This window comes from Phyllostomus discolor, chromosome 5 (assembly GCF_004126475.2).
Source record: "Phyllostomus discolor isolate MPI-MPIP mPhyDis1 chromosome 5, mPhyDis1.pri.v3, whole genome shotgun sequence".
Lineage (NCBI taxonomy): Eukaryota > Metazoa > Chordata > Mammalia > Chiroptera > Phyllostomidae > Phyllostomus > Phyllostomus discolor.
Genome location: NC_040907.2, coordinates 59,494,219 through 59,638,397, shown reverse-complemented (window position 1 = coordinate 59,638,397; position 144,179 = coordinate 59,494,219).

The following is a 144,179-nucleotide window of genomic DNA, read 5'->3' as shown; positions in this document are numbered from 1 at the left end:
TTTGTGTTGTGATGTGTTCATTGTCACTTGTTTCCAGATACTTTTTGATTACTTTCTTGATCTCATTGTTGACCCATTTATTATTTAATAACATGTTATTTAGTCTCCGTGTATTTGAATGTTTTTGAGTTTTTACCCTGAGGTTCATTTCTCATTTCAAACCTTTGTGATCTGAGAAGATGCTTGATGTGATTTCAATCTTCTTGAATTTGTTAAGGCTTTGTGTCCTACCATGTGGTCTATTTTTTAAAATGTTTCATATGTATTTGAAAATAATATTCATTTTGCTTCTTTGGGATGAAAGTTCCTGTTTGTCAATTTAGTCCATTTGATCTAAATGGTCATTCAGTGCCACAATATTCATGCTCACTCTTTGTTTGTAAGATCTATTCATTATTGACAGTGGAGTGTTAAAATCCCCTGTGATGACTATGTTGTTGTCAATATCTTTCTTGAAATTCTCCAAGATTTTCTTTATAATTTTAGGTGCTCTTATATTGGGTATGTATATGTTTAGAAGAGTTATATTCTGCTGTTGGATCATTCTTTTAAGTATTATATAGTTACTTCTTTGTCCCTTTTTATGGCTTTTGTTTTGAAGTCAATTTAGCCTGATATAAGTATTTCTACTCCAACTTCCTTTTCGTGTCAATTTGCTTGGAATATCTTTTTTCCATCCCTTGACTTCCAAACTGTGTAGAGCTTTTTTTCTGAAGTGGGTCTCTTGTAAATAGCATATATGCAGGTCTTGTTTTCTTATCCATTTAACTAGCCTGTGCTTTTTATTGGGGCATTTAATCCAATTATGTTTAAGGTTATTATTGATAGGTACTATTCATTGCCATTTTTTTACTCTCTTTCTTTGTCTGTCTCTCATTCTTCTCTCTTTTATAGAAGTCTCTTTAGCATCTCTTGCAGTGCTGGGTTGTTGGAGATGTAATCTTTTAGCCTTCTTTTGTCTGGAAAGCACTTTATTTCACCTTCCATTTTAAATGAGAGCCTTGCTGGATACAATAGTTTTGGTCATTGGTATTTGCTTTTCATTGCCTGGAATAATTCATGCCAATCCCTTCTGGTTTGTAGTGTTTCTGTTGAGAAATCAACTGATAGCCTTATTGGAACTTCCTTGTATGTTACTTGTATGTTTCCCCATTGTTGTCTTTAAGATTCTTTCTTTGTCTTCAAAATTTGCCATTTTAACTGTGATGTGTTTTCAGTAGACCTCTTTTGGTTCATCTTGATTGGGACTCTCTGTGCTTCCTGAACTTGCATGACTTTCTCCCTCACCAAGTTAGGGAAGTTTTCTGTCATCTTTTCAAACTGGTTTTCTATGCCTTGCTCTTTTTCTTCTCCTTCTGATATTCCTATGATGAAAATGTTGTTACATTTCATGTTGTCCTGAAGCTCCCTTAAACTATCCTTGTTCTTTTTGAGTTCTTTTTCATTTCTATGCTCTGACTGTATACTTCTTTCTACCTTCATTCTTGCTGATTCAGTCCTCTGCTTCATCTATCCTGCTTTTAATTCCTTCTAGTGTACTCTTCATTTCAGATATCATATTCTTAATTTATTTCTTACTGTTATTCATAGTTTCTATGTCTTTTTTCATGCTGCCATACTTCTCATTAAGTTCCTTGTAGTTCTCACTGAGTTCCTTTATAACTATTATTTCGTAACCATTATTTTGACTTCTATATCTGATAGACTGATTGCTTCAATTTCATTTATCTCTTTTTTTTCCTGAGGATTCCTCTTTTCTTTTTGAATGAAAGTTCTTTCTTTGTCTCCCCATTTTAGGTGACTCATTTTGTTTGTTTCTGCTTCTCAGGTTGCCCTGCTTCACCTGCCTATTTTCATGATATGACTTCTATGGTAGGAGTTTTGTGGGACTCAGTGGTGCAGTCTCTTTGATCTCCTGATCTGGATGCTCTAAAGTTGCCCTTTGTCCAATTTATGTGGCTTTCTTGCTGTACTTGGGCTTTGATTATTGGTGTCTCATTCATTGGTGGGTTCTTTCCTCCATCTGGCTGATGAGGAGTCAAAACTCCTGCCATGTCTTTTATGCTGTTGTGCAGATTCTAGTTAACAAAACAATACTACCCAGAGAACCAAAAGCACACCAGCAAAAATACCCCTTCCCACATCAGCAATACCAATAGCTATTGAGCAAAGATTTAAAAGGTGGAGAGAGATTAAGAATATTATAAGATAAGAAAAAGGGATTATGAGATGAATAGAGAAAATAAAAATGATTTTGGGTGGAAAAATGGAGGAGAAATAATAAAACTCGGGGATAGAAACAAGACCAATAAAGGAAGAAAATAAAATTAAAAATGTAAAACAGGGAAATGTCACGGCAGAATGGCTTAAGAAAAAAGAAGAGTATACTATGATGTTTGAAATAAAATTAAAAATGTAGTGAATCAAAGTGAATAAAATTGCAGAAAAAGCACAACTGGGCCAATACCAATGACAGCTTAACAAAGATTAATAAAGGTGGAAAGGAATAAGAACATCATACAAAAAAGAAAAGAGAATATGAGATGTCTATGGTAAAGAAAAATGATTTTGAGAGGATAGAGAGTGGAAAAATAATGAGTAATGAATAGAATCCAGGCTAAGAAAGGAAAAAACTAGAATTACTAACTCAAATAAGCAAAGGTAGAAGGAAGGCCAAATGGAGTAAGACAGTGGGGAGAGTAACCTACGAGATTTGAAATTTAAAAAAATAGTGAACAAATAGGAATACCATTGAAGAACAGAAATAACCATAATATCCACACCAAACAAGCCACAATTTATATAAGTAGATAAGAAATAAGAATATTATAAAACGGGGCAGGGAGAGAATGTGAGCTGACTAAGGAAGGAAGAATGCTTTTGAGAGGATAGAAGGAGGAGAAATAAGAAGAGTAAGGAATAGGAACAAGGCATAACATGGAGAAAATAAAATTTACAACAAAAGTAAGAAGAGGCAGGAAGAAGGCAAAATAGAGTAAGACAAAAGAAGGGTGAGATTTAGCTGTCTGTTTCAAGGGAAGGGCCAATCTGTGTAAGAGGATCAGCTCTCTCCTGGTTGGTGTTAATGACACGTCTGTGTGCACACTGCAACTGGGGAGGTCCCTGATTCCCCCTTGCTGCATCAATCTGTGATCTCCCTGCTTTGCTGGCCTCAGTGGAATAGGACCCTAGGAACCAGTATATTGTCTCCCTGGGAGAAGTTCCAAATGGGTCCTTCAGGCATTCCTCTTGCTATCTTTGTCCTGAGGAAATGCATCCTACAGGGGGCTCTTGAGCCTGACCTGCCTGTTTTGCACATCTTCCCTGTGGAGGTGTTTTCTGTCCTGCAGGAGGTGAGGGCTGAGTGTGACCTTCCCTTCCTGAAGGTTTGAGTTTAACCAGGGCAAGGGGGTCTGTCTGGCTTTAAATAAACTTAAGTGTTCACCTCCTGCCTTTCCAATTCTCTGCCCACTGCCCTCATAGCAGACAGAGGCTTGCACTCTCCACTCTGCACAGCCTCTGCCTTGTCAGATGAACTGTGCTGGGGCTGAGAAATCCCCTTGCTTTGCACCTTTCTGATCAATCTGCGCAGCTGCCCAGAATGGGAGCAAACTCTGCCCTCAATCCTTTATCCTTGCTGGTAGGGCAGCTGCATGTGGGGTTCCTGTCTAGCATGTCTCAGCTCACCTTTTAAGAAGTCTCTCCAGTCATTCCCACTGCAGCAGAGTCACTGCCCAGCTTTCTGTATATACCACCTCTCCAAAAAGCCAAGAGTCTCTCACAGTCACGGCTGGTTGATCCAGGTGTAGATAGAATTCCTCCCTCTCTCTGGTGCTCTCTTGGCTGGCATTTGCTGCAGCAGCTATGGGTGTGCTGATTGCTGTGTGTGTATGTAGCCTGGATATCCCCTCCTTTGTTATTCAGTCACTCCTGGTCAGGGCCTGGGGGTTCTCTGCCCTGGAAAGAGTGGGAGTCTCAAAGCTTCAATCTCCACCAGGCTTTCCATAGCTGCGGGTGCCACACATAGGGTATTTCCACTTCAACCTACAAAATCTCCTTAATGGCCCATTGTGGAGCATCTTCTGTACCCCTTGGCTTCCAAACTTCGCATCAGCTAACATTCCGTTGACTCTTCAGCTTATTTTTAAGATCAGCCAAGTGTCTGAGTTGGGTACAAGAGCAAGTGGACTCAGCTTCCACCTACTTGGCCACCATCTTCCACCAGCATTTTTCATTTTAATTATAGAGATCATATTTTCTCAACTATAAAAATATATGCTTCCACTCATGTTCCCTAGTCTCTTGTCTAATTCACCCTTCTGTGATACTACAAATTTTAGTAAGCTATTTCTATGTTTCATCTATGTGTTAAGAAGATCTTATCAGAAAAATAACAGTCTAGATAAATGTACTCTTTGGCTATTTAAAGTTTTCTTTTAAAGAGAGTAAAGATGAATGATGAAATGAACTCCTATTCTACATGTTAGTAAGTAGAGAAAGAAAATTTTAATTCAAACTTAAATAATAGAACATTAGCATTTTACTGGGAAACTTGACCACTTTCAAATATGGATTTTCTTTACTTCCTCTGCATAGGTTTTATAGAGTTTGCTAATGTATGATCGCAAGATTCACCATCACTTCGCACTGAGTCTCACAAGGTCTTCTCTCCCTTACCTGAGTATTGTGAGGCCCTTCTTTCCCTAATGGTCACAAGGGAATTCTTGAAGGAAGATCTCATTTATACCGAAATATTACTAAGCCTATTAATGCCTTTGTGTTAAGTATCCTGATGTTAATTTAAGTATCCTGACTATGAACATCATCCAATATCCATTTTGTGAACACTTTCTCCTTTCCTTCTTGAGCTTCAGATGTTGATAAACAAACAAAAGATGGTTTAAAAATCTAGATCTGTGGTCTTATTGGCCATTATATACTCCAAATATTTATTATTTTACTTTCACATATAAAGACAAGTAGATTGGACCAAGCAATAAACTTCACTCAATGAGAGTAATGACTCATTGGTTTCAAAGAATGTAGATAATATAGAGTCATGTTGCAAATTATTGTCTTTTTCAAAACTTCTAGCTTTGCCCTGGCTGCTGTGGCTCAGTGGATTGAGCACCAGCCTGCAAACCAAGGCATCCGTGGTTCAATTCCCAGTCAGGACACACGCCTGGGTTATGGGCCAGGTTCCCAGTAGGGGCAGCATGAGAGGCAACCACACATTGGTGTTTCTCTCCCTCTTTTTCTTCCTCCCTTCCCCTCTGTCTAAAAATAAATAAACAACAATCTTAAAAATAAAAAAAAATCCTGGCTTCAATTTGTTCATGGTTTGTCAGTGTATTAATTCTCCCTATATATGTTATGAATTCATAGATCATCTTCTTCAAAAGTCTAGATAAAATATATTATCATTTTTTTGTGTTTTTCAGGTTCCACCTTCTATATTCATCCTAATTAAATAGGTTGAATTCTTTTACTTTGGGAAGATAATTTACACATGTAAAAGGGAAATAATTTTGATTGCTTTGACATTTAGCTGTAAAACTTCAGAAAAAAATATAAATAAAGTGCTAAAATATTTTTAATCTTGTTAATTTTGAAAACTTGCTAAGATAGAAAATAGAAAAAGATAAGCTGGCTTTGATTTCTAAAAATCATCCTTGTTTAGTGTTTTTCAATCTCTTCTATTGAGAAATCACAAATAAATTCAAAAGTAGTTATATTGTTAGTGTTGTCTGGCTTATTAAATCAAGAAAAACTTAACATCTGCCCATCAGATACATATTTTACAGTCCTGGAGTTGTGTTTTTTAACCAAAAAAAAAAAAGAGTTAAAAGAATTGTTAATGTCAGACCCAAAGTATTAAAATCTTATTTAATTTGGTTCTTTCTCAATGACCTAGCATAGTCTAGTTCTATTTCTTCTAAATGATTTCTTGCCCTAAATTCATATTAATCTATTATTCACATAAAGGCAGCCTTATGATTACATTTTTATTATTTTATTGTATCATTAATAATGAGAACATTATATATTAACATTATCCTCAAAATTAAAGCTTACATTGGGTTTGGAAACATATTGCAATATTTTATATACTGTTCATGCTACAACCTCCTCATTTATTTAATATACAATTATATAGCAATCTCATAGAGAATGAAAGAGTGTATATATTTGTGTGGGCTTACTAAAAACATGGTAAGGTCTATAATAGGTACAGATATTTGTTTATAATTGTGCTATACTTTCACTAGGTTATTGATTAAAGTGAAATCAAGAAGTGACAGTAATCTCTTACATAATACATTTTCCAGAATAAAAAAGATGAGTAAATTAGACTTCCTGACTCCGTAAATTCAGGCAAAATTGATTTCATCTAAAATTTTCAGAGGCAAGATTTTTCACAGAGGTTCAATTACAATATTGTCATTTTCATGTACTGCATATTGTACTTACAAAATGAATATTATGAATATTTCAAATAAAACATAAGTAGTAATATAATTTATATGCAACATTACATTTTACTTGCAAAGCTCTCAGACACTTTCACTATGGCTATAAAAAATACCTGATGAGTATCTGTTATTTTATTCAAAGTTTATGATAAAAATGAGTGATGTTTATGTGATTATATTTTTGTGCTAAAATAAATAGTAAGCCAAAATTTGTATTCAATAAAGAATCAGACATAGGAAAATTCTAATTCTTATACTAAACTGCCTGCAAAAGGACAAAATGTTGGGTTCAGATGAAAATATGTATTTTAAACAACATTTTGGCATCTATTTACTTATTTTAATCTTTAGCTCTAAAAGTAGTTAGAATCCATTGAACATACTTCCCTTAATTGAACTCTGTTTCATAGTGGGTATGAAGAAAATGAGAATTAAAACCAGGATCAAAGAACAATGACATTAATCTTAATAGTTTCATAAAGCCTATATCTTTCTCAGAAAAGTAAAATGCAAAGTGTTTCTGTTAAAGATAGAGGGGAAAAAAACAAACATAATCTTTCAATTTAATTCAATAAATTTCAGTTTTCCACTTGGACTAGTTGGTGAGGGGTCCTGAATTTACAATCTAGTATGATGACATATACTTTTCAACAAGTCACATAAAATTAAATTTATACTGTGAGAAAAAAAGTTGAAATGGAGAAGTGCACTGTGCTATAAAATTGTAAATTAGAAAAAAACTAATGTGTTTAAGGAGACTAGGGAAGATTTCTTTAAATGTCTGATGATTGCCCAAGAGAGATAGCCAGGAATCGGGCCACTTTCTCCTGACTACATTGAATTGTGCCAGGGAGGGGGTGGAAAATAGCAAATGAAATGCAACGTATTTTTATTGCTTTGAATCTAGCCCTTTCTTGATTGGGTGTTTGCGTGCTTGTTGTAGATTTTTGAAAGATTTCCAGAGCTCCTATAAAGTTATTTTAATTTGTCTATAGTTGCTCATCTTGTGCTTCTGTGAGGCATTGTCATAATTTCCTACGACTGTTAGTCTTTGTGTGTCACTTTGGCTGGGCTACAGCACTGATCTATAGTAGTATGTGTATTTTGTAGATGTGGTTAACATTATATTTCGTTGACTTTAAGTTTTTTAAAAAAGATTTCCTTAGTTAATCTTAGTAGACCTCATCCAATCCATTGAAAGGACACAAGAGGAAATTCTGAAGTTTCCTAGAGAAAATCTTGAGGTTTCCTAAAGGAGAAAAAATAAAAATTCATCCCCAAGACACCTATTTGAGAGTTTCCAGTTGCCAGCCTACTCTATAGATTTCCTACTTGCCAGCCTCAAACTTGCAGGAACTAAAACCTTGAAATATCTCTAGATAGATGATAGATAGATAGATAGATAGATAATAGATAGATAGATAGATGGATGGATGATAGATCCTACTGTAACTGAAATCCAGGTTTGGCTGCCTGCCACAGTGAAAGCCAAACTTGCAAGACAAGTTCGGGTGCAAACAGAAAGAAGTTTATTTCTTCTGGAAATAACAGTGGACTCCCGTCTCAAAGACCATTCCCTCCTTGCTCAAGCCCACAGTTCTTACAGGGTTAGAGGGGAGGGCTCTTTTCTATCCAATTATCTTACTATTTTTGGAATGCTTGGGCCCTGTCCATTCACCCTTTTAGCTTTTGGCTCACTCAGTGTAAGAACCTTCCTTTGTGCCATCTTGGCCAGTGAGGAAGACTCCCTGGCACTCTGTCTACAATAGCACTGCTAATTCTACTTCTCTATGTTCAGGGGCAAATTTAGGTACCCCAGCTGTTATGAATGTGGCTTCTTGGTAGTCTTTCTCCCTGCACTGCATTTTTCCTACTCTTTTTCCCCATACCTATAGACTTGACTTTGGAGAGAAAAAGCATTTCTCTGTCTCCTCCATCACAGAAGATAAAAGAGGCACAATGGTCTCTCTTCAGACATTTTTCTTTTTTTTTTTAAGATTTTATTTATTTATTTTTAGAGAGGGAAGGGAGGGAGATAGAGAGAAACATCAATGTGTGATTGCTGGGGGTCATGGCCTGCAACTCAGGCATGTACCCTGACTGGGAATTGAACCTGTGACACTTTGGTTCGCAGCCCGCGCTCAATCCACTGAGCTTTGCCAGCCAGGGCTCAGACATTTTTCTTTAAAAGTCACCATCTTCTCTTTCCTAGTTTTTTTTTTTTTTTTCTGTGTAGTCAGGTAAGTGATTTTGTCAGAATGAGTCCAGTTTCAATCTCTAGGATGACCCAAAGGCAGAAGGTCTCTGATCATAAAATGTGGAATCTTTTGCAGTCATTTTATTATTTGGTTTTAATTTTTAAAAATGATTTTAGGATTTACATTAAAAATAGCAACAAGCAATTGGAATGTTTTGAGATTACAGCAAAACCCTGGTTATGACTTACAGTGCGTTTCTATATATAATTGTTGAAACACAATTCTACTAGCAGAAGCTACATTTAAGTACCTCTTTATCTCATTGCCCCAAGGCCTTCTTCAAAAGCAAACAATAACAAAATGCACAATTCTATGTAGGGATTCTTGATAGATATTGTATATCGTTTTACCATTTTACTTTCAGGTTTACTTGGTTTCTTATCTCACTTGTAAAAAGCAAGGGTTTTTATCATTGTTTTAAATTTAATCTAAGAATATCTTTTGACTGGGAACCAAAGTGTCCCAGGTTCTATTCCCAGCCAGGGTACATGCCTGGGTTGCAGGCCATAACCCCCAGCAACCGCACATTGATGTTTCTCTCTCTATCTCCCTCCCTTCCCCTCTAAAAATAAACAAATAAAATCTTTAAAAAATGAAATAAAATATAATCATTTAAAAAAAAGAATATCTTTTGATGAAGTAACTTATCCATTCAAATTATGAATATGAATAAATAATACTTATTGAAGCCTTGCTATATTCCAGGCACTGTTTTAAGTACTTTACTCATTGGTTCCTTACTAGAATCATTCGATGGTACCACTATATTTGAAATATTAAATATGAGAAACTGAAACTGAGGTAGATTAGGTAACTTCCTCAGGTTTACAAGCCAGGAAGAGATGAAGCCAGAATCCAAAGCCATTCAGGCTGACTAGCGCTGTGCAATACTTCATCTGGTTACCCTGACTCCAAAAGTCATAAGTAATGTTTATACACAAATGCTATGCATCTCAAATACATATATCACTTATAAATTCATAACAAACAGTTATTACTAAAGTTACTTTATCATCTTGTTCCTCCTTTTATTTTCCTAAGTTTTAGAAATTTTATTACATGATTTTTTCAAGAGCCTTTAGTTTCTAATAGAATTTTGACTGGACCAATTAGAATGAAATCATTCTAAATTTTTTCTGCTGAAAAAAAGAGATTTAATTCAAACTGGCTTATATAATATATAAATTTATCAGCTAATGCAACAAAAGAGCCTGAAACTCTTGTTAAACTATATCACTTTCAATGACTACTCCAAATATTAACTATTTTTCCTGTAACTCTCTATAGTAAAAACATCTTCCTTCGTAATATATTTCTCAGCAGTTGACCTTAAGTTGCCTACATCACTGAGAAAACTGGAGTGAGAAATGTTATCTCAGCTTCCTCCCTTCATCCCTGACACTTCTCTCTCTCTCTCTTTAACTTCTTTCCCGTCTAAGGGAAAAAATGTCTCTTTTTCTATCCAACGTTAATTATATATTTTTAACTCTGGATTCACATCCTCTCATCTCTTCAGGATGTTGCTTTACTAATCATAACATTTGCCAACATACTTTACCTCTCCTCCAATAATGTAGCATATAAATATGTCCAAGTCTCTCTCATATTAAAAATCTTCAGAATTGAGCAGCTAAGTAAACATATGGCAGATAGTGAAATCCAGGTTCCTCAGTGTTGAAGTAGGATGTTAGAAATAAGCAAGGATAGGAGGATAGAAAGAGCCACTTGGTAATATATCAGTATAGCTCATGTTTATTTAGTTTCACATATTATACATGATTATATATAGAGATACTTATAAGTATATGTGTACTATACTATAAACTATAGTATACTTAAACTATATGTATAATAAGTGTGTAATAAGTATGTATAATACAGTAGGCAATTGGACAGACATAAGCAGAACAGAAATGATAAGCCACACAGAAAGTCATCAGGGCAGAAAGCCCTGGGTACCTAGCAAAGGACAATTATAAGATGGAATCTAGCCCCCAGAGCTACCTTTCCTCTCCTAGCATATCACTGGTTATTGGGTTTAGACCAGTTGACCTTTCACATTGCTGGTCACACTGTTCAGACCCTATTCTGACCTATTTTTCCCTGGCATGTCAGGAGTCATGTGGTAGGCCCCCTTAGAAGAGGAACAATAGGGCTGAAGAATTGCCAGAGATGACTCTCATACAAACCTTTGCATGGCCACTCCCTTAAGTGTCTACCCCTAGAGATAGTATCTAGGCCTCAGTTGTGTTTCAGCTCTAGGCCCAGAAAGCAGCAGGGCCAGGAGAGTCAATGCCATGGCTGACATCAGGATCAGCTGTGATGACTAATGACTCTGTACCCCACCACTGACCAATCAGTAAAGGCCAGTACCCAAAAAGGACACACCTAAAAAGATGGTAAATATTCTATTGAGATTCTCCCTTGAGATCTACCGTACTTATGTTGTTTATGCCCCAATATTATATTATATTTCACCTCTTGGCTTTTCATTTCTATAAGTCGATAAATGTATTTTTTTTTCTGGAAAATTTATCTTGGGCATATGCCTGTAAAGAGTTTTAACTAAAACAAAGAAAATTGAAAATTGTGGTTGAGCGAGAGAATTTCAATTTATTATTCAAAACTAATTTCCTCTAAAATCAGTTGTTTTCATATTAATAAAGTGTAGGTATTTTTCCCATCTCTCTCTTCATCCTTCTTCTCTCTTTACTCCTCTCGTCTTTCTTACTCCCCACACTGAAAGGTACTGCCAATGAAGAGCAGCTGACTTTCTTATTTGCTGTGTTTGTATCTCATCTCCCAGCACAGGAATCTTAATTAGTTATTTTTCTGAACAAAAACAGTTACCTAAAAGGAATTGTGATGACTATGGCTAAGACACTACATATTTCACCTTGTTTCTGATTACACATAATTGTTGGTTTACTTGGTTATAACAACCAATAAACTGTAAGCTTATTGAAAATTACATGAGTTTTAGTTTAAATGCAAGATATACCAAATTGCCTGATAATTAAAGAATACTTGTGTGATTATGCATTATTTGTTTAGTAAACTTTATCTGAGCACACTTATTTTTGCTGTGATGTTGCTGTTATATTTCCATAAAATAAAATAATCTTCTTCTTCTTTTATGAAATAAAGTATTCAGACTAAAATTTTCAGTGGACCTTACAACACTAAAATCTATGAGTCTAAAAACCTATCAGGTGGCTTCTATTCCTTCAGCTGCAATTTGGTGACTACAGCTTTATGCAAGCCAAAATATTTTATTTTCTCTATTCACCATTGTACTGACAATGCAAAAACAAGAAACAAAAGCCAGAGAATTCCAAGGGTATTCTTAGAACCACTTATGCAGTACAATTCGCTTGTTAGCTCCAATCCTTCCAGAGCCAACAGGGAAGAGGGAAACACAACCTATGCCCTGCCTCGTAGTTTCCATAAGATACAAGTAAAAATAGTTAACCAGGAAAAGCATAATTCTCACTGATATTGGCATCTGTCAATTTTATTCAATTCCTCCTCTGAAAGGTGACTAGACAGGTATCAGGTAATAAGTGAATATTTCGTGGTTGCATTCATAGACAATTTTTAAAATATAGCAACACAAAGGACAATAATACATTTGATTTCATGAATGCATTTTTAATGCATGGATTTTAAAAACTTGTCCTTATTTTTTGTCTACAAAATGGGAAAAGGAACCGTACCTTCTAGTTTCGCTGGGAGCAGTGAATGAGATAACACAACAAAGTACTTAGAGTGGGGCCTGGTTAATAGCCACAGTTTAATACCTGTTAGCTAGTGTTGAATATGGAAGAGAATACGTACCCATGTTTCTGATGACTTGGCTCAATACCAAAGCAAGTTTTTCAAATGCCTGGAAGAGTATTTACAGTATCCAGAAAGAATTTCTTCAATATGCTAATTGTTAAATTCTCAGTGATTTTAGTGTGCTAATGTGCTGTTGGGGAGAAAAAATAATTTTTGCTCTAAGCTTCTAGGTTCTTGGCTGAGATGGTAATAAAAAAAAACAGATTAACAAGAGAAAAACAAAACATGTTTAATAGTATGTATATCTCATGCACTCAAATATGGGGGAGCTGTCCAGAAAAGCTGAGCAACATCCGGAAATGTCTGAAGCCACCACATTAAATAATATCTCAAGCTAAAGACAAAAGAAGATGCTGGGTGTGGGGAGAAGGCCATTTATGGGAGGTTACTAGGAAAATTACAGTAATAAGGGTAAGGTCACTAATAAGAATTCAAGCCATTGACTTTTGTCTTCATATGTTTATAGAGATTTAGCATTGTCCTTCTTTTTCTAGTATAGAGAGGAAGACACCCTTACAAATTGAGATTTCTCTTATAAGTATAAATAGCTCTCAAGAAAAGGTAAGTTCTTTATTTTAGGAGCTTTTCCTCTCTGCTGATTTTTAAAAAAAAATTAGCCTAAAATAACTCTTATGCCAGAGAGGCATATTTTGGGGTGGTACATTGTGTTCCTCCTCAGTTTCTATAGGTCTTCTAGACAATCTATAGTATATATATGCACAGAGTTCCTGCATGTATTTGTTCAAAGCCCACTTTATTCAGAGCATCTAAGAAGCTAGAGTGCCTTAAAATACATTTTTGGACATTCTCATTAGAGGAATGGATGGACATGGTATCTGTCAGAGGTCTTGTTTTCCTCAGCCAGTTTTCAAAAATTGAGTGGCACTAAATTAAAGATCACACCTCACTGAAGTAACCAGAGTTCCCATAGCCAGTATATAATTTGCCACATACTGATGTACTTTATTAATCTCTACATTTTTAGGTAGAATTGCCATTCTTTTGTGAAAAATGAGGAATCTAGTAAGCTACATTACCTCATCTAAAAAAGAAACCTGAAGTAGTATCCATAACAGAGCTAAAATTTGTCCCATAACATAATTTATATTTTACTTCAATGAGAGAAAAATTGTAAGTGACAAAATATCTACATCAAGAAGAAAATTGAAGAGATAAGAAGACCAAGATATGAGGTAACATTAGTTGTGAAAGGTAAAAAAATTGATAAACAAATAGTAAGAAACTTGAGTAAGTTTTATGGATTCCATGCCTGACCCAGATTATAAAACTGGCCAAAAAGTCTTAATACTTTCCTTTTACCCTAATTTATACAATTTTGGGTACTTTTGTGGTAGGCAGTTAGATAAACTTGAGCAGAGCAACCACGATGGTCCAAATACCAGAGTCACCATGGCCGAAAGCCCCAGGTACTCAGCAACAGGCAAAAGTGGGAAAACAAGGACCTCCTCCCAGGGTAATCCTTCCTTTCCTAACATAGCACTGGTCTTGTGGTTTAGACCCTTGACCTTTTGTATTGCTAGTCACATGGTTCAGACTCTCCCCTGACCTTTCCTTCCCAGACTGTGGCTAGTCATGCAGTAGATACCTTGGAGGAGGATGACGGGCCAAAGTATTGCCTCATGCAAATTCCACATGGGCCCTTGCATGACCACTCCTTTAAGCATTAACCCTTAGGGGTAACATCTAGGCCTCAGCTGTGTTTCAGCTCCAGGTCCAAAAAAGCAGCAAAACCACCTAAGTAATTCCGTGGCTGACTTCAGGATCGGCTGCATTGACTAATGGCCCTTCTCCCCTCTGGTGCTGACCAACCAGTAGAGACAAAGACGCTGAAAAGACACACCAGAAAATCCGATGAATATTTGATTGGAATCTTCCCCTGAGACCTCAAGATAAATACCCTCAAAAAGAAGGGCCCAGTGAGGCTCTTTATTTGGAGCATACCCTTTTCTTTCCCACCCTTATTTCTCCAGGTGCAATTTCCTTGCCTCTCTCTTTCTCCTAAGCCCCAAGGGCCCCTCTTATGCCTCTGCAACTTTTTTCCTGAGACAATTTCTACAGCTCACGTCTTCTACTCTGTAACTTTCTAAATAAACTTTCTCTTATAGTTTGAGTCTTTACTCTGAATGCTTTCTTAATCAGAACTCAAGGTTGCTGAACGAAGATCTAACACCTGGTGCCATTCTAATAGGGGACTCAAGACTTGGAAAATTTTAGCTTAAGGTAAAAAGTTATAAGTCTAGCAAGTAATGTGTATGTTAAAGCTCTGTTTCAGAAACTACAGATAAGGCCCATCCGGGTTTCTGGGAAAACAGCCAACCCCCTGGGGCACTGATAGAAGATTAATGCCTGGGGACATCCAGGCCTTTGTGTTCCAGGGAGAGCAGATGACCACCCTCCCCTGGGAATAGCTAACTGCCCAGAACAGGAATGCTGCAGCTTCACTCACCTAATCCTCCCTGAATTTCAAAGCCCTCACCACACCTTGTTTATCCACCCACCCTCACCTTATAAAACATATGGCCTGGAAAGAAAAGACAAGATGATTTGTTAGGGTGTGAACCCATCTTTTCAGATCACCAGCCATCTGAATAAAGTGCCCATAAAAGATTCAATCTCTGTCATTGCTTATTGGGTTTGGTAGTGATAGGCAACCCAAATGCCGGTGCCTTTTCCAGTTATAATTTCACTGCCAACACTTTCATAGCCAGAGTTCCTTCCTCTATTGGTATTTTGTGGGTGGCTTCTCTGCTAAATTATAATTCACAGTATTGCCTGGTTTTGGCCAAATTATTACTGACTGGCCAATCATAAAAAGCAATTGAAGTTGAAATAGATAATGTATAAAATCTATGATTGTCAGATTCCTGTGATTTGCTGTTCAATAAATGGTCAATGGCTCAAGACAATTAGCCCCATTTAGAAGCTTATTAAAAATGCTAAATCTTTGAGCTCATATCATTAAAAATGACTCATAATCTATAATTAACAAGATATGTAAGAGATGCATATGTATACTAATATCTGAGTCACCACTTATAAAAATTCAGGTCCTTGAGCTGCATACTCAAAGATTCTGTTTCAATTAATGTCCAGTTATATACAGGCATATGCAACCAAATAATCATTGAAGCTGATTAGAAAAATGTTGGTCTTGAAACAATACTTTCAGAAATGTTACAGGAGCAACTCCCAGAAACTTGGTTCTTCTCACCAATGCAGTAAAGAATTAAAGGTCAGTGAGTCTACTAGCTTGCAAGCTGGTTTTACTAGTGATCTGTTCTCATGGAAGAGAATGGAGCCTAGCTAATGTAGGTGTGGTGGGGTGAAAGGCATAGGTTTAGGGTGAAGCAACGTAAGGGCGGCAAATGTAAGGGTAGCCAAGGTCCTGGGTAGCAATCACGCGCATGGACAGAGGACAGGTGGCCTGATGTTGGGCTGTCTGGCCTGGAAGTCAGACAATCAGGAGCACCAAGCCCCAGAGCCTTTTGTCCTGCAGACTTATGTAGTTGGTGATGTTGGGAACTTCCCTGCCTGGTTTCAGAAGCTGTAATTCCCCACGGCTAAAGCTGAGTGAGTGACCTTCAGACCATAATCCACTAAGGAGACAAAGGTTATCTCCCTGGTGGGGCCACCGTTTCTGCTACTTTTTCTTCACCCTGCCTGGTCCCCAATGTTTGGTCAGTTAGCCAATGATGGGTAAGATTCCCTGAGGGGGGATGATCTAAGACAGGCATGATCACGGGGAGGCCCTGTGGAAGGACTTGGGGGCTATAGCAAAAGAGGGTGATGGATCCTCACCCCTTGGCTTTGACATAACCTGAGTCCTCATTCTGTCTGAGAAAAGTCTCCTAATCTCTTGGCTGCCTTACTTCCCCTGCCTGATTTAAGCTTGAAACAATGACAGAGGGTAGTGCAGCGCTGCACTGGAAAGGGTGGGTACCCTGGGTGATCATGCCTGAGAAAGAATGTATAAAATCTTGTGAAACCTGCTTGGCTAAGAATGCTCTCAATTAAATGATACAGGTTTGAGTAGGAAATGAGTTTGTTTCTCAAAGTTTTGTAGCCCTTTAGCTAACAGATCCTGACTCAGAATAGGCCCTCATAATTCTTTGTATGCTATCCATTGTTTGATCCTTACTGCCTGACAATGATTAATGAACTTTACCCATATTCCTGTGCAAATTGAAATCCAATAAAAACCTGTCAAGGCAAGGATGGGGATGCTTTCCCCTTGAGAAAGTAGCCGTGCCGTCCCTTTCCCTCCACAGGACTCAGTAGTCCCTGTGAACTTAATCTCATATCCCATCCATAACATCTTGGACATTGAGGGCTGGTGTTGGTGTCAGTTGGGATGGGGGAGGGTAAAGAAGTTACCTACTGATTAACAGGTGAAGGTGGTGCTAGCTCTCCAGGACAGGGCATGAATACCCACAGGTACTAATGGGCTTCTTCCTTTAGGCACTATGGGTCCTTTTCAGACTTTCAGGCCCTGTGATGAAAGTACAGTTTCAATGGCTTTCTTTCCAAGAAAATGAAAAGGATCCATAGTATTTCAAAGGCTGCTGAGCCAGTGGGTAAGACTTGTATCCCTCCTTCTTTCCACCTTCGTTTTCTATCTAACCAACCTAACAGAAACATAACTTTGTTGTGAGAATCATTCTAAGTGTATTAAAATAAATATGAAGAAAATTCTTAAAAAATATGAAGGTAATTACAGGAACTCAGCTGCTTAAGCTAAACTAGTGCATCTCAGGTAGTGGGTTCACTTTACTCCCAGATCTGGAGGAAATTTTTTTCTGCTTTATTATTTTTTATCATAGTTCAGTTATGGTTGTTCCCATTCCCCCTGCCAATCACTCTCCCCTGTCCTACCCACCCCTGGATCTGGGGCAATATTTTTAGCTGAGATGATAGAGAAAGCCAACTCAAGAATGATAGACATTATAGGTCCAGCCCCCATCTCCAAAAATATACAAACTACTCTAATGGAATCCCTCATGTACACTTTGTTCAGTAAAAAATAAAGGCTTGGGGGCAAAATAAAAGAGAAGCTTGAAATTTCATTTAGTTTAATAATAATCCTATTTTAAGTTCACTTCTGTAGCTAATTCGATATCTCACCTTTATTCTACTATCTCTTTTAGCCAATGCCTTTTATTCTATTCTTTCTTTTAGCCAATCTATGGGAAACCCAGGAAAGCCTCTGTTGTTTTGAATCAGAAGCACCTGATTTGACACTTCCCTTATCAAAGTAAAAGCAACAACAGAAACAAGTGATCATGAGTGTAACACAGAGGTGTGGGAGTAAAATCCCCCTACAGTGCTGTAAAAATGTAATACTTTTAATTCCCAGTCCCAGCCCACTCCAAAGCAAATTAAAACTGCAATGTTCATTCACTGTTGTCAGGAACATAAACTGATACAACCTTTCTGGAAAGTAACTTGGAATTATGTTTCAAAAACCTTTAAATTGTTCATACTCTTTAAACCAACAATTCCCTCTCCGGTAATCTTTCTTAAGGTGGTATGAGCAAAGATATATGTAGATCTCCATGACTATTTTATTTGTAGGAACAAAAAATAAAAATGGACATCACCTTATATTCCATAATAGAAGATTGGTCATAAATTATGGTAGACATATGAGGAGAAAATGAACAATTATATAAATTGATTTAAGCAATCTATCATAGAGTATGTAATGAGCAAATGCAGAGGATCAGAATTTACCACTCTAAAACGTCTCTTTGGCATAAGGGTTATTTTCAGATGCTTATTTTTAAGAAACAGCAAACAGGAGAGAAGCTCAGAAAACTGAGCACAAGTTACCGTTTTGTAGGAGACATTTATAAGGAAAATCTCCATTTGTCAGTGTGTCTTCCTCTAGGTAGCAGGAACTCTTGCCACTGGAGCAGATAAGACTTCAGTCTGCACTAGATCTTGCCACTGTTCGCTGTGTTTTTCCTGATAACCTCCCGTAACTGACCCACTACCCCAAGATCTTTCGTATTCAGCTGTGGTGGTAAATAAGTTGGTGTCTTCAGCCATTTGGGGGAATTACTTAGTTTTCTTTTGTCAAATTAGAAAGGAGACATGCATGTCATTAAACCTCTGTTTGTGTTTCTCTACTTAACCTATCTTATTAGTTTGCTTACTAGACCAGCCAAAGAACCTAAAAGAGTAGAAGAAAAAATGTACCACCCCTATACAAGCAAAAGGCTATATCAGTTGTATCACTTGTTCCAAGTGAGAGAATAAAAGCTTGCATGAGCATGGAGTGGACAAGGCAGGATGTTGTAAGAACAAAGGGTTTGTGTCCAGAAGAGCTATGTTCTAGTCTAGGTCCCAGGATGTACAAACAAAGGGACTAAATCCAGTTATCACCTCAGAGACTCAATTTTATTCCTGAATTATGATGATACAATCTACTTTAAAAGTTTTGTCTTTATGTGTTTGTGAATCTCTCAACTATTGTAAGTGAAAGTTCAGTTTTAACCACAATGCGTTAAAAGTACAGAATCCCACCAAGGACAATGGTGACAAAGGTTTTATCATGAAGATTACCTCACTAGTAGTGATTTGGAAATTCCAGACTGATTGGTTTAAACTCCATTCCTGGGAGAGGCTGAAACCTTAGGCTTAGCAAGTGGCTTAGCCACAGTGACTTCATGTTTGCCTGCTGTTTCTTTTTACAAGCATCATGTAAATGTGTTATTTTTATGATAGTAAATAATAAAGATTTAAATCACAAAGGAAAAACTTTAAGTTGGGGAATTTGTACAATACAAAAGTTCTACAAGTGATATTGGAAAAAATGAAAAACCATAAAGATACTATAGAGATGTAACAGTGAAAATTTGTAATGGTGGGGAATTATAACCCATCTCACCATTCGTCTGACATTGTTTCTGTCAGTGCTGACTCTGACTGATATGCAGCTTGTAGACAAACAGCATGTTTGTATAAGAATCGTAGGAATCTTATGTTTGTATAAGATTTCAGAAGATACAGGCTCTGACTTTCAGGGATCTCAGCTCGAGATTTGCTGTCCTTCAACCGGGGAGCCAGGATGATGTGAATCTGGGATGACATGAAGCTGGGATGACCAGACCAGGAAGAGGCGCACCGGACCTTCACTTGCCTTATCTGAATGGACTGTGCTCATCTGAAGAGAACCTTGCAACCCCCTCCCTTGATCTCTCTGTTCTGTTCCCTTCTCCATCCTTATGAAGAGGACTTCTGTCTCCACTGAGAATTGGAGACGGGCCTTGTGACATGAGTCCCCATCTTCCCAGGAGATAGGCTTTGTGACACGAGTCCCCCATCTTCCAGATAGTCAGCATCTGAAAATAAAACACTTTCCTTTACATCAGCCCTGCCTCTTGAGTGTTGGCTTTCATCATGGCAGGCAGCTGGACCTGCATTTGGGTTACAGAGAGACATTATTACACTATTCCCACACTTATCATGGCCACTGATGGCAGCAGGGACTCTGTCCCTGAATATCATATGTATTTGCTCAGAGCAAACCAATGCCTTTTTCCTCCCTCTTGGTCTCTATTCTTTTGATGTGGTTGATTCCAACTTCAACAATTTAAATGAAGGTATAATTTAGGCCTAGCTCAAATTATACATGACTTTAATTAATAATACATTTTCTATACATGAAAGTTGTTTAAAAAAGCCTTAAATACATTCAACACACACATATCAATGATAACAGTCTGAGATGTTGGATATGTTAATTAACCTTATTTTACAATATATATGTATACAATTTTACGATGTATATTTATATCAAATCATCACATTGTATCCTATAATCTTATACAATGTTATATGTCAATTGAGAAACAATTTATGACACAGAGAAAATATAAATCTATTAGCAAACACTTTCTAGACACAAATATCCAGAAAAATCCAGCATAATGCCACATGATAAGTTGTAAAATGAGTACACTAATTTTGATTACATTTGTGGAGTCTATAAAACATCTCAAAGAAGTTAAAGAAAATTAAACAAGACAGGATAAATTTAGTGATTGTTTTATAAACCACTTGGGAACCAGCATGGTTCAAGTGGGAAGGTTTATGAGTGTTTCTGTTGCACTTGAATCTACATCAGTTGTCTTATTTGAAACCATGTGATAATTAAGGTTGTTCTCAGTGTTTGAGTTTGTCCACGTGATGTGCACAGGGCAATGCTCAGTATATGGCAGCTGCTACCGTATTTACTCGATAAATCTTCATTTCCTCCCCCCTTGTCCACAGTACTGTCACACATGATATTCGTACATTTGAAAGAAGTCTTAGAAGTCATTCACTCTTCTGTTAATTATGCATCTTCTCTCAAAGCAGCACCTACACAATATTCTGAAATGGTAAGAATTTTAATGTATACTTGTGGAAACACCTTTTCAATTTGAAATTCACTAAAAATATGCTAACGGTTCTCATCAAACTGGTTGAATTGGAAGAACATGCTTTCTTGGGGATAAATATGGATTAAAGTATTTGAGATGAAGAATGCATATTTCTCCAGAGGAAGCAATTTCTAACAGGGTGCTCAAAGTGCTGATGGTAGACAAGGGCTGTTAAACCATGTGAGTGATCTGGAGGTTGTACAGATAGTGAGGTGTTAAATTTCTGCTGATCGCCAAAAATTATTTAGGTTAGTGGAAAACATGCAGGATTATGAGGAAATCCAGAAGGATCTAATTAAACTGGGTGATTGGGCAATGTGATGACAGATTAAATTTAGTGCATATAAGTACAAGGTAATGCTTACTGGGAAAAATAATTTAAACTTTCCATGCACACTGATGGGTTCTGAATTAGTCTGAACCTCTCAGGGAAAGCATTTAGAAGTCATTATGGATAGTTCAATGAGAAAGCTGCTTAATGTGCAAGAGCATTTAAAGTAACCAATAGAACGCTTGTAGGTATTAATTTCAGTATGTGAAATAATATGAAACTAGTAACATGACATTATATAACTCAACAGAATTCTCATACTTAGCTTTATTTATTTCAGGTACTTTATCATAAAACACTAAAGTATAATTGATAATGTGTTCAATTATTAAATTGAAAGTGGACAAATAGGTTGTGTGTTAGTTTAGGCATACAATAGCAGCAAGACAGATTTAATAGGCTGAAAAATAATGAGTGATTCAGCAAAATTGGACATCCCTTTTCAGTAAGTACTAAAACAAGATGACAACAGGGGCACTAAAATTTACATTTTAACAGAAATACCTTAATGTAACTCAAAATCAATCTGTGATTCTCTCATGGAGTAAATAATTGAGGCAAATACCTCACCAAGATTCACAGAGGTTAGAGACTTATATAACTGACGAACATTTGCAGCTATACTAGGTACACCGAGTTGAGATGCTACAGCATATAACTAAACCCTCTCAGAACACTTACATTACCCTACAGTGTGACAAAACCATCTCACTCTTACTGCCCAATATCACAATAGAATATTGTGCTACAAAATGCTAACCAGGGAAATATCAAAATTCAGATCATGAAGTACAGCTTTTACTGAAATGTGTATCATTTTTGTAACCCTGTAAAGTTGAAATATCATAAGTTGATCCATTATAAGTAGGGGTCCATCGGTAGTATTAAAGATCAGTGAGAAGACAAAAATAAACCTACAAGTTCTGATTTTGGTGCACAGCAGGTTCCCAAATAACTTTGTTTTGTTCAACATCATTTCATTTTAATGAGAGAAAAATTGATTTTTCTGCTGGGGCCATTGTCCGTGCGCAGTTTGCACACATTTTTCACATGCCTTTGTGGATTTTCTTCAGGAACTCCACAATCCTTCCACATTCCAAAGATGTGCAAATGAGGTGAATCGGCACGTTCACCTCAGTCTGTTCACCTCAGTTATTGCCCCAGTCTGAGTGAGTGTGGTGTAAGCGTTCCTTTCAGTGGAAGGGTGCCTGTCCAGGCTGGGGTCCCACCTTATGCTCTAAGCTACCAGGATAGGCTCCAGCCACTGGTGACACTAAACTGGAATAAGTGAACTAGAAAACCACTATTTGATGTGTCCTTATTAATCATCCTTAAATATATGGATAGCTCACATTTATTTCAGTGTTTAATATTGGAAGGATTTGGGGGTCTTTATTTAGAAATTTGATAATGTTTTTGTGACCAGAAATGTGCTATAAAAACATCTTGTTTATATTGATTAGCCTATGGTAAAATTGGTTTCATTATATGCTGGTTTCTTGAAGTCATAGTTTCCAAGAAACTATCAAAGATAAATGAGGACTTATTTGATAAGTACTTGATAACCCATGCTTATGCAAAATTTTAGTAAAACTGTTCTTTATTAACAGTAACAGTTTTCAGTCATGCATTAATAATAGAATATATGTGGGGGGGCAAAAAAATGAAATTATCTTATGGAGGATAGGCCCCTTGTAGCACAGGCTTCCCTCTCTAGTGAGTGTTCTAGGAACCCATCTGTATCAATGTTCCAGCTGGCATTGCTGTGAGAAGCTGTGTTCAGCTTCAGTGCATGTTTTTGAAGACTCTTTCAATGCATTTGCCCATTTTATGATGCGTGATTTATGAGTGCACCTCCCCACACTGTGCTGAGTGTTCAGCAGTTTTTGACCAAAAATGGTATGACCCCTGTGCCTTACCCTTCCTATTCAGCTGACCACCCTGAGTGACTTGTTTTTGTTTCCCCAGATGGAAAAAAGCCCTCAAAGCCCTCATTTTGCCAACTTGAAAGAGGAGAAACAAAAACAGAAGCACTAAAAGGTATCAAAACTGACGAGTTCAAAAGTAATTTTGAGCAAAGGGAAAAATGTCTTGATGGTTGTATTGCATCAGAAGAAGAGCACTTTGAAGATGACTGAAATTTAAACATGTGAGAATAAGTATACATTTTTAATAAGTAAATTCCAGGATAAGGAGGCCCCCTCATATTGTTAATACAGATGAATATTTATTTATATATATATATATATATATATATATATTATATATATAATTTTATGTAGATACATAGTTCAAGCAGATAAAAACAAACTATTCTAACTACTTTAATTATAATGAATTTAATTTAATGAATTTGTAACATAGTTGATGAAATAAGTAGTTGAGAAATCAACGAGAAGAGTAGGTCCTACCATTCAGGCTAGATGAGCAAAGAGAGGAGGCAGTGTTATCAGATCTCAGGATCTGAACCTGGAATCATGGGGTCTACATGGTCAAAGCCAAACCTGTGGAGGAGATTCAACCACTGCTAAACACTCTTCAAGGGTTGTGAAACAGAAATGTATTAGAATATCCTTCCTCCTTTCTTCATTTCTGTCAGTGCTTCCCATTTACTGAAGCAGACAGAAGCTAGTTAAAAATAGCCTATGAAGGACATCAGCAAGGGATCATCTCTGATACCAGGCAAAGAAAAAGAAGGACATAATATAGATCTGAAGGCAAATAAGGCCAACGACTATCATATCACCAAAAAAATTTACTTTGTATTGTATTATGACCAAAGTCAATTTTATAATTGTGTGAGAGACAAAGACTTTATATTACACACATCAGAGCTTTAAACTTCATTGACCACCCTTAACATGTTTCTTTTCCCAAATATACCCCTACCCAGGGTTTTTCCTTTTTCCTTATTACCCACTATAGGGCTCAGACTAATAACCATATGAATAGCAAAATATCCACCAATAAGAATTAATTATAAAACAAATTCTAATTTTCCTCAAAAAAATTTTAATTAAACATTATTTTTATAATGATAATTATATCTCAACATTTTAAAGTATTTTAAATTCTCTCTTACTCCTTTTTTGTCCATATTTTTGATAGAAAATGTCCATCAGAACTCATAAGAATGGCTTGCCTTTCCAGTCCCTACTTCTTTATCTCCTGTTCTATCTTCATCATGTCCAAATACAAATTTTCATTATTACCTCTCCATTGACAATATGTTTGTGAATTCACCATGCATGCATATTGATGGATGCAAAATGATTTCTCTTTCATTATTTTAATAATGATTTAACATTTTAATTACTTGGCCTCTTCCTGTTTCTGTTTATCTTAGTATTTCTTTTTCCTGATCTCCAGAGCAACAGCCTCTACTACCTCTCTGGTTCCTTCTCTGTAATCTCCTTTGTTAACTCCTCCTCTGCTAAAACCTTAAATTTGGACAATGTCTGGGTCAGTTCCTTGGCATTCATCCTTATATATTTATTATCTCTCTCTCTTTCAATTTTATCCAGTCCCATGGTTTTCAATGCCCAGTTTGGAAATTTGTAATTCAAGCCTGACTCTTCCTCAAAGTCCAAACTCAAATATACAACTAGCTCTCTAACATATTCACTTGGTTGTTGTGATTATAATTTATAAATTAACTTGCTTCATGGAGAATATTTTGTTCCTCTATCCCCAAACATTCTTCTGCTATACAATATTTGTCTCCCTCTCTTATTGATTTTCCTTTTTCTCTCCATCTCAAAACTCCTACAATTCAACCATAATTCTTCTTTTCTCCTGACTCTCTATAGCCCACCTATTCATTACCTGTCAGCTTCACTTACACAGTGTAGGTAGAAAATGAGCATTTTCACCTTCTCTGTTGCTTCCAACCTCAGTTCATCACTGTCATGGAGTATTTTTTGCAATAGCCAATTCTCCTTTTCCCATTAGTGTCTCTTTACAGGACATGCTCCACTGCATGGAGTATGATCTGTAAAGATACACAGCCAGAGTAATCATCTAGTAATATACAAAGTGTATCTGGAAAAAGTCCAACCATTATTAATATAATGAGAATGGCCTGGCTGGTGTAGTTCAGTGGATTGAGCGCGGGCCTGCAAACCAAAGGGTTGCTGGTTCAATTCCCAGTCAGGGCACATGCCTGGGTTGTTGGCCAGGTCCCCAGTAGTGGATGTGCGAGACACAACCACACATCGATGTTTCTCTTCCTCTCTCCTTTCCTTCCCCTCTCTATAAAAATAAAAATAAAAATAAATAAAATTTAAAAAAATATAATGAGAATGGTTTGCACGGCATTGATGTAACATGGCAGCCAAGGAGAGTGGACTGGAATGAGCATGTGCGAACAATGACAACTTTACCGTACTAGTCAGTGGGGGCAGTAGACGCAATTGAGTGAGAATACACCGTATGCTTATTGCATTCGAAATGACTTAGTGAATAGGGCAATGAATCTGCATCAAATTTTGCATTAAGTTTGAACATTCCTCAGCAGAAACTATTCGGATGATTCAGAAGGTCACGCTGGGCAACTGGTGATTGGCAGCTTCATCATGACAACATGCCTGCTCATCCATCAGGTCTCATGTAGAGTTTTTTGGTGAAACATCAAATTGCCCAGAAGACTCAGGCCCCCTGCAGCCCAGATTTGGTGCCCTGTGACTTCTGGCTTTTCCCAAAACAAAAATCACCTTTAAAAGGGAAGAGATTTCAGACTGTCAATGAGATTCAGGAAAATATGATAGGGCAGTTGATGGCAACTGGGAGAACTGTGTGAGGTCCCAAGGTGCCTACTTTCACAGGGACCAAGGCATCATTGTCTTATGTACGATGTTTGTTGTATCTTTTTCAATAAATGTCTCTATTTTTCATATTGCATGGCTAGATACTTTATGGGCAGGCTTCACAATTAAGATCATGTCATTCTCCTGTTTTTTTTTTAATTTCTTATTACACTTAACACAAAATCAAACTCCTTACTATGATCTATAAAAACATGCAAAGATAATGAATATCTTGTAGTTTTGCCCTAAGCAGATATATCTTGACATAGTTGTTGGGATTAATAAATCACTTAACATATTTACCTATCCCATATAAGTCTATTCACCTGAAGGCTTCTATTGTTTCTTAATTTCAATAAATTTAAAAAAAGATTATTTTTTTCAGAATTCAAAGTACTTTTGAGGCAAGTGGTACAGTTTCATATCTTAACTACCTTGAAACAGAGCCTAGTAGTGGAACTCGAGCCCGTTCTCCATTAACAGAGATATGCCTTCACAAAAAGCAAAAAATTAAGTTTGCTGGCTTTCTAGTTATCATTTTCAACATGCGAATCAATGATGTGATTCCAAAAACTTTAAGCCCAACAGCAATATTACCCAGAAACTCATATTAAATGCCAAAGAAATATCAAATGGAGATAAGATAGTGAGTCACATGAAAGATTACCTGTAACTGTGGCCTGATGCCACTTGCTAAGACAATCAACATGCATGGGGGATTAGGCTATACAAACCCAGTTGAATTGAATCAGCTGTCTTAATGGGCCAGAAAATCAACCAGTCTGAGTGAAAAATTCACTTGAAATGGTTGACTGGCACTAGTTGAAGAAGCAACTGAAATTTAAGGAATCCTTGAAATACTCCAAACTGAGAGGGAAAAAAATTTAAACTGTCTTTTTTTGTTTATCAATTTTCATCTGAGCACTTGACATAATCTAGACATAACCTCAGGGCTCTAGACCCCAAAAACAGTGTACCTCTCTTAATCTCTAAAAATATCTTTAAATCCTCAATGATACCTATGACCATGTAAACCAGAGACACATGCACCATTACTATGAACTCCTTATTTGTGTCCTTACTTGATAAATAATTTGTCCAGTGGTCTTACATATTTCTAAGTACCACCCTTTATTATTATAATAATGCATATTACTATAAACACTTTGCTATTTCTTTAACACTTTGCTGTTTTTTTGAGTTTTCACATGTATTATCTGAAGACTCTGTATTAGGCACTGTTATCCTTATTATTCAGAAGAGAAACCTTAAACTCAGACATAATTAATGATTTCTTTAAAATCACACACATGTGGAATGACAAAGCTTGGATTCAAATAAAAGTCTTCATCTTTTATAAAGAATATGTGCCTTCTTAGACTTTTGAAAATCTACCAGATCATAATTTTTCACCAAAATTCCCATCCTTGATAACCAGAAGCTCTAAAATAGTTTCTTACCTCTTTGCCTAGGACAAGTAAATAAAGCTATGCCATAATACTCACCTGTTTGGGAAGTGTCAGCTCAGGTCCTCTGCCCATTTTTTAATGGGATTGTTTTTTGCTTGGTGTTGAGTTGTATGAGTTCTTCACACATTTTAGATATTAGCCCCGTGTTGGAGCAGTTGTTTACAAATATCTTCCCTCATTCTGTTGGTGCCCTTTTGTTGGCAGTTTCTTTTCAGTTTGATATATATAGTCCCATTCATTTATTTTTGCCTTTACTTCCCTTGTTTTTTAAGTCAAACTAATAAAATCCTTTACAAGACCAAGATCCACAAGTTTAGTACCTATGTTTTCTTCAGTGCAATTTATTGTTTCAGGTCTTATATTTAGGTCTTTGATCCATTGTGTGTTAATTTTTATATATAGGGACAATTGGTAGTCTAGTAGTAGGGTACTCACTAGAGAGAAAGAGGGTGGGGGAGTAGTAAAAGGTAAAAGGGGATCAAATATATGGTGATGGAAGAAGACTTAATTTTGGGTAGTGGGCACACAATGCAAGATACAGATGAGATATCATAAAATTATACACACAAAACCTATATAAATTTATTAACCAATGTCACCTGAATAAATTTAATTTAAAATATTAATCTATTAAGCAGGCCTCACTATAAGAATCCATTAATTTATTAAGTGACCTACAGAATTGACTATAATTTGATAGTTCAAATAATTCCAAGTAAAGGCCATATTTACTATGACTTAATAATACAATAAAAATAAATAAATAAAATCAAATTCTTCTGCAGTTAGGTGATTCCTTCTTAAATTAAGCATTTCTTTACACATAAAACTCTTGCAGCTGCCACTGTCTTTCATTTTGAAGTAGGCTCAAAATTTTTGCAATCAATCAAGTTTTATCTAGAGTAGAGTACGTAGTTCATTTTAGTAGAAATTATTTTGTCATCACATCAGCCATTCTCATTTAGAAAATGTGTATTACTTACCCAGCTCTTTGAAAGGGAGCTATCTTGTCAATATTTTTTCATCTACCAAGACTTCATTTTTAAACTTGTAATGTTACATGTTTTTTAAGACATCAATTATCATTTCTTAAAAATATACCAGTCTATCTTGAGTTTCTTAGCAAGTTTCTATGTCAAAGAAAACACCAATCCTTTCAATTTATTAGGAATGTTAGAAAGAAAAAATTTCCTTCTCCCCATCTAGGTTCTTTGGCTGGTCTAAGAATTAAATTAACATAGAACAGATTAATAGGAGAAAAACAAATATTTAATTATATGTGTATGGGAGCCCCACAAACATATGAGAACCAAAGGCAGCCAGACAACTGAGGCTACTCTGCCAGCCTGAGTTAAAGAATTAGATAGGGTCCTGTCAATTCAAAAGGGAAAGGGCAATTTATAGGAAGAGAAGGAAGTGTGTCCTAATCAGATATTTGCCCTGATGTGCAGGTAAGTCTTTCAGATGAAAAGTTATTTCTGGTAATAGTTCTTTTTCTGGGCCAGGCCTCCTAAATTCTTTCAGGCAGCTAAGAGACAGTTAAAAGTTCTGGAGTCCGGTGTCCCTTGATTTCCTTGTGCTCAAAATAATCCACATGCCAAATGGCATATTTTGGGGCGACATCTTTTCTTTTTCAGGAATCAATGCTTAATCTATTTTTGTTGTCATACTTATTACAAATCATAAACAACTCTGAGCATCAGTTTAAGAAGTGAAAGCCCTATGTAATATTTCTCATGCTTATTGATTATTTAAATTAAAATTTTTAGTGCTCTCTGTTCTATTCAAAAGGTAAACCAAAAAAGTAATGTTCCATATGGAAATGCTTCAAATACATAATAGGAAAAGTGTGTTTAGGGGAATATTTATACTATATTTTAGTATCCACAAAAATATAGTTTCCATTGTTAATAAAATTGATGATAACTATTTAAAGCATTTATACAGACAAAAAAGTGTTAGTTACAACTACCAGGAATGAAGATGGAGAATATGCTTATAGATATAGAAACTTTAAAGTAGTAAAAAAATATTCTAACTGTAGATAATAATGATTACTTCAAATGGCTCAAAATCTCCCAAAAGTTTCCAAATTAATCTATTGTCTTATATTTCTATAAATTACTAAACTATTAGTAAATATCCTCCTTAGATCTATATTTTTAACTTATTGAACTTATTGAAAAATCTATGTTCATTTTGTTTTATTTTATTTTTAATATTTCTTTATACACATGCATATATACATATGTTTTATGAAGATAAATCATATTATTCCTTTGTTTAATCTCTAAACAAATACTTATTAAATACCACCATGTGTCAGGCATGGTTTAACTCTGGAGGACAAAAAGTACAAAAAAAATGCCCATACACCTTAAACTCATATCTGGAATGGAAAACAATAAGTATAAAACTAAAAGGGAAAAAACTCAAGGTGTGTTGATGGATAAAACTAAAGCAGAAACTGGGATACAGGGTACATGTTGAGGTGGTGTTTACAGGTTTAATTGTAAGTAGGTTAGTCAAAGGGGAGACCTCATTTTGAATTTGAAATTTGATATAAAGCCTAATGTCAGTGAGGAAGTTTGCCGTGAAAATACCTGGAGGAAAAACAAAAACAATTGAACCAGAGTAAGCAGCAAGAATACTAGAGGGAGTGGACTGAGAGAGTTAAAAAAAAAAAACAGTGGGGAACTGAAATACAAACCAATGTAAGGATTTTGACTTTTGCACTGAATCAGATGGGTAGCCTATAGACGGAAATGAGCAAAGAATGTCACATGTGACAACTCCATCTATTTTTATGAATAGAACTAAAGTGTGGAAAAGAACAAAAACAGTTATGAAACCATTCAATCAAAATGTCTCATACTATAGACATACAAATCTGGTGGCAGTGAAAATGTGACAAGTGGTCAGATTATAACTATATATTAAAGATGAGGAACACAGGATTTATTGAAGATTAAATGTGGAATTTGAGGGGGAGAAGCCAAAGCAAAGATCAAAAGAGGTTGTTAAAACTGAGAGGAAAAAAATGTTTTAAGTTTCAGGACTAGATAGTATAACCAAAAGAACAAATATAGGTAGAAAAGAGAACAGGTCAATTTAGAATTCTCTAGCATTTAAAATTAATCAGATGAGAAAGGAGTTCATAGGTCAAAAAACAATCCATTAGGAAGAATCTAGTTTCCTGCATGCAATACAAGCAAAGTGTTTGAAAAGCAGAAAACAATCTAATAAATTAAATGGTATTAATTAAGAAGAAAGTTAAGAATTGGTAGTTGGATTTATCAACATTATGGTCATTCTGAATTCAATAAGAACATAATCAGTGATGTGCTTTCTAAAGACCATGAATAGTTTTGTGGAATTTTGCTCTAAATAAGGATAAAAAATATGGTCTAACTACAGGTAAAAATAGTCTCAAAAGAGGATATAAATGAATAAAAATATATGATAAAGTTTAAAGAAAGAAAATGGGTGTAATACTTTTTTAGTATTTAAGAGAAGATGGATTTCATGAAGAAACAGAGAAACTGGCTATTGCTTGGAAGGCAGACAAGACAAAAAAGATAAAATAATGCACAGATCATGTAGGCCTGGCAGGTTTTAGTATGTCTGGGTCCTTGTTATATTTTATTTCTCTCCATCTAATTTAATTTTACATAGCTTTTATTGTTGGCTGCTCACTGTCATTTTTTTTCCATCTACAACAATGCAAGAACAACCCTTATGTATGCTGGAAGTGTGTGTGTGTTCATATAAAGGCATATATATTCAGAAATCGCTGGCCTCTGTGACTGGGAGTATAAAATAGATCTTTCCTTCTGTAGAAATAAATATGGAAAAGCTGGGTTTAGAAGAATAAGCAATATTGTAACTTTAAAATGTCATTAAGACATGAAAATAGATGTCTCAAGTATATAATTGGGTATCTTGGAATTCAGAGAAGAGGTCTGAATGAAAAATAAAAATGTGGGAATTGCCAGTTAGATTTTTTTAAAGCCACAACACTGTCAGAACACCAAAACAGTGAGTACAAATAACACAAGAAGTCCAAGAACTAAACTCTAGGCACTCTCTAAAGGCAATAAGAAAGATTGAAGAAATGAAAAGAATTTACATTCCGAAAGCCAAGAGAAAGCATTTCAAAAGGAGAATAATCTCATGTGTCAAACACTGCTGATAAAACAAGCAAGGTGAAAACAGAATTGTCATCAGATTTTTTTCAACACATGATCATTGCTAAAGTTGATAAAACAATTTTCAGTTGGGGTGCATAGCTGAAAACCTGATTAGAGAAGGTTCAAGAGAGATTAGAAGGACAGTACCTAGAGATAGATTACAGATACCTGCTATATTACTTCAGTTTTAATACATGCATTATTTCACATGTTAAATCTCTGAAATTAGGGCAGATTAAAATGAATAACATTTTATACTTGTTTTACTAACTAGGCATCTATTCTAATGCAGCTGTCATTATCTGTTTATTCATGACCTCTGGCATAGTTGAAATTTTTAATACCGCTAGATAAAAATAAAGGTAAAAAAAATCTTTCGATACACATAAAATTTCAAGTGATATGACAGCTTTGATCATGGATTAGTTAGCATTTTCTTTCCTAGTGGTGCACACATTAACTGCATATTACAATCAATGTGATTCAAATACAATAACCACAATTATAACGGCAGTTAGTTCTAAATGGAAAACAGAAATAAGATAGTTGGAGAGTATTAGAGGTCAAGGAGAGTTTGCATATAACATTTTATTTAAAAACATTAAAACTGGGGATATTTGCATGTTGATGAGAACAGTCTCATGGAAAGTAAAAATTTGATGCACTATCATATATTCTCAGTATGTATTAGGAACATGAAAATATGGTTGATGTAGTTCTCATGTCTCTATCAATGGAGTTATGCAAAAATTAGTTAATATCCTCCTTTTGTGTTCATAAGATAAAAGTTGTTCTGCAATCCTTCAGTAGATTGAAGATATAAAAACGCATGATCACTGTAAATTATACTCTCATACATTTAAGAATTATCAACCATTGATGTATAAACATTAACTCACAATACTTCTATACAACTCTATATCTACACTCTTTAATACCTTATATAGTTGTTTAAAATAAGTAGTTTAAATAAAAAGGACTTCAAAAAATAGCTGCCATAACTTTTTTTTTAAAGATTTTATTTATTTATTTTTAGAGAGGGAAAGGGGGGAGAGAGAGAGAGGAACATCAATGTGCGGTTGCTGGGGGTTATGGCCTGCAACCCAGGAATGTACCCTGGCTGGGAATCAAACCTGGGACACTTTAGTTCCCAGCCCAAGCTCAATCCACTGAGCTACGCCAGCCAGGGCTTGCCATAACTTTTTAAAAAGATTTTATTTATTTATTTTTAGAGAGAGATGCAGTGAAGGAGAAAGAGAGGGAGAGAAAGAAACATCAATGTGTGGTTGCCTCTCACACACCCCACACTGGGGAGCTGGCCTGCAACCCAGGTGTGTGCCCTGACTGGGAATCAAACCAGTGACTCCTTGGTTCACAAGCCCACACTCAATTCATTGAGCTATACCAGCCAGGTGCTTCCATACCTTTTTTACTGATGTAAGATTATCTCTAAGTAGCATGTTGATTTCATATGCATACATTTATTTTAACTGAAACTCTTTATATTTTGTATTTAATGCACAGGTAATAAGACATTCCCAACTTACAAATGAGCTTACCAAAATCAACAATAAAAATAACTATTTCTAGAGAAATTGGTATTACTTTGAACTGTGCTAAATGGTATATATCCATCTTATAATACAAATAACCTGCAAAATAAATATTTTAAGGTCACTCATTCATTTTGACAATGATGAGCTTGAAATGAATGCAGGATATATTTCTTTAGAGTAATATTAGTAAACAATAAATGATGGCTAAGTTCTACATAGCTCAAATGTTTATGTAGCTTTTGATTTCATAATTTATCTTAGCTTTGTGTTGATCCATCTAATGAAGTTATTTTCAAATCTTTATTGCTGGATAACAAATATTTCTGTCAATTTAAATGTGTCAATAGAAAGTTAATGCTCCACATTCCATAATAAAAAATTATAGTCAAGAAAAGTATGATTGAAAACCAGGTATAGTATACTGTGTAATTCATAATTAATAAATATATAAAATATAAAATCTGGGTATGAAATTTGCATTCCCATTTTATTGAGTAACCATCATTTTAAAGTTCATTGAGTATTTGATGATCATCTGTTTGAGTTTGGGGGGTTACATTTTGATATTTTGTTTGTTTTTTCTTAATAAAAATATAATTTAATTTACGTAAAGTATTTTATTGTTATAAAAATTTAAATGATAAAAATCACATTTTGTCTATTTCTTGGTAGCAATTAATCTGTGTTAATTTTTCCTTTCTATAAAGCTTATCACACTAGGCATTTATAAATGCATGTTGGTGTACCATCTGTGTATCATATATTATTGGATGTTCTGTATTAAATAAATTAGAAAAAATTATTGTTATCAACCTATGGTTGCTTAGAATCCTTCTGCTCATCAATCTAAATACTCTTTCATGTTTGTGTGGTTTGCTTAAGATCTTAATTGCCTATAATGTTATTGGTTACATGAGAAAACACGTTCTCAATATAATTGTGGGTGCTTGGTGGACCACACATCATCCCCTTCCTCACTAGGTGTGTATGCAATGGAAGTAATGTTGGTGGAAGTAAGCATAGGATAATGTTTAGGAATATTGGTCTAGGAGAAGGCTACATAGACACCAATAACAACTAACTCTAAGACATTGGTGAGTCATTTGACTTGTCCCAGCTTCATTCTTCATACCTATAAAGTGGTGGTTATAATAATAGCTGTATCATAGGCATCTGAGAGTTAAATGATAATGTATTGTTTCATGCATTGCTTGACATAGGTTTAATGTCTAATAAATTTTGAGAGAACAAATAGGGAACTAATATGGTTATTTAGGACCATGTTACCTTATTCTAAACATGCCTGGATGACCAGAAAATCTTAGGTTATTATTTAAGTGTATGTTAAATGTATACGTAAATTGAGTTTGTTTTTCAATATTAATATTTCTGAAGAAAATTAAGAATTCCATTGTAACTATGTACACATTAACCATGATGTATCTAAAAAATTATCTGTAAATTGACTACATTAAATTATAGTAGAAAAGCATATTACAAACAATTATTCAGATATATTTTGAACAGTATAGTGGCTTATTTTCTGCATTTTTAGTGTGAAATGAAGTATATAATTTTCCCTTAATGCCTCTAGTTAATGGATAAAAGCTTGGTTGTAGTCTCCTAAATAATTGAAGTTCTTAAATAGACTGCTTATGAGGCGTTTTTATTTGATTTTGAACAATCACACTGTATTACTTTGTTAAACTTTGCAATTTTATATGATGTTTATGTGAGCAGATTTGTGATATAATAATGCAATTGAATGTTAATGTGCCTACTAGAATCAACATTCTTAAAGACAGACATTTTTGGGGTAAATCTTGACACTCAGTATTCTGCAGTGTAATGCACAAAGCAATAAGGTCACCAGCTATAAACATTGTCACTGATTTCAATCACCTTACCATTACTCCTGTTTTTGCTTGCTTATTCATGTTTTGCTTCGAGGTTGGGCAGGCTTCAGGATCTATAGTTGAGACAAGCAAAATCTTTGATTTTGTAAATTGCAGCAGGTACCCAGATGGGCATATACAATAAAAATTTAACACAATGGACTTAGGTATCTTTGTGTTGAGTCTGACATTTAAATTTATTATTTTTTAATTTTTTAATTTTACTGTTTTGCCTGCCTCAGTCTCCTCCTCCTTGGAAAAAAGACTTTTAGAAGTCGCCTCTTTTCTTCCACCAGGTCCATTTTATTACTTTTGCCCAAATCCATGTATGGCCAGGCCTCTCTTGAATTTTACCAGAAAAATGTCTAAATGAATATTTATTTAGAGCTGTCATTTATTGAGCATCAAACACATTAGTTTATATATCTACTCCTAATTCTTAAAATAATCCTGGAGAGCAGGCATAATTTTCTCTCTTATTATAGATGTTGAGAGTAAGGCTCCTTGGTCAAGTGACCAGCGAAAACTACAAAGTTGGTTATATATGTGATCTATGAAGTCCATCTTATTTAGCTCTCAAGACTATGCAGGATTCAATGTTGCCTTGATAAGAAATCTGAGAAGTTAACTCCTACAAAATAATTCACGCTAATAATGACTTCTGAAAATGCTCTCCCAGATCATAGTTTTATTTTTTCTTAAGTGAAACCAAATTGTCTAAACAGAAAACACAAGCATGACCTATAATACAATGTTGAACAAAGAAGTATTTAAATTGTGTGAACTGAAAATCTACTTCATTTATAAGTAGGAATAAAAAATAAGTAAATCAGACATATTTATAAATGCAAAAACTACCAGGAACTGTTTACATGAGTGCCAAGTACTTTGACCAAATAAGAATTAGAGTTTGGTTGATTGTTGTTGATTTTTAAAATTTTTTGAATGAAGAATGGAAACAAGGCCATTTAAAGAGACCTGCATGGCTTGATACAAACAAAATCCTAATGAGATAGAGCAATCACTGACCTTGAAACCAAAGCTCTGGCTTCTTTACTGGTATAGGTTTATTGTTGAATTTGTGCTTTAATTTTTTTCAGAAATACATATATTTTATTTTAAAAATTTTTGTATTAAAATTTAAGAGATATATAAAACCATAATCTTTTAACAAATTTCTAATAGTACTATGCACTGAAGCATCCTTCAAAATAGTTTTTTTTAAACTTTTGAAAAGTCAGCTGACTTGCCTCTATGATTCAAGAGCAACATAAACATCATTTATTATATGATAAATTGATCATGACATTTTTGTTATTATTTTCTGGGTTAAAACATATTACAGGTTATAAGGTGCTAAACTCTAACCTAGATATAAACAAACAGTGTGCATTCCATCACACATTTTATCACTTAGTCTGAGTCAATATGTTTAGTGTAATGAATTTTATTACATGTGCAGGACTTGGAATATAAAATACTTAACTGTCTTAAGGTATACTGTTTTACTGACTTATTCTTATCTAGTAATACAAGTGGAAACTCTGATCACTCATTCGATGATTAAAATGCATACTGAGGAGCTCTGGATGAGTAGCTCGGTTGCTAAGAGCATCATCCCAACAAGCCAAGCTTATAGTTCGATCTCCTGTCAAGGCACACACAAGAAGCAACGAACGAAATGGGTAGAACAGAAAATCAATATCTGTCTGTGTGTCTGTCTGTCTGTCTCTCTCTCTGTCTCTCTTTCTCTCCCTTCCTCTCTCTCTCAAATCAATTTACACATGTATATGCACATACACACACACACACACACACACACATATATATACATACAAAGAAAAAAAGACCTTTACTCTGCCACTTAATATACCCAGAGCATTTCAGATGATTTGAAGACATGAGCAGTCGAATGCGTTGAGATGGACTGATTTAAATTGAGTTCCACAGAGAAAAACGGACTTTATAACATTGATATACATTTCTACCTTTCTAAAAAAAGGTCACTATTTCTAAACATACATATTCAAATCCCATGTAAAAATAAAATGTATTCCTACACAACAAGCTCAACCATTTTACTTTGATTGTTTCACTTCATAAAACTCTGTAATCTCTTGGTTAAGATCTTTAGTGACATTTTTAATATTGAATAAATCAAAAGTTTAGTCTCCAGGGCATTATATGTCTTGTATTCTGAAGTTGTTGCCATATAAACAAATTGTTTTTCAAATCCCTTTATATATTTTAAAGTACATGAAAAGTTCAATCTAATCTGTATAACATCATCAAATTTTTATTCTCTAACTCTTATTTTATTTGCAAGCAAAACTCAATTTCCAAAGATATGGGTTGGTACCTATGTAACTGCATTATGGACTATAAATCAATACATTTGATAGTATTATAGTTAACGTTTCAGAAAATTGTGTCACCAGTAACACCATATTGTTTTATTCTTTTTAATAACCCAGTTTTTGTTTCAATATCATATTTTTATTCTGCTGTAATTTTTCTAAATAGAAAGAAATGACATGATAAATTATAATACCGAAATCACGTTAAAGAATTTATCTACCTGGCTAGGTTATTTTTCTTGTCTAGTATTTGTTTTCATAATGTTGATATGCATACCCCTCCCAAAATACTCATTAGAAGAACTATTTAATTTTATTTATATATAGTGAGTATCAGATTTACCCTTAAAAGAATATTAAAGAATTTGATGATAAAATTGTAATTTCTTATTAAGTACTTCCACATACATTATTTCATTAAAACAGCTCTATTATGCAGGTAACAATGTTGCCATTGTATGGATTATGAAAGAAAGTCTCACAGGGTTGCCTAAACCAACAATTTATAAACAGTTAATCTAAGACAGAAATAGCTTCATGTGACTAGAGGAATGATATTTATTTCATCAGATCAAGCAATTAAGATATAGCATTTATTGTGTATCTGTGTTGCCTAGTCATAAATGCTTTGAGGTATTAAATCAAACCTCATTCATTCTCTCTCTGTCTGTCTCTCTCTCTCTCACACACACACACACTCACACACAGCATTTTATAGATGAGGAAATGGAACCACAAAGAGATTAATTATGTAACTTGTAGTTAACAAGCTAGTAAGTGGCAAACCAAAATCAAACTGTACAGCATAGTATTTCACGTGCAGGCTGTAGAGAAAAAATATCTGAATTCTATCCCAGTGCCACCCTATTATTCCTAACTAGTATTATGGGGACAACAGCAAGTGTTTCAAAAGTGCTAGTCTTGTGATTTAGCTAACTGGCTCTATTTTGGTAATTATATTGAGTCTCTCTTTCTATTATATTGAATCTAATGGTACTAATGTAAAGACTAACAAAAGATAATAAAGAATGCAGAAATAAATCCTTGCATTCATGATCAACTGAGTTTTGACAAGGAAGTAAAAACTACCTTTTGTTACTTAAACTTTCTTCTTTGTTATATATCACATGTATTATAAATGTTATTTGCCATATGTTATTGTTTATGTAATTCTATCTTTTCTTATAACATTTCCCCCTAATTTTAAAGGCATAAAACTTATAGTTCTAAAATTATGAATTATTGTTTTATTATTTTGACTAATGTCATTATTTTAAATCATACTTGAATTGTCTGAAGTCTGGTTTCGGAACTCTTCTCTTAATCTTTCTATGGCTCTTGTTCTTTCCTGATGAATCATATAACTTTTCTGATAACTTTTAGACATTTTTTTAGGATATTAGATTTTATTTTATAGTGTGGTAGATTGTATATTGTTCCCAATCATTCATATGCATATAAAAAATTATACATTCATGCCCTTTGTCAAGTGGCTTTGCAGTGCCTGCCCCTATAATAGACAAAGTATGAGGTCTGCTCAGAAAGTATCCAGTCATTCACTGTGAAAAATAGAGCTATGTTTCGAAGAAGATGGAAGATACAAGAAACAGTGTACACAGGACAATGATGCCTCAGTCCTCTTCCAAGAAGCACCTTGGGACCTCACACAGTTCTCCCAGTCGACATCAGCTACCCTGTTGTATTTTTCTGAATCTCATCAACTTCTGAAATCTCTCCTTTCAAAGGTGATTTTGGTTTAGGGAAAATCCAGAACTCACAGGGCACCAAATCTGGGCTGTAGGGAGGCTGAGTTGCCTGGGTGAGCTGATGTTTCACCGAAAACCTGTATAAGATATAGTGCATGTGCAGGCATGTTGTTGTGATGAAGCTACCAATCACCAGTTGTCCACAGGTGCAACCATCTACAAATAGTTTCTGCTGAGGAATGTTCAACCTTCATGCAAAATTTGGTGCAGATTTTGACTACTCACTCAGTCATTTTAAATGTGACAGCCACATAGTACACACACTCACTCAACAACCTCTACGGTCCCCACTGACTAGTACAGTGAAGTCATCACTGTCCATGCATGTGCATTTCAGTCCACCCTCCTTGGCTGCCAGGTTACATTGCCATAGCACAAGCTGTTCTCATTATTTTAACAATGATTGGACTTTTTCTGGACAGACCTCAATGTAGCACAGTCATATTGTCATATAGCATAGCATAGGGATTATTTTTAGCCATAGGAACATGAGTAGATTTGAAATTAGCAAATAGTTGTACTGTGTTTTCTTGTTTTAACTTGTTCTTTTCTGACTTTACCAATACTTTAATAAGAAGAGTCCAAAGCCCTGGCTGGCGTAGCTCAGTGGATTGAGCTTGGGCTGCGAACCAAAGTGTCGCAGGTTCGATTCCCAGCAAGGGCACATGCCTGGGTTGCAGGCCATAACTCCCAGCAACCGCACATTGATGTTTCTCTCTCTCTCTCTTTCTACCTCCCTTCCCTCTCTAAAAATAAATGAATAAAATCTTTAAAAAAATATCACAAAATTTAAAAAAAAAAAAGAAGAGTCCAGAATAAAGAAACATGTGTGAGGAAAATCAAATTTGTTTTTATTCTTTAAAATGTTAAGATTTTTAGAAAATAGAGAACAGCTGACAATAAGAGGTGGTGTCCATTTTGCTATAAAGTCTACCCCTTAAGTTGTTTTATAATTGTCCTTTTTAATATAAAAATCCAATGCATACAAAAATGTGTATGTTGTAGAATATAAAAAGATGGTGACTCTCAAGGAACTCACCATTCTCCTTAAGATATAATTCATTGTCAGATCACTGAGACTCCCTATTTTCCTCTCACTTTTCTCAAAACTGTTCTTCCTATACTGTGAGTTTGATATTTATCATTCAATTACATAATTCTATAAGTTATACATGTATATATTTTAATAATTCATATTGTATATGCATATGTCAATGTACTTTTTGGTGTTACCATATTTTTGAGTGCACATATTAGATTTTATTCATAGAATTATGATTGATTGATTTGAAGTAGTTGTACTGGTTGTTGGGTATAGCTCAAAAAGCCATTAACCTCCTTTGCATTCTTTGTATTGAAATTTGGAGAGAAAACTAAGTTTTTAGCCTCATCATGCTTCAAATAAATCATCAAAAAAGACACTTTTTAAAATAAATTTAAGATTCTCTTCTAAGTGTTGTCCTTTTGACATCAGAATTGAGGATTTTAATGGTTGGAGTATAATTACAAATATTTGTTCCATTATATTTATGAATGATGAATGATTCAAAAGGCAGTCTATTGAATTCAGATTTTTCTAATCTAATTTTAAATTAGAAAACTCTGAGTCATTAATTTGGAATCACAAAGCAAAGATTGTATTTTTTGTCCCAGACTCCTCCTTTATTTAGTTAAGTTGTATTTGAAAATAATAGTTGGTAATAAGGTGCTGTGTTTCACAGAATACTGGATCATAAGCACGTTATTGTGTATGCTTTTGAAAGAAGTAATATTATGTTGCACAAAATTATAAGGACAAGTTTGTATATTGAATATACATATCCAAATATAATGTATACCATGGTGCTGTAACTATAAGTTTGATTTCGTGGGTATGGCTTACAGAATGCGTGAATTTGAAATCAAAATGAAATTTGTTTCATGAGGTAATGCCTTCCTTTTTTCTTTTTAAATCTAAAAATAAGCACACAATTTCACCAAATTAAGTTTGACAAGTAATTTTTTATCAGAACATAAAGCATTTTAACCACATGAATGTTACATGTTATGGTATATACCATATGTTTCATAAACAAACATGTTTATTTATAACCTACAACATATTATAACATATAACCTGAATAGTAATGATCCTTATTATATTTGCATGGAGAAAATTCTATTTCTATGTTCAACAGAATAAGAGCAATACCATAGTTTTTTAAAAGATCTATTTATTTATTTATTTTTAGTCAGAGGGAAAGAGAGGTAGGAAAAAAGGAGAGAAGCATCAATGTGTGGTTGCCCTAATGAGCCCCCTACTGGAGACCTGGCCCACAACCCAGGCATGTGCCCTGACTGGGAATCAAACCAGTGACCCCTTGGTTCACAGGCTGGTGCTCAATCCACTGAGCCACACCAGCCAGGGCTAGTAATTTTTGATAGCCTCAGGATGCATTTTTGTTCTAATTATTAGTGACACTTTAGTCTGTGTATTCCACAGCATAGCATCAGCCACACAGAATATGATGATGAGCACTATCTAGAATATAAAACTTTCAAATACCCTTTGAAAGGGAGGGAGGATTTATCATCTGTTTCCTACTTTGTATGGATCTTCTTTTGGGTTTTAATATCAGGTAGTATTATAAGATATAAGGGTTTTTTAAAAAAATATATTTATTACCTTATTAAGGTAAACTGTCTTCCCTGCCAGTGGATGATATTTTATAGAAAAAAATACAAAATTCTATAAAGTTCATAGTTGGAGTCCAGCCATTTTTTAGCTGACAACACTATAATCATTTCTTTCATTCTAATTTTAAGGATAGTAGTAGCAGCACTTCAATTAACCAATTAATCAAATTAATACTCAAGTTTCTGCATACCTAGTTCCTAAAGGCTCTCCCTTATGGCACATTATTTCAGATGAGTGCCACCTCCTGCTATGGAGGGTGTTCAGCTGGCCTAGAGAAGCACAATAGTTAGCTCTTTCCATTGCAATGAAAAACTTAACAATATTGACATTTAAGTGACCATAATTAGCCCATTGAAATTAATGTGGGAACTTCGTACCTCTCTTACTGTTATTGTCCCAGACTTATGACACCCTTTCAATTACAGTAGTTCACTGGTTCATTTTCCAAATGATTTTCTCACTTAGAATGCCTAGAAGCTCAATTTTCTTGAAAAATGAAGACCTTGGGTACTGTAGAAAACAGCATCAACTGAAGAAAGTCTAAAGGGAGACCTTAAACCTTCCAATTGCAGTGTGTTTTCTCAGTTTGTAGGAGAAAGACACATCAAATAACCATACATAAAAACTAAATCATGGTAATGGATAACATTAAACATAAGCAGAACAAGTGTAAAATTTCTGAGAATAATTTTACATGAATACAAATTTAAAAACCAAAACTAATAAGGTGCCAAGCTTTGCCTTGTTTAAACCATTTCATCCAAAGTTTTGACATGCTATATAGAAGAAAAAAAACTTATAATAATAAAATAACATATAATATGCTCCCAGGTTACATATTGTGCAATAACTAACATGCGACTTTATTTAATACCTTTTTATAGTAGTAGACAAAAAACTGTTCTGATGGGTAACTTTTTTTTAGTAAGTATTACTTTAATAGTCTTTCAAAATTGAAATAGCATTTTAAAAATGGCTTTAGATAGCCCTGTCCCTGTATCTCAATTGGTTAGATACCAATACCCCAAGGCTGTGGGTTTGACCCCTGGTCAGGGTGCCTGCTTAGGCTGAGTGTTCCATCCCCAGCTGGGGCATGTGGGAAAAGCAACCAATTGATGTTTCTCACATACTGGTTTTCTCTCTCTTTCTTTCCTTCCCTTTAGATAAGTTTCCCTTAAAAATCAGGGGATTCAAAGTAAATTATCAGCAAATATGCTGTAAAATCCATTAAAATTATTTTCAACATACAGGAAAGCAAGAAGCAGAACAATAAAGGCAACAAAGAGAGTTATAGCAGACTAATAAATATAAAAGAAGTAAAATATCCACCAACATATGTATCTTGACTTTCTTCTATGAGCCAGCATGGGGATAAAAGTAAAAGAAAAGAAAACCCCGGGAAATTGCCTATAACATAAGGAGACAGACACATGCCTTGATTTTCCAAAGCACTAATGTTATATTTGTTAGGACTATACCAGTTATTGGACCCTCCCAAAACTTATATTCAAAAACATAAAATCAGATTCTTGCTTTCAGAATTTGGTACTTCATATCACTACTGTGGGCTAGAAGCAACTTTTATATAACTTCAAGTTTCTTTTGACTGGTCAAATAAATACATTGACATTAGATAGATTAAAAAGAGAAAATAACCAAACTTAATTATATACATACACACAAGAATCCCACACACAGGAGAAGTCCAAAAACAGAGAGGGAAAAAACAAGGTGTTAGGATGCACTTAGCTGAGATGAGGTCAGGCGTCTTGGGCTTCAGAGGGGAGGAAGGTCATTGCAGGACAATAAGAGCAGATGTTTAGTACTTGGTAGTTTGCCCTACTACAGAGATAGGTCAAAAAAATTATTTCTGGTGTACCTTTTGTTATGGGCAAGTCTAGTTTAAATTATTTAAAGAAGAGATAAAAGTTTCTCTGAGCCTTCAGCTCAAAATAATTCACATGCCAAAGTGACCTACTTTGTGGAAACCGGTTCTGAACCCCTGCACTAGGAAACCTAAGTGTGCTCCTAACTGAAGGGACCCTGGAACACAAACACTTCTGTGGGTGATCTGCGTCTCCATCTCTCAGTCCGCTTACATCTGGACATAATCCTGTGACTACAGTCAGTCTCCATTTCCAGAAAAGACAATCTCTATCACTTTAAAATTCGTGACCCCAATACATTAAGACACATTCTATCACCTCAGTAACCTCAAATGAGAGAAATAGTTTCTTTTTCTAAAAGCCCTAAAATCAACCCAACTTTGGTGGTATACCCATCCTAGAGACTGTCACTCTGGCCAGAGTCACGAGAGCATTTTTAGAAAAATTCCACCCAAAACACATGGTCTGGATTTTACCACATAAAAATATGAATCTGTTATCAGAAAAATAATGAAAGAGGCATCAGATCAATGAAAACAGAAATCAAATAATCATCCCAGAAGGAGGAAGATTCTAGGCACTGAAACAAATGAATTTGTTATTGATTTTATGCAAGATTTTTACAGATTATATCACAGGTTTTTTGTGGGCATTAAAATATTCAGAAATAATTAAAAGAAAATTTGATGTTCATTGAAATGAAAATGAGACATATCAAACTATCCTGATTTACATTTTAGTCATATTTCCATACTACTAAATAAAGAAAGAAGGTGAAGGAATTAGTCAACAACATATAAGAAGGACCCGTGGACATGGACAACGGTGTGGGGACTGATTATGGGAGTGGGGAGCAGGCTGGGTGGAGGGGGAGGAGAAAAAATTGGGGCAACTTTAATAGCATAAATAATAAAACATTAAAAAATGATGGGTTTGGTTGGGGTGGGGGTAAATGCAGGCAACAGTAATTGAACAACAAAATAATTTTTAAAAATAAAAATAAAAATAGAAACAATAAAGAAGACTTTATAGATATACTATCCTTAAAATTTTCATGATCTACTAATGGATAACAAGATGAAAGTTAAATTAAGTAACTATTTACTAATTTAACTACTTAAACAACCTTCCCATAAGGAGATTTTTTCTGGGGAGATATTTATAACAATAAATTTAATTCCTTCAATGGGTTTAGACTATTCAAATTTAAAATTTATTTCTAATAAGTTTGGTGATTTTACATTTTCCTAAGAATTCCTCCAATTCAGCTACATTTTGAAATTCATTGGCTAACATGCCTCACAAATTCCTCTTATTATCTGATGTGTTTTGCATCTATGTAGTTATGTGTCTTTTTTATCCCATATAATCTTTGTGTTTGCATGTTTATTTCACTAATCTCACATGTTACTTTTCTTTTAGTCTTTTCAAAGTACTGAATGTATTGAACCATTTTGCTCAGTGACCTCCAAGACAAAGTTTTCATTTCAGATTCAAATACAGCTAACATTTGTTTTGTGCTCTAAGAAAAGCATAATAAATTGTTCAATTTTGGGGGCAAAGTTATATATACTATTAAATTTAAGACTCTTTTGATTATTCATAGATTTTTCAATTCAAGATTCATGAGAGCAGGGTTATTGTCAGTAATGCTCACCACTGGAGCTCCGATTTTTGGATTAGTGTCCACAGTCACATCTACACACTGTTCGGTAAATGTACATTTTTTAACGGAGAAAGTGACTTCCTGAAGACTCTGCTCTGAATTCATGTGCCTCTTTGTTTGAAAAGAAAAGTAGTACATTTCCAAATAAAAATAATTTGGTTCTGAAAAATAATGATACAATGATTCAGCAATGTATCAGCAGAAAACCTTGTGTGTTTAAATGAAATAAGTTTGCATATATTTAATGAACACATTATTTATTGACTCAGATGTTCTACTCTGTTTAAAGAAATCACTGTCACTAGCAAGTATGGATTTTCTAAGCATGCTCACTTAAACTAATGTGTCTAATTCTGCCTGAATATTACAATTACCAAGGGAGCTTTAAGTACCCCAGACCAGTTGAATAGAAATCTCCCTGTGATGGGTTTGAGCCCAGAAGATTCAAATACACAGCAAAGTTGAAAACCATTGGCATAAGTTATACAAAATCCTATGGCTTATTTATTTATTTATTTTTTGTAGCATTGTTATGCATGGATCTTTTATCAAAAGAATAGATAGTTGAGGTCAACAGCCGTTACAGTTAAGACCAGAGTGTTCTTCCTGAACTAATTTAACCATTATAAGACACTTCAAAAACAATTTCCTAATCTGAATTTTTACACTGTTGAAAATGCTTAAATAGTATCCTGTGCTTTGTCAAACATTCTCATTTCATAATGAGTTGTATCATTAACTGTTTCATGATTAAAAGTATATTTATCTTTCCTTAAACTCTTTCCTGACATTGGTGAATGCTAATCTATTTTTAATAAAACTAGCTAGTTGGCCTCAGTTGGTTAAAGCATGCAGACAATAACACCAAAAAGAAAAATGCTGCCTATTGTGAAACAAACATTAACAGTGTTTGTAACAAGATATCCTCAGATATGAGTGAGTGATGTGGCAGAAGGAATGGCTGAGTATATTTAAAAATGCAACTGGCTTTAATCCGTGAAAAAATAGACTTTTGTGCAAGAAAATTTGAGATTTTAATTTAGTTCCTTTTGTCCTAATTTGACTTGCATTTATATAGCCATTTATTTTTCTTTGCCAAACATGCTTTTATCAATTAAATCAGGTAATTTCATTTCATTTTTTAGCAAAGACATAATGTAATCATTTTCCTGATTATAAGTTAAAGGGAGTTTGATTGTGTTTTTCTTGACAATTTGTTCTATAATGTAATTTTCTTTGTATATTAGAGAAAAAATTATTGTTTGTGGCAGGCAATTATATGCTCTTCCTATTTACTTTTGTTTGGGTCTTCCTGATTTCATTCCAAGCACTTGAATAAGATTTATCTCATTACCCACCACTGTAGGTGGGCACCATATTCATCCCTGCCCATAAAGTACATTCCATTTAATTTTATAACTGGATGGACATGGTGAGAGATCTGTGACCCAAGATGGGTCAATGGGATTCATCTCTTTTAAGTTAGTTTATAAAGACAATAAAAGATGGCCATCGTTGCTGCAAACGAAAAACACTAGACAGGCAATGGAAGCAATCCAGAAGTAAGCAGAGCTGAAAACTAAAACTTGAAAGATTCCCAGAGGTATTATTTGAGTCTTGAAAACAAATGTTTCCTTCATGCTATTTAGTATGTTGTCAATATACACTCTTATCAACTTAATACCTATGTGTTTTGTGTCATTCTGTAGAGAGTTTTAGTTATTAAAGTACTGTCATTTTTAAATGACACCACTTGTAATGCTGATCAGAAAAAAAGTTGTCACTTAAACACTGGATTCACAATGAATCTCTGTTTCAAATTGGTTAAAACAGAAAAAAATGGTGAAATAGAAAGAATGACATGGTATACAGAAACTGATGAAGTAGGGTTTTGCAAATGAAACATTCTAAAATGTGAAATTATAAAAGTTGAGGCATAAATGGTGTATGTCGGGGTGTAAGGAGTCATCCTTTCTCACATAGTAAATTGTTGGAGAATGAGACTTAGGCCCCATGTTATTTAGGCTGGAATTTAAGAGACTTGATATAAAAACAAAGATATATAAATCAGTTGGTTGATTAATATGTATGAACTTAAGTAAATGCTCACAAATAAGAGATAATCTTACTGCTGAAGAAGAAAACAAAAAACAGCTCAGCTTAAAGATTATTTTTTCCAGTGTTCAACATTACAAAATACCTGATTATAAGAGAGCCATCTACATCTTAGTGCTGAAAAATCCACATCTCACCTCCTGAGCTCCACACTAAAGGAAGAAAGCTGGAAATAAGAGAGGAGGTGATAGGAACTCCATTAGGGAGCTAAGAGTTGGCCATAGATACCTAAAACATTTCTGCTTTATACAGCTGATTTATACAAACTTCCAACAAATGCTAAAAATTAAGCCCACACTTTAAAAATATATTAAAAGACCTCCTTTTTTTAGGTTCACTCTAAATCAGGAATATCTTCACCTGTTTTAGAGGCAGAAATCCAGAGAGAAGCCATTATGCTAAAAAGCAAGAGATGTGAGCAAAAGGGCTGTTGCCAAAAGACAAACACCTATGCTGGGATGAAGATTAAAAGCTCTAGATCCTTAGCTTGGATAATTACCCCATAGAGCAGATTGAATGCAAACTAATAGGATACCAACAAAGGGTGAAATGGAGTTAGTAACATTGCCTGATAGATTCCCAAGTTTGGGAAACAAAATCCTATGATTATTTAAGCCCTAATGCAATCAGTCCTCTGGCCCAGTGATCTAAATCTGTTCGAAAGGGAAGGGAATGCTAAGCCACAGTAATCACCAGAAAAGTAGTTTCCCAAATTTCTTTCTCCAATGTGACCTTGTATACGAATGGAAATGTGAACGTTTTTAAAACAGAAACAGGGAAAGGAAGATTGGTTGACCAGAGAACCCTACACAGCAAATCAGGGAGTGTTCACTACGTGTACAAAATGGACAATGCAGCTGTCACAGAAATATACATGTTGTACCTTCTTTCTCCATCGCCCTTGACCAAATGAGGTTTTTATTGAAGATATCCTACTTACTTATTGCAAGAGTACATTAAGTATGATGGTAGTAGGTTGGTTCCACATCATAAGAAGTCAATTCTGATTGTAGGCAAATGAAAGCCTTATTAATTAAGCAGGTGCCTTGGACTAGAAACTTCAATAAATGCATTAAATATTTGGAAACTCCACACTAGAGAGAATTTGAAGTGCACTTACATTAGTTTATGGTATAGTTGTACCATGTTAAGAAAACTATCTTAAAATTGTCTATATTGAGAAGAAGATGGGAATGTAAAGACAGTAAGAGATTAATGAATATCTTCTATTTGCTTTGTCTGACCTGAATCTCTATAAGCATAGTCTCTAATCAGTTCATGCTGTTCCACTGAGATATGAAATCTAAGGCTTGACACATGACCAAAACTTAATTGAGAAACTCCAAGCACTAGCCATGATATTTATTCAGAAAGCATACCATGATTTCACCTGAGCCAATGAAAGTTATCCTGGAAATTTGTGGAAGAAATTTGCAAGAGATGCTGTCTTGCCTCTGAAATTTCTAGCTGTGCAAATAATTTAGATTAAATATTGTTTAAACTTGGAATGAAGCCAAGGAGGGGAGCAGAGTCTAATGAACGGAAGAGGATATCAGAGCCATAACAAAACTATTAGAGTTTCTGCATTCTGGTAATCCTTAAAATAGCTTCCTTCCTGAACTTTTCAGATATACGAGCTAATAAACACTATTTGTTTTGCTTAACTTGGTTTGATTTGAGATATTCCATTTGTCACCAAGTTAAATAGGAGCAGAAAGATTAGTCACACATTCAAAAGCTGTGGGGACCAGGGATTTCGCATAAAGAAAAGAGGTGAGGAACTGAAAAGGTGATGAAGCCATAGGAAGTAGCAGGGACATGAACACCAATACTGTGTTATGTTGGTTGTGGGAAATCAGGCAATTTGACTATTTTATATCATCTTTATTAAAATAGCTAAGTTTTAATAGAAAGTTTAAATTCAAATTGTTGGCAATGCATATTATTTATTTTTTTAATAAAATGCATCACGTAGCCTATGATTTTAGATACAAGAACTTAAAATTTGCAAATGATAATTTATATTCATCCACACAAAATGATAAAAATCTAAAAATTATTTTTTGCCTCAAGTTATTTATCTCTAATTATCCCCCACATGTTTTTGAGTTTCTAGCAGTAGGAAAAAAAAAAACCCTGATGCTCTATAAATAATTATATACCACACGGATGACCTACCTTTTAAATCACAGAATGCAAACCCTTTATATCTCTATAGGCTAAGGTTATGGGATAGAGCTAGCAGAGAGTAGTGGTTGTCATATAAATGTATCCTTGTCTAAAATTCAAGAATTATTCTTACCCAAAAACATCTATGTCAATTAGAAACAAAACAAAATAAAAAGCAAAAGTCAAAACAAATTTGTGTATGATGGTTTCTTTCTGAACTAATAGTTTGAGACATTTGTGAGATTATATCTATACGTATATGTAATTTTTAAAATATATATGAATATATGTATATTTAAAGCATGTATGGATATTGCTCTTATCTATTTAAAACGCATCCTAACTTTTCAGAACATTTTTAGTAACCAACCCTTTCAACACAGGACAAAGCAAGATTTTCCATGTATGTGAATATTTAAATCAATCCCCCAAGGGCCAATAGGCTTTCTGAGTACTCTACTAAGAGAGGGAGGAAACGGTTACTACATCAATATAGAAATGATCTAATGTGAAAAAGATACAATGAATTCTCTGGACAGTTCTGTATTTCTGTAAAATTAATTATGCCCTGGAAATGTATTTCACCAGACTGAAAAATAAAAATAAAAATTATTTAAAAGTAATTGAAATGAAGCTTAATGAAGACAGAGATATAAGAAAATATAAAGTAAAAGTCATATTAATAGGAGGAATATGAATGCCATATAACAAGAATCAAAAGTCTTGTAAAGTTCCAATCCTAGACATGTAAGGTGCATATGATTATAAATATTTTACAAGGAATATTAAGTACCCCCAAATCATTATAAAGATGTAACCTTTCAATATGACTGTGTTGGAGATAGACCTTGAAATTTTTAATTAAGTTTAAATAAAGTCACAAGGTGAGGCCATAATCAATGGGAATGGTGTTCCTATAAGAGCAAGAGACACCAGGACTTCACACTCATACATAAAAGCCCATGTGAGGGCACAGTGAGGAGACAACCAACACAAGGCCAGAGGAAAGACAGGAAAATTCAGACCTGCGCATATCTTGATCTTGGATTACTACAGCCTCCAGAAACTGTCTACCTGTTGCTTAAGTCACCCAGTCAGAGGTATTTTGTTGTAGCAGCCTTAGCAGGCTCATACAGAATGGAAGCCCCATATTGTCTCCCACTCAACCACAATGGGTGAAAGATTTATTTTCTCCCCTTCCCACTAATGGATGCACAAGCTTTGAACCAGGACACATTCTTTCCCTTTGCAGAGCCACCAGGTGAAATAAAAAAAAAATGCAATAGTCATTTCAACCCAGGGGGAACTGGTAGTTAATTATTTTTGTAGGAAAGAATCGGAAGTCCCAGAAAAAAAGGGGGACGGGACGGGGGGACAGAGAACAGTGCAGAACTGTGGGAAATATAGAAGAGAAGATAGTTCTACATGAGAACTGGTGTATTTGAGAGTCCTTGAAATAACAAGAGGATTACATGGAGCATCTCTGAAGATCTAGGAAGTGAGGTACAACTCCACGTGGACAGAGGAATGATGTAACCAGACTGGGAGCTAAGTATCACAGCCCTCTCTTCACCTGTGTACACTCTTTGTCAACTCGAAAGGATTACCTACAGTCAGTAAAAAACGGATGGTAATTCCATTTATGTTCATTGTCTATTTGGAGTGATGATGAAAGATGTGAAGCTCTATCAAGACAGGGTAAGCTAAGAAGTAGTTTCCTCCTACACCTTATCTTCATCTTTTCCAATCCTGGTGGGTGAAGTTAATCCTTATAATTATGCAGTAATTATGCAAGATGGTGTACACATTTTAATGTATACTTGTAGACAATGTATACACTTTAATGTACACATTTATTATATTGAAAGGGTATTATAATTTGTTTATTCCTTTATCTGTATCCAAATGTTTTTCTTAAAAATATGAAGCAAAAGAAATAATTACTTTTAAGTTCTGTGAAAATAATTGGTTAGCAAAAATTAAACTTTGGATAGAAAAGTTACATATAAAGAAAAAGAAAGGAAAAAATAGAAGGATGGGTAACTTTATCATGATCCTTGGATCAGATAAAGAAAAATAAATTAAAACACTATTAAAATTAGAAAAGAACAGCAACATACTTTCCTATATTATGAAAATGCTATACACATTCAAAAATATAAACCAACTAAAATAAGAACTAAAATGGGAAACTATTTGCCCAAGTAACATTCACTCACAAACTCATGAAAAGAAATTAAGACTAAAATCAACAAAAAGAAATGAACAAAAATTATGTGGAGAAAATTCACAAAGGAGAACATGACTATGACGTTCTGGAAATCAATTTACATGGACAAAAATAGTCTAAAAGTGTTTGTTTATGAAAACTTCCTGTGATAGGACCTCATCCCAGTGTAATCTTAGCATTTTCTGAGAGTCTAGATGGGTCCACAGTCTAGATTTCTCATAAAAGACTGGGAAAGAAACATTATGTCTCCATGAAGACACTGTTACTTTTTTCTGTTATATTCTTCACAATGACATTAGCCCATGCACAACCAACAGGAGTTTATGACAAATATTATAAAAATTAAACATATTAACACAAGAAGCAGTGACTGTGTTAAATCCCCTCCCCCTCCCCACCAAACTCGGTGATTTTTGTAAATCTGGAAGATTTATATCCTGGACAAATCTTATAACCAGTTTATTGATCTTAGTTATTTTTCTAGTTATATATTATGTTCTCTTTCAAACGTGTAGTATCAGTACTCTTGAAATAAGAGCACAAGCCTTAATTCCTTCTTCCCTGCTGAGCATCAGATCTAATCTTCCCACCTTTCCTCCTGTGACAAGGCAAATTTCAAGGGACTCTGGGATAACACAAATATAAAAGAGAATGTGAAATTTTTATGGGTTAGTAATCTGTGGTCTAGTAGTCTTATTTTTTCTCTTTGCAATGAACCCCTTATCATGAGTTGGAAGGTTTTTTTCCCTCTCTACGTTTTAACCAGATATAATCCCAATAATACAGAAACACACACACAGAAATTTGTCATCTTGCAAAAAGGAATTCACAGAGTAAATGACAAATATTAACAGTGTTTAATTCCCATTATTTCCATTAATAGATAACATGATAATTATATTCCTGTCAGTGATGAGGTCACTGATGTTTTGAAACTTAGTTTGCTGCAGATGACAAGTAATTGGTCCTGTGTGATCACTGGATCACTGTGAAAGACAATATGGCCAGATTTGAATAACACTGTTCCATTCAATGTCACTTTGTTATGACTAGTAAGATGTAGCAGGAATTTAACTCCTGTTTATACCAATTAGTCTATGGTAAAATTAATTTTGTTATATTTCACTTAAAGTTACAGAACCAGTTGACAGCATTTAAGTGAGGGTTTACTGTATAGGGTGGGCAAGAGTAGGGTTATAATTGTGAGTACATGAAACACACAGCGTATTCTTGTATTATTATTTATTAATTATTGTTGGCATTATTTATTTGCATACAACTGTAAACCTACTTTTGCCCACACCTATATATCCAAGATTTATTTCTCATTTCTTAGTAGGAGACTCTTTCCACACAATTCAGAAAATATCAAGTTTTCCTTGTACGAACCAGATGTTCTGATTACAAATGACCTAAAGAAAAATTATAAATCCAGAAAATAGTATTTGTAGAGGATTAATTAAGTCATTGGTTAGTAAGACAGATATCCCTTAAATTTCCCAAGTTGTGCTAACTGTTGCTAAACTCAACATGTTTGTAGTATGTAGTGGGGAGGGAGTTTGACATATAAACAAAAAACACAGTAAGATATATATGCTTAAAGCAGAAACAAGGTACTCAATGGTGATGAGGGAAAAAAGGAGTAGATAATTCTACCTTATGGAAGGGATCAAAATAGACTTTAAAGGAAAAATAGCTTTAAAGCTAAAACTTGAAAAGTGGACAAGTGTGGATCAAATAGGCCAGAAGAGAAGGGGCATTTAGAAAGAAGGTGAAATTTTTAAAAGATGCAAAGAGGTGAAAAAGCATGACCATGTTTAAAAGTCAGTAAATACGACTAGAGGGACTGAGGTGGTAAATAGGCTTCAGATCAGGATGAACAAAAACACAGAGGACTCTTGTTTGCTAATTCTCAGTGGAAGTGCAGAGATGCACAGTGCCGTTTTCATTTGTCAGTGCGGTTCCAGGGGTTCACAGGCAGAGAAGCAAGCAGTGGGTAGGCTCCTCAGAAAACTCTGAGGCTAGGAGTGAAGCTCTTCCTATTAATTTATATGATATTGTGGATACCTCAGGTGCAGTTTGGCAAATCAAAAGATTATCTGGAATCTACTGAACAGAGCCGTCTGTGGAATGTCACGGTGGGGTCCCTTTTGCTCCTCTTCCTTAGCAGACTCTCCACCCACTTTGTCTGCACTCTCGAAGTCCTGCCTCTCAGATGATTTTTTATTTGCATTCCCCATTTGTTGCCCCTATACTACTTCGACCCCCACACCATGTCTTACATTTTAGATAATTCTGTTTTCTCCTCCTAGAATGACTGTAGCCCTGAATTAATATATAATCTCAATATTTTCACCCATAACTATGTAACTGTAGTTATAATCATTAATCATTACTATAGTTAAAATGATTATAAAGTGATTGTAGATAGAAAAAAATGGAAGCTTAACTTTCCTGAGGAATTTCTCCCAAGCTTACCTGAATCTGTCACATGTGGTAAGGAGTTTTAGTTCTTGGCATTTTTCCCCTCCAGTAGGAGTATTTGAATTGGATACCTTCAATACAGGTGTTCTCTATTTAAGTTCAATGTATGCTGTTGCATTATCTTTTCCTCGGCTGATCCAGTGTTTTCAGACATATATCATCCTTGCTCATCCAGCCTTGAAAATGTTATGTTCAGACCTTCCATTTCATAAGCCTGCTCACCTCTTCAAGAATGTATAACCCCAGATAGCATTTTATCCATGCTTAAATAATCTAGAAAAGCATTAAACAGGGTTGTAACTTTACATGTGCCAGTGATACATTTTGACTGAACCTAGAAGTGTATTTCCAGCTCTGACCTTAGAGGCGAGGTGGCTGTGCACCACAGCTCTGGAGCCTGCAGGGATGGAGGGAGAGAAAAAGAAACCAAATGATGAAATAGGAATGTGAAAAGGTCAGCGCAGTACCCCCAATTGAATTATCTTTGGAAACCTCCTCTAACTTGGAGAAATTAATCTAATGGTAGAAACTTTAAGATGATCATCACTCACCAAGGCAATCAGCAAGGATCTAACCTTATATGTAGCATACAGTAGGTAATTAACATGAGTACCCTTCACTCATTCAACAATTATTAAGCTTCAAGTCTTTGCCAAACATTCTGATGCTGGAAATACGGTGAGAAACAGATACACATAAAGTGTTATACCCTGTAAAGAGTTACATTCTTCTCAGAAGACAAAGAAGGAATAAAATAATATGGTGCAATTAACATGTAATGAGAGTAAGCCCAAGACGGGCCTGTAGGGGTGTCTGGGAAAGATGTTTCATGTTCAAGCCTAAGATGTCAGTGCAAACATGCTACACTCAGGTGGTACAGAGAGCCTGGGACTGAATTCTGGCTCTGCCATTTATTAGGCATGTAAGTCTGACAAATTCCTTCACATCGCTGCATGTCAATTTACTCTTCTATAAAGTAGAAATAATAATGATGCCTATCTCTAAGTATGGTTTGAGAATTAAATGAGTTAATGTGTACACTTCTTAAAGGGGTTCTTGGCATAGAGTAAGTACTCAATAAAAGTTTCTATTATATTACTATGAATGTACACGGAGTTTTTTAGCAGGGTAGTAACATGATCTTCTTTGCCTAGAACCTAATCATATTTCTTGCTCTAGTATTTTTGCCTTTGGGACTGTTTGTGTGTGTGTGTGTGTGTGTGTGTGTGTATAAAAGAAAGGAAAAAAATGGAATGACCTTTGAGCAAAAAATGTACACTTAACACAACTTTAAGAAATGACACTGTTTCTCAGTGCAGATTTTCATAATGTGAGGAAAAACACTTTATTCTTCCATAGACGACATTGTGGAAAATGATGCATGTCTGTATCTTATTGTATCACTGAAGGAAGAATTGTAGAGGAACACAATTTTGAGGCTCTGGAAAACATAATCATGCCACATGGTTTTTTTGTACCCTAGAATATATTTCAGACTCTTCCTTTTTCTTATAACTTTCATGTAGTGAATTTTAAAGACAAATGTGGGATAGAAGCCTGAAAATCTGTTTCTCACCTCTCATATATTCATATTGAGGGAATTTTGCATGCTCTTTTAATTTTGAAAATCTACACATAGTTAACTGAACATAACCTAAGTACCAAATACAGCATCTGAAATTGTTTGCTAGTGCCAAAGTCACACTGCTCCTTCCATATATGCTCATTTTGTTCTGATCTCTCTTGCCAGCTTATGTCTTCCCTGTCTTTGGTCCAGCACCCTTCACCCTCCTTCCATATTTCTTCCTAACTCAGCTCTCTGGCTGTTTTCTTTCCTTGCCTTTGAGAGTGTGCTATTTCTTTTGTGTTCATTTATATAAAGTCAGTTAAAAGAATGTGAATGAATCTTGTAAGAGCCATGGTCTGATTTTTTCTTTATTCTTTCTTGCTATCAGCATCAGTGTATTATGTTCTTCTACACTAAGATACAATTTTCCATCTTTGAATATGAAGCTTATTTATTTTCAAGATAACTGGTAGCTTTTAAAAAATGAAAAAGATTAAATGGAGGCAATCATACAGCTGGGTATACAAGCATGAATTACTTACAAAGACTGCAAATCACCTTTCTTTCTATCTGATATTTTCTTTGACTCGATTCCAAATACATATAAAGTAATGGATTAACTGTTTCCAGGATAAATACTGATCATAATGACATCACATATAGCTTGGGGGTGATAGAAATGTCAAATGCTACTTAGACTGAGCCCTGGTTGATTTTCAATTCACTTTGCAAGGCAAACTTTCTGATATCTCTGTATGCCTTTTGATATTTGTGCATTTTCATTCATTTTCAGTTTGAGGGACTCATAATATAGCATTAATTAGAATTGCACTGATGGAAATTTCATATTTACATCTCTAAAGAATGCCATCTGAAAATATTTACAGCTTACTCACTTTGTGCTAGACATAGTTTAAATTTTAAGCTTTAAAACCTGGTAGTAAATTTTTGTGGGTAAAAAGACAATGCTATGTGATGTACAAGAAGAGCAGTTTTCAGTAAATAAAAGTTTTATTCCTCATTATGCATAATTTATTAGACTTTTATATGATCTGATTTTATATTTACATTGTGAATAAAGGAAATTTACTTTATTAACTTTTCCATCTAAAAATACAAGTACTCTCAACCACATTCATATTAACACATGCTGTAATTTGCAGAGTTAAATGTCTTTACATTCAAGTTTTCTACTAGTTATAAATTTCCCTTAACATTTTTAACATCAATATACAATCATTAATACTTTTTATTTAGAATTTAATTTTTTGCAGGTTTGCTAGTGACCAATTATCTGAGATTTGCCCAATCTGAAAATGACATTTCTTTGCTTTCATCTTTGGAGGATATGTTCAAAAGACATAGAAGTCAAGCTTTCACTCCTCTTAACATGATACTCCCTTTACTTCTGGCTTCTGTCTGCTGGGTAAGTCAGCTCTAAATCCTACCGTCGACCCTTAAAGGAGCTGTTTTCAAGATTATTCTCTATTAAGCAGTTTGACTATGATATGCTTAATAAACTTTGCTCTCTTTGTATCTTATGTATTGTAAACCATATATTTATGGAGTTTCTGAGCTTCTTTAAATTATGAGTAAAATGTCTTTTATTAGTCTGCAATGTTATGAGTTATCTCTTTATTTGTCCCCTTCCTATTTTTCTCTCTTTCTCCTCCTAGAACTCTAATTAGACATATAACTTTTCATTTGATTAGACTCATATCCTTTATATGTGCCCTGGTTTATTTTCAATTTTCTTGCTCTCTCTGTTTCATTTTAGATATTTTATATTGTCCTGTCAGTTCATTAGTATAATTTATCCGTAATTTCTAATTTTCTCTCAAAGTCATCTAGTGAGGTTTTAATTTCAGACACCACATTCTTTAGTTGTAGATTTTCAGTTTGACTCTTTACGCAGCTTCTAAGTATCTTGAAATTCTTCATTTTATCTGTAATATGATTTCATGTCTCTCTGTATTTTATAGAACATATTTTCAATTATTTATAATGTTAATCTGAAAACTCCAATATCTGTATAATTTACCAGTGTCTCTTCCCTCTCCCTCTCCCTCTCTTTCTCTCTCTCTCTCTCTCTCTCTCTCTCTCGATGTTTCTGCTCATTGCCATGCCCAATGATTAAATTCTGGATGTTGTATTAAAATGGCTAAGAATCCAAGTGTTGTCTTCTTCTTTCAGAGATGTCTCAGATGTAATACAGTGCTGCACTGAAATGAGAAAAGTTTGCCATCTGGGTAACAAACAGTCCACATCTGATTTACGCCTATCCCTGAGATGAATTCTTCCAGGATTTTTACATGAGAAACTTCCCATTGACAATGTCTTTCTGGTGGGTATTGAATTCCCATCACTACCTCCTTACTATTGCAACATTGCTATAACTTTGCTATAATTTTTAAAAATAAATTAACCTCAGTTTTTGTTTTTTAAGATTCCCACTCCATGTGGTGGCTAATTCCCAAAAATGTTTAAGTGGAAAATTAGCCCTTTGAGGCTTCTCAAGTCTCCAGTATCTTCACTCTAGGTTTGTGATGCCTGCAAATGCCCTGCTGGTTCTACAGTGTCTCAGCATGGTTCCTGACCAGGACAATACCAAGTCCTCAGCCTCTTGTCTGCATCCACATTCAGCAAAGGTTCCCAGTGGAAAACACCTATAGAAAATCAGTTCACTTTGCATAATTCTCCCTTCTGTGGAATATTAATTTCACTACTCCACATTGCTTCTGTAGCTCTCTGCTATTTTTCCTGTCTTGCTTCCCTCCCAGTTGTTCATAGCTAGAGTTTTAAACTACCACCCTACTCAGAAGTTGAATTTCTTTTTGTTTTTGAAACTTTTGCAGCATAAGGAAACTTCTACTTTAGCTGGTTCTTTCATTCAGCACTTAAAAATATCATTTCAATATATCTTTATCTTCCTTTGTGTTGAGAGGATAGCTTTACTGTTGCTTTTTTAAGGTAATATTCTAGGTTTCCCATCCCTGCATCTTCCTACCCCTCTACCAGCTGCAAACATTTTTTAAAATGTACTTTATTCAATTTTACTGTAAAGTGTGATTTTCTTTGTTCAAAATAGAAATTTTCTAGTGTTTCTTAAATCTGTGGCATGGAGTAATTAATTTATTTTGGAAAAATTGTTTTAATATTGCTTTAAATATTACTTTTATTTCTTTTAATGTATTCCTTCCTGTGGTTGCAATTTTCTACTTTATACCTGATATCTCTTGTGTTTTCAAATATTTTCCATCATTTCATCAATCTGTGCTACATTAAGTTTTCTTTTAGTACACAAAAATATTTTCAACCATATTAATGCCTCTTCAACTATGCTTATTAATTATTTAATATAACTTGTTTTTAGATAATTGTGGAGTCACATGCAGTTACAAGAATTTACATATAAAGGTCCCCGATATGTCCCCCATGAATCCTTCATGTTGGCCTTTGTAGCCATACACACTTGCTTCTTACTCTCACGCTTATCTGAACCTGTAATGGCCACTAATTTATTTTCCGTGTGTATAATTTTGTGATTTCAAGAATTTTATATTAATGGAATAATACACTATGTGATATTTTGGGGTTGATTTTCACTCAGCATAATTGTCTTGAGATCCACACAGGTTGTTACATGTATTGTTAATTTGTTCCTTTTTATTACTGAGTAGTAATTCATGGTATGGATATATCATAATTTGTTTAACCCTTCACCCAGTGAAGTACATCTGAGCTGTTTCTGTTTTAGATTCTTATAATTTATGCTGCCATAAACATTTGTGTATAGAATTTTGAGTGAACATAGTTTTCATTTTGCTAGGAATGCAATTGCGTCTGTTGAACAATAATTGCATGGTTAGTTTTAAAGAATGTGCCAAAATATTTTAGAGTGACTGTGCCATTTAACATAACCAGTATCGATACACAAGTGATTGTTTTGTCACATACTCACCAGCAATTGGTGGTATCACAACTTTTCTTTTTAGTCATTCTGGTACACAATGATATTATCACTGTTTTAATGTACTTTTCTTGAATGACTAATGATGTTGAAGATCTTTTCATGTGCTTATTTGCTATCTAATATGTTTTTATCCATAACTTTTTTCCATTTTCTAATAAAATATATTTTTCTGTTGATTTTTGGAAGTGTTTTATATATTCTAGTACTAGTCCTTTGTCTAGATATATGATTATAAAATATTTTCTTTTGGTCTGTATCTTGTATTTGTATTATCTTAGTAATATATTACATAGAGAAAATGTTTTTACTTTAGTCTTTCAATTCATGCATACGTAATGTCTCTCTACTTATTTTGATTTCCTTGATTTCTTTTATCAGAAGTTTGTAGTTGTCAACTTCCAAGACAGGCACATATTTTGTTAGATTTAGACCAAAGTATTTATTTTATTTTTTTGAGTGATTTTAAATGTTACTGTATTATAATTTTGATGTCTGCACATTCAATGCTGGCAGCTTGCTGTACTTATTATTATACAAGGGTTTTTGAGATTTTGTGTGATTTGCTATGTAGACAATCATTTCCTCTGCAAATAAGAATTTTTTCTTGCTTTTCAATCTGTATGTTTTTATTTTTTGTTTTTGTTTTTTTTTTTTGTTAATCACAATGTCTAGAACTTCCAGTACTCTGTTCTATTGAATAAGACTTGTGAGAAAGTATAGTCTTGCCTTATGTTCAGTCATTGGAAGATAGCATTCAGTCTTTCACTGTTAAGTAAAATGTTAGCTTCAGGATTTTAGTAGATATTCTTCATCATATTGAAGAATTTCCCCTTAAAACTATCATACTAGAAGTTTTTATCAAATGTATTTTTTTATCAATTAATATAAACATGTCATATTTTTCCTTTAACTTGTTAATATGATGAATTATTTTATTGAATTTGGAATCTTGAGTCATTCTTTCATCTCTAAAATAAACCCCACATGGTTATGACGTATAATGACTTTTATATATTGCTGAATTCTCTTTGGAAATTTATTTTTGAGTATTTTTGAGTCTATATTTATGGAAGACATTGCCATGTAATTTTTTATAGTTTCATTGTCTACTTTCAGTACTGGGTGTACTGGATCCATAAAATGAATTGGGAATTAAGCCCTCTTTTATCAAAAGATGGTATGAGGGGTGACAGAAAAGAGATTATAGAGAATTAGTAATTCTCTTTTTTAATTATATTTTATTGATTATGCTGTTACAGTTGTCCTGATTTTCCCCCTTTGTCTCTCTCCACCCAACACCCACTTCTCCCTCAGTCATTCCCCCTGCCATTGTTCATGCCCATGGGTCATGCATATAAGTTCTTTGGCTACTCCATTTCCTATTCTGTACTTTACATCCCCATGGCTATTCTGTAACTACCTATTTGTACTTCTTAGTCCCCTCTTCTTTTCATCCATTCCTCCCCTCCCCATTCCCATCTGGCAACCTTCCAGTGATTAACTTCTTTTCTCTTGCTTTTAAGAGTCTCTCTTTACCTTTAACCTTTGCTTTTCAATAATGTGTCTTGGAGTGGACCTCTTTGCATCCATCATAATTGGGACTCTCTGTGTTTCCTGAATGTGCATGTCTATTTCCTTCACCAAATTATGGAAGTTTTCCTTCACTATTTGTTCAGATAGATTGCTTATTTCTTCCTCTTTCTTTTCTCCTTCTGGCAACCCTATGAGGCGAATCTTGGACCTCTTAAAATTGCCCCAGTGGCTGCTTATACTATCTTTATTTTGGGGGGATTTTTTCCTCTTGTTCTGCAGGGTTGTTGCTTTTTTTTTCTTCCTTATGTTCATTGATTTGATTCTTGGCTTTACCCATTCTACTGCTGTTTCCCTATAAATTGTTATATATTTCAATTAGTGTATACTTTGTTTCTTTTTTTTAATATATTTTATTGATTATTCTATTACATTTGTCCCATTTCCCCCCTTCTCTCCCCTCCACCCTGTACCCCCCTCCCACCCACATTTCCCCCTTTAGTTCATGTCCATGTGTCATACTTATGAGTTCTTTAGTTTCTACATTTCCCGTACTATTCTTGCCCTCCCCCTATCTATTTTCAACCTACATTCTATGCTACTTATTCTCTATACCTTTTCCCCCTCTCTCCTCCTCCCACCCCTCTGCTGCTAACCCTCCATGTGCCCTCCATTTCTGTGGTTCTGTTCCTGTTCTAATTGTTTACTTAGTTTCTTTTGGTTTTGCTTTAGGTGTGGTTGTTAATATTTGTGAGTTTGCTGTCCTTTTACTATACATGTCTTTTCTTTATCTTCTTTTCTTAGATAAGTCCCTTTAGCATTTCATAAAATAAGGGCTTGGTGATGATGAACTCCTTTAACTTGACCTTATCTGAGAAGCACTTTATCTGCCCTTCCATTCTAAATGAGAGCTTTGCTGGATAGAGCAATCTGGGATTTAGGTCCTTGTCTTTCATGACTTGGAATATTTCTTTCCAGCCCCTTCTTGCCTGTAAGGTCTCTTTGGAGAAATCAGCTGACAGTCTGATGGGAACTCCTTTGTAGGTTACTGTCCCCTTACCTCTTGCTGCTTCTAGGATTCTCTCCTTCGTTTTTATCTTGGCTAATGTAATTATGATGTGCCTTGGTGTGTTTCTTCTTGGGTCCAACTTCTTTGGGGCTCTCTGAGCTTCTTGGATTTCTTGGAAGACTGTTCCCTTTGCCAGATTGGGGAAGTTCTCCTTTATTATTTGTTCAAATACGTGCTCAATCTGTTGCTTTTCCCCATCCAATTCTGGTACCCTTATAATTCGGATATTGGAACGTTTAAAGGTGTCTTGGATGCTCTTAATCTTTTCCTCAATTTTTTGAATTCTTATTTCATCATGCTTTCCTGCTTGGTTGATTCTATCTTCCTTCTGGTCCACTGTATTGTTTTGAGACTCATATTCCTTCCTTTCACAATTGGCTCTCCTCCGTATGTCTTCCTGCATCTCTTTTATGGTAACCTACATCCTTTCATCTAAATTGCGTCCAAAATCAATCAGTTCTGTGAGCTTTCTGATCACCAGTGTTTTGAACTGCGCATCTGATAGATTGGCTAATTCTTGGTTGCTCAAAAGGATGAGTCCTGGGGGACTGATCTGCTCTGTTGAAAACATGTTTTTTTTCCCCGTCTCTCCTTTTTTTTTCTCCCGGTCTGGTTGCTCTTGTTACGGTGGGGGGCAGAGCCTTAGGTGCTCCCGGGGCTGGGCACCCCAGTCGCTAGATTGTGACGTTATATGTGGGGGTGGGGCAGGAGAGGGAGCAGGACGGGAGAAAACAATGGCGGTAGTTCCGTTCCCCTGGACTCAGACCCTTGTCTGGGCTTCTGGGCCGCGAGTTCTGCCCTGGTCCACAATCGCTACCCCTCTGGGTTTGCCAGCCGCAGCTTGCGTACTCAGGGATCACCGCTGCGTTTTTGGGCGCCGGATGGCTTTTGCGCCGATTTCGCACCAAACCTTCCCCCGGCCTCTGCGCGCCGCCAACCCGAGCCAGCCCCGCGCCCGCCCGGCTCGTCTTGTCCTACCAGTCCGGATGAACGCTTCTACTTCAATTTCTTGGCTGCCCGACTTCCATTCAGATAAATCCTCTGCCGGATCTGGGTGTTATTCTGATAGTAAATTATTGTTGTAAATTATTGGTTTTCTAATCTTGGTTGTACGAGGAGGTATGGTACGTCCACCTATTCCTCCATCTTGCGGGAAGTCTGTATACTTTGTTTCTAACTGAATCTTTTTTATATGCTGAGGATTTCACTAAGTTCCTTGAGCAACCTCCTAAACAGTGTTTTGAACTCTGCATCAGATAGATTGCTTGTCTCCCTTTTGTTTAGCTCTTTTCCTGGAGATTTTATCTGTTTTTTTCATTTGGGCCATGTTTCTTTGTCTCCTCATTTTGGCAGACTTCCTGTGTTTGTTTCTATGTATTAGGTAGAGCTTCTGTGTCTTGGTAGTGTGGCCTAATATAATAGGCATCCTGTAGGATACAGTGGCACAGCCTTCCATATCACCCAAAGGTGCACCCTTTGGTGGGCTGAGTATACTCTCTTCTTGTAGTTGAGTTTTGGTTGCTGTTGGCAGATCAATGGGAAGGATTTACCCAGGTCAGTAAGCTGCAAGGACTGGCTTTGATCATTGACCACCAACCTCCTTCCTCTGTGGAGGATCAGCCGGGTTTGGGCAGAGTGGTGGTTCTCTGATGTGGTCTCTAGCTGTCTACTGGGTGTGTTGGCCCTACGGTTTCATGAGTCGTGCAGGTCAAGGTCAGCCCCTGCCCATGTTCTGCATGGAGCACCCTGCCTGAGCTGTTAAGCAATCTGAGATGGTTGCTACTTGTACTGGGCTTAGAGATTCCCCCAAGAAGCCAAGTTGTGACTAATCTAGTTGCTGCTAAGGCTCACTGAAGCCAGCTGTTGCTTGTTTTATAGGATTTGGAAGCAAAGAACAACCATTCTTATAGAAAGGCAGCTTGGATGAGCCTGTCAGTTGGGTGGAGTGGAGCCTTTCTAGATCTCCAAGGTGGGTCACACAGTGTTAGCCAGGGTAATGGAGTGTCAGATACTGTACCAGCCTACCTGCTCTGTGGGGAGAGAGCTCAGCAAAGGGACAATGGCCTCTGCTCACCCTGATGTCAGACGCTTCAGTCTTTCCCTGTATACCATGGGTGCCCTTCAAGCTGCCACCCTGCTGCTGGAGCTCAGAGAGAGAGAGTCTGAGTATGCTATTCTGTGTGTGGGTTCCCCAAGAAGATCTGCTTAGGGCTCCAGCATCCACTGACTCAATTCCCTTTGGTTTTTGCAGACAGAAGTTGTGGGGACTTATCTTCCTGGCGCTGGAATACTGGGCTAGAGGGCCTGGTATGGGTCTTAGACTCCTCACTCCCGAGATATCCCTCTGAAACTTTTATCCATGTGGGTGTGGGGCCAACCCACTCCACATCTGCACTCCTCCTACCATTCTGGATGGATGTGGTTTTGTTCAGTTCCATAGTTGTCAGACTTCCATTCAACTTTATTTCTGACATGCCTCAGTGAAGGTCATTCTATATTTTAGCTGATTTTTTGATGTAGTTGTGGGAAGAAGTGAGCCATGTCTGCCTATGTCGCCATCTTCTGATTGAATTGAGTAGACCTCTTTTAAAATTTTGATAGACATTTCTAGTGAAACCATCTTGGCCTGGATGTATGTATATATGTATGTATTTATTCGTTTATTTTTGGTGGGAGGGATTTAAAATTACAAATATACTTTCCATGACCGAGTACTAATCACATGGCTTAATTAATTTTTGGTGAGTTGTGGTAGTTATATTCTTCCAGGAGTTGGTCCTTTAATCTAAGTTGTCAAAATTTCATGTTTACAGTTGCTCGTAGTATCTCTTTACTATCCTTTTGATATCTGTTGTATCTGTAGTGATAACTCTATTTTAACTTCTGATATTTAAAATACACCTTATTTTTTCTTTGTCAGTATTTAAAAAGGTTTGTCGATTTTATTTCTCTTTCTTAACAATAGCTCTTTCTTTTATTGAGTTTTCTCTATTTTTCAAAATTTTATTGACATTCTGTTCATTATTTTATTCTTCTGCATGCTGATATTTATTATGCTCTTCTTATTCTAGGTTTTTGAAGTGCGAGATAATACTGATTTAAAACTTTTTTCCAATGTACGCATTTAATGCTAACATTTCCCTTTAGGACTATTTTAGTATTTCCACAGATTTTGATGTGTTTTAGTTTTATTTTTGTTTAGTTCAAGCACTTTTAAATTTCTTTTGAGAATATATGTTTGATGCATGGGTCATATAGGAATATATTTTTAGTTTCGAAGTGTATGGCGATTTCCTCTGTTTTCTTTCTGGCACCAATTCCTTATTTGATCCTACGTTGATTGAGCATATTATGTATAATTTTAATTAGTATCAATTTGTCAAGGTTGATTTTATGTCTCAGGGTATGTCTATCTTGGTATGCAATTCACAGACACTTGTAAAAAATGCGTATTTCTTCTATTGCTTCATGGAGTGCTCTCTGTTTGTCAAATTGGTTCTGTTACCTGAAGGTGTCATTGAGTTCCTTTTTACTCTTAATGGTAGTCTGCTCAGTTATTCTATTGATTAAAAGGGGTATTGTTGTACCCAACTATAACCGTGAATTTGTCTATTTCTCTTTTTAGTTTTATCTATTTTTTAAAATATATATTATAGTTCTGTTGTTTGGGCCATAACTGTTTAAGATTGCTATGTTTTCTTGGTATATTGACCTTTTTATTGATATATAATTTACTTCTCTCTTCAGTGATTTTCCTTACCCCAAAGTTTACTTTATCTAATAGTAATGTATTTCTTCTGCTTTTTTAAGTTGATGTTCTTGTGATACACGTTTTCCTCCCTGTTACATTTCTGACTTGGAAACAAGATATAAATCATGAGCTTGTACTAGAAACTAAGCTGTGTAAATTTGATGAATGGCCCATGTTTGCTTGGACATTCTATATTTCATCTGGTAATACCTAGATGAACTTTCCAGTGTGAACCTGTACACAAAGAGATTTACAATAATAAGTCCTAACTCAAAAATGAGAGAAATATTAGCTATCTGGAGTTAGCAAAAGGGAAATTCTCACTTTTAAATGATCAGGGCTATACTTCATAAATCTTTTCCTTCTCTTCAACAATAAAGACACAATTAAAAAAAAAACCATTTATTGTTCTTATTTAATTCTGCCTGCAAACCAAAAGGTTGCTAGTTCGATTCTAGTCAGGGCATATGCCTGGGTTGTGGGGCAGGTCCCCAGTGGGGGCCATGTGAGAAGCAACCACACATTGATGTTTCTCTCTCTCTTTCCCCCCCTTTCTCTCTCTCTGAAAATGAATAAATAAAATCTTTATTTAAAAAAGTACAAATTGGTAGGTACAGAATTGCCATGGTGATGTTAAGAGCTAAGAGCAAGTAGAGAAAATGAGGTAGCCATAGAAATTATATATATGACCCATGGATATAAACTAAAGGGAGCATATTGCTAGAGTGAATGGGGGCTACCAGGTGGTGGGGGCAAAGGAGGAAAAATTAGGACAACTCTAATAGCATAATCAATAAAGTATATTAAAAATAAATAATAATAATATGGCTTGGCACCTTATATCAATATTGAATTATTTGTACTGTTTTTAGGTTTGCTACTTTCAATTGATAAATTCCAAATTCTCGTAATACTTAAAAATTTAAATAATAAAGATTTTAATGATTTTTGCAATGTAAAAGACAATTCTTAAATAATCATTACGTGTTCATTATAGGTGGCCAAAACCGTGCACAGCTCTGCAGATTGTTCTGTGCCTAACATGGTAAAGGGACTATGAAAGAAATATATAAAATGGAGTAAATGTCCTTGTAGTATAAAAACTAAAGTAAGCTTTTATTGATAATTAATACATGTTACATTAGACAGCATAATTATGTAATTACCATGTCTTTTAAATTATGTAGTATTTCTACTTAGTGCTACGCTTTGTTTCGTTTTTTAAAAGAACTTGAGTCAGCTTCAATATAGTGTAAACCGATTCTGTTAAAATTTCCTTCCAGGGCCAACCAAAAACAACACTTTAAGAAAACAGAAGAATTGCTATTATCAGGCACCTGTGATGAGTCAATTACAGCAGATAAACACTGAATTTATGTCTGCTCATCTTGGCAGCCAAGGCAAAAAGGAAAAATGTGGTTCTCCCAAGGTTTTCTTCAGACACAAATATTTTCTTGGCTCAAAATTGAAGGGAGATTCTCACATGTGGTTTCTTATATTTAGGGGCATTGAAGAACATAATGGATTATGTCCTCACACTTTTTTATGAAAAACAAAGACATTGTTCAGCTATAAAAACTGCACATTTAACATCAGACGTAATTCACTAAAAACCTTCCTGTGGGGCACTGAGGTAATGAACTCCACATATACTGTGGCCCGAAAAGCTAACTTGAAACAGATAAAGCCTAGCAAATCTAGAGGAAGACATAATTAATCTGTCCAAAAGACAGCTTTTTTCAAATATTGGAGATCTCAAATGGACCTTTGGTAAGGATTGCACTGCTGCCAATTTAAAGTTCCTGAATCCTAACATTTGTTTCCTTAAATAAAGGTGGCCCCTACACTTTCATTACTGAGTGTTTATACACACACACACACACACACATACACACAGCTGTTTTGTCCACAAAAATAGAAGTTTCATACAAATCAATAAAATACATTTGACAAAGTCTCTTACAAAACCAATTCTGAATTGTAGCTGGATAAAATGTCAGTAAGTGAGATTTTTAATATTGCAATTATTTGTATACTTTTTAGCTATATCCTACTTGCATGCATTCATGAACTAAATTTGAATTCTTTGAAGAAAGAAGATTTTATTTTTGCTTATCTTATTGTTTTCCACAGCAACAAGCAAAGATACCGTACAGTGGAACACATTCAGTAAGTGCTATTTAATCTGACTCTATTGTCCTTTCCTTTGCTGAAAAACATCTATACAATACTTTTATTATTTATATAGTTGAAATTTCGATTCTCATAAGGATGTTCTTCTACATTGCACAAATCATTAAAATCTTGATTATTTAAAAGAATTAACTAATATGAGAATCTGGAATTTAGCATTTGAAATTAACAGATATAAAAACAGTAAAACATAATTGATATTAATATAAGTTGCCAAACTATGTAAATTGAATTTTTAAAACAACATTTACTCAGAAGTCATGCTAATTTAATTTCCTCCTTTTGAAAAATGAAAGAAATGAAATAATGAATTTAAGAAAGTCATTTAAAAGTATTTTTGCAATATTCTTATGTTATACACAATTAGATGCACTTGAAATAGGTTGAGTTAACATACAATAAAATTTGGGGGGGTGGAATAATGATAAATAAGACAAATATGTGGCCCTGGCTGGTGTAGCTCAGTGGATTGAGCGCGGGCTGTGAACAAAAATGTTGCAGGTTCGATTCCCAGTCGGGGCACATTCCTAGGTTGCAGGCCATGACCCCCAGCAACCGCACATTGATGTTTCTCTCTCTCTTTCTCCCTCCCTTCCCTCTCTAAAAATAAATAAATAAATCTTTTTTTTTTTTTTTTAAGACAAATATGTGGTGTATAACTTTGTAGAGATTAAATCTGGTAAAGGAAAATGAAAAAAAATTTGAATGTGATAGATGTTAAGAATTAACATAAGAATTAAAATGATACAGTAAAAAAATGTAATTATATTATTTAAGCTATGTTTGAGGTTAAAAAAGACTAAAGAGCTAAAGTTTAATGAGATATTTGAAGAGTGAGTTTCCTGGGAAATAAAAGAGGGAACAAGAGAACACAATTCAGGAAGAAATAATATGTGCAAAATCTGTTTTTGAGATAGAGCATGACCTATTTCAGGTAAGAAATTCAGAATGGCTGAGGCGTAGCAATTGGGGGACAGTGTCAATGTGACAAGCTGGCAGAGCCAGACCTCAGAGGATCTGGAGCACAGGTTTAAGATTTCAAATAGCACTGGCAACTGAACACAGGCCGCTGACAATGTAGCATGATTTCCCTCACCATTCTTTTTCTTTTATTTTTAATTTCAAGGGCTAAAGATCTGAGCATTGTCTTTTCAAAGATCCCTAAAGCAAGGATCTGGATAAAACCCAGCACTGAGCATCAATTGTTTAAGTTTTGAAAGGTGGAAGAGAAACAGAAGCCATTATTATTTTTCCTTCTGGCAGACATGTAGATTTTGTCAGAGCTGAGATTTCATAGTGGCATTGTGGATTTCCCATCCATGTACTCATTTTGACGTTGAGGGTAACAATTATCATTGCTAAAATTTTCCTGTGCTTCCTGCAACTTCCTGATCCACTAAAATCTAGCATATTTCTGACTTATGTACAGTCTTCCCATACTTTAATGTCACAGAGAGCTGTTTAATTGCATAAGACCCTAAATTAAATCTGTTTCTGATTTCCTAACTGAATCCTAATTGATACCATATTTGGTATAAGAAATGGTTAGGGGGAGTGAACACTGTAGAAATAAAATTAAATATGCATAGCGTTTGTTTAGTCATTTGGGGCAAGAAAATGAGAGATTAAACATAGCAGTTTAAACTGATGGAGAATTTTGCAATTTCATGGAAAAACATGTGATGAAAGAGTCACCTACAATAAATATGATGGCAGAATCACATGTTTATGAAGTCTGTAGCTCTATGGAAAGTGGTTTGAAGCAGTTAGAAAACATTCAGTGTGCACTGAATACTATTTTCATTGGCAAAAGCATTACAAAAAAAGAGAGAAATGAATTCAGTCAAGAATTGCCTGATTTTAGGTATAAATGAAAGAGAATGTAGAACATCCAAAAATGATAGTCTTCAAAGTGTTGGGAAAGCCATTGTTCCAAAACTCTGGTAAAAAAAAAAAAAAAAAAAAAAAAAAAAGCAGAGACATCTCAGTGACAAAGTTCCTGCTACACTTCTCATTAAACAAATTAACTAAACCAAGTAGCAAATATTTTAGTGAGGATTATACCCTTACAATAAAACAAATTGACTCAGGCATCCTCAAAATAGTCAGCATTAATTTGAGAGAAGGCATCAAGTGAGAATTGAAGCAAAAAAATAAATCAGGCATGGGAAATATGTCTAGGAAAACCTGGGACCTAGTTATGGGGTATGTGGGTCTAAATAGAAAAAAAGTAGATTAGAGGCCAACTTAGTTTTTAAGAGAGTTATATTGCCAAATAATTCACAAGCCTGTACTAAATACATACATAAATAATAAATAAGTAAATAAATAAAACTTTTCAAACTTTATCATCTGAGACCCTACATTTTAACCATTAGGAGATAATATTCAAAATCTCTTTAGACTCAGGGAAGATGTTTTCCCATCATGCACTAGTGATAGAGTTCTGGTACCCAGAAAACAATTGAAGAGGTTCTTGCCCAGATATGATGATTATTAGCTAATTAAAATAGTTCCCTACATTTAGAATAAGAGGTCTTACTAAGGTCTATCAGGATGATTTTTATTTTTCTCAATTCACCTGGAAGTTATTATTGTTGTTATTGTGTCCCGGTGTCCATGTATGATAATATGAGTGCATGTTTGAAATTGGGATAACAACTTTTTTGTGCATAGGTCCCTGTACCTGGAAAATCCATAACTGAATCTGATAGAAAGGATAGTCGATCATCTGGATGATTGCTCATCTGTGCTTGGAATTAGATATTGTGGCTGGAAATACCCTTAATTTCTCTCTTGGGGAACTAATAAGTATTTTAAGTATGTGAGAATGAATAAAATGCACACCTAATGCAAAATAGTGTGGACTATAGCCAAGATACCTCTAAGTATCATAAAACCCTTATCTTCTTTCTCCAGCCCACATGATTAGATTTTATTTTCCAGGCTTTATTGTAGTTAGGTGTAGTGATGTCACTGGATTCTAATCAATGGTATATGAGGGGACACATGAACCACTTCTAGATCAAGATAGTAAAAATCTCCAGTACATAATTCCTCATTCTCACTCTTTATCCCTGTCCATGTGTTTCTCTACAGAGTTCCAGAGATTGGTGGAACTACAAGATGCAAGGAGCCTGGGTCTTTGAATCGCCGCTTTACAGAGAGCTATCTTGGAATTCTATAGGACCAGAATCACTAGCACTGAACTGTTAGTTGAGCAATTAAAGGAAGACTCTGGCTGCAAAATGGAAAATGCATTGGAAATGAGCAATAATAGGTGTAGAGGGACCAGTTAAAAGCCTTGTTACAATAAAAGTCATGCTAAAGGAGATTTTTTGAGATGGTATTAAGCACTGTTAAAAGCTGCTGAGAGATTAGTTTCCTTGGAATGCTCCAACAAATTACCACACACTGGGTGACTTAAAAAATAGAGTTTTTTAAAATCGCAATTCTGGAGTCCAGAGATCCCAAATCAAGGTGTAAGCAGTCCCTCTACAGTCCCCCGGCCTCTGAGCCTCTGTAGGTGTTATTCTTCCCTTTCCTTGAAGGCTGATAGATATTTGTAACCAAATAGCCCTACCAACCATTTTCTGCTTAAGGAATCCTAGAAATCCAACAACCCTCCTTCATTTCTCCCCATCCGTATCTTCTTCAGTCTAAGCTACTAGTGTTTTGCCTGAGATGGTAAATTGGACGCATGAGTCACATGTCTAATCTCTCCAGCCAAAGTTGGTCCAGCCACACACTTGATGTTCTCTCCAGAGCATGCTTCTTCATTCTTTTGCAGTAGGGATAAGCTAAGAAATTTTAAAATCTTCAGTTTCTAGTTCCTATATACTTTATAGTTTCTTTCTTATTTTCTTTCCTCTTATATTTACTATAAGCAACAAGGAGTAGCCAGGCTGTGCCTTCCACACATTGCTTGTAAATCCCCAATCTAGGTATCTACACGCATAGCCTATAACTTCTACTTTCCACCTGACAATAGAACACAATTCAACCAAGTTTTCTGTCAATTTATGAAAAAAGAATGCCTTTTGGAAGGCATTTTGAAAATCACATTTCTCATTTCCATCTGAAACCTCACCAGAAGAACCCTTAGCCTTCATATTTTTACCAACTTTTTTTCAAGAAAATCTAAGCTTTTCTATCATGTACTTCAAAATCCTTTATGACTCCACCCATTACCCCATTCCAAGGCCACTTCTATGGTTTTAGGAATTATTACAACTTCTCACTTCTTGGTACTAAAATCTATATTAGTTGCTGATGGCTGCCATAAATTACCACATACTGTGTGGTTTAAAACAACAGATATTTGTTATCTAAAAGTGCTAGTGGCTAATGGTAAAACAAAACAAAACAAAACAAGGTGTAGGCAGGCCTATGAAATCTCTAAAGGCTTTAGGGAAGGATTTGTTCTGGTGTTGCTGGCCATCCTTTGTGTTCCTGAACTTTCAGAGGCATCACTCTGATCTCTGCCTCCATCATCAAATGATGTCCTCTCTCTATCTGTGTGTGTATGTGTGTGTGTCACTTACTCTTCTCTCCCTATAAAGGCACCAGTCAAATTGGATTAGGGCATACCTCATTTCATTATGACCTCAGTCTGATGCCATCTGCAATGATTTAATTTCCATATAAAGTCACATTCACTGTTACTGGGGGTAAGACTTTAATATATCTTTTTGAGGGACACATTTCAGCCCATAACAGGAGTCAAATGAGAAAATGCCTAATCAGTTTCATTGGTTTTAGTGATATGGAAGTTACAAATGACTTTGGCAAAAGCAATTCATAACCATTATGTTGTTTAAGAATCAACAATGTGATATGACTATCAAAATAAATAACGCACCTTAACATGTACTATTATAGTTCCATTGTTAAAAGAAAAGATTGAAATAATTCTGTTATTATTTTTCCTGTTCTGCCTGCATCAGAGACAGTTTTAGAGGGTCCAGGAGAGTGAATAGGATAGTTATGTCTGAAAACAGTGATCTATTTAAAATAATGTATTTAGCCATGAAAAAACACAATTTAAGAGTCTTTGATAGTTATTTTTGATAGCTCTCTCTGATACTTGATAAACTAGCATTTGGTTGAGAGATTAGGCTTATCCTATAAAACTTCAGAAGACTGAATTAAATTGAATGTAGGCAGAGGAAACTTCATCTCAATATGGGAGAGAATTTAATCATTATAGATGCCTAAAAATTAAATGTGCTTATTTGAATGTTAGCAACCTCTACGTGAGTGCAAAACTTCCAACTGGGGCTAAACAACTGGAAATTAGAATTGTTATAAAGGGGAATCCTATGGCTAATAAAAAGTGGATTATGTTATCTTAAAATTCTGCCAAACCAGGTACTCTCTTATTCTTTTCAAAAATTAAAATGGCTCTTAAGCCTTTTTTAGCTGTAAAAATTGTACGATAAACATAAACATATATGCATTTTCCTTTTTTGGCTCCAACTGGACAACTGTCATTCAATTCACTAAATATTTATGCTGAAGCGTTTTCTAATTTTCCTAACCTTTAAATAGTTATAGTTTAACTCTTAGTTTAACTGTGTTTATCTCCTTACCTTCAAGCTAGTTTTCTTACCTTAACCCTTACTTAACATTAACTCATTTAATATCTTTATCTTACCCACTTTATAAATTCCTTGGGAGTGTGGGCCATGTCTGTACCTACATCCACATTCTCTCTCATGTATAAAGGCTATCCAACAAATTTTTATAAATAATAACTGTGAAGTTGTATCTGACTTAAGAAGTTCTGGTCAACTTCTTAGTAAGAGTTATCTTATCAACTCTTACAAACAATTGTGATAGAATTCTGCTGGTGTCCTGCATATGGAATCAATGGCAGAAGAGAAATCAACAGTTTTTCTGACAGATAGAAAAAGTAATTTATTATTTAACCATATTACTAAATAAATGATTGAAATTTGGGAAAATATGAGATTTCAAAAAAGATAATGAAACACATTTATGCTGTGACTGTCCTCACACATCGTGACCCACGCTCACCATCCTTGTGTGCATCTTTGTGACAGCGGTGCTCACAGATGTGACTGCACGCATTCGGTGGTGCTGGGGCTAGTGTCTGTGATGCACAGTAAAAGGTATAACTAGCACATTTTCTCACAATATTAAAACATTTAAGTCAATGAACACATTCTATCCATTTAACTATTTTAAATAATTGTAAGGTTTACTTAACGCTAAAATTACTTTGAATTTTAATAGAATTTGTTTAATAAGTGTTTACATGGTGTCTACTGTATTTAAGGCACTGCTGTTCATTGTGGGGAAACAGATGTATAAAAAAAGTTTTTCTTTTTATGAAATGTATGTTCTATTTGAGATAGTAAATAAGGTAATTTTCATTGAGTAGAATGGAAGGAATAAAGCAAAATGGCTTGATAGAATATGTGAAACATGAGGGAACCTATTTTAAGTAGGGGATGAAAACAAGGCATGGTGGAGAGGTGACCGTAGATGTGAGATTAAAAAAAGCAGGAAAGTAGCCTATCATGGAAAACGTCCAGGTGAAGTGCTTCAAGAAGAGAGAAGGGCAAGTGTAAATACTCCTAGCTATGAGTAGTTCTATTTTTACAAGGAACAAAGAAAAGTTAAGGGCCTGGAGCATAAAAAACCAGGGTGATGTTGGAGTGGTTGTGCGGGTGTCACAGACTGTAGTGCACAGTGATTCATGTTAATCAGTTTCAAGTTTATTCTAAGTGAAATAAGAATTTATTAAAGAATATAATGAAAGTTGGTAATATTTGATTTATTGTTTTAGAAGCTAAATCTATCTGCTCCGCAGAAAAGATGTAAGGGAACCAGCAGAAGCAAAGAGACCAGTTGGGAGGTGCTGAAGTCCTCTGAGATTAAAGGCCAAGATAAAATACTATTTGCATAAAAGAAGGAACTGTAAGAACTGTCTTGTCTATGAAACCTACCCTAGAAACACTCTGATCTGTTGTTCTTGATTCCCTTATGAAACTATTCCACCACCCCAGGAGGAGAGTGGAACTGAATCACAAGTTAGGAAGGAAAAACTTTATTTCCCTAAGTCATGCAGCTATCCTCTCCTACAGCACACCCTAGTAGAACCCTAAACACACACTTCAACCTTTCAGAAAAAAGAGGTCCAAAAATACATCTCTGGACAGATAATCTACCAACACTGACTTCAAATTCTCACCTCTCTTTAAGTTGCGTATATAAGTGAATCTTCAAGAAACTCTATGTCATTATGACTGAATGCACTGCTTTTCCACAGAAAGATGTCTATAGTTGCAGGCCTCAAGGGATTTTTACGTTTTGAATTCATCAAGTCATAGAATAATCTCAGGTGTTCTTATCATTGTTTTTCCTCTTGCATGCCCCCTTTTTTTTTTTTTTTTTTTTAAAGATTTTATTTATTTATTTTTAGGGAGGGAAGGAAGGGCGGGGGGAGAGAGAGAGAGAGAGAGAGAGAAACAGAGAGAGAGAGAGAGACATCAATGTGCGGTTGCTGGGGGTTATGGCCTGCAACCCAGGAATGTACCCTGGCTGGGAATCGAACCTGGGACACTTTGGTTCCCAGCCCGCGCTCAATCCACTGAGCTACGCCAGCCAGGGCTTGCATGCCCCTTTGACACGTTCATTAGGAACTGTGGAGGTTCACATCATATAACTGCCTTTCACAGAAGTGCTGCTCCTAATCAATCTTGGGTGGTTTTCCAGAGAAATAAAATATACTAATTAGCAATTGCCCGAATCTAGTTGTATTTAAGATAATATATCAAAATGAGAATCTTACCCTTTTAATGCTTTTGAAATAGAGATGAAATGTTGGGCTTCATACATAAGTCAATAATTTAGAGATAATTAATTATGGAGAGATAAACAAAAGTATCTATATGAAAGAGCAGTAAGTCAACTGAACAGTAAGACTATAATAAAGTATGAAAAAGAAATGGAGATCAAAGAGGGTTTTCAAAAGGCTGGTGAGTGATCACTGCATTTCTGGAGGTAATTAAAAATATAATATGGTTATACTTATAGCACCTACTGTCAGTAAATTTCAAACATATAATAAAGTATTGGTAATTATAGTAATCATGCTACATAGTAGATCTTTATCTTATAACTAAAAGTTGGTAGCTTTTGCCTAAAGTATCCCAGCCACCCACTCCACACATACCCCCCTGGGACCTGGCAAACCACCATTCTATACTTCCCATGAGTTCGACTTTTATTTGTGTATTTACATATGTATGTATGTATTGATTTATTTATTTTAGATTCCACATGTAAGTGGTACTATACAGAATTTCTTTCTTTGGCTTATTTCACTTAGCAAAATGCCATATAGTTTTATTTGTGTTGCTGCAAATGGCAGAGTTTCCTTTACCTATCATGGCTGAAGAACATTTCTTCTACCACAATTTCTCAATCTATTCATCTGTTCACAGATACTTTGGTGTTTTCCTATCTAGCTATTGTGAATAATACTTTCATGAATATAAAGTGCAGGTATTTTTTCAATATATTAACTTGTTTTCTTATAGTTCATACTTAGGAATGGGATTGCTGGATCATATCAGTTCTATCTTGAATTTTTTGAGAAATTTCTAAACTGTTTTTCATATGGGCTGAACCAATTTACATTCTTAAGAGTTTATATGGGTTCCCTTTTTTTCACAGCTGATCAATTTTTGTTATTTCTTGTCTTTTTGATAACCATGATAGGAGGTGATATCTTATTGTGGTTTTGAATTGTATTTCCCAGATAATTGAGCATCTTTCCATGTACTTGCTGGCCATCTGTATGTCTTGTTTGGAAAATTCTAGTCTGTTGCCTATTTTTAAATATATTATTATTTATTTTTGCTATTGAGTTATGTGAGTTCCTTATATATTTTAAATACTAACCTCTTATCAAATACTTGGTCTACAAATATATCCTTCCAGTTTGTATGTTGTCTTTTCATTTATAAGTTGTTGATTATTTCTTTTGTTGTGCAGAAGTTGTTATTTTTTAGTTTGGCATAGTCCCGCTTATAAATTCTTGCCTTTGTTGCTATGTTTTTGCCGTCACATCCAAAAATATCATTGCCAAGACTAACATCAAGAAACTTCTTCCTGTTTTCTTTACAGAGTTTTACAATTTCAGGTGTTATATTAGTCTTTAATCAATTTTGAGTTGACTTTTTTTGTGAATGGCATAAGATAGGGGTTCAATTTCATTTTTTGCTTGTGGCTATCTTGCTTCCCCAGCACTAGCTATGAACAGATTATCCTTTTTATCATTGTGTATTCTTGATGCTCTTGTCAAAGATTTGTTAATTGTTGTAGCATGGATTTATTTTTGGATTTTCTCTTCTATTTCATGGATCTGTTTTTTCATGCCAATGCCATATTGTTTTGATTACTATAGATTTGTAATGTAATTATATATCAGGAAGTGCAGGCCTCTAACTTTATTTTTCTTTCTCAATATTTCGCTGCCCATTTGAGGTCTGTTAGGTTCCAAATAAATGTTAGGATTCTTTTTTCTATTTCTGTAAAAAATGACATTGAATTTTTGATAGACATTTCATCAACTCTGTAGATCACTTTAGGTAATATGGACACTTTAACAATATTAATTATTTCAATCAATGAATGTATTTTCATTTATTTTTTATGTATTTTTTAACCTGTCTTAATGCTATGGGACAAAATTCATTCTGTGTGTGTATTCTTACGGTTTTCTTTTTTGCTTTCCCATTAAAGAGAAATCTGCTTTATAGGACCAGTTTTCCCTCTCACTTGCATTAAAAGTAAAATTGTGCCACTGCTTTATCTGTAGTTTGTTTCTTTTTTGTTATTCTATTACGGTTGACCCAATTTTTCCCCTTTGCCCTCTTCTCCCCAGCCCACCCCTTGCTCCGTCAGTTAATCACCACACCATTGTCCTTGGCTATGGGTCATTCATACTGTTGTTTGACTAATTCCTTTCTCTTCTTTCCACCATTCCCCCCTCTCCCCACCCCTCTGGCTGCTGTCAATCTATTCCATGTTTCCATGTCTCTGGTCCTATTTTGGTTGTTACTTTATTGTGTTTATTACATTCCTGTTATAAGTGAGATCATATAGTTATTTGTTTTTCAGTGACTAACTTAGTTCGCTTAGCATAATATTCTCCTGTTCCATCCATGCTGTCACAAAAGGTAGGAGTTCCTTCTTCCTTTCTGCCGTGTAATATTCCATTGTATAGATTCTTAGGGTATATTCCTGCAGTGGAATCTGTGTCAAAAGGCAGTTCCTTTTTTAATTTTCTGAAAAAATTCCATACTGTTTTCCACAGTGGCTGCATCAGTCTGCATTCCCACTAACAGTGTACCAGGGTTCCCTTTCCCTCCTCCTCACCGGCACTTGTTTGTCAATTTCTTTATGATGGACATTCTGACAGGTGTGAGGTGATGTCTCATTATGGTTTTAATTTGCATCTCTTTGATGGCTAGTGATATTGAATCTCTATCATATGTCTATGGGTCATCTATGTGTCTTCCTAGGAAATGTATGTATTCAGGTCCTTTGCACATTTTTCAATTGGGTTGTTTGGTTTGTTTGTTTGTTTGTTTTTATTTTTTGTGTTGTGTTCTGTAATTTATAAATTTTGGATATTAACCCCATATTGTACCATCAGATTTGTTCTTCCATTCTGTGTGTTGTCATTTTATTTTGTTATGTTTTCCTTTGCTGTTTTATAGTTTGATATAGTACTATTTGTTTAATTTTTCTTTTGTGTCCCTTGCCTGGGGAGATACATCCAATAAAATGTTGCTAGGAGTCATGTCTGTGATTTTGCTGCCTCTGTTTTCTTCTAGGATTGTTATGGTTTTGGGTCTAACATTTAAGTCTTTAATCCATTTTGAATTTATTCCTGTGTATATTGATAGGTTGTACTTTAACTGGGTGAAATTGGGATTAGAAGATGACTCTAGAGTAATCCTGGCTGGCTCTCATATTCTCTTCAGGATTTTTATTAATGCTTCTAGTAGTGGAAACTGAGTTATCTTACTTTGTATTTTCATAATTATGTTAATGAATTGGTAGATGAGAAAAATGAATGTCACTAGCTTTCCATTAACAGATCTAGGAGCATAAAAGTACATTTACCATCCTCTATAAACTTTATATAATAATATAACTCCTATTCATGCATTAGTATTTACAAAAGAATATTATTCTCTGAAGACTTTAAGACTGGATGTTAATAGGTTTTGTGTGTCACAGACACTGTTGGCTATGATAATATCTGATATATATGCAACAGGGGTGTGTGGATGCATATATACATTGCAACACAAGGGTGAGCAAAAGTAGGTATACAGTTGTTCCTGTGCTAAATAATATAATAATTGTTAAATGATAGTACAAAAATAAACTGTTTTGCATACTTATAACCGTAAGCCTCCTTTGCCCACCTCTGTATATACATATACACATATATTTTTTAAAATCTATAATTTTTTCTCTAAATACCTAAGATAGGACTGTCAGGTAAAATATCAATTTTAAATGGAGAAAACTAATATTTACAATGATTAATTAATTTGGCTAGAGTCACCCTTTTAGAATATGAGCAACCAAAGACTTAATACTTAGTCTTTTATACTCCAAGATTCATGATTTTTTCTCTATATAGTATGCCACCTCTTAAATTCCTTGACTACCTTTGTTCAAATTTTTAAAAAATGAAATTTAAATAGCTCTACTTCAGAAGTATCAGACAAAAAATGAAGTTAGTTCATTCATAAAGTTTCTAGTGACCCATGTGATGTCTAAACTTTAAATAACAGGTTATATATGGATCAATGCAATGTTTTTTGCAAAGAAGCAAGTTGAAATGTAACAACCTTGATTCTACCTGGTTTATCTACCAATCAACTAAATAAATGAATACATAATAATCTCTTTTTAAAAATACTTACTAAATTTTTCCTGTACATGAATGCCTTATGCATCTACTATGACACAAAATACTTTTTTTTTTAATACAGATACTTATTTCCTTTGGTCTTTGACATAGAAGCAGCTATAGTTGACATGAAGAACTAAGCACATTGTGAAACAACATTAATTACTTCTTTTATTTTTACATCTTTGGATGCTGTCATTTAAAAAGGTTTTTTATTGTTGACACTTTTACAGATGCCCCTAATTCCCCCTCCTGTACTCCCCTTCACTCAGCCCCCACCCTTCCCTCCAGCCTTCACCATATTGTTTTGTGTCCCTGGGCTATGCATATTGTACATAAGTTCTATACAGAGACATCATTCTAGGCTAATGAATCTGTCGTTTTAACTACTTGAGCATTGTTTCTTAGGCGACCAGAAAAAGAATATCTGCTTTGTACTATTTTTGGGGGGATCTGATGGATTTCTTCTAAGTCCTCCAAAGCTTTTGTTTCCTTGTGAACTATATGAGAATTGCAGGGAGCTGAAGTCAGGTAAACAAGTCAGCAGAAGTAGATATTTACTTCTAGAAGGTGTAAATATCACATTGCCTTTATTTACTTTTTAAAAATAAATTATAATTTAAAGACCACTTTCAATATAGAATTATTTCTCATTTTTCAAATTCTTATCTCTCCGTTTTAATGAGCTGATTTCTTTGTTATTCACATAGTCAATAAATACATATTAAAAACTTATTTTGTTCTAGGCAATATTTTGGTCACTGAGTTATTGTGACTGCCAATAATTGACACTTTTTTTTTCATTCTGGAACTTAGAATTTGCTGCCAGAAACCAAGTTTATTCAAATAAACACAAAAATGAGCACAGCATTACAAGTGTGATAAATATGAGTACTTAAAAAGCATGTGGTGGTGAGTGACTTATGCTAAGAAGCAATGGGGGTAGGAGGGAGGATTTGAATTGAGATCTAAAGAATTAATAGAAAGCAACTAAGAAAATTGCACTGTGGCCAAGGAGACTGTTCCAGGCCAAAGGAATACCATGTGCTTAGGAACATGTATATACTTGCTTAAATTTGCCCATCAATAAAGAGGATGTATTAATAAAATAAAAAGTGACACTAATGTAATGCTACTGCCTTAGGATAATTATATAAGGGGAACCCCCAAAATCCAGAATTTATTTACAAAAATTGTGTATTTATTCTTAAATGTTTAAACTTCAGTCACCTTCAAAGTACCCTCCATTTGATGCAATACACATATTGAGATGGGTTTTTCCACTGCTCACAACACTTTTTGAACTTGTTGATTTTGATGCCTTTTACTGCTTCTTCTGTTTTTTATTTCATCTCTTTCACATTGGCAAAATATTTCCTTTTGAGGACTTTTTTTCATCTGGGGAAACAAAAAAAGTTCGCTTGGGGCAAGATCAGGTGAATAGAGAAGGTGGGGCATGAGGGTCTTGCCATTTTTGGTCAAAAACTCAGTGTGGTGTGAGCAGTTGCATTAGTAAATCACCCATCATTAAATGGGCAAAGTGTTGAAAGAGTTCTCAAAAAGAATTTACTGCAGCCAAACGTAGCCTCTCACAACAATGCCAGCAGGTACACTGATACAGGTGGGTTCCCAGAACACTCACCTAGGGGGCAAAGCCTGTGCTACAAGGGCCCCATCCTTCAGAAGATAATTCCTGGTATTTCAGGGCCTCCTCATGCTTACTGTTTCCTACAATAAAATTCCTTTCCCCTAAATATCTACGAATATAGTCTAATATCCTCTTTGAATAGAGCTCTTTCTTGACTACCCATTCTAAAATTAAAACCATTTTTACAGCCCAACAATTGTCATATTTCAACATGCCATAATTTTCCCTCCATAAAATGTGCTTCATTTGGCATATTCTACATTTATTTGGTTATGTGTTTATTGTGTTTACTCTTACTAGGTTTCCTGAGAGCAAAGACTGTTAGTCTCTGGAATCATTGTTTAGCATGTCATAAGTGTTCCATGAACATTTTTTGAATACTCAGATGGATAGAACTTTTAGGATGCATACTATATGCCAGCTACTTTATTGTTTAATACATGTTCTCCCATTTCATGCTCTTAGCATAATCAACAAAATATACTTAAAAATGTATAAAGTTTGTATTATTCCTATTACAGTCATGGAAGATTTTAGGCTTGGATAGTTCAATAACTTGTCCATGATCATACAATTAGTAAATGGCAAAAGTGGAAAACTGGCTTAGCTCTGTTTGACTTAAAAGCCCATATTCTTAAAAACTACATTGCTTTTAATGTTATACTTCCCTATCAGAAACTCTGTTACTAGAACTAGAAGAATGGAGACAAATGAGTTCCAAGGTATAGATTTCTTTTCACTGGGTCTCCCTTCCCTCCAAATAAAAGAAATAGGTTTCCTAGTGTAGCTACAAATTTTGAGGGAGTTCCTTGTTTAGTAATTTTAACATACATATTTATTATCTAGACATGACTCATCTAGTTCCAAGTGAGTGGCATATAAATCCAGTCCATTCTTTTGTGTAGCCCAGCAAAGCTATAACCAGGTCCCATGAGCTTGGAATTAAAAAAAAAAAAAAAAAAAGACAGAAGGGAAGCAAGGAAAGAAAGAAGAAAGTAGTGGAAAGGGAGAGAGGGAGGGATTGAGGGGGAGAAAGGAGAGAGAGAGAAAATTTCCTCTTCAATTGCCTTCATAATTGATTCAACGAAAGAGATAGGAACTTGCTTTCAACTCCCCTTACAGTGAGGTCAACAGTTTATTAAAAGGTCTTTTTCAAATGATTGGTAGATCACTGCATAATTATATCACAATACTTTCACGTCCTATTTGGCATAATTTCTTAGTTCTCTCTCCTAAGTAGGCTAAATTCTCCCACCAACATTTCAGCATTTGTAGCTGGTTCTTTGCTGGCTTTCATATCTGTAAAAGTGCCAGTACATCCCTTTCAGCACATGAGCCAGGCCTGGACAATCTCCACAAACAAGGGGGAAATCTCCAGGACACTAATACTGAGGCAGATTTGGCAGAAGGGGATCACGCTTTTCTCCAAGCATGGAAAAGTGCAGAACGTCCATGCCAACCTCCAGGCTGCCCTTGTATTTGGCAGCGTTTTTATTCTTTAAACCAAAATTTCTCTGATATTTGTTATCCATTTTATTACTTTCTTGAGCCAATTCACCTTCTGGCATTTATGTGCCCCAACATAGAGAGCTTATTTTTGATATATGTTTCTTTACCAGCTTTAATTTTTATTATATGGACAGCTTCCTTTGTGTGTGTGTGTGTGTGTTTCTTTCTCTTTTTAGACTGGCTGTAATTCTCTCCTCTCCAGAGCAAAATTATAGACATAATATAATAATATTCATAATTGAATATTAGTAAGTGTATGAAATAAATTTCATATGAATTTGTGATATAGGCAGTCTGTCTTTACTTTTCTTCAAGTGATTCATATTTTGCATCTTTTTGATCATTTCATAAATTAAACTACATTACTGCTGTCAAAAACATGGGAAGATAAAATGAGACCAGGGGTGGTCAGCAATAACCAAAAGAAAAGAATGTTTCTTATTACACAGTGTTACTGAAAACCAGCCTACCACTGTCCTCTGTAAAAACATCCTCTCCATCTCAACTTCCCTTATTGATGTTATTATTTCACTAATATGCTAAATTACCTCTTATTTTCTTAAGCAACCCTGTGCCTTACAAAGCAGAAAACTTTATTGCAGCTAGCTCAACACCCATGGTGAAATACCTGTGGAGAAAGAGTTTTCACTTAAGAAAAATAAAACATTTAACATGATACTTTGAACATTTTAAAACTACTAAATTATTCAGCTATAACTAAGAATTCCTAATGTTCTTGGGTAAATACGCTGTATAAAAGATACAACATGAAAAGCCAAATGACAAATAGGGTCAGTGTTCTGAAATATGGGATGATAATGTGGAAAACCTGAAAAATCAAAGTTGCCGGGTTAAGGATGCTCCAATATTGAAATTTCACAAGGCAGCACATGAGATGAATTTAACTCAACCTGCAGATGAAGCCCTGGGCACTGATCTAAAATGTAATTAATATTATATTATATCATTTCACCATGTTTTATAATTTCCTAGCTGTATTGACAACCACCACTTCACTAGATCTGAACAATTTCAAATTTTTAAACTTTTTATTATATGGTTTTATTTTTATCATTTGTTATAAGGTAACAAGAAGATTTATTTTTGGTAATCGGCAGTATCTAAAGATTAAAAGTTATTATTTTATTATTTTTTCCTGAAAAGGTTGGCAAAAAACACAGGTCCCAGAATTAGAGCCCAAACATCTATCAGCAGATTTTTTTAAATGTTGTGAAGGTGTCTACAATGTTCAACACAAATAATTCAATGTTATGATGTTGCTGCAAAGGAAAAGTAAAATCTTGGATAAGTGTGACAGGAGAGAAGAAAAGATCTTAAGGGATCTAGATATAGCCCCACCTACAGGTGAAATATGTCAGAAGAGCTGCAGAGGGTCAATTTATTATATATTTTAGTGTTTTAAAATGTAATATATAATAATATACAAAACTACAGAAGTTAATATACAAAAGTATTATTCTACACATATTATTACTACCATCCATTTTGCAAGCTGTGTATTAACTGTTGTGTTTTCAGTATAATAATTCTCTCCCTAACCTTTTAACCTCTGTCTCCTGCCTGTTCCCTTCCACCAATCAACTTCATTTCTCTGACATCTACTGTCCAAAAGGAAGTGCTGTTACAGCAGAACCAGTGAAAAATAAAGTGGGATGTTATAAGATATTGTAAGATTCTATGAAGATTCCCTAAGCTGAGAGAAGTAGAGGAAAATTATAGTCGGTAAAAAGCAACCTTAGATGAAAGTGCACTCAGAAGTATCCCTACGGCCTTGCTCTTTATATCTAGGTGGAATATTTCACTTCACTTGGAGCAAAGTGAAAATGGTGGAATAACAAAACTGGATTTGGGAGGATCTGAAGTCATAGGACACTGATGCAGTTCTTCCTAAGGTAATGACAAGCCTCATGATTAGTCCTCCCATAGCCTTATAATGTAATGTTCTCTGCAAGGTGTGGTAGAAACAATAAATATGACTAGGATAATAACCAATAAAGACTGTAACCACCTTTCAGGTACTCTCCATGCCCCCTGGTATTTGGAGAGTAGCAAATGTTTTCTATGCTCACAAGAAGGAAACAAGGAGCTGGGATAGTCGGACTTGGAATCTCATTGCAACGGAAAGAGGGGGAAGAGAATACTTACATGGACTGCATGTAGCATTTAGCCTACATAGAGGCAAGAGAAGGTACGATTCATCTAGCATTCTAGGTGTCCTAGCATAGACCCAGTTTACGGGAGAATTAGAGAGAATTGTGTTTTAGAATCCAAGAGAAAAATGTTTCAGAACAGCATAGCTGCCAGGACAGCTACAGACTGACAACATCTTATGGATTGGCAACCCCAAAGTCACTGGAGCTGAGTGATAGCAAGAACATTGCTGATGTGTACAAAGACCAAAATGCAAGTTTCTGAAAAAATGGAAACAGCATTTTAAGTGAAAACAGTAAATGATATACTGAAGAGAGTGCCACGGATATTGGCAACAAGAACAGGGAGTCTGAAAGCAGTGTTTAGGGTATACAACTGAAGAAGGGCGGTGTTGTCATTGTTGGCTCCACTGGTGGAAAACCCCAAATATGGTCAAGTAACAATTTTTTGAATGTATACATATTTTATCTTTTTTGTTACTTTAATTATATTTAATTTATTATGCTATTACAGTTGTCCCATTTTTCCCTATGCCCCCCTGCACCCAGCAGCCTCTGCTCCCTCGGGCAATCCCCCTTCCACTGTTCATGTACATGGCTCATTCAAATAAGTTCTTTGGCTACTCCATTTCCTACACTGAACTTTACATCCCCATGGCTATTCTGTAACTACATATTTGTACTTTTTAATGTCCTCCCCTCTTCACCAATTCCTCCACAACCCCTTTCCATCTGGCAACCATCAAGCAAATACAGTGGAAGTACTTAAAGGAGCCATCAAAAGATATCGTAGTTGATGGAGTCATGTAGGAGTGGTTGTACTTTAGGACTTGAAGTCACAAGAGAAAAGTTGTGTCTTACATGGAATAGGTGGCCAGTGTACATTTGAAAATTTTTGGGTTTAATCCTTATCCTGTAACTGAAAGCAGGGCCAGCTGCCTGCCGCTCTGAAAGACAATATGCAAGAAGCAGCTGCCGATGTAAAGGAAAGTGGTTTACTGCTGCAGGTACTGGCCACCTGGAAGATGGGGACTCATGTCACAAAGCCCATCTCCACCTCTCAGTGGAGGCAGAGGTTTTTTATAAGGAGGAGGAGGGGAACAGAACAAAGAGATCAAAGGACAGGGTTGCAAGTTCTGTACATGCAGACAAACACAGTCCATTCCTATAAGGCAACTGAAGGTCCAGTGTGCATCATCCTGGCTTCATCATCTTGGATTCACATCATCCTGGCTCCATGGTTGAAAGTCAGCAAATCTCCTGCAGCTGAGATCCCTGAAAGTCAGAGTCTGTATCTTCTGAAATTAGTTTCTAGGATTCTTATACAGACATGCTGTTTGTCTACAAGCTACATATTAGTCAGAGCCAGCACTGACAGAAACAATGTCAAATGAATGGTGGGGCGGGTTTCTCACCATTACAATTTTCCACTATTATAATCCAAGGATATGTTTATTGATTTTAGAGAGAGAGGGAGAGAGAGAGAGAGAGAGAGAGAGAGAAAGAGATATCAGTCGCCTCCTTTACACATCCCAACTGGGGATCGAACCAGCAACATTTTGGTGTACTGGACAATGTTCCAACCAATTGAGCCACGCAGACAGGGTCAGTGTACATTTTTTGTAGTAGATCTCCCTGGGTGTTCAGAGAGTTAGGTAACAGCCCAAATATGTCAAAAGAGTCAGAGGAGTTATGAACATACATTTATATGGAAGCTTTTTGGGGGGGTCACATTTTATTTGGTTGACTCTTTTTTATCTCATTTTACTACAACACAACTGGTTTTTTTTCTTTGATAATTTGCCCTTCTAAATATTCTGGTGTTCTGTTTCCCTTCTCTGCTGCTCCTTTTCACTGGCTGGATCTCAGCTTCCTGTACCTTCTGCTCATACCTGATGGTAATATATAGTTCTGAAAAATGCCACATTATGTTTAAGGTACATGTGCTTCTGAAAATAGTTGGAATATGATTTCACACATTTTAGGAACAAAAATTGCTACAGCAAAATGCCCTGCTTTGCTGGAATTCTAAGCATTTATTTAGAGTGCAGACCATCAACTGCATCACTTAATTTATAAAAGTCTCAATGCTGGAGCTTGGGCTTGCTAATAAGGATCTCTGTGGTAAGCTCCATTTGTATCACATTGACATAACTATTACAAAAGTGCTATAACTTGTGAGATTTTTGTCTCCTTTCTATTTTCCCATAATGGGCATGTATTCCATTGTGACCCAGAAATTTAGGTACTCTAACTTTGTAAACAAATCTCATCTAACAATACTGCATCTCAGAACTGTCTCTCTTCTTTGAAATAACAAATGGGGTAGGTCTTTGTTCTCTTTCTTTGTTCTCCTTTCTTACTTTCTTCCTCTTTTTCTCCTTTTCTTCTTTCTTCCATTCCTCCCTCCCTTCTCTTTCTCACCCCTTCCCTACTTTCTTTTTTCTTCCTTCTCTCACTCCTCTTTTTTTTTTTTAGAAAAATCTCGATGCTTTAGTTATTATTCTGAAACTCAGCTTTATTTTATCTCTACCAGATCACTTTGGAAAAAGCCCTGACAGACTGCTATTAAATGACACCAACATATCCTACAAAAGCCCAATTAGAGCCAATTCTCTGTCTTTGAAATCTTGTTTTACTTATTTTATTTTATTTTTGTTTTTATTATGAAAAATAGCTTAGCCTATCTGAAACACAAAGCATATAAAATTTAAAGAACAATAACACAGGAATGTATCATATAACTACCCAGATGTCTCTCCACAATCACATCTCTTTTCTTCCTACACAGAAAACCACCAGATTTTAAGTTAATAATTTTCTTGCTTTACTTTATAGTTTCCAACACCTATACATGTATCCCATGATTTTGAACATGATATAAATGGAATATTTCTCTATATATTCCTTTGTCTTGCCTCTTCAATGTTGTGTCTTTGAGACTCATTCAGTTAGTACATATTGTTTTTAATTGGTTCTTAATTCTCACTATTGCTTTATAAACGACCATGAAATATTTATCTGTTCTACTATAGATATATGTATATGTTGGATTGCTTTCTATTTTTAATTCTTATGAATAATGCTGGTTCTGGGAGTGCTGCAAAAAGTAGGAAATAGAAACCAACTGCTGGTATGGGTCATTGCTGCAACAATGCTGGAAATAACAGCAGGCAGGGAGAAGGGAGCAAAGCCTTCATTCTTTTTCTCGTCTTTCATTCTGTATCTCTATCTTTCCTGTGCCCCAATTTGCAAAATCCAACAGAAAATCAGTTGAAAAATGACAAATATATGATCAATATCCTTGTACCCATACCACAAAGATGATTATCATAGAAAGCTAGATTTATAGATGAGAGATAATAATGTAATAACCAACTGGCTGGTGTAGCTCAGTGGACTTAGCACAAGCTGTGAACCCAAATGGTCGCCAGTTCAATTCCCAGTCAGGGCACACACCTGGGTTGCAGGCCACGTCCCTCGTAGGGAACACATGAAAATCAACCACACATTCATATTTCTCTCCCTCTCTTTCTCCCTCCCCCTCTCTCTGAAAATAAATAAATAAATCTTTAAGAAATAATTTAATAACCAATAAAATAGTTAAAATAATAAATGAAAAAACTTAGAAATTTAAAATGCAGTACCAGCAGAAGATACAAAAATGAATGATGGGGATTTAAACTTACAAAAAGATACAAAACAAATATGAGATAGAAGGTGAGTAGTGAAATGAGAAATATACTGGGAAGGCAAATATATGGACTCAGAGGATTTGAATCCAGGTCTATTTAAATCTGCAGTCCATGTCTTTTCAATTCTGTCTGTTGCCTGCTTAAAAGGATATTGAATTCTTTAGAAAGGTTTTCCTATGTTATTAGGCAGGCACATGACATCTTTTTGAAATAATGGAAAGATCAAACTTAACCAGACTTATGAAAAAAAATGTGACTTCTTTGAGATTTTCAGATGAAATTGTATTTAAAATAGTCTGGTTCTGTTTCAGGGAGGGAAAATAACAGAAATAAAGACAGTAATTAATAGTTATAAAGAGGTATTAAAATCACAGTTCATACAAATGAGTTCCAAAAGATGCTGATGTGAAAGACATGCCCTCTTCCAAAACATGAACTGCCATTTATTCTCAACAGGTAAGGAAAGAATGAAATGGGAAACAAACATTTAATGATTGTCAAAGTCTCAATTACTATTATTAGCCTTTCCATATTAATATATTAAGTAAATAATTCATCACTAAGTCAAGGTATAATGTTATGCTTTGATCATTGTGTCTTATTTCTCTTTCAGAATGAGACAACCTTTTTATTTATTTATTTATTTACTTACTTATTTACTTACTCTTCTAAAGCCAATGATTATTTATATTATGTATGCCCTTTTTTTTTTCACACCATTCCTTCCTGATTTTTCTTTTTGTCTTTCCTTAGGTTTCAAATTCATTCTTCTTAAACTGCAATCTGCAGAACTTTAAGTGAGAACTTATCTTAGGTAAACTCAATTTTTGTTTGTTTTAAAATGCATTTCATTTTCCAACACATTTATTTTACTATGTTTATACAACTCTAATTTAAACTTGTTTTTGTTACACTTTGCATACGTTAATTTATTATCTTCCAGTTTCTATTTTTGCAATAGAGACATCTAATATTTATACAATTATAATGTTACTGCAAGTAATCTTTCTTTTTTCTTTTCCTTTGGGTATTTTATAATATTGTTACAACACTCCCCAGAGTAAACTTCCTGCAATTTATCTTGCTTGAGGTTTGTTGTTTTTACCGAGGCTGTGAAATCATTACTTTAATAGATCTAGAAAATTCTCATTACTACATCTTCATAAAACATGTTTTCCCCTTTCCACTCTATTCTCTTCCCCTGGAACTCCATTTATGAATGTGGTAGACTTTCTGCTCATCACTTCTCAGCTCTCATGTTTTTCTACATTTACTTCAAGCTTCACTATAGTGAATTTTCAGATGTTCAGTATATTGATTCTCTTCTTACTTGCATCTGCCTTATTGTTTTACTTGATCGTTTGGGTTATAACAATGATCATTATTTTTCTATTTAGTTAATTTACTTATTAACTGTATTAACATCCACTGATATAGTTTCACTACTATGAATGTCATTAATAGTATTTATTTTTCTATTTATAATTTTATTACTCTCTTTTGAAAGATATTAAATATCTTTTAAAGATGTTACTTATTTACTTATTTTGTTACATATTTCTCTTCTTTTAATTCTATGAATATACTTAATATATAATCTTTATTTGGTAATTCTAATATCTAAAATAGTTTGGGTTCTAAATTATGTTCTTTACTAATTCTGTTCTGTAATGACTTGTCTTGTGGGCCTTGTAACTTTGATTATAAATTTTAACTGTTAAGATTTTATGTATAGAAAATCTATACAGCTTGAGCTTTTGGGAGGCCTTTTTTATTATGCTAATGTTAAACCCTGACTCCATGAGAGAGTATGAAGCAAGGCTATAGTCATAAGGACTCATGGTAAATGGTCTCCTTTCCATCCGGACTCAGTTTCAGGCAGAAGATTATCCTTGTCTGTGCTCTCTCCTTTATCAGTTACAGTAAGATACTTAATTTGGTGAATTTCATCAAAGAGACTCATGGATATAAGTCAACATTTATAAATTAGGAAGAAAGAATTAAAATTAATAGGATTAAGTGATAAGTACATAAAAACAACATGATTCAATTTGACAAAAATTATTCTTAATATTTATTTATATTTTTTCACTAGTATTCATTTAGATTTTTCTTTCATCTCACTTAATATACCAATTTTGAGATTTAGACCTGGAACTTTATAATGTTAATTACCCTTTAAAGAGACAAATACAACAAGCACTTTGTTCTCTGCTGACCCAGAACATATAACCCATTTAACTGACTAAACTGTGGTGTTTATAAAAGTATTTTGCAAAAGTCTGCCTGCTGTTTCAGCCATGAAGTTTAACTACAATGTAAACTAGAGGCCCCTGGCAATATAATGCCATATTGTGCCACACATAGAGAGCTCTGCCTCCCTTAAGATATGGCAACAGCATTCAATTTGTAAGTTGTGTTGTGCTTTTTTCACAAGAGTACAATTGCTGTGTTATGAAAATTTGCTTTGGTTTTCACATGATTTTAAATATTTTTTCACACTTATTTTTGTGAGTGCTACAGAGAAACCTGGCTTAGTTGTCCTGGAGGCTTTCTAATTCTTTGAATAGTCTGTGAAAATAAATTTGAAGTTAATAGACCTTATATAATTCTAAAGGTATAAGAAAATTTCTAAAAATAAGAGAAATGTACTGAATGCTAACAACTATAGATGAAGAGTGTTATTTTCACAGAATTCAAAACAAAATGATTAGGAAATATGAACTCACAGAGGATTCATATTCTCTGTTGAGGATACTGTCCTCAGGTAGAGGACAGATACTACTAGTAAAGGTAGATACTGTCCTCAATAGAGAATAGTTACAAGAATCTTCATTCACCTTAGCTGTTCTAGTGGCTTCCCTTGGGTTGCAGGTTCTAAGTCAGTTTAGTTGTGATCCTGCAGTAATTTCTGTCAATCATAATGCCTTAAACAAACAAAAAAAATGACAAAAGACAGAAAAAGGTGTCTAAACAGAAGTAATCTACAACACATATAAAACTCATATCAGAAGGTGATAAAAATGACTATACTCTTACAATTGGAACATCTGATGACTTTAATTATTTTATCTTTGTATCACTTCTCAATGTCAAAACCCCTCCAGATTCACCTCCAGGTCACATCAGATTAAAACATTACTCACGTTAAAAATGAAACTCCCCAAATCTACATCCTTATTTGGAAGTAGAATAGTCTACTTTATTTTAAAAGAAGTATCTGTTTACAGAGCAAAATTAACAAAGTGTAGTATTTTTTCAAAACAAAGGTAATATACAACACATTCCTTTTCTGGTGCTGTAATGTGTTATTTTCCTTGATTAGAAAATGAACTCATGTACTTTTGATTTCATCTTAGACTATGAAGTGGAAAGTACGTGATTTTGAATGTTTGCCCTCTCACTTTTTAGCTGTGTTACCTTGAATCTGTGTTTTTATCTCTGTATTTACATATTAATGCAAAACATGACACAACTTCTCGAAGGTATTAATAGTTAAGTAAGAAAATTGTTCTACAATGCCTCTGTTATAATTCACACTAAATATTACTGGTTATTACACTACTGCTATTCAGATGCAGTGCTGTTGGCAGGAAGAGATAATTTTCCCTTTAAGTAACTGTGCAGGACTATTTGGTGGGAGTTGAGCCACCGCAACAATTCCCAGGTGGAAACAGACTCCCAGATCCTGAAAGAACTCTTAAAAATAGGTGTTTGTAAAAAGTGCCATTTCCTGGTTTAGCTCCTGCTTTCCAAGTGTCCTCAATTATTGTAATCTTGCTTAGGTAAAATAAGCTTTCCTCAACAATGTCACAGGGATTGTTCAATTACTGTTCCCCCTTCTGTGGGGTCCATTATGCTTCACTGCCTGTAAGCAGTTCAGATCAATTGGGATTTGTGCTTCATCTTATCTCAGACCAACTCCAATACTGAATTTGCTTTCTTCACAGATGGCTTACGTTTGTTTATATATTAAGTTATAAAACTGTTCTGTGCACATTAAATGGACATGCTACTTTTAGTTTCATACCATTTGAATTATCTATCGCATTGGCCAAAAAATTCATTTTGTTTTTATGGTAAGGTGGCTCTAGTAGCGCTTTGTTGTTTTTAACTTCATTCAAAACAACATTATTAAATTGTATTGTGACAGCTATCATATCAGTGTGCATTGAAAAAAATCAAAATTGGTGAATTTTTTGTAGCCATTTTAATTCTGAAGATGGAAAAATACACAACATTTTTGGTATATTATGTTTTTTTATTTCAAGAAAGGTAAAACTGCAACTGAAACACACACAAAAAGATCTGTGCAGTGTCTGGAGGAGGTGCTGCGACTAATCAAACATGTCAAAAGTGGTTCATGAAGTTTTGTGCTGGAGATTTCTCACTGGATGATGCTCCACAGTTGGGCAGAACAGTTTGAAGTTGATAGTGATCAAATTGAGACATTAATTGAGAATAGTCAATGCTCTACCATGTAAGAGACAACCAACATACTCAAAATATGTAAAACATAAGATGACTGGTGAAAATGAAAAATGTATCCTTTATTTTACATAAAAAACTAAATATTTTGGCCAACCCAATATACGTAAGAAATCCTAAATTGGATTCCACATATAAGTGAAATCATATACTTGTCTTGAACAAAATGAACTAACAAGCAAAATACAGAAAAACTCATAGACAGAGAGCAGGCTGACAACTCTCTGGTTGGGGCATATTTCCGGGGATGGATGGGAAGGTGAAGGTACTGAGCAAAAAAAAGTAAAAAGAGAAAAACTCATGGGCATGGACAACAGTGTGGTGATTGCAGGGGGAGGGGGAGTGATGGAAGAGGGTAGAAGGAGGATAAATGGTCATGAAAGGAGATGAGACTTGTGGTGGTGAACATACAATACAGTGTATAGATGATGTGTTGTGGAATTGTGCACTCAAAACCCATAAAATTTTATTAACCCATGTCACACCAATAGATTCAATAGTATTTTTATAAAAAGGTGGTGATAGGTTACTTTGTATCCAAAAAATAAATGCTTTTGAAAATTAAAAGAAGAAACTCCAAAATGAATTGTTTTAATAGTAAAGTGAATTGCAGTTACTTCTGTATATCTGTAACATTGTTCAATATTTATTGATAAAATGTCATCAAAATTCACCAGATTTGCAGCTGAGATTATCAAATTATACATATACAGAATAATTTTGAATAATGTTGTAAAACTTTGTAAAGAAATGGACAAGGAGATACCAAGAGAAAAGTTTATGGCACCTGATCTATTTTTCCAAATATTTTATTTTAAAAACCTTAATACATTATTAAATTGGTATAAGGTATACATCATGAAAATAGTTGACAATTCTCTCTTTCAAATGTCTTTCTGTATAACAGAAATATATAATTTAATTGGGTGTATATTGCAAACAGCTTCAATGTATATTTAGCAAACATTCAATAAGTTTATTATGCTACATATTAGCAATATAATGACTAACAACATACCTCCTGACCAAGAACTTTGTCACCTGGTGGAGAAGGCAGACTAGAAAACATATAGAATACAGTATAACAGGCCCATTAATGAGATACACACAAAATGGTTATGGGAAAATATAAAAGACACTCAAACCATTCTCAGGTACAGAAGAGCTTCCTCAAAAGATTTGGTAAAAATCTCTCAGATTGAAGGAGCATGAACATGAACATGAACAAAAAGACAGTAAGGCAGAAGATTAAAGAAATAGTCTCTGAAAATCAAAATGTGGAAGCAGCTTATTAGGATACATGCAGAGGGGCCAGGTCAGGAGATCATGGAGAGATGAGCAAAGCTCAGATCATGAAGGACTTCATAGGCTGTGTTAATCAAGTCCGATTTTATCATGAGTTATACAAGAAATTATTAGGAGGTTTTAATATGAAGAATGATATGAGCAGACTGGATTTTAGAACAATCGTTCTGGCAAAAGATGAGAGAAGGCTTTTGCAGAAGGACAGGCTGCAGAGTAAAAGACCCAGTGACAGTAGATAGACACAGGGAAGCAGGGAGAGCTAAGTTTTCTAAATCAGAGTGGCAGTAAGAATGGAGAACATGTTGAAAAAATAACGCACAGAATCAACAAAGGAGTGGTTCAATTTCCTCATAGTTTCAGGTCACTTTTTTAAACTAACCAGAGGATAGTTTATTGATTAGAGAGAGAGAAGAAGGGAGAGACAGAGAAAGAGCAAGAGAGAAACATCAATGTGAGAGAGAAACATCCAACAGTTGCTTCCCATACACACCCCAACAAGGGATCGAACCTGCAATCTAGGTATGTGCCCTGACAGGGAATTGAGCCCACAACCTTTTGGTGTATGGGATGACGCTGCAACCAAATGAGCCACCCAGCCAGGGAAGTTTTGGATTACTTTTACCTTTCTATTTCTGGTTCAGATTACGAACACTTTGGTGAATTAAAAGAAACTTTCAGAGCGATACTTTTTTGTTTGTTATCAGTATGTTACTTCTCATCAGAAACACAAATACAGGCCACCTGTGAACTGCCATGTCCCTGTAAAACTCCACATGGAGCAAGTAAATGTAAGCTGAACCAAGAATGATTTCATTGTTGGAAAATAGTCTCATTTAGACATAACTTTCTGAAGAGGAAAAAAAAACGTGAAATATCGCAAAGCCAAATATTTCACTTACAGATGAAATCATAGTTCAGTGCTGTCAGTGTTATTAAGTGCAAATTGTCATTAAGCTGACACCTTTTCTAAGCAGTAGACTGAGAATTATTATGTAATAACTCTAATAATCATTATTAACATTTGGAAGATTTGTCCCATTTACAAAATATTTCCTATCCATTATCTCATCATAAGGAACTTTTCTTATGATATAATGTATTCTATGCGATGTAGCAACATATTTTCAAAGTTGAGGTCACTCAGATTTTTTACGTATGGGTTAGCAGAGCCATACTGTTTTTAAAATATTTTAAAACACATTAAAACAAGTGTAATCAGCCAAATTCTCATAGAGATTAATCTATTTATTTGAAAATATTTTCATTGGTTTCCCATAAACATTTGTATTAATTTTAAAGTTTTGTTACTCACTTATAAGGCATTTAATGGCCAGAGACTAGCATGTGCACTAGGTCTATTGACTCTATCTGTCCCTTGTTGCCCACTGATGTCCCACAGTGAGCAGACCCTTTAGTTCTTCCAAAAGCATGAACTCAAATCCCCTGAAGTGAAGGCTCTTTAGAAAATAGGTTTCTTGACTTCTGGCTGAGGTGGAGGCATAGGTAAATATACTTTGCCTCCTCGTACAACTGAAGAAAGGACAAAAACAAATTTAAAAACAAAAAATAAGCAGAACCACCAGAAAATCAAACTATATGGAAGTCCAACAACTAAGAAATTAAAGAAGAAATATTCATTCAGACTGGTAGAAGGGGCAGACACTGGCAGCTGGGGTGGAGAGGACACACAGCAAGGTGGCAGATAGAAGACCACAGGGTCCTACATTTGCATGTGGATAAACTGGGAGAAACAACTGGGGAGAGAGACAGATCACACAACGCATGATTCCAGCACAAGGAAATAAAGTCTCAAAACCTCCAACTGTAAAAACCTGTGGGGGTTGCATCATTAGGAGAGGCTCCCAGCCTCACAGGAGAGTTTGTTGAAGAGATCCACAGAGTCCTAGAATGCACACAAAACCATTCACCCAGGAATCAGCACAAGAAGGGCCCAATTTGCTTGTGGGTAGCAGGGGAAGTGACTGAAAGCTGGCCAAGAGCTGAGCAAGTGACATAGTTCTCTCTCAGACCCTTCCCCTACATACAGCAACACAACTCAGCAACATGGGTTGTCCTACCCTGGTGAACACCTAAGGCTCTGAGCCCTTACAACATAAACATAACAGGTATGCCAAGACAAAAAATATAGCCCAAATGAAAGAACAGATCAAAGCTCCATAAACAGAACTAAGCAACGAAGAGAGAGCCAAGCTATCAGATGGAGAGAGTTCAAAACACTGGTAATCAGGATGCTCACAGAGATGATTGAACATGGTGACAAAATAGAGGAAAAAGTAAAAGCTATGCAAAGTGAAATAAAGAAAAATATATGGGGAACCAACAGTGAAGGGAGGGAAACCAGGACTCAAATCAATGATTTGGAGCAGAAGGAAGAAATAAACATTCAACCACAACAGAATGAAGAAATAAGAATTTTAGAAAATGAGGAGAGGCTTAGGAACCTCTGAAACAACTTTAAATGTTCCAAAATCTGAATTACAGTGGTGCCAGGAAAAGAAGAAGAGCAAGAAATTGAAAACTTATTTGAAAACATAATGGAGAACTTTCCCAATCTGGCAAAGGAAACAGACTTACAGGAAGTCCAGGAAACTCAGAGAGTCCCAAAGAAGTTGAATCCAAGGAAGCACACTCAAAGGCACATCATAATTACATTACCCAAGATTAAAGATAACTTGAGAATCTTAAAAGAAGCAAGGGAAAAGAAGACAGTTACTTACAAATGAGTCCCCATAAGACTATCAGCTGATTTTTCAAAAGAAACCTTTCAGGCAAGAAGGGGCTAGAAAGAAGTATTCCAAGTCGTGAAAAGCAAGGATGTACATCCAAGAGCATTCTATCCAGCAAAGCTTTCATTTAGAATGGAAGGGCAGAAAAAGTGCTTCCCAGATAAGGTCAACTTAAAGGAGTTCATCATCACCAAGCCCTTATTATATAAAATGTTAAAGGGAACTATTTAAGAAACAGAAGATGATCAAAAATATGAACGGTAAAATGGCAACAAATTCACAACTATCAACAACTGAACCTAAAAACAAACAAACAACAACAACAACAAAAACCTAAGCAAACTACTAGAACAGGAACAGAATCACAGAAATGGAGATCACATGGAGAGTTATCAGCTGCCAGGGGAGGACAATGGGAGAACAGATATAGGGAAAAAGAAGCATAAATGGTAGGTACAAAATAGACAGGGAGTGTTAAGAATATTATAGGAAGTGTAGAAGCCAAAGAACTTATATATGTGATCCATGGACATGAACTAAGTGGTAGCGAATGTGGGTGGAAGCAAGAGTACAGGGCAGATGGAAAAAAGGGGGAGAAAAAAATGGGACAACAGTAATAGCATAATCAATAAAATATATTTAAAAATAAGGAAATAGTTTCTTGATTTTCGAATGTAGTTGCAATTTTGATTCTTTATATCCCATCTGCCTGAATGAAAAAAATGTATTTGGTTACATCTCAATATTATTATTTTTGGCAGTCATATCTTTATATTTTGGTGCATGTGCACCTTTAATGAAGTATGCTAATATGCTTTATTCAATTTATTAAGTTTAAAACTAATTATTTTCTGCATCCCTCAAGGGTCATCAAATTTCCCACTGAAGAAATAAGTGGGTTATTCTGGCATTTGGATTCTAATAGACCAGATAAGGGAAAAAAGTTTAAAACAATATAAACCCTTTTGTTTATTCAAAATTTACTTTAAGTTCTCAATGAAAGAATTGTGGGTGAGCAGATAAGGTTTATTATTTTTAAAATATTTTTATTTATTTATTTACCTTTAGAGAGAGAGGGAGGGAGAAAGAGAGGGAGAGAAGCATCAGTGTGTGAGAGAAACATCAGTCAGTTGTACCCCAGTCAGGGACCAAGCAGCAATTCAGGCATGTGCCCGGACAGGGCACTGGGAATTGAACAGGAGACCTTTCACTTTGTGGGGCAATGCCTAACCAACTGAGCCATGCCAGTCGGGGCAAGCCAGTTAGGTTCAAAACTAGAAAATTAGAATCAAGAAAAAAATTTTGAATTGCATAAAATAGTGCAATTCCTGCATCTCAACATAAAAAATAAAATGAGGACAGGTCTTAAGAGAAGCATTCTGAATAATCTGTGCAGACATTAGTCTTTAGAAAGTAGAGCTTTATTCTTCTCTGGTTGAGTATAGGCTGAAAGAGTAACTTATTTCCAAAAAATTAAATATGGAAAGAGAAAACTATTTTACAGTGGAGACACCCAGCAGACATTAATTTCATTGAGGTTAATATCACCAGAGATATGTTGTTGATATCATATAATCTCTGATATGATATAATGAGAAGGTCACCTAACTCCTGTGATATTCTTTCCCCAAACCTCTAACCCCAGGCATGAGGAAATCAGCAAGCAAAACAAAACTCAGGGATACCCTATCAAACATGACTACTTTTTATAAAAAGTGACAAGGTTAATAAAAATAAAGACCAAGGAATTATCACAGGGGAGAGAAGGCTAAAGAGACTTAGTCTTGTATAATGACTAAATGTAATGTGGTATCCTGGATTAGATCCTAGAATAGAAAAACAATGTTCATGAAAAAAACTGGTGAAATCTGAAGTTAGTCATAATTTACCAATGTAAATTGATCCTTATGCACATGGTTACATAAGATATTAACATCAGGAGAAAGTTTTAAAAGCTGCAACATATTTAAAATTTTACAGAATGTCTTTAATTCACATTTGTTACATATCTGCTATCTTTAAATGCTTTCTAAATATAGCTAAACCTAACATATATAATACATAATTCTCTTTTGAATTTTTGTCTTAATTTTCAATATCCATAAATGACTTGATTCTAAAATTTAAGAAATAAGGTCAAGATGACACATTTTTGTTAATCAAGTAACACATCACTCACAGATATTTTCAACAGTTGTTTCGTAGTATATACTATGTGATGAATACTTTCAACCATAGAAGCTGAGGTCTTGTTCTTGAAAGTTCAGTTTAAAGCTAGTTTCATTTTCTTTATTGCTTTACCTTTTTATGATTTATTCTTAATACTTTGATATTTTGGAATCCTTACATACTAAATATGGAAAACAAATAAACAGAACATGATATAATACACCATCCAGTAGAGGACACTAGTCCAGAATGAATCAAAGTTTCATTCACACTTAGCACATTTGGGAGATATTGACCACTCTGAACTCTGTATCTTTGTTTGAAAAACCAAGAAAAAGATGATTTTTAGGAAGACCTTTATAATGCTAAATTTTGTAATTTTAGATAATACCATGAAGAGAGAAATTCTTTGTAAAAAATATTTTTAAACAGAATTTTAACCATTTTCAATTTCATGGTTTTTGTGGAATGTTTTGGCCAGATAATATAGTCTTAAAATAACAGCCATATATTAAAGCAATCATAAAATCTGTGGACTTTTTATGCATATTTCCTCTATACTATTTACATTAATATATCAGTTAATTAATACATTAATACAATTTCAAGTATGTGAATGTATGACAATTAGCTAAGAAAAAACCACTATAATATACTAGGACATCTCATATACAGAAAAATTTTTACTTCTTTCTGGCAACAGCCCCTTTAAAAGCACTTTCTAGGTCAATCTACACCTTGAGTCCTCAAAATGAGCAACAGTGAAAAAGTGTTACTCTCCAATTCCAGCTCTGCCTCCCCAAAACATATGCAGATTGATGTATCTTAGTGGGTTGGGAAATATTATAAAATGGAACTTTTTTCACAGCTTTCAGTATTTGTGTTTTATCTGTTTTATAAATATCAAATGAATTATGTATTTTTTGTTTTATGATGTTACATGTTTTTTTAACATCAAGTAATACAGAATTTAAAAAGTTAGATTAAAATGTAAAAAATAAAAATTTGATGTAGAATAAGATGTTCTTTCATAAAAAAAAAGTAACATTAAACAAGATGTTTCTTTGTCAAGGCTAAGTACTTCCAACCAATCAGAGTACAGGGCATGGGATACATGATGTGAAATGAATTCAAGGGATCACAGACATGCATTGTCACTTGTCCAGACATTGGGCCATGCCAGTATAGCAAGTTACTCAGTTTCTTTTTCTTGTCAGAAAATCTTTCTCAGCAAGAGTAGCTGTTTTTTTTTTTCTTTTTTTTCACAGCAAGCAAGACTCAGCATGTGAAGCTTTGAACAGTCCTGCACTGCGGGGGATATTTTGCAGAAAATGCATAGCAAGATTGGCAAAAGGATTACCTCTTTATTTCTTTTGTCCTTTGATTTATTTCATCTAATAATAGGGCAAAGATGGTGCCTTTTACAATAAAGAGAGCATGTATTCATGAGTAGTATGCAGCAAAACTGCTTTTCAATCTTGTTGCTCATAATTTCCTAAAAAAAATACTTCAATGAATATAAGATGTATGTCTTTCCTTTTTAAAAATGTTAATTATTATAGTGTAAATTGTAGTTATACAAAAAATTTGTTCTTGCAACAGCTTGGAACCAGAATCCCAAAATGAAGTACTTCCTTCCTTTCTTTATTAGAAAGAGCAAACTATCATCCAGAATATAATATAGGGTCAATGTAAGTGAAAATCAGGCCATTTAAATACAACAAAAATTTCTTTTAAAATTATACTCTAAATTGCAAGCATGTTGCTTTTGTTTGTTTCTTTGAGGTTTGGGGAAAAAAAATATGCTCAAATATCAATTGAGTTGTACTGACAAAGCTGGCTGTCCCAGCCTAAGAAATACTAACAGGTCATAATGTCAGAACATCTAGCTTTGAGTAACACTTCTGTCACTTAGCACTGGGTAATTTGAATGGCACTTTCCATCCCTGTGAATTGGGGATGATGATATTTAGCCTGACTAACTCATAATAATTTGAGGATATAATAAAAGAAGGTTTACAAAGTTCACAGAATTACAAGAATATATGTCATAAGAAATATATCAAAAACTAGTGCACAGAAAAATTTGTCACTGCAGTCCTTCACTTTCAGTCTAACATAATAATTTTGATTTATCTAGACATTCCACCAGTCATAAAGTCAGGGAGTTATAAGAGTACACAGGACTGTGAGGACAGAACTGAGCTGGGATCAAAAAAGGCTTTTTTTTAAGTAACATTTGATCTTGAAATCCAAAAGATGAATAAACAGTGACAATGAAAAAATCAGAAATGAAAACAGCCTCCAAGTAGCTGCTCAAGCAAGTGGAAAGAATGGCGATAGCAAGAAAAGTGATGAGGCTATAGTCCAAAAAAATAGTGTAGAAGAGTGGAATGACTCAATTCTGGAGAGGTAAAGTAGGCTTCAGACTCATGTTACCTGTTAAACATAGGTTTGTACACCTAAGAGATAATCAGAACTACTTGTAGTGTTATTTAAAGAAGTAGAGTGATATAATTAGGTGTTCATTTTAACAGATCATTTAACAATAATGTGGAGAATAGATTGGAGGGTGACATTTATGGATGAGAGGGATTAGTTGTTTGGTTATTTCAAAAGTCCAGGCTAGAAATGATAGCAAGACATGAGACATGGCAGCACAAACAGACAGAAGTGAAGTTTTACAATATATTTTGGAAATATAATGGTAAAGACCTAGTGAGGTCCTGAATATATCAGGAAAGAGGGAATGGTCACATAACATCTCAATGCTGAGATGCTCAATGTCTAATGGTTGGCTTACTGTGACAGGGGATTCTAGAGAAGAGCTATATTTGACAAAATAATGTGGAGTAAACAATAGAGACAAATGTCAAATGAGACTTCTATGCAACATTCGGAAAATGAAAGATCCATTTTGTAACAATTGAAGTCATCCTTACTGTTGAAATCAACAGGGAAAGGGCAAGAAAAAAAATAGCCCAGGGCAGCACTTTGAGGATCTCTAAAATTAAGAGCATTCATGACAAATGTATCAATACAGTGACTACTACAAGTTGTTGTGTTAGATACAGAAAGATTAATAATATTTAAACATTCTCCACAATTTCATAATTTAGCAAGGCATGAAGAGACATATTCAAGGTGCTATAGGTTTGTATAAGAACATAGGGGAGGAATACCTTTTCTAGGTCTCTGGATATGAATAGAAAAAAAAGAAGAATTCAGGAGGAGATGACACCTTGACTGAATACAAAACACAACAATTTCTTACATTTCACCCCTTCATTTTCATGTCCATTCAATAAAAATTTAGTGATGTATAATATTTCAGGCACTGTTCCAGTTGCTGAGAATAAAATGATTAAAATACACAAATATGCATGCTCAAAAAGAGCCTAATTCATGCCATAAGAAAGACAGACAATATACAAATAAAGAAATAGACAAGATAAATCTGTAGAGTCATACTATAAAGACAATAAAACAGGATAATGGAATGAATATTGGTGGCTTCAGTGGAAAGAGGTGATACTTAATCTGATTAAGGAAGGCCTCAATGAAGAGATATTCTTTGAACTTAAAACAAGAATGACAGGAATAAGTCAAATGTAGCAGTTTTTGTAGTTGACAAAGAGAACAGTAAGTTCAAAATCTTTAAGTTTAAAACCCATTTGCTGTGTTTGAGGTAAAGGAAGTCTATTCAACAAGATTGTGAGGACATTCAACAAGATATAGGTAGGAAATAAATTTTGCAGTAAGATGATGAAATAGTCTTGTCCAATGTCTCCTATTTTCTCAGTGAAATATTAGGCAATATCATCAAGTGTCATTGAGGGTGAAAGAGGGAATGTTGATGCACGAGGTGACATATGGCACGAAGGGGCCATTTTGAAGAGTAGGAGCATGCATAATCAGAAAAGCATAGTAAGATTCTATTTTTTTGACAGCATAGAGCAATGCATGATTTTAAATTTAAAGTGAGACAAGTCAGCACATCTGTATTTTCTTTTTTCCAGACTATTAAATTAGTCCTCTTCTCATATGAAATGTAAAGTAAATTGGGTTGGAGGTTGAAATTTTGCCAGTGGAGTATGACAGAAGGAAAATGGGGCAAGAAAGTGATAATAATAATATGTAATAGCATGAAAACTAGGGAAAGAGGGAAATAACTCTATAAGGCAGATAAGGGCAAAAGCCAAGAGTACTTGTTAAATCTGAACAAATATTTATGTAAAAATATTATGGGAGCTGGATATGATGGGCCAAGAATAGATTGCTTTGCATTGTGATTTTACATCTGGTGCAATAAATAGTGATGGCAAGTTTAAAAGCTGCACTGTCCAATATGATGGCTATTAGCTACTATTTTAATTTGAATGTTAATTAAATTTAAACAATTACAAATATAGTTGCTCAGTTCTACTAGCCACAATCCCAATGAGCAATACTCACATGTAGCTAATGGTTATTAGACTGAACAGTGCAGAGAAAAAACAACTCTACTAATGCAGAAAATTCTATGGGACAGATCTCCACATGTGGAATGAATGGTAGAGGAAAATGAAAGATGAATGGAAATGAGGAGGACAGAAAAATAATAAGCTATGATGTTCATTTCATCTTTACCAAGTACATAGAAACATCCAAAACAATAGTCAAAGAGAAGAAAGAGAGATAAAGGAGCTAAAACTTTAGTGTAGGTGAGAGCAATAAGAAATTGTAATGTGAAATATCAAATGATGGCAAAAACTTTAAAAGATCTGAAAGTTGTAAAGAGAAAAGATGTGTGTATGAGCAATCCAAGGAGGCAAAGAATTCCAAGAAGAGGAGATACCACATACACACTCATGGAGGCTTAAGAGAAAGCATTGCCCTTTAGAAAAAAAAGCTGGAAATAATTTCACGTGTCTGGGAAAATCAGGAGTGGAGTGCCCAACAGTCATAGACATTTCAGGTTCATTAACACAGTCCAGTACATCAATAGCCTCCCTCGGAGGCTTTAGGAGCCTTGCTAGTCTCCTGATACTTAGTTCCCTGTCGTTCCAGTGGTGTGCCCTCAAATGAGTGCCACACATAAAAGCAACTCATTGTTGTGTCAATAGTTTCTCACCAATATTCTTGTGTAAAATAACATCACTACTATCCCCACCAACCAAATGATCAAAGTGAACAATGTAATGCATTTAGTGGTGATTGTAAGATTAGTATGCTGAATAGTAACAGCAACAAAGGGATTGTTGAATCCAGGAAAGATAAAATACTTCCAATTAGCAAAAATTTGTATGTATGTGTAAATACACACATATGTATTTATATATGTACACACATATATGCATATGCAATACTATGTAATATAATGCACATACATATGCATACATGCACGATCAATAGATGATTGATAGATGATAGATAAACCTCATGCTTTGGAATGAAACAGATAAGTAGATATTATTCATGAAATCTCTCATATGTAATGCAAAAAAGACTTTTTGAGCAAAATAATAACAGGTAAAACTACTTGGAAGAATGTGTGAGATTTTTCTACTCTATTCCCAATAAAATCAAGTGAAGAGGTAATTATCAAGATAATTCAAGGATAAATAGAAAAAAAATTCTTGCCTAAATTATCTGAATGGTTAATGAAATACTTGAGGCTTGAGGCCTCAATTATCCAAGTAAATTAATCCTTTTTTCACTAGATTTTGCATGTAAATGTAATGAATAAAATAAATTTGCCTAAGGCACTAGAGAAGTTGTGATTTTTTTCCTCAAGGTACAATTAAGTCTCTGTTACACCAGGTTGAATATTATTCAACCTGTAATATATATCATTGTTACTCCCGAGAACATCACGCTAAATGGTGATCAAAGCAGAGCAGAGATGCAGGCTGTTCCTCCTGCACATATCAAAACATCCATACAGAAAGGCATAAATCAGCTTCATTTGCCTACATGGAGGCCATAGAACTATTGTTCAATGGGAATTAATGAATCTTGATAGCTTAAACTTTTTATTAATGTTTTAAAAATGTTGAAATTATAACTGCAACCATGTTTAATTACCATGACCAAGAGGTTACAGTGTGTTCAGTTTATGCGTTGTTAGACATTTTTCAAAATTGTAAAATGCAAAAATATTATTTCTTGTCAAATGTTTGAAGTAAGCCCTGCTTCAATTCAGAGTTTTAAACTGGCAAGACATGACCAAGGCATTATTTTTATAATGCAGACATAAAAGTACCCTGGAGTTTAGTAACTCCTAAACTCCTAGTGTAGCCTTGATAAATACATTTAATTTAATTGATTTAAGTGAATTATTTAAAGAAGATGGGTGGAGTCAAATTTTCAAAGAGAGTGGTTTTTTGTTTTGTTTTATTTTGTTTTGTTTTTTAGAAATGTCATTATCATACATGGTCTGTTGCCATCTAAAAATGAGAAACAAAAGGGCACGTCTATTGGGATACTAGTAGGGAAAGCAGATGGTCTGGACTAAGTCCATTGTGATTTTACTGTATCATACAGCGCGTCGCACATTTTGAACTTAAATTTATGCTTTAAAATCCAGAGAACACAGCTGAAATGCCTTCCCAAATAAATCAATAAAAAACAGCTTGTTTAGCAAATGAAGTATCAAAACGCTGTGATTATAGTCTCTTCTCTGATAATTCGAGTACCATGAATCTCCCTCAGTTACCTTTTTTCCTTACACATGCCTAAAATTTGAAATCAGATATGCCTGTAAGTTGCCAAGAAAGCAGCAGTACTGAACTGCCCTAGGTTTTCTTCTAGATAAGTTTCAGCTGCCTTGCATCTGAAAGCAATTGAGGACAAACTTGAATATAAACTGAGCTGGATCAGGCTGCATGTTCCGTAAGTAGTAAAAAGAGAAAATGATAAATTTTTGGAAGTGGTAACCATATTAGCCTAACCCTAAATTCAGCAAGCTAAATTCATGATGCCAAATGGTCATAAAAACTAAAAAAAGTAATACATACTTTACAGTATGTATTACTGTAAAAAGTAATACATACAGTAAATACTGTATGTATTTAGTGCCATTATGAAAACTAATTGTGGTGGATCATAGCCAACTATGTTTTAATATCTTCACTTCTCTAATATTTCAAACAATATTACAAATGTTTGGTTTATTTAATATTCATAAGTAAAATAAGCCAGAGAGATTATCCATATTTTCCAGATAAAAAAATACATTTTAGTTACATAGCTTGTTCAAGGCTTTGTGAGTAAATTAGTAACATCATTCACCTTTATTCCTAGGTCCATTCTATTTTCATAAACCTAAAGTATTTGTCATAATTTAATAATGCATCTATATTAACTCTAGTTGATTATAAACTCCATTAACCTGCTAAAAGAGAAACACTACTACTTTCTTTTCTTTTTTTATTCATTTTAATTGTTGTTCAAGTACAGTTTTCTGTCTTTTACTACCATCCCAGCCCACCCACTCCAAGCCCTCCCTGTCTCCCTCCCATTTCCACTCCCCCTAGTTTTTGTCCACGTGTCTTTTATGCTTGTTCCTGTAAACCCTTCCCCTTTCCCCCTGAAATTCCCTCCCCTCTCCCTTCTGGTCACTGTGAGCCTGTTCTCTATTTCAGCGTCTTTGGTTATATTTTGCTAGTTTGTTTGTTTTATTGTTCAGCTTCCTGTTAAAGGTGAGATTATATGGTATTTGTCTTTCACTGCCTGGCTTATTTTGCTTAGCGTAATTCTTTCCAGGTCCATCCTTGCTGTCGCAAAGGGTAGGAGTTCCTTCTTTCTTTCTGCTGTGCAGATTTCCATGTGTAAATGTATCATGGTTTTTCAATCCATTCATTTACTGATGGACACCTAGATTGCTTCCAGCACTTCGCTATTGTAAATTGCGCTGCTATGAACATTGGGGTGCATACATTCTTTTGGATTGTTTTTCAGGGTTCTCAGCCTATAATCCTAGCAGTGGAATTGCTGGGTCAAAAGGAAGCTCCATTTTTAGTTTTCTGAGAAAATTCCATACTGTTTTCCACAGTGGTTGTACCAGTCTGCAGTCCCACCAACAGTGCACTAGGGTCCCCTTTTCTCCAAAACCTCTCCACACTTGTTTGTTGCTTTGTTTATGATGGCCATTCTGACTGGTGTGAAGTGGTATCTCATTGTGGTTTTAATTTTTATCTCTCTGATAGCTAGCAATATTGAACATCGTTTCATGTGTCTTTGGATCCTCTGTATGTCCTCCTTGGAAAAGTGTCTGTTCAAGTCCTTTGCTCATTTTTTAATTGGGTTGCTTGTCTTCTTAGAGTGGAGTCGTGTGAGTTCTTTGTATATTTGGAGATTAAACCCTTGTCTGAGGTATCATTGGCAAATATGTTTTCCCATACAGTTGGTTCTCTTTTTATTTTAATACTGTTGAGAAACACTACTATTTTCTTCATACCTTTCTTGAAATGAATTTCTAATAGTTTTAAGATTATATACATTAAAAGCATTTTCTGATTCAAATAAATTTTGAGAGAGAATATTCACTGCATTATAATGCAGTAATGAAAGTAAATTTGAATCTCAAAAATTTAAACAATATCTATAATTTTGATAAATTAGTGAATTATATTGTATCTATAGATGATTTATTATTTAAAAGTGATAACTTTTCTAGTGTGCAAATAAAAATACACAGCACATGACATGCTCTGGTAATGAAATATTTTCCTTACTCTTAACAAATTGAATATACAATGTACCTAATCTCAGATTTTGAAAATATACAACAATTTAACTTCCAATGGGGTTATTTAGTAAGTCTTTGCACGTTTTTCCATTTGTTTTTATGAAACTGAATGTAACTATACATCTTTTTAGGACAGATTTATGAGTTAAAATAATACCAAAACATTTAGTTAGAATTAAATTATACGTTCATTTGCCATGTTCTTTGAACTCTTTCAAATGAACCTTACAAAGCCTGACTTTAATACCAGCTCAAAAAATAAAAGGTGAAAGCCTTAAAACCAATTTTGTTTGAAGAATTTTCAGTTTGGAAGCTATTGGAAGTAATCCTTATGAAAAATACAAATTATTTTGAATGATAATTAAAATTCTTACCTTAAACTAAAATTTATTTAGTATCAAATTTATTTTGAGTGTATTTTGCATATCCTCAACAGTTTTTCTACATATTGCTGCCACTGTCTTCTCTTGGACTTAACAAAGCATCTTGAAATGCAATTACTTGGCATTTTAACAGTAACGTTCAATGTATCAATCGAGCAGTTAGCCTATTATTATTGAGATAATTTCATAATATCAGAGAAGTGAAAGATAGCCTATGGGGAGAAGAAAATGGTACAAAAAGTAACTAGTTCTTTTGTAATTTAATTTCAAGTATACACCATATAACTTTAATAATTTTTGAGACATGAGCTGATATCTAGCTTAAGTCAGTTTCCTCCTCTGATATAGAAAAATTAAGTTAATGTTTAATTATTTTATTTTATTTTTTATTTTTTTTAATTTATTTCTTTTTAGAGAGGGAAGGGAGGGAGAAAGAGAGAGAAAGAGAAACATCAATGTGTGGTTGCTGGGGGCCATGGCCTGCAACCCAGGCATGTGCCCTGACTGGGAATGGAACCTGCGATGCTTTGGTTCACAGCTCGCACTCAATCCACTGAGCTACTCCAGCCAGGGCTAATTATTTTATTTTAAATTGAGCTTTTTACCTATTTTTAGAATCAAGTGAAGAATCTTTCCACTAAAATTGATGAGGTTTGGCAGGTAAAATAACAGCAAAATAAAAGCTATGCTTTCTTCAAGTCATAAATATTTGTGAAAAAATAGAAAATTGAATTCTAGTGTAATTGTTATTCAATGAACACAAACTACCCAAAACTGAAATCTCTTTCTTACCCCATGACCAAAAATACTAGTTAATGCTTATTAAGTATTTTTCTCTGTATCTATGAGAGTCCTATGAAGTTGATATTATTATAGTGTCCATTATATGGGTAGAAAAACTGACATCCAATGAGGTTAAGTAAAATCCCCATGGTCACTCAGTTGGCAAGTGAATTTAGTCATCTAGCCCAGCTAGTCCAGAAACTATGGTCATATTTACTAAGCTCGTGTGAATCTGCCGCTAGATGTTAGCTGCTTTTTTCTATTAAGATATTTGACTTTAATATATTTTTAATCCCAGAAATCAATAGCATTCTTATTGCACTAGCCAAAGTGGAAATTAAATGCCTTATATTTGATTACATAATTCTAACCCTGTTTACCATGCAGAAAATTAATTTGACCTAAAAGAGCTTTTAATTTAAAGTTAAATAACTGTGTGTGTACTAGGGTTTTACCATTATATTCAGAGTAAATTTTTGGTTTTCTGAATTATTTTGTTCCACTATGTCAAATATAATCAAGATGGTAACTGAGATTTAATTAGTTCATCATATCTCATTCAAACTATTATCAGCTAGATACTCTGAGTTATGTTTTATTCTCTTTACCAAAAACAAAACTATATATTTTTTACAAATACAATATATTTTTATATCATACAATAAAATGTGCTGACACTTTTCCTTGATTCCTGCGCTGTATATAACATGGCCCTAACCTTTGTGTGCTGTGCCACCACTTCCTTGATGCTGCCTCTGTGAGTCAAAGACAAATTCAAACCCTGTTAAGTGGCAATCAACATCTGTCTTCAAAGAATAAGTTACTACAGTAGAAATTAAGGCTGCTTAATAGGACACACTATTTATAAATTGCTTTAATATGCATTCTGACAAAAAATCTAATGGGATGATTGGATATAGGGTACTTTATATGTCATATATAGCATTTCCAATATCAAAAAAAAAAAAAAAATATATATATATATATATATGGGATCATTCATTCATTTGAGTTTATGTCAATATTTTAATGTCAATGATAAACAATAGGATTGCATGTATACCAACCATGTTAACTGGCCATGGTCTTGTCTTTTACTTTTTCTTTCCTTTTCTTTCTTTTGTTTTACTTGTTTATAAACTGCTAGATATATAATGCAAATATATTAATGAATAACATTTTGAATCAAATTCAGTTATTCTACTTTTCACTATAAAAAGACAATGATTTTAATAAAGCCTAATAATGTGGGACTATTTTTCTATGCTATTTTATGCACATCTATGATTAGAAACATATTAATTATATTCAGGATAGACACAGAGAAAAGGCTTTTATGGAAACCAGAAAAAGCCCAAAGCAATGATTATATATTTAAGTTTTGTAACTTAGCCAAGTCCATCATTCACATTTAGAAATTAAAAAGTCACAGTGCTCTCAAAATATTTAGACCCCTCTTGATTATATTAATATTTGATGTTTGATTGGGTTAAAATGCAAATTTAAACTCTCCATATGGTGCAAAGTAGCACAGGGACAAAGTGGTCCGTGTGGCTGAGCCACCTTGGATCTTTTGATAATAAATATTCACAAGCTCCATTAATATCACATCATCACTACTTAAATTTTAACCTGCCCAGTTTTGGGTCAGTGATAAAATTTGGTCAGTATCTTAATAGCAGCAGAACTGATGCTTCTAGAGAGTGCAGGGAAGGAGAGTGAACAATTTTATTGAATTAAGTAAAATGAAATCCTGCAATAATATTTTATCAAATATAAAAGCTAGAGAGAATTTTGAAAATAATCTTAATTCCAGAGCATGAGAGAAAATATGGAGCAAGACTAGTGAAAATCAGGGAAAGAAAAGAAAAGAAACTTTCAACCAATTGAGTTCCTGTCTCTCCTAGTTGCCTATTCTTTTAAAATTCTCATATGATTTTTTATTTTTAAAAATATCTGAAGAAATATTATAAGCAAATGAATGTAAGAATGTTAGAAGGCAAAAGGAATGTCAAGTCAAACAAGGAAAGATAATTGTTCTGTTCTGCATATATTATTATTTTTTTCAAGAGCAAAATATTTCATAAACATATCACTGAAAATTTAGCATAGTTGCTTTAGTGCATAGAGAAAAAGAGACCAGAGTAATGGAATTGATCCCTGGTTCACCAGTTCATTTAAATGTTTTCTGCTGAAGGTAAAGTTCACAGGGTGAACAATTTTTAGATTGATGTATGGTTTATAAGAAGAGCACATGAAGCAAATGGGAGATTCTTTATTTTCTCTTCCACATGTATCTTGCACCTTGAGGAGTTCTGGTAGAGAATCAGAGTTCACATGAAGACCTAAAGTGAGGCTTGAGAGCTAGACTAAATAAATTAGTTTGTTCTCTCCTAGTGGTCACCCTGAGGGGTGGGTTGGAAACCTAGGAAGTTTCAAATAGAGTGTTTCAGAACTTTAGATTGGTTTTCATGTGCAACAAGTGACATTCTTCCTTTCAGGTATGTTGATTTGGAAAGGAAAGTGAAATGCTGCAATTATCTTGCTATTATAATAAGGCCAGCTTACAAATGAAATTGATACTTTAAGCAGGGTATAATAAATCCCAGAGAAAGAGATTCAGAATCTTGGTGACAGTGAGAATGACTTGATTAAATCACACTGAAGTTCACAATGTTTCAGGATTGATTCAGTTATCTATGCCAATAAATATATTTTTTAAAGCAAAATGGAGCTCTGGCTGGTGTGACTCAGTGGATTGAGTGCTGGCCTCTGAACCAAAGGGTTGCTCGTTTGATTCCCAATCGGGGCACATGCCTGGGTTGCAGGCCAGGTCCCTGGAGTGGGGTGTGTGGCAAGCAACCACACATGATGTTTCTCCCTTCCTTCCCCTCTGTCTAAAAATAAATTTTAAAAAATTTTAAATGGTTTTTTTTCTTATACACAAGAAGCCCCCTAATTTGTAAGAAAAAAAAGGGCGGGGGAGTGAGTAAATGGATCAACACCTGTTCAGTCCCACAATTAGTAAAAAATACAAGTAACTTAAATCACTTAACTTATTAAAAAAAAAAACTGTTTGAACTTATTAAAATTCTGATGCCAGAAAATTATCTTGTCCTCACTTTCACTATTTTTAGCTCCTTGTATTTAGCAAGACTTTTCTCATCTGAGTTGAGCATGGAGAATATCGGAATTTTCCTGTGGATCTTGAAAGTCTTATTGTTTGAAAAATAAGGGGCTGCAGTATTCATCGAAGAATTAGGAAATGTCATAGCTTGGCAATTTTACCACCTTTAAGGAGATGGAGGAGGTCAAAGAGTTTGGATACTTCAGGGCTGTGATCTCATGTGGACCTTTCCTGCTTGTGACCATCTCTCATCACATGCATTTTACTTGGGCAAATGCTGTGGTGATAATCTCAGCAACCTAATCTGGTGGTCCACTTGAAAGAATTTTCCTTTGCTTTCCACTAACCTCCTAATCTTATCTTATTCCTCAGGGAGCCCATGCTCTCAGCATTTTCTTTCACCACTCTGTGGAGTCTGTGACAGCAGTGTAAGCAATACCCAGATGGCTCATTAAGGTCATTATTATTAACTTTAGACAATCCCATGAGGTCTGTAGCAGCCTTTACTCTCTCTCATTCTACCTTTGCACTGAGTAGGACTATATTAGGACAAGGATGTCTTAGTTCCTGAACAAGCAGGACATAGCATTACCATTTTAAACGGCAAAAAGCATGCAGGTAAAGATAACTTTGGATTTTCATAGGTTTTTTTATTTTTTATTTTTTGATTTTAGAAAAAGAGAGCAGGAGAGAGAAAGAGGAGAGAGAGAAAGAAGGAGAATGAGAGACATCAATATGTGGTTCTACTTTTTTATGCATCCCTTGGTTGCTTCTTGCATACGCCCTGACTGGGGATTGAACCTGAAACCTTGACATAGGGAGAACACACTGTAACTAACTGACCTACCTGTCCAGAACTCAGGTTTTTACTAAGTTACATTTATTGTAGAAATTAAGAATCTTTTCCAACAACCTTACAGAAAGAAATTTAGAATTAATGGGGCTTTTAATATTATTCTTAAAAGTAGTTTTTCATTATTGATTTTAAGCCTTTTCAATACTAATTATGTATCATCTGTATTAGTGGGTACAAAAGACCTTATGTGGAATGCAACAGCATATATGTTCATTTAAGCATATACATGTGACATGTATATATCAAATAATAACAAAGAATGGCATGATTTAGCATTACTGATAATGGCTTCATTAATATTAAAAGGTATGGTTGTAAATGACAATGTTCCCATGTTTATAGTAATAATCATAAGCTTATCTACACATACCTGATAGCTTACAGAGTACTGGGTGGCTCATAATTAGAAGACATCCCCAGTACTTGATTCACTTGTATGCATTAAATAAACCACTTACTGAAATACATGATCACATTCTGAATAGAAGTACTTTAACATGACTAAATGGTATGAATGGTATCCTAGAAACCTGAAAAGCCAATACTAAAATTCTTCACTTTTGTTGTTGCTTTCTTTTACTTTTCAATCCTCAGCCCTTCCAATGTCCTGTGAATTACTTCTGAGAATTCTGAGGGGATGTCCTTTATGAGATCAGTGTTACTGCCACTCTGCCACGCACTGCTGCTCTTACTCTATGCTGTCATTGATTCATCCTTTCTTCAATGTACATACACACTGAGGGCATCCTCCTGCTTCACCAACACAGCTGGTACTTGTCAGGGCAAGCTCCACCCCCTTAGTCATCCCTTCACCTCGATACCAAATAGTTCTCAGATATTCTCTTCTGGTGACTTAGAACTGTGACATTTTGCACTAATTTTCAGGGAAACAGAATAAATATGTCTCTGATTATGGTTCACAAGATATTAGAAAAACACACTACAGTGTTGCTTGGGTATCAAGGTGTCATAGAGTGCATTATAACAGCACTTCCAGTCTTTTTTCTAAGAGGTAGGCATGGATTAAGAAGACCATGGACAAAGTCAAGTGAAAGTCATTATGTTTTGTTAAGAGCTAATGCCCTAGACTTTTTATTAAGACAAATTAATTTTGTTAAGCTCATTCTTTTAAAATTAGTGACCTGCTATCCAGATCTTCTGATTTACACAAAATAGAATTTTATTCAGTCTGTCCTTTTAGTTCTTCACATGTGTTCAAAATTACCTATAACTCAACAATGTGCAATTTAGAATTATGGCTCACATTAAGCAAGTTCACAGTTTTGCTAACCATTGTTATCTATCATCTACTTGAGTGGCAGTAACTGATTCACTCATAAAAATTAGGTTTGCAAATTCATAAGCATTTTCAAATTCATTGAAATTATCTTCAAATAAAAACTGAAAACTCCACTTAATGCAATAAGCATTTCAATTCCATTCAGAGTTAAGTTAATATCACCCTGATTTGACTGCCCTTCTGTAGGTTCATTTGAGAGGCATTTCCTTTCCTTTCTGAGTCTAACCCCTACATATGAGAAATGCATTATCACTTCCTTTCTTAACACTTTTGCTTTATCCCATATGTCCTGTCTCCTCTTTACCAGGTTATTCCTTTCCAAATATACACATATCTGTATCTCCCATTTTCTTTTATTTGCTTTTTTATTGTTATTCTATTACAACTGTCCCATTTTTCCCCCTTTGCCCTCCTCTGCCCATCCTACCCCCACTCCCACAGTCTACCCTCACACTGTTGTCCATGTCTCTGGGTCACTCAAACATGTTCTTTGACTAATCCCTTCCCCTTCTTTCCACCATAATTACCCTCCCCATTCCCCTCTCATTTTCTAACCAAGGAGGTGAAAGAGTCAGCCTCAACCTTTTGGCACATTCAAGCTACCAACCTCTCCCTACTTTTCTTTCTCAATCACAGTTAAACACATTCATAACTTGTTCTTTGTATTTCTTTATTCTTCAGCTCTTTGAAATCTAGTTTCTGCCTTCTAACCCTCAACACAAGTTGACTTCACAAGGAAAAAGCAACCAGAATTTTTTTAAAAAAGTGAAATCTTACTCTTCTTTGGCTGTTGAATCAATCTATTGTTTGAACCCAGTGGGAAACCTGAGGATAAGAGTCTGTTGATGCAGTCAGGTTTCTAACCCAAATGAAAAATTTCAACCCAAGTGTTCTTGCCAATATCATACCCTTTTCTTTGGAATTACCCCAAATTCATAGTACCAGCAGAAATGATAGGTTTAGGTGACCGTAGTTGTAGCACATTCCTGTACTCATGACTGAAGTTAATTACTTAGGATTGAACCATAATCATCGTCTAAAAGAAATTGATAATATTCTGTTTCCAGGAGATTTGCAGTGCAGACACTGAGAGCCAGTTAGATGCTGTACTACTAGTAAGATCTTATAGCATATACGCTGTGGCCAGTTACATGGTGAGATGGGATCTGAACAAGTTGTCTCAAGCAAAGGCATCCTCTTACATTGAAGAGCCAAAAACAGAAATATCCAGGAAAAATGAGTTCAGAATCCAGCGTTCAGACTCAGAGTAGCTACCTGATAACTTTCTACTGCTGAATAAGCCCACTTCTAATTTCTGTAAAATTCCTATCTTAAAAGTTATACTTGTTAATTTAAGCAAACTTACATGTTGTTTTTTCCTTCCAATGGATGTATAATTAAGACAAGTCCAATAAATGTAACAAATTATTTATTAAGGTTAATGGGATAAAAAGAAGTATTCAAATAGAATTTTGTATGTTTTTCCAAAAGACACAGAAAAGTACACGCTGAAAAAAGCTTTTCCAAATGAATGCATTTTACTGAATTATATGATAAATTGACTCAATTCTTATATCCTTGGCGTGTACCCAGTCACGTTTTAAAATGTGAGTCTAATGAAGCACTTATTCCTATAAGGTATAGACTATCAATCAGATTTTGAACTAGCATGTGAATCAACACCTGCCAAGAAGGCTTATTAGTTATCAGGTGTTATCAATTTAAGAAAATGACATTAACACCTAGTTTTAAGTATTTATCACAGATTACCTAGGGTTTTTATTTCTATTCTTTATCCTTTCTTATGTTCTATTTTGACTATGAAATCATTATGAAAAGAGACCTGGCAAAATAATTCTGTTAAGTACTTCAGAGACATCTGGAAGGTAACTAAGGATAAGTTACCACAAATTCCTTATATATTTACCCATGGAAGAATGTATTTTTATTTTTGTATAAACTATAATATATCTATTTAGCAGCACAAGATGATGAAGACATAGGAGTATTTTAATATGATGTGTACATAGTGTAGAATTAAAATGAATTCAGTTTTACTGAATATAATCATATAAAATGTGTCCCATACAACTATAGAAAGACCTGTCTATATAGTCCATACCATAATGTCCCTTCTCCTTCCTTAGCTGTAGAACATAGAGTCTGCATAAATATGCTTGATGAATATGTTAGATCCATCAGATACAAGATGTTTTAAATTAGTGTTCTAGAATATAAGCTCCAAAAGGATAGGACTTTTGTCCTTTCTGTTCACTTTTAGCACAAAGACTAGTGTATAGGATATAGTAAGTGTTCAATAAGTATTACTTGTATGAAAATATTGAAAACAAATGGCATTGGAATCACCAGTATTAATTAAAAAAGCAGAATCCTGACTTTTCTTCAAGTTTATGAAATCACCATTTTAAGGATTGAGTATGAATTTAAATGATCGTTAGTAACAATGCCTTTTGGAACCATCATTGCTGATCCACATCTGTTCACAAGACTAAACTGAATCACATGATTCAGGATATATACAAGGGAAAACTCCAACCTTACACTTTTCAACCAACTCTCAAAAGCTTTCTGCTAAATTCATAGTCAAAACACATAGAATAAAACCCCTCATATAATAAAATTGTATGATAATTGGTAAATAATAATTTAATTGAAACTTTGAAAATTAAACAAATTTTCCTGGCTGACATAGCTCAGTGGATTGAGCACGGGCTGTGAACCAAAGTGTCACAGGTTCAATTCCCAGCCAGGGTACATGCCTGGATTGCAGGCCTTGACCCCCCAGCAACCACACATTGATGTTTCTCTCTCTCTATCTCCCTCCCTTCCCTCTCTAAAGAAAAAAAAAGAAAGAAAATTAAACAAATTTTAATGTTCACCTTTAATTAGATTTGTTCTTATTATAAATATACCAGGATTGTCCAACTAGCACAAGAAATAGAATTTATAAAATATGGTTTACTGCTTAAAACAGTGTAAATTTTGTAAAATGCCAATATATGGTTTCATAATATCTTCATTGTGATAATTAATATTTACCAAACCAGTTTCTTATGTCTGGATAATTTATATATGATAGCTTTTCACAAGTGTTAGTTGATAATGTATGTTATTCATATAAGGAATTAGTTATATCCCTGCTAAAGTTCATGCAAAAGTTAATGTAGAAGGGAGGCAAAGCAAATTAGTCAAACCATTAATTGTGTTGCTGAGTCTAATCATTTGTTTGTCTTAGGAAAATTTTTCTGACTTTGTTGTAGTCATTAGTTTTTTTACCATGAATAGTCTTGTATTAAAAACCCCTAATTAGGGTAGCATTTTTTTAAGTTGTTACAGTACAAAACCTGAGGTTCTGTCAGTAGGAGTGGATACAGTGATACTTACTGTCAAGTCATGGGGTCTAACTTCAGCTAAGAAATTGTTTTCTTCAAGAGTAGAACCATGAACAGAGTTCATCATTTTGCTGATGGTTCATCCCTCGACAGATATTAGCCATCTAAAGGCAGAAACATGTTGTAAATCAAGTAATGCTTCCATTAATCATAATGGGAGTTAAATGTAAGTCAGGAGAATGAATGTCCTTTGGTATTTAAAATTAGTCTCAGTTACATCTGTTGATGTAGCTTGGTAAGGTATTTTCATATATTCAAAGAATCACCCCTTTCGGCAAGATTAAATAAGAATGCATCAGATGAGCATAACTTTGCCAAGCTTCTTATTTTCAAACATTCCTGAAGATCCCAGGAAACATGTGAAGCAACATCTGTAAAATATTCACAAGAAGCTGGGAGAGGGGTCCAGATTGCCGGCACCACAGGTAACTTAGAAACCCAACAGAACAAAAGCTTAGCCACTTATAATACTTGCTGTATCTCTACTGACTTCTTGCAAGGAAGGCAGAAGTCCTCACCCATGCAAAAATGGAAAATTTGTTTTTCTGATAGGTTTATATAAATACTGCAAATTGAGTTGCCTTTTATTTTTTTAACCAAGACATATTTAGATCCATCAAATGGAAATAGCTTCCTACTTTAGGGTGTTGCTATCTTTTTAAAGAAAGAATAGAAATTATTGGAAAACTCTATCTAGCAAATGTCCTTACAAAGGTTTTTCTTTTAAGAAAAGAGAAGGAAAAAATCCAACAAAAATATTTAGAATTCTTTGTTCTCTTTATGATGTTTGAGTTCCTCTAAAATTAAATAAAGGGTTAAAGAATGTACCATATAAACACAGAAATACTTCTGCACTGAAGCAACTTTATTTTATGTACTTGGAAGTTTAGTCTTATTGGATTCATGATACTTATTGATATAAGAATAATCTAAATGAAGGCTAAGGTGGAAGAGACTATAAGGGAATAAATAAGTGGGTGTAGAGGCATCATAATATTAAGAATTAAAGTGGCATACTAGGGTCAGGAGAGTGGAAGGGAAAGAAATAGACTAAATCACACAAACAGTTTTTGTTAAAGTTTTATACAAAGAATAATGTTAGAAAAAAGTAAGAAACTACAGGTCTAAAGATGCTTTTTTTCATGAATGAAGTGTGAAAACTAGGGATATAAAGTAGAAATATATGAATATGAATATATGGGTCTCAGAATGGAGACACTTTGTTTTGACTAGTCACATTTAATAGCTATCTAAATGGTAGCAAACAGAAATATATAGTAAGATTCATACTTTTGAAAAGAACACTAAAATTCCAGGCAGGTAGCAAAATATCAAGTTAATGGCTATAAACTGAGAAGGTTTTATGAGGCTGTACAGGTGGTTAGAAAAGTGGCAGAGAGCTTTGAAAGCATTCAAATGTAAGATAATATGAGTCCCAAAGTATAATAAGAATGCATGTGTAAGACTTCAATGAGACCAGGAAAAGAATTTAGGCATTATTTCCCTGATAACACAGTATGTTATGTGTTAAAAATATAACCCCAAAATACTTTATCACTGCAAAATGCACTGGAAGCAAACAAGAACTTTGTTAGATACCAAATTGTATCTGATGTGGCAGGCACTCTTCTAGGCTCTAAGGGTAAAGCACAAGAGAAGGCCCTCCTTTCATGGAACTACACTTTATTGTAGGAGAAAACTGTAAGAGTAAGTATATTTCAGAAATGTCAAAGCATGCACCTGAAATTTCCTTCCTATAGATGTAAGCATGGCTCATTTTCTTAGCTTCTTAAGATCTTGGCTCAAATCCCATTTCTCTCAATGAGGCTTTCCTGAACATCTATTTAAAACCACAACACTGTTCTTATTGTCCAACACTCTCCATCATTTTTCTTGCTTTATTTTTTCTATATAATTTTATCACTGCTGACCTACCATTAATTTTATTTATTTATTTATGTATTGTCTATCCCCTCCAACAAGAATGTACATTTCATTCAGCCAGATATTTTTTCTCTTTTATTTACTGCTGTGCTGTTTTATTTACTCAGTGCCTAGAAGAGTTCTAAGTACCTTAGGTACCTAGCAAATATTGTTGAATTAATTAATAATGTCATATTTTGAAGAAAATAAACTAAACTTGTTGGATAAAAATTGATGATGGTTGAGGGCTATGTTGGATCATGGTCAGGAGAGCCATTTAGGTAATGAGAAATGAGAAAGAGCCTCCCCGGTACAAATATGGGGGGAAGGACCCAATTTCAAAAAGGAAACAGAAAGATTGTTGTGAAGTAAAGAAGTCCTGTAAGGTGATGGGGAGTAGACCATAGTAGAGTGTTTGAATAATATTTTGAATACAATTGGATAGTATTATAATTAAAAAAACACTCTGGCTATTATATGAACTATTGTTTAGAGGGATACAGTGAGATGGTAGAAACATAAGGAAACTTTAAGAGGTTTTTGTAGTGGTGCAGAAGTTAGTATTTAGGGTAGCATAGCAGCATTGGAAAGAGTCAGGAAGGGATAAGTTCCTAGTGAATCTTTACCAAACTCAAAAGCTTGATGATATTAGGTACTTATTTAATCACTATAAACTTTGGTTTTCTTATCAATATAATGGGAATAATAAATTCCTTGCTTCAAGGCTTTGATGATTGGCTGAATGGATCATGGTCAAATATTTTTAGGTTGAAAAAAGTTAAATGTGATGATTTTGTGTGAATTCTCCAGATGTAAAGCTACATGTCCCACACGGTAGGATAGTCATTAGATATAAATAAAAGATACAACACTTACTCCCTCTTGAAATATATGACTCAAAGCACTTAAAAGTTGGACATTTGCCTGAAAACCACCTGCATATGAAAATACCTCAGAGAGACACAGGAACTGGGCATATCAAAAGCAAAAACTCTATTCTGGTTTTAACACCTCCCCTGAGGACCAATGCTCTTTGTAAAGCAGCTTCTAGACACAGATGCAGAAGAAGTGGAGGAATCCATTTACCTTAACCCTGTCAGAATCTGACCATCTATTGTGTTCATAGAAAGCATAAACTATTTTTGTGGTTATTGTATATATTAGAGTGATATAGATTATTTTTGATGTTATACATTTACAATTAAAGCACAAAGAAATAAAATGTAAATATTGTTACAGAAAGCACTTTAGAATACTGACAACCTACCATCTTCAGTGGTGTCATACTTATTTTCAAAACCTAAGTTAGCCCTGGCTGGCGTAGCTCAGTGGATTGAGCGCAGGCTGTGAACCAAAGTGTCGCAGGTTCAATTCCCAGTCAGGGTACATGCCTGGGTTGCAGGCCATGACCCCCAGCAACTGCACATTGATATCACTCTCTCTCTCTCTTTCTCCCTCCCGTCCCTCTCTGAAAATAAATAAATAAAATTCTTTTTAAAAAAAAAAAACTAAGTTAAAGATATCAATTAATTTTTTCTTAATATTACTATTATTTTAAATATCATTGACATGGAGTAAAATCTAAATCCACAATTATCTGTGAGGCAGTACATAAAAGAGTGAAAGAAAAAAATGGATTTACAAGCCCAGGAAGTTCAGAGAGTCCCAAACAAGATGAATGCCAAGAGACCCATGACAAGTCACATCATAATTAAAATGGCAAAAGTTAAAGACAAAGAATCTTAAAAGCAGCAAGAGAAAAGCAGCTAGTTACCTGTAAGGGAGCTCCTATAAGACTGTCAGCTGATGTCTCAATAGAAACTTCACAGTCTAGAAGAGGTTAACACAAAGTATTCAAAGTAAAGAAAAGCAAGACTACTCTACCCAGCAAAGCTATCATTTAGAATCGAAAGACAAAGAGCTCCCCAGACAAGAAAAAAGTTAAAAAATTTATCACTATCAAACCAATGTTAAAAAGAATGTTAAAGAGGCTTTTTTAAAAAGCAGAAAAAATGATAAAAATATAGATAATAAAATGGCAATAACCATGTACCTATCAATAATTACTTTAAGTGCAAATGGATTAACTGTTCCTATCAAAAGACATAGGGTGGCTAAGTGGATTAGAAAATTATATATATATATATATATATATATATATATATATATATATATACAAGAGAGCCACTTCAGATCTGAAAGTAAAGGGATGAAAAATATTTAAGGCAAATGGAAATAAAAAATTCTAGGTAGCAATACTTATATTAGATAAAATACACATTGAAACAAAGGTTATAACAAGAGACAAAGAAGGACTCAGAAATTTCACTCAATATTTATCCAAAGTAACTAAAAACACTCTTGTGAAAGACACATACAGCCTATGTTCATTGCAGTATTATTTACAATAGCCAAGGTATGGAAGCAAACTAAGTATCCATTGATAAATGGATGAAGAAGAGATTGTACATTTACATGATTGAATATTACTCAGCCATAAAAATGGTGCTATCTTGCTATCAACATCAACATGGATATACATAGAGGGTATTGTGCTAAGTGAACAAAGTCAGTCATAGAAAGACAAATACCATATGATTTCACTTATATGTGGAATCTAAAAAACAAAAAAGAAACAGATTCATAGCTACTGAGAACATTTTAGTGGTTGCCAGATGAAAGGGGATTTGGAAAGGATGGATGAAAAATGGGAAGGAATTAAATGTGCAAATTACCAGCTATAAAAACAGTCATGGGATCTAAAGTATGGCATACGTGGTATAGTAATAATATTGTAATAACTATGGATGGTGCCAGATGGGTACTAGACTGAGTGAAGTGATCACTTCATAAGTTACATAAATGTCTAATCACCATGTTATACACCTTAAACAAATATGTTCTATGTCAACTATAATTAAAAATAAGAAATATTTTAAAAATAAAAATAAATTTTAAAAATGAAGTGCTCAAAAAATAGTATAAACCATTCTAAGAGTAAAAGTACAAAACACTAAACTAACAGTAAACAATTCATGAGTAATAAAGTTACAATAATAAAACCCATTTATCAACATTGCAGTTTCAAAGAATTGTTTATGCTCATTTTTCAGAAACAGCCTAATTTTGATTTATTTATCTTATTTCAATTACTAGGAAAGCACTGCCAAATCTGTTTCTACAATAAGTTCTAAAGATCTATTAAGAAAAATAGCCTAAATATGTCTACATGCCTTTAATGCCGTATCACAGCACTATATACCATGCCCACCCAGTATTAATTTCCTAAGCTAATGGACCTTTGCTTGAATTGTGATTTACTACTAATTTATGCCCAGATTTAGTTAAGATTTGTATTATCATGTATAGTATTGTCTAATAGAGAAGCAAATGATCTCTGTCTGATAAAAAAGATAACCACAATTAAAGTTTTATTGACGTCTAGTACATTAAACAATTTCTTTTCTAATTTAGCAAATTTATTTCAGCATGCCTTTCCCAACTACCTGTAAAAATGTGTGTGTTGCATATGCTCCAAATCAACCTTACCATCCTGCCGGGTCCCTCATCAATGAATCAAACATATCTTTGTTATGAGACCACTATATATTATATGAAGAACATGATTTTGACTATAAAAGTTATACCTTGCCAGTTTTCAAGATCCCAACAAAACATTTTTAGCACATTTTCTTATTTGATGAATTAAGCTTAATTGCTAAAGAAATACACCTTATGATCTGAAAAATCTTGGGTATACTCTTATCTTCATTGGGACTTTGGATTAATCCCAAAGGTGCAATAGAACTTTCCTTTCACTGAATTTGTCTTTCTCTGGTTTTATTTTTGCTTCTGGTTCTTGGAAAAGTTTGATATTTGCTCTGGTTTGCTGATCCTAAGAAATCATCTCCACAGGGAACAGGAGTGATTGAAAATTAACAGCAATGGTTGAGAATCACATTTTGTGGTCTGATCTCTGCTGGGGTGATGATGGAAGTGTTTCTAAGGTTAGAAATGAAAGATGTGTTTGCTGGTCTTCTTTTTCTTTGTTAACTTTGCTCTGTATTCACAATGAGTTTTAATTAACTGAAACATTTCATGTTCAGTGAAAAGGAGAAACATCTTTGATATCTGGATCAGTGGGCTTTCATGTCCTTAGATCTGACCTTGGAGAAGGTGCAGACCTGCAGCCCCAAGTGTCATGTGTTTCAGCGTCGGTGACAGGAAACCCAGTACTCCTGGTGTAAGAGTTCAAAATATTTTTGTGCCTCATAAGTATACACACTTTTGACTTTAACTTTTCTCAAAGGAACTCTATATTTACTTTTTATAGAAACAGTAAGGCAAACATTACTTAAAGGTAACATGAGATTTCCAGGGTTGGGGAAAGAAGAAAATGGTTTCTCACAATTTGAATATGCTGGTCCTAAGCAAAGTAAACAAACCTCTAAAAACTGGCTAACTCAGAACCTCTTTATAACAGAATTCAGTTTACATAATCAAGGTGAATCTTTGGTAAATTCAGACTGGTTTTATGAATTTGGTTGAAAGACTAGTTGTCTTTTCTCTGATTTTATTTACTTAAATTATGATGCAAATATGTATCATATTTTAAAATGTTTCAGACTTGTTTCTCATAAAAATTAGTTAATATTAACTTTCTAAATTTTACATTGGTATCCAGATTATATAAACTAATAGTAACCCTACATTAATTTTTATTATGAAAAATATAATAATTAGATTTGTTTCATATGTTTCTTATTAATTGTTCAACGCCATTATATAATCTATAAGGGAAGAGTTCCCTTCCCTTGCTTAGGTTAGTATACACAAGTAACAGGTATTAATATAAACATATTTTAAAGATTATATCCTTTACAAAATGTATTAGAGTTCCCTGGAGAGGTATCAGTGGCTTCATTGTCCGTAATATATTCTGACCTTCACAGGATGCATTAATCAGTTCCTTAGGAGAGAGTTATTCATTTCACTATGAAACAATCTTATCCTGATATTCATTCTGATATTGTTGGTTACTGTATGAGATAATTTCTGTTCAGACTTATCAATGGGTTGCTTCTAATACCTTCCACCTTATGCTTACCTTAAGCCTCTGCTACAAACTACAGATCTTGTTGAGTTTTTAATAATGAAGGACAGTTTCAAAGCCTTGCTGCTTAAAAAAAAAAAAACTGTGCCAGTTGTTCTTAACTACAGTTATATCAAGAAAAATATTTATGTATATTGGCTTCTGAGTTGTCATTGCATAGAAACAGTCAGGCACTACTGGGAACTGAGTCAGGATTTTCTTTCCCTTTTTACTTGGGAAACAGATGACTCATGAGAGGAGCCTGCTGGCTCCAGGTTCAATGGAATAAGAATTAATTGAAAAGAATTGAATGGACCACTGAGGGATACCTAATGTAGTTACAATATTTTTTAAAAGTATGATGGCATTGTTGCTACTTGCTCACTATTCAATTTTGATGAATAGGTATGAAGCCTTCTTCTTAACCCATTTGTAACCCTGTATTCAATAGACTGTTCTTTTGAAAAGTAGAATAAAATTTTCTTTAAGTAACATATTTCCCCAAACCTCTCTGAATTCTTAAGCAATCTGTTAAGTCTCTTTCCTTTCAGTAGCAATACAGTTATTTTTTGGGAACCACCCTGCTTGGTATCAGAAGCTATAACCCCCACCTAGTCTAAGGCTAAGGGAATGCCCTTGGAACCGTAAGCCAGCAAGGAGACAAAAGCTTATCTCCCTGGCAGGAGGGCTGCTTCTGCTGCTTCATTCAAAACTGAACCCCAAAGCTTGGTCGGTTAGCCAAAGACGGGTAAGATTCCCCAGGAAGGGAATGACCTAAGACAGGCACGATCACGTGGGAGGCCCCCCAAAATAAGGATTTTGGGGGCTACAGCAAAAGGGGGTGATGGACCCTTGCTCCTCGGCTTTGACATAGCCTGAGTTCTCATCATCTGGGAGAAAATCTCCTTATCTTTTGGTTGCCTTAGTTCCCTTGCTCCACCTAAGCCTGAAACAATGACAGGGTGGTGCATCTCTGTGCTGAAGAGGGCGGATTCCCCGGGTGATCAGGCCTAAGAAAGAACATGTAAATTCCTGTGAAATTTTCTTTGTTTAGAATGCTCTCAGTTGAATGAGAAGGGTCCAAGGAGGAAGTTAGTTTGTTCCTCAAAGTTTTACAGCTCTTTGACCCTGACTCAAAATAGACCCACAGAGTTCCTTACTTCCTCATGATGAGTACTGTAGCTGTAGCTGCAGTTAAGTAGCTGTTTGAAACTGTACTTTACCTGAATTATTATGCAAAACGAGCCCAATAAAAGCGGGTTTGGACAGTAAATCAGCGTGCTCCCCACCAGAGGGGGTGGCCATTCCATCCCTACTTCTTCACAGAAACTGGTCTGTCTCTGTGCCTGTTTTTTCTCGAGTTTCAACAAGCCATCCGCAGCGTTCCATGATCACTGCTGGCCGGTGACCCATGCATCAGTTATTTTCACAGATTTAATAAGAATTGTTATCCTGTTTACAAGAATATAATTACACAAATTGGTTGTATAACCAAAGACGTAAGTGTGTGTCAAATTTTATTTGATCCCATATGATAATCTCACTATTAAGAAAGAATATTGTACTACATATATGATTAATGCTTAAAAAGCCTCCCCCCCCACAGGAAATGTCTGGTAACTGTTACATGGTTAGGTTCCAGGACTTACGGGTAGCAAAGCTTACTTTCTTTGAGACTGGAAACCAAGACCTTGGGGGATACTGAGGAAAGAGGAATTTAACTTTAATTTTAAGCACTACAAGTGAAATATGTAGGTATAATTTGGGGGGGGACTAGGTCTTGAGACCCAAAATAAAAGCCAACAAAAGTAATTAAAAATATCTGGAGTAACAGAGAATATTGAAAATGCAATTTCAGATTGTAAAATCTCCAAATAAAACTTAACTCTCTGCCTCTATAAGGAAAACAAATCCCAAGAGGATATTTATGAGCAAGTGAATAGTAATAATTTGGGGGAATCCATATTTTTTTCTTATTTATTTAAGTATTTATTAAGACTTTAAGTAGCTGTTTAATAGTACCAGCTCCATAATCTGCAGAAGCCATTGCCAAATGAAAATGCAGAGCCCCTGATCAACAAACTGCATATAGGCAATTAATAGTTTAGAAATATAGTTTTCTTTTCTTGGATACTTCTTTTCCTGATTTTCCATGCTGACTTTATTTGCTATTTAATGACCTTATAAGTAAATATTTTAAATTGTTACCATGAATTCATCATTACATCATACACTAACAGTTTTAAATACAAGTAAAAGAGCATTTGACTTGCAGCAGAATAACTAAAATTTCATAGTTCTTATTTCATAGTTTGTGCATAAACATGTATTTCTTTTTTCTAGGACAGTAGAAATGCTACATAAAATTAATCAACTTTATATTTTACTTCCAGTTATGTGTAACTCTTACCAGAGTTTCCTACCTTTTATGTTCTGAGTAAGAAAGGGCAGAAGAGAAAAGAATTATGGGTTGCCCTATTATTCCCTTTCTTCCCATCTTTTAATTTTCAGTGCAAGTGGTTGGCTCATAGATGAAGTAACATGAGCCAGAAAGAATATGACAAGGTTTTTGGCATTTCCATTTCTCAAGCAACTATTGCCTTCTTTCAGTGTTCAAAGCAAATTCTAGCTTGAATGGAAATTATGGCCCTTCAAGGCTGTGAGTGTCCTTCTTTCCAGTTCATATATGTAACCTTAACTTACACTGGCTCTGAGTCCCTTTACACCCCCATGCACTGTGGATTCACCTGCATTCTGGGTTTTGGGGCCATCATGAATGCTGTGAACAATAGGGAGAATAGAACAGTGAACATGTGTATAGCACAAGCCTCTTATCCCTTTGGGCTTTACATTATACAGATTAAAAGAAAAGATACCAAGATTTTCAGAAAGGAGATGGTAGAGTAGTGAGCTAGGTATGGAACCCAACTGAGTACTGGGTCTTGATTTGTTGCATAGGTCAGGTGCCCATGAAGACACTTCTTTGTATTATGATCAATCATAACATTCATGCACAAAGGTTAAAGCAATTAGAATTTCAGCAAAGACCCCAGGCTATCAAGGCTGTAATAGATGCTTCTTTCTTCCTTCCTTTCTTCCTTCCTCTCTACCTCCCTCCTTCTCTCCTTCCCTTTCCTTTCCTTTTCTTCCCTTTCCCTTCCCTTCCCTTCCCTTCCCTTCCCTTCCTTCCTCTTTCTTTCTTCCTTCCTCTTTTTCTTCCTTTCTTTCTCTTTCTTTCTTTCTTTCTTTCTTTCTTTCTTTCTTTCTTTCTTTCTTTCTTCTTTCTTTCTTAGTATTCTCTGAGCTCCTTCATTTCCCCACCACCAACAAGAGTGGAGTGTCTTTACCTTAAGTTATAAAAAGGTCTCAGATGAACCATATGACAAGCTACATACGTATTCCCTACATTTGAGAACTCTGTGACCTGATGCCTGACTCATGCCTGCAAAGGCTAAAATAGTCAAGTGAGGCAAAAGAGACAATAAAGAGATATATCTGGAAATACTAAATTTTCCATTAATGGTGGAATATTTCAATAACAATTGCTTTCCATAGACCATATGTGGCCACTGAGGGTCATGCAAGAAGAAGTATGTTCTGCCCCAAATGATTGCCTGGAAAGGTAAAGGGACTCCAATAGTGAGTGAGTGTGTGTGTGTGTGTGTGTGTGTGGCAGGGGTCTCAATAAGTCAGAGGTCTCTTTCAAGAGACTAACAAATGCATGGTCAGGGATCAAATTAGCCACATTGAAATGTGGAATTGGAATGCCAAGTTAATATAAGAGCCACACCCAGTTTGTAAATTCAGCTTCCTCTGTACCTTTAAGCTTCCTTACCATGACTATACATAACTTTTTTTTTAAAGCAGATGCCTCTTGATTCCTGAATATCAAACAGCTGTCTTATTTTCTGAGGTAAAAGCTAGACCTTAATACTGCGTGGCAAATATGCAGTGGTAACCGTGTTGTTTTCATCCTGGAAAAACCTAGGAGGAACTGTAAATTATTTTAAGAAACACTTTCAAGCATCTCTGCCTTCTATGCTTCAATTACACTTAATATAACACACTAGCATCAGTATCAATTCAAATTCATCACAGAACTAGAGATACAAGGAGTCAATAGGCCTCTTCTTTCATCATGCTCTATGAAAGTTTAACAGTGATTTCCAAAAGAGCTCAAAACTACTGTCTTGGCCATTATCAATTTATGGAATCCCAGATTAACAACAACATGAAGTAAAACATCTCCCTAATGAAACAGTCTCTTTTTTGTTAACAGTTCTGTTTTTCTAAATGGGGCCTCTCATTAATTAATGATTTTCGATGTAATAAGTTGTCCAACTTTTTCTTCTTTTTAAAATGAGATTTTTTCCAAAAGCATTATTTAGATTATAATCTCCTCCAGGGCAGGAGTTATAAATCCAGGATTTTGTATATACTCAAGGGCTTCTAGAATTGTATTCTCTGCATGGCATAGTCTCAATCAATATTGATGGACCACCTGCCTATAAAGAGCTGTACAAAGTAATTTGCTACCCTGGGAAAATTCACATTTGAGTGCCCAGAGATTATCAGTGTCCTAAAAGATAGATAAAAAGTAGGGAAGGAAGGATGTAAAAGGTTAATGGTCATTTTCATTGTAGCAGATATTCAAGAGGGATTGGGCATAGCTGCCATATCATACACAACATTTAGTACTACTTCTAGTTTACCATGAGGTGACTGCTCTTTTGTTTTTTGAGATGACATGGAGATTTAAAGCCAGAAACTGCATTTATTTTATTAAATGATGCAGAGCTACAGACTCTCAGGATTTTATATTTTTATATATAGAGAGAGAAAGTATGTATATACATATATGTGATATATATACACACGTATTGTATTTATACACACATATATAATATTTATATATTCGTGCATGTATATATATATACATATGTATATAACATACATAATGTGTGTATATGTATATATAGAGACATTTATTCATGAATTTTTTAAAAATCAGTGACTGAAGTTATTATATGATACTATATTTCAGTGAGAAAAAAGTGTACATGGAAGTTTAAATGGATAATAGAAGTTTAAATATATATATATAGTATTAATATATACACATATGTATTATATACATGAGTGTATATGACATATAATGTGTGTGTGTATATATCTTTATATATATATATATATACACATACAGAGAGAGATTTATTCATGATTTTAAAAAATCAGTGACTGAAGTTATTGTATGCTGCTATCTTTTAGTGGGAAAAAAGTGTATATGGAAGTTTAAACAGAGAATGAAAACAGATTTAATAGATTAACAAAACAGGGTAAAAGCCATCACAAAATAAATTTCAAGGCTCCATAATTACACAGAACATTTGAATTAGAACACCTTAAAAATAACACTCCCTTTGTGAGTGGAATTAGAATGAGCAGATTTCGCATTTTCTAAAAAAAAAACCTGTTCTTGAGAATTTGTAATGCCATGCTGATCTTTTTGGTTTTCCAGAAATATTGTGGGGCCTTCAAATTCAGCAAGCTTGGATCAATCTTTAAAATATGTGTGTGCCTTTTTTTGTTTTTAAGTGCTGACTGATTAAAATTTACCTCCTCAAATGAAAGAGATGGCCCTCTAACACAGGAGCCAGCAAGCATTTTCTAATATAAAAGGTAGAATAAAATATTCTGAGGGCTTCACATTCATTTTCTGTTGTAACTGCTTACCACAGTCATTGTGACATAAAATCACACAGACAAAATTAAAACAAAAGGATATGATTCTGTTCCAATAAAATTTAATTTACAAAAACAGGTAGTAGAGAAGATTTGGCTTGTGAAGCTATAGTTTTCCCACTCCTGCTCTGTAGCTTCCATGTCACAAATAAGTGTTTTCATGGGTTGTATTGTATTTTACTTAGTGGGTATTTAGAAAAGGAGGAGGTACTTGTGTAGGCTATAGAATCAGGCAAATCAACAAGGCAAATCATTACAGAGTAGATGAATTAATCTGGATTCTAAACATTAACATGGCTATCTTTTGATGATGAATTTACAAGCAATAAGGTTATAAAAACATCTTGAAAACAAGTAATATTTCCTAAGAAACATGACAGAAACTTTAATCTATGCTCATATGTATTTAAACCACACATAACATTTTTTTTTAATTATTAAGAAGGACATTTAGCCCTGGCTGGTGTGGCTCAGTGGCCTGAGAACCACAGTGTCACCATTTTGATTCCAAGTAGGGGCACACACCTGGGTTGCAGGCTAGGTCCCCAGAAGCGGGCTGATGAGAGGCAACCACACATTGATGTTTCTCTCCCTCAGTTTCTCCCTCCTTTCCCTCTCTGTAAAAATAAATAAATAAAACCTTTCTAAAAAGGACATTTCTAGTGCACATAGCACCTGCTTTTAAGCCAAATTTCCTATAAAAATGTCATAAATAATAATAAAATAGAAAGCTATGAATTCTTATTCTTCTAGTGTTTATTTAACTGAATAGATTTGAATATTTGAATAATTCAAGCTAGTCTTAACTTCCCAATTCCCCCTTACCCTCCAATAGCCTAGATCAATGGTGTGAGATCAGGACTCCTGAACAGGCTGAAATCAGTGGCACAGCCCTTGATAGCTATTATTTTTTTCATCAATGTTGAAATAGTTTAGAAAATTGACAACATATAAAATACATTTATTTTTATGGCTTCCTGTTTTCAAATACATACGCATTATTCCATTTGAACAGTTGCCACTGGATCACTAGTTAAAAAACAAAAAACTTCAGGTTTTAAGTTGTCATTTTATATTCCACATCTAAAGAAATAGACAACCAAAAGGAGCTACATATTAAAGAAGAATAAATAAATTGATTTTAAAAACATATTTTTCAAATGCTGCAAATGTATTGAGTAACAGAAAATATTATTAGAAATGCAAGGCACAATTTCATACAGACTTGTGTTACCAGCAGTGTTATTGCCACATAATTCTACGCACACTGTGTGATACTCTTAGGACATTATCTGAATCTTAATTAGCTGAAAACAATGGAATAGCAAGGGGATTTTGGGCTGTTTTATACTTAGATTAAAAACATGTGTGTGTGTCCGTGCCCCACAGGCGTACATTGATAGAACTTTTAAATTTTTTTTTTGCTTTGGCACACTTATCAGTCTTTCAGTTAAATGCTCTTATTTATATGTATACCTAAACAGAAACCAAAATTTGAATAAACTCCATTTTAAATGATGAACTAAATATATTTCAGTATTTGTCAGTCCCCGGTTGGCTAGCTAATATTCAAATCAAAATCAGAATGCTCATGAAAACCAAATGCAATCTAAGCAGCAACATCTTAATCCTATGAAATTGTCTCTGATTTTTTAATTGTAAAATTAGGTTATTTTATTAGAATAATAAATAATTCATAAGGTATATATAGGATGAAAATAAAATCTGTATCTCTGTAGTTACAAAAAGTCACACATAAAGTTAGAGCTTAATTTTCTTACTGAAGTTTTCTCTACTGTTTTGTTGATCTGATTATTTATGGTATTCAATTTGCATATATATTTGACACCACTTATGAATGCCCATGACCTACTTTAATGTCTTTAAGTGGGTTTTATATGTTATGTGTAGCCTCTTCCACATAGTTGTTTGTAATAAGCCAATAATTCATTCTCATCCTAATATCTTTGTATGATCATTCAAGTGTCTAAAGATAATAGTCTTCATCACCATTAGGCTTAATGAGAGCTACTGTGCACATTCATGAAAAATATTTCTTCTTCTCTTTAGAAAATTTGATAGTTAGCCAGAGGAATAATTGAGATTTTTTTCTGTTTGCTGATAGTCAAACTAATACAGTAAAATATCAACCTCCAATTTACATTTTAAAATGAGTGGTAAAGATAGAGTAATCAGGATGCCTTCAATAATAAAAGCACAAATAGCATCTTCAAAAATAATTTTCCATCTTTGAGAGTTCAAACCCACTTAATGGTAGTGACAGTCAGGAATAGGTTCATTTGGATTTTTTTTTTTACCAAAAAGTGTGTCCCTGTTCTGGTCTAAATGATTAGATTCATGAAAACATAATTTTTACATTTACTAAAATCAGAAATTAAAAGTTAGTTTTATTAACAAAAGCGGAAAACATGGGTAAAGACAAGTGACACTACTTTTGTTAAATTTGCTTCGAATGAGTATGTCAAAAAAACAAATCAAATTTGTTAAATATGAGACTTAGACTTTAGCATCAGTGAGCTACCCTGTTCATTTTTGGTTGGTAAAGTATTAAAGAAATGGCTTAAATTATTGGAAAACAATAACATCAACAACATATTAAGGCAAGATCCTATATTATCAGGTGAAAAACTAATAGTAAAGGCATCAGCCACACAACAAAAAGTAAAACATTTATATAATTTTAGGTCCTTAAGGACATTTTAAAAATGTGCAACAGCTTCCATATACAATTGATAACACAGAAATACAATATTTGAAATTACCTATAGCCCTAGCTGGTGTGGCTCAGTGGATTGAGTGCTGGCCTGCAAACCAAAGGGTCACTGGCTCAGTTCTCAGTCAGGGCCCATGCCTGGGTTACAGACCAGGTCACCAGTAGAGGGTGTATGAGAGGCAACCACACATTGATTTTTCCCTCCCTCTCTTTCTCTCTCCTTTTCTCTCTGTTTAAAAATATATAAATAAAATCTTTAAAACATTACCTATAAATAACTGTATATCTCTTAAAACTTCACTAGTACATAAAATTTAATTATTGGAAAGAATTAGGCATTTACTTAAACTAAAAAAATTAATGAGTAAATTAATGAGTCAGGGGGTATAAATAAACTCCACTAAAACAATGCAGCAATGAATGGTTAGTTCTGGATAGTTAATCCAGAACTGAAACTGTTAATCTAATGAAAAGAGCTCTATGGAGACTAGATGAAAACTATATGTAATAATAAAAGTTATCTTTATTAGATGCTTTCTATATGTCAGATACACAATTAAATCAGTTGTTTTATGTAATCTGGATTGTCATTTTATGAGATAGGTGCTATCACTGTCTACTTTCTACAGACAGAAACTAAAGAATAGCTATTATAAATAATTTACCAATATCCCAAAGTGTGGGAGGCAAGTGGTAGAACCAGGATTTGAAAGTAGAAATATCAAAAACTGAGAAGCTTTCAAAGAATATTAATTTGCTATAAATAATAGATACTGAAGGTCAGTAATACATTAGCTACTTTCTCCCAATACTTTATCGGTCAGAGATCTGGACAAAATAGATGCTTCCTCAAAAGGTTTAGGCAAAGTGATGGTAACAAAGGGATCACTTACAGAGGTTTGGGCAAGGCTATGAGAACCAAGGAAAGCTGGAGAAGCACAGGAGGGTTGGTTTAGGGGATACTGTGGTCTGCTCAACTCTCTCCTGGGTGATAATCCACTCCTCCCAGATACGAGGAATATTGGACTGAGGATTCACAAAGACTGTCCTTTTCCAAAGAAGGCTACCTCTGCCAAGGTTATGCCCCTCCTCTGGGCAGCCCACATCCACCACAGTTCCTCAGAGAATTCAAATGCCCAGCCTGTGGACCTGAACAGTCAAACTTCTTCTAAGGATCATCAAAGGACAACTTTTCTCTCTGTCCCACAGCTTCCTTTCATCCCAGCGGGTGTTTCTCCTGAGGGCACATCCCAATAAAGGTCTTCCAAGAAACATCCCTCTCAAAGTTTATTTTCCAAGGACCTAATGCAATTAGCAAGCTGTTAGCATCACAGAGCCTTTTGGGCAAGAGGAAGAGAAAGAGGTGGTTCTGGTATTTGGTAAAGATAAGAGCCATAAAAGAAGGGTGTTTGCAATAAGAGTGGTGCCTGTTAAGAATGCATCACAACATCTTCGTGAAGCATGGAGGCAGAGTGTAAAAGAAGTATCTACTGATAGAATGCTCTCTCTTTTTCTGCTCTTTCACATCTTGTCTGTGATTTTTGTTGGCCGGTCATAACTGGAAGAAGAAAGCAGGGAGCATAGATGATATGCTTTACGAAATATGCTGGAGCATCTAGGTATTCAGAGAAGATAGGAAGCCACTCTTAACAGGTATTTCACAACAGAAATAACCAGCATATTGAAACAAGTGACTTAACTGATATCAATGTCATATTATCTAAGAATAACAAGCCCTGGCTGGCATAGCTCAGTGGATTGAGCGCAGGCTGCGAACCAAAGTGTCGCAGGTTCGATTCCCAGTCAGGGTACATGCCTGGGCCATGACCCCCAGCAGCTGCACATTGATATTTCTCTCTCTCTCTTTCTCCTTCCGCTCCCTCTCTAAAAATAAATAAATAAAATCTTTAAAAAATAAAAAAAAGTATGTTAAAAAAAAAGAATAACAAAGCTCATTGGGGATTACAAATTAACCAGCCTAGATAAATATGTATGCATACTAAAATCAAGTTATCTTATGCTGAATAAAGGGTCAGATGGAACAAAATAACCTTGAGTAATATATGATCAATAGTCTTGCTTTTGTCATTTTTCTCAAAATGGAATTATGGTTTAAGAAATTCCTGAAATTGAACCCAAGTCCTTTGTTATTACTCACCAAGACAAGTCAAGAATTAAAGAGTAGGACAACTATAATAAAAAAAAAAAAAACATGGATTGTGGGTTACACACACTACTCTAGATAGAACACACAAATAAATCGTATTGCCTCCTTCAGTATTTATTTTTAAATAAAATCTAACTTTATTTGATGATTTCAATATTTTTTTACAATTTTTCCATTTAAAGAAATTGAAAGACTAGATGATGCCCTGGTTCTGTGGCTCAGTAGATTAAGTGCCCACCTGCAAACCAAAAGGTCACGGGTTTGAATCTTGGTCAGGTCAGGACACACGCCTGCCTTGAGGGCCAGGGCCCTTGTTGGGGGTATGAGAAAGGCAGCCAACCAATGTGTCTCTCCCACTTGATGTTTATCTTCCTCTTTTTCTCTTTCCCTTTCCCTCTCTCTAAAAATAAATAAACAAAATCTTAAAAAGAAGAGGAACAAGAGAAAACAGTTTGAATATATGAATAAATAGATGGATAAAAAAAGCAAATACTTATTGTTTAAAGAAAGCACTGTTTTTCCCTTCCTAATAAGCTTCAACAACTTCACTTTTTGTTAAAAGTGTTCAAAAACAAACACTCTTAATTAATGCTATTATGTGCTCTGACCAATGTGGCTTAGTTGGTTGGGTGTTGTCCTGCAAAGAGAGAGGGCACCAGGTCACAAATTCTATTCCCATTTAGGACAAATGCCTGGGTTGCTGGTTCGGGCCTCAGTAAAGGCGTGTGTGAGAGGTAACTGATCGAAGTTTCTCTCTCTCACATCGATGTTTGTCTCCCTCACCCCCTCCCTTTCCCACTCTCTAAAAATTAATAAATAGAATCTTTTAAAAAGAATATTAGTACCCAGTGAATTGTGTAATATTATAATTTTCACCATTTCTTTAACTTCAGTTCTATATCCATTCTGAGATTATATCTGCCTTATAGTACACTTTCCTTGAAAGAAAATGTGTTCTCTTTCACACAAACCCAAAGGCATCCTGGTATATGAGGAATATACGATATTCTTCAATCATTTATCAGGATATAAGAATATAGACCAGAACAGGTGCCTTAGTAGAGAGCTGGGCAAAAGTTGCTACTACATGCAAGGCCCTCCCTGCTCCTCTCTTCATTAACTGGGAAACCTGGATTTTTTCAAAGTTATGTGAAAAACATATGAACTTCAGTTTGCTGCAAGTTATAATTAACTTTGAAGAATTCTGCTTACATGTTCAGTTCTGTTTCAAACATATCTTACACATTAGTCATCATTGAAAAGTAAAATTATTTATCTGATCAGTTGTCTGGCTATAATAGACTATAATACTACTGAGAGGTAGAATGAGATTGTGCATTTAATGGACAGTGGCCAGCAAGAAAGGAGGGCAAATATGAAAGGGTGGGGTGCTATCTTATGAACAACTGAATTAAGTAATAAAGACAACTCCAAGTCCTGCGATTGTCATCTTCTTCCAAGCAATCAATCCTATTGTCATAAGGTGGTCACATTGAGGTAAGTCTTGGTACCAAAAGCCTGAGTAAGAGAAATGTAAAGGATCAGGTTAAGATTTTTCCATGCACAGAGGGAAGGCAGCACTCTGAAGAGAAGGGCTTTGAGAATTTGAGCTCATCTGAGCTAAAAAGAATCAGATAAACAATAGATTACTTTCTCTTTATTATACAAAGAAGGGAACTGAAGCCCAGGGAGAGAGTTAAACTGTGAATCGCATGAGTGAGCCAGGGCCTGGGTTTCCTGAAATGCTTCTTCCTTTATATGCTACCACAGTCGCCCAGATATATGCCTAGGTGGCAGTGAGCCTAATGTTTAATACCAAAAGCTAACATTTCTGGACCCAAGTATGAATATCTCTCCTACTTACTTCAATGACTATTGTGATGACAAAAATTTTAGAAAGGAATATGCACCCGTTATAAAATTTAGGAATATGCACCAGTTTAAAAACAGTTTATCAACTGTTACTATTATTAATAGTATCTCATTCTCCTCCTCACCGCTGTCATGAATGGTGGGACAGGATATGAAATTTCTCTTGTTCTGTCCAATTGATCAGGAGAAAAAAAATGATGGATTAGCTCTTTTTGTGAAATTAAAACGGGGCCTCATTTATGCTTTGAATTCTTCTTACAGAATATTAAGAATCATAATATCTGGCTCTTGTGGGTTGTATTATTTCACCTATACACATTTAATGGCTATGACTAAATATTGTTTGCAGTAACTCAAACCATTTCTCTGATTGAATGTTTAGTGAACATTTAATTAATAAAAAGTAAGCAATGAGAACACCATGGCTGAGTTTAAAATAACAATGAACTGACAACAACAGTTCTGAAACATATTACTTACTCACACAGGATATAACTACAGAAAAGCATTACAAAAGAGAAGGCCAGGAGGGAGGGCGAATGACTTGCCTCTGAGACATGTCAGCCTTTCCAGTTTACACCTGTATTACTTTGATTCTAGACACGCATAGATCTTTCAGACCATTTAATATGATATTGCACAAATAAAAACTCTACTTATACTATCATCCATATATAGCTTCATACCTTGAGCTCTATACCTTTAACCTGGATACAATATCTCCTCTCACAGTCAGATTCCCCCCACCATTCTTAGTTCTCCCACATTCACCCCCACCTGTCCTTCAACCACCAAGTCCCTGATTCACTAGTACCTCGAGGACATTTTCTTTCTTGGTTGGGTCAGTCAAAAAACATGTGCAGATGTTCAAAACATGATATAGTTTATGAGTTTGACATTTCTACTGCATTTTTTCCTCAGAAGTTAATTCAGTTTTACTGTTAAAGAAAATTGTCATTTTGCTGTACAAAAAAAAAAAAAACACTTTGCTGTGAAAATGGCAACATTTCTCCCTAGGGCAAAATGGTGGTTTGTGAATCCTCTCCAGAAGAAAACTGAGACGTGACATGAAGTCATCATTTCCTATGAGCAGCCTACCAACCTTTCTAATTTTTTTTGACAAAAGTGAATTTTATGAGTTCAAGGGTAAAGCAATTTTTAGTATAATTCTTGGTTTTCCTGAAAAAGAGATCACAAGCTGTTTTTGTTATAAAATTCAAAATTCTATATACAGGACCAGAAGATAAAGCAATGAAGTCAGAGATTTATAAGGACTAGGAGTGTTAAACCTATCACTTTTCTAAGTATTCAAAAGATACTTAATATTGCAGATATATAGTATATAACAAATTATTTATGCTTTTACCTTCTCATTATCCCTCTTTTCATGCAAGACATATTATCTATAAATTAGTTTATATTAAAGACAGAATTGATTGTGCCTAATGTAGTAGGCTAAATGATGGCCTCAAAACCAAAAAAGACATGTTAAAATCTTAATTCCTGGAACTGTGAATATTACCATATACAGCAAAAGATATGATTAAATTAAGCTCTTAAGAGAAAGAGCCTGGGTTATCAGATGGGTCTCTCTCTCGTGTGTGTGTGTGTGTGTGTGTGTGTGTGTGGTGTGAGCCAGAGCTAGTTACTTCTTTTTAACTTTTATTGATGCTATTATAGATGGGCTTTTTTCTCTTCCCTATGACCAACTCCACCCTGCCCCCCAACCCTCTTCTCTGGGGCCATCACCTCGCTGTTGTCTGTGTCTATGGGTTGTACAAACCTGTTATTTGCTAATCCCTTCACCTTCTTTCATCCAGGCCTCTGGGCCCCCAGCCCCACCTCTCTTCTGACAGCTGTCAGTCTGTTCCAAGTATCCATGCCTCTGTTTCCATTTTGGTTATAGTTTATTTTATTCATTAGATGGCTCTTAAATGAAATTGCATGCATCCTTATAACAGAGAGATAGAAAAGGAGATGAAACGTGACCATGAAGGGATAGATTGGTGTGATGTGGCCACAAGTCAAAGAAGGCCTGCAGCCAGCAGGGACTGGGAGGAGCATGCAGCCGATTCTCCCCTAAAATATATGGAGGCAGGCTGGCCCTGGAAACACCTTGTTTTCAGATTTGTGGCCTTCAAAACTGTGAGAAAATAATATCTTCTTTTTTATGGCAGCCTTACAACACTATTAGATGAAAGCTTAGTGAAAAGAGCTCACAGAAATGACTGCAATTTTTTAAAAGATTTTATTTATTTATTTTTTAGAGAGGGAAGGGAGGGAGAAAGAGAGAGAGAAACATCAATGTGCGGTTGCTGGGGGTCATGGCCTGTAACCCAGGCATGTGCCCTGACTGGGAATTGAACCTGTGACAGTTTGGTTCGCAGCCCGCGCTCAATCCGCGCTCAATCCACTGAGCTACGCCAGCCAGGGGTAAGTGACTGAAATTTTGACATGACAAACCAAAGGCCCCCTACCATAAAAGTCAATGAGAAAGTAACTGAATTCACTGATCTTAGCTTTTAAACGTTCTGTAATCTATATCATGACATATGGTTTACTTGTTTCAGCTGCTTATTGGTTATTAAAAACTTGCCACAGATTGGAATTTGAATTCTGTCATTTCATGTTTTATCCCTTCTTAGATGTTTAGAATTTTCTCAAGAAAAATCTCTCTTAAAAGTACAAAAATAATCAGTCATTTTACCCTTTTCTGTTTTTATATTTATTTACTCTGATGATGCTATATTAATTTTCATTGGGATTAAGATAGTCTTAAGTCTGTTGTGCTCTTTCAAAAGTGCCAGTATAATTGATCCTTTTGATATTTTCATGTCTGTCACTTCTTCATGGTGGCTAGATAATCATGTTTTTTTAAACAACACTTATTGACTTAAGGGCAAGTAAGAATGTTTCTGCTTAGGCCTTTATATGCTCCCTCTCTAATGCCATAGTTGTACCTGCAAATTACAAATGCAAAGAGAATAGCAGTGCTATGAAATTACTATTACATGGAGCAAAGGTATAAATCAGAAACATGGAGGAATCCTGGTACTTAACAAGATACAATATTACTTATGGCCGCATTATTCATGTTCTCCCTCCTCTTCAGCATTAGGTGAACAAATTAATGTGTGAAAAATGAGAGACTTTTGACACAGTAAATACTCCACTCCAGGAGCTCTCAGATTTTCCAGACTCAAGAAACATCTACATACCCCAGGGGTCCTACACAATACTCTAAGAATCATTTCTCTGCTCTAGGCTGTTTGGCAACTATTCTATAGGATCACTGCTATAATTAGTTCCAAATAGTGTATCTCAGAGGGTGGGAAATACGAGTGTTAAAAAAACTCTTCACCTAGCTGAAGGCTGCTGTGGGCGACAGGAAAAAAGGCCTTGATCTCATCAACCCTTATGTAAAGGGTATTGACTCTGTCTGAAAACAGTAAATTAACCAGAACATATGAACCTGAGTTGAATTTATTATTTCCTTTGGTTCACTATTCCATGTTCTTAAAACTCTTTTTCATCTCAATTTCCATTAGTTAATAATTCCATTTTGGTGACAGAGTACTTGGCCATCCACCTGCACCAAGCACTTCCAAATAGTGTTTTATAGAATCCAAACTTCATATCAAATGTGTGAGGCAAATATTTCAAGTGTAATTAAATATCCTTCACAATGACTCAAACTCATACTTCCAGGGATCAAGAGAAATGTTATTCAAAGAATGTGCAAAGACAAACTAAGCCAGAGAGAAACCTTGTGAAACAGGAAGAAGATTGTTTATAACAACTCTCAATGTTTTGTCTTCTGGAGAATATCTTTAAAATAAACTTTGTATGTAATTTTATAATATATGTAATTGTTGCATATAAGAACCATAAATAAACTACTTAATTTTACAAAAGATTTTGTGAATATTTATGTTGGAATTTTCTCAAATCTATTTCCTAGGTACATAATTTATCATAGATACTATTTATTTTAGGATTCTGTAATGCCTTACAGCTCATAGATGGCAAAAGTACCAAGTCATTTCAGGACCAACTCAAATAACTTAAAATCTAATATTAAATAAGGGACTCAGTTTTAAGAAACACAGCATCTGTGTGATATTTAGAGCTGGATGTTCCTAGTCATATATACTTTTTCTTCAAGGTAGTTGATAGAAAAGTTAACTTTACACTTAAGAAAGTTTAAAAGAAAAGTTAAGTGACCAGGAACTTGACGTAGATTCCCAAAACACAGGTCAGTGTCACACATGTTCATGACTAGCTTATATATCTCAGCAAAGAAAATAGAAAGAAAGCCACCGGTAAAACATTTGAACAAATGAAAGAATTACTTATTTAGAAGTCATAAAACCTCCAGGGGCAGAAAACCATAGAAGCCAACCTGGACAAACCTCGCTACTTCAGGAAGGACGGCATTGAAACAAAGATTTCAGCTTATACTTCCAACTCTTGGAACTATGGGTCCTGTTCATTTGTAAAACAGGTATTAGACACTGAATAACCCCAGACACTTTGTAGATGCTAGAAAAATAAAAGCTAACAATAACCGATCCCTGTTTTCAATGAGTTACTGTCTATTAGAGATAAAGAGAAAAAATGTGAATAGAAATAACTACATTGATTGACTATGTTGTAGGAATAATAATAATAAAAGCTGTTTAGGTTAAAATGAATGCTCTAAAGAGGGAAAGTAGAGAGCATTAAGAAACAGAGAGAAGCATGGGCAAAGGCACATATGTCAAGGCTTTCTTGCTGTTTTTTTTTTTCCTCATAAAGCCTTCTCTTACCGTTTATCCATTTAACTGAACCAATTCTCCAATGCTTTCCCCTTTCCCTTCCCTCCCTCTCTCATTTAGCCTTTTGCAACACTTACTCAGTGACTGACAATTTCCATCATATTCTCAATTTCTATTCAAAAAGTTTCCTCCATCTTCCAGCCTTTCTGTAACTTGGTTCTTCTCTTCTCAGGATATATTGCATCTCTTTGGTGGAGTCTTTTCTCACACACTTTAAGTACAACAGAATGAGGAGGGGAGTTTGTGTCTTTTTTGGTTTTTATCACTACCTCCAGAATTGTTCACAACTTTTCATCTTATTAAAATAAAAAATAAAACCGCTATGCTTTTGAAGCTCAGATCATGTCACTTCTCCATTCTTCTATTTATTCTTCAAGTGCCCAGTGAACTTCACTTGTGAAATTCACTTATGTTAATCCTCAGACCCAATCTTCCACCAAACTGAATTTTATTACTTTGTTTCCTAAGCTCTCCAGATAAATATTATAATAGATGTCCTCATGGTAAATAAAGATCCCCATCTTCCCTCTTTTTACCTGAAGAAGCAGAAAGACATTTCTTTCTAAATCTAGTCTTCCATATTGTTGGAAAGGGAAGTTCTCCATTTTTTAATCTGTTGAGATCTGACCTTCACCTCAACTCTCCAATGGAACTGATGTCTTTTAAAAACGCATAACAAGTGTGTCACTTTTTCACTTGAACTATTTTTAGAAAAAATCTTTCAATCATTTCCCACCATTAAAGTCATCGAATCATCTCTAAAGTTTTGTGTGGCCTTAGTCCTGTGTACATTTTAAAATATTATTGATGATCCTTCTCTTCTTTGATATTAATGATACAGC